This window comes from Zingiber officinale, chromosome 3B, assembly GCF_018446385.1.
Source record: "Zingiber officinale cultivar Zhangliang chromosome 3B, Zo_v1.1, whole genome shotgun sequence".
NCBI classification, from domain to species: domain Eukaryota; kingdom Viridiplantae; phylum Streptophyta; class Magnoliopsida; order Zingiberales; family Zingiberaceae; genus Zingiber; species Zingiber officinale.
Window position 1 is genome coordinate 31,274,372 of NC_055991.1, and position 144,179 is coordinate 31,418,550.

At 38.0% G+C, this 144,179-nt stretch overlaps 5 protein-coding genes and 2 long non-coding RNA genes across 13 annotated transcripts; 3 read left to right on the forward strand and 4 right to left on the reverse strand.

Annotated features, from left to right (window-relative positions):
- The first annotated feature begins 13,875 nt into the window (after positions 1-13,875).
- Positions 13,876-18,587, forward strand: LOC122056315. 6 transcript variants are annotated; one of them, XM_042618222.1, is made up of 6 exons: positions 13,876-13,994; positions 14,747-15,434; positions 16,741-17,104; positions 17,580-17,661; positions 17,786-18,037; positions 18,162-18,587. In XM_042618222.1, exons 2-5 carry the CDS (start codon positions 14,780-14,782, stop codon positions 17,990-17,992), a joined length of 1,308 nt encoding a protein of 435 aa, XP_042474156.1. In that variant the 5' UTR covers positions 13,876-13,994; positions 14,747-14,779; the 3' UTR covers positions 17,993-18,037; positions 18,162-18,587. The 6 variants fall into 6 exon arrangements, with proteins under 6 accessions (XP_042474156.1, XP_042474155.1, XP_042474157.1 ...); XM_042618221.1 differs by lacking the exon at positions 13,876-13,994 and adding an exon at positions 14,282-14,434; XM_042618220.1 differs by lacking the exon at positions 13,876-13,994 and adding an exon at positions 14,317-14,677.
- A 19,612-nt stretch (positions 18,588-38,199) lies between these two features.
- LOC122056317 (probable BRI1 kinase inhibitor 1) lies at positions 38,200-39,393 on the reverse strand. The gene has a single exon (XM_042618225.1). The coding sequence runs from the start codon at positions 39,258-39,260 to the stop codon at positions 38,298-38,300; it is 963 nt and encodes a 320-aa protein (XP_042474159.1). The 5' UTR covers positions 39,261-39,393; the 3' UTR covers positions 38,200-38,297.
- Positions 39,394-41,253: 1,860 nt separating this feature from the next.
- Positions 41,254-44,062, reverse strand: LOC121968182. The gene is made up of 4 exons (XR_006107984.1): positions 43,854-44,062; positions 43,621-43,713; positions 43,078-43,134; positions 41,254-41,701 (listed from the first exon to the last, which is right to left on the reverse strand). It is a non-coding gene; the product is annotated as an uncharacterized LOC121968182 (long non-coding RNA).
- A 9,330-nt stretch (positions 44,063-53,392) lies between these two features.
- LOC122056318 (probable N-succinyldiaminopimelate aminotransferase DapC) lies at positions 53,393-60,910 on the forward strand. Its single transcript, XM_042618227.1, has 2 exons — positions 53,393-53,593; positions 59,560-60,910. Exons 1-2 carry the CDS (start codon positions 53,405-53,407, stop codon positions 60,709-60,711), a joined length of 1,341 nt encoding a protein of 446 aa, XP_042474161.1. The 5' UTR covers positions 53,393-53,404; the 3' UTR covers positions 60,712-60,910.
- A 614-nt stretch (positions 60,911-61,524) lies between these two features.
- Positions 61,525-65,666, reverse strand: LOC122056319. Its single transcript, XM_042618228.1, has 5 exons — positions 64,700-65,666; positions 63,954-64,594; positions 63,785-63,874; positions 62,379-63,095; positions 61,525-62,301 (listed from the first exon to the last, which is right to left on the reverse strand). The coding sequence occupies exons 1-5, from the start codon at positions 64,797-64,799 to the stop codon at positions 62,263-62,265; spliced, it is 1,587 nt and encodes a 528-aa protein (XP_042474162.1). The 5' UTR covers positions 64,800-65,666; the 3' UTR covers positions 61,525-62,262.
- A 6,805-nt stretch (positions 65,667-72,471) lies between these two features.
- LOC122056320 (30S ribosomal protein 3, chloroplastic-like) lies at positions 72,472-73,381 on the reverse strand. Of its 2 annotated transcripts, none has more exons than XM_042618230.1 (2): positions 73,054-73,381; positions 72,472-72,957 (listed from the first exon to the last, which is right to left on the reverse strand). In XM_042618230.1, exons 1-2 carry the CDS (start codon positions 73,300-73,302, stop codon positions 72,682-72,684), a joined length of 525 nt encoding a protein of 174 aa, XP_042474164.1. In that variant the 5' UTR covers positions 73,303-73,381; the 3' UTR covers positions 72,472-72,681. The 2 variants fall into 2 exon arrangements, with proteins under 2 accessions (XP_042474164.1, XP_042474163.1); XM_042618229.1 differs by having other exon boundaries at positions 72,472-72,960.
- On the forward strand, positions 73,374-76,756 carry LOC122056321. The gene is made up of 2 exons (XR_006133112.1): positions 73,374-73,632; positions 76,010-76,756. It is a non-coding gene; the product is annotated as an uncharacterized LOC122056321 (long non-coding RNA).
- Positions 76,757-144,179: the final 67,423 nt, after the last annotated feature.

A 144,179-nucleotide genomic window follows, 5' to 3' on the forward strand; every position in this document is an offset into this window, starting at 1 on the left:
TGGGTGGTGATCATCTTGGAGGTTCGTCAACCACACGACGTCCAAGGCGAGGCGAGGAATACGACAGAAGATCTCGAGGTCATTAGCTTACAAAGAGAAGGTATAACTAGTAATTTTCTTCCGCATCATACTAGTTATTTTCTTTGTAAGAATTCCAAACACAAGAGGCATTAGATCTAGTTTTTCGAATTAGTTTTTCGAGTTTGTGTTTTCTTCTTTTTCGAATTTGTGATTCGATTATTCTTTTTGGTTAACCTAGAGTTATTTAAGGAAATTAAATATTAGCTTTCCTTAAAAGGCTTTGTCTAGGCGGTGGTGATTGCTCCCATATCCAAAAAGATCACGTGCCTCGCCATGCAGTCCTAGAAGCTAATTTTGGAAATTAATATTTAATGAAATTAATAACATAGGTGGATTTGAATCAATAGTATTAAGTTCCGCTTGCGATTCAAATCTAAACTATTAAGAACAGATAAATTAAAATTGGAATCAATGATGTTAAGTTCCGTCTGCGATTCCTAATTTAACTTCTAAAGAACACAATAAGTTATTTAAGGAAAAGTTCGACACTTGTACAAAAAAAATTTTGTACAGTGGAACCGGTATGTTTTCTTAGGATTAACCAACACGAAGACCGTGGATGAGGTGGCGACGATTGCCGCCAAAGGCGGTGACGACTGTCGCTGAAGGCGACGAGGGTGGTCGCTGTAGTTGGCTGTGGTAGTCGCTGGAGGTGACGATGGCAGTGGTCGCCGGAGGCGGCAGTGACGGCGATGGCAGCAAACACTGGAAGTGGCAGCGGCGACGGGGAGTGTCAGCGACTGCTGGATGAGACGACGGCGGGCGTTGGAAGTTAGCGCACGAGTCAGGGCGCTGGAGGTGGCGACCTCAAAGTTAGAGACGACGCTCGGGCTGGCTGCCGGTGAGCGGGTAAGGAGAGGAAGAGGGAAAGGGAGCTGTGGCTCACAGGCGATGAATGAGAAGGTCGCGATGGCTACAGCGTGAAGAGGAGGTGGTGGCGCTGGCGTGAGAGGATGGCAGCGGCGGCGGCGGCGTTGACCTGGAGCGACGTCCCAGAGGGCTATGAGCTGTCGGAATGCCGACGGCCTTGGGAAGAGGTGGCGACGCCTATTCCAGCAGGTGGTGGCGGGACTAGAACACAAAGGTCCTCCCCCTAAACCTGGCCGCAGCGAGGGATCAAGAGGGAGCTCCTTTTTTGGTTCACCCTGGCGGCGGTGGAGCCAAAAACCGAAGAAGCCCCCCTCCCCAACGCGTGAACAGTGCTCCCCTTCAAAACCCCTAACCTCAACACGTCAAAAGACTAAAATGCCCTCTTTCCCCTTCCTAATTACATTTGAGTCATCCCAATATATCCGCATCACAAGCCTCTCCTTCAAATCTAGTCGAAGGAGGCGCAAGTCCGACTGACTGGACAGTCCATCACAAAGGCTGAATCATCCTCAATAATCGAGTCAAATCATGGAACCCATTGTATAATGCCACGCGAGCAGTCACTATAGTAATGGTGTCACATGAGATGGTAACGGTGTCGCATGAGATGGTAACGGTGCCAAGCGGACCAAGTTGACAAAACATCAAGTGAACGATGAGTAAAATGGTAGTCGGCCGAGCGGCACGCGGAATGTCGAGTAGACCGATCGAACGAGTGGGCGATGCCGAGCGGGTAACGGAGAAAGTGTCGACCAGTCGACCGTAAGATGCTGACTAGACCATCAAGAGAATGTCGAGAGTTCGACCAAGTAATTTAAGTGTGGCCGAATGGACAGTTGAGCGATACCGGTTGGACGACTACAAGAGTGCTAAAAGAGCGGCTCGGAGGCGGCCGACCGGACGATCATAAAATGCCGATCAGATTGTCGTAAAATGTGACCGAGTGACCTACAAATGTCAACCAGGTGACCATAAAATGCCGACCTGACGACCATCAGGATGTAGAGCAAAACAAGCGCGTGGCTAAGTGGACGATCAGACGTAGGATCAGGCGCCCCAGAGAATGTCGACCAAGCGATCAAAAATAAGGTCGAGCGGCTACCGGGCAAGCTATCGGGTGAACACCAAGCGAGCGCCTGGACAAATGCCGAGTGAGAGATGAAGCGGCGCTGGGCAGGAGTGGAGCTCGCAAACCGAGCAGGGAGCATAGCTCATGAAATCAAGTACGCAGAGATGAAAGTCGTGAGCCAAACGGGTGCATCGCACGTGAACTGAACTGGAGTGTAGCCCGTGAGTCAAGTACGTAGAGATGAAAGTCGTGAGCTGAACGGACGCATCGCACGTGAACTGAACTGGAGTGTAGCCCGTGAGTCGAGTACGCAGAGATGAAAGTCGTGAGCCGAATGGGCGCATCGCACGTGAACTGAACTGGAGTGTAGTCCGTGAATCAAGGGCGCATGTAAGCGAAAGTTGTGAGCCGAATAGGCGCAGAGCCTATGAAATATCCTAGTTCGAAACCAGTGGAGATACTCTTGTCCATGACCATCGGCGATAGCTCGACCCCGAACGGGGGTGATAAGATGCTCCGATATGCTCCGTTACCAGTGAAGACCGTTCGACCCCGAACAGGGGGGGATATGAGATCCGATATGCTGGTCCGAGACCAGTGGCGCCCGCTCGACCCCGAACGGGGGAGAAATGAGATCCGATATGCTGATCTGAGACCAGTGACACCCGCTTGACTCCGAACGGGGGAGATATGAGATCCGATATGCTGGTTCGAGACCATTGACGCTCGCTCGACCCTGAACGGGGGAAATATGAGATCCGATATGCTGGTTCGAGACCAATGACGATCGTTCGACCCCGAACGGGGGAGATAGAAAATATGATGGTGACGATTGTTCGACCCCGAACGGGGGAGATAGAAGATCCGATGGTGACGATCGCTCGACCCGGAACGGGGGAGATATTGGTTGATAATCGGAATATCGTACCGGTTCCCCTGTACAAAATTTTGTACAAGTCTTGAATCATTCCTAACAACCTTAAATTAGGAATCGCAAGCGGAACTTAATATTATTGATTCCAAATTTAACTTATCTATTCTTAGAGGTTTAGACTTAGATCGCAAACGATGCTTAACATTATTAATCCAAGTCCACCCATGTTACAAAGTTGATTAAATATTTATTTTTAAAATTGACTTCCAGGTTAAACATGGCGAGACATTAGGCCTTCTTAGTTATGGGATCATCTACCACTTCCTTGGCAAAGTCTTTTAAAGAAATTCAATATTCAATCTCCTTATAGTAACCCTAGGTTTAACCAATAAAAACAATCGAATCACAAGATCGAAAAAAAAAAGAAAAGAACACAAACTCGAATCACAAATTCGAAACCTAGAATCATATGCCTTTTATGTTTGGTATTTCAAAATCTATACAAAGAAAACTAGTATGATGCAGAATAGAATTATTAGTTATACATTTTTTTGTAAGCAACAACCTCTTGATCTTCTATCGTATTCCTCTTCTTATCTCGGACGTCGTGTGAGTGACGATCTACCGAGACGAGAACCACCCAAGCTTCCTTCTTCTCCAACAAGTTTCGGTCACCACAAGATCTCCAAGAAAAGATGAGGTTCGGCCACCACCACCAAGCTCCAATAGATGCTAGAAACAAAGCCTCCTATCTCTCCTTCTTCCTCTAACAATATCCGGCCACCAACAAAAACTCCTTGAGATGAAGATGTCGCTGGCCAAGGAAGAAGAATAGGAGATGGAGAGGAAGAAAGGGGCCGACCAACAACCAAGGAAGAGAGGAACCAATAGAATAGATATTGTTATGAGGTGAGGCACCTCTACCCTCTCTTTTATATTCCTTGGTCTTGACAAATAAGGAAAGTTTTTTTAAAACTTCCTTATTCTCTTTGCCAATGAAAGGAAAGTCTAATAAAATTTCCCTTTCAAACTTTATATGGTCGACCACCTCAGTCCCTCCAAATAAGGAAAGTTTTAAACACAAAATTAAAACTTCCTAATTTATTTTTGGAAATTTTTAAATAAAAATTTCTCTTTTGAAAATTCCCTTCATGGTTGGTCATAAAAGGAAATTTTTATAAATTAAAATCTCTCTATTAAAACATGTGGATAATTTACAAAAAAGAAAGTTTTCTCTTAAAATTAAAATCTTCCTTTTAATCTACAAATAAGGAAAGATATCAAATTTTTTCTTAATCTTTTGTAGAAACTATAAAAGGAAAGATTTAATTTTAAAACTCTTTTTAAATCATGAGGATGGTTACAAAAAGGAAAATTTTATCAAAAATTAAAATATCCCTTTTAACTACAAATAAGGAAAGATATCAAACTTTTCACTTAATCATTTGTAGAAAACTATAAAAGGAAAGATTTAAATTTTAAATTCTCTTTTAAAACCATGACTTCCACATAAGAAAGATTTTAAAAAATAAAAACCTTTTAATTTATTGTGGCCGGCCGCACCAAGTTTCGGTTCAAGCTAGGGCCGACCACCTAATGAAACCAACTCACCTTGGTTTGGCCGACCCTAGCTTGGGCTCTAAGCTAGGCTTGGCCGGCCACCTTAAGGTGGGTATGGGTGGATATAATACTTTATAAATAAGAGGCTACGATAGGGACCAAGAGGAGGAATTGGTTTTGGTCTCCCGATGAAATTAAGCTTCCCGTGTTCGCCCCGAACACCCAACTTAATTTCATCAATAATAATTCATACCACTAAAGAATTATTATTGAACTACCGCACCAATCCCAAATTACATTTTGGACTCCTTCTTATCATGAGTGTGTTAGTCTCCCTGTGTTTAAGATATAGAATATCCACCAATTAAATGAGTTACAGATAACTCACTTAATTAATATCTAGCTCCAAGAGTAGTACCACTCAACCTTATCGTCATGTCGGACTAAGTCCACTTGCAGGGTTTACATGACAATCCTTATGAGTTCCTCTTGGGGACATCATCAACCTAGATTACTAGGACACAGTTTCCTTTTATAATCAACAACACACACTATAAATAATATCATTTCCCAACTTATCGGGCTTATTGATTTATCGAACTAAATCGCACCCTTTGATAAGTCAAAGAAATAAATACTAGATATATGTGTTTGTTATTATATCAGGATTAAGAGTACACACTTCCATAATAACAAAGGTCTTGTTCTTTTATGCAGTCAGTATAAAAAAGAACTTACCTTTAAATGATCCTGCTCAATACACTTAGAGTGTATTAATGTAATTTTATAGTTAAGATAAACTAATACCAAATTACACTACGACTATTTCAATAGTTTGTTCATTTCCATCTTAGTTGTGAGCTACTGTTTATAATTTATAAGGAATTGATAACATGATCTTCTATGTGTGACACCACACACCATGTTATCTACAATATAAATTAATTGAACAACTACACTTAGCATATAAATGTAGACATTTGACCAATGTGATTCTTTATTTCAAAAATAAATGTTTACAAAAAGCCAGGCTTTTAGTATACACTTTAACAGGAGATAGAAGATCCGATGTGACGATCGTTCGACCCCGAACGAGGGAGATAGAAGATCCGATGGTGACGATTGCTCGACCTCGAACGGGGGAGATAGAAGATCCGATGGTGACGATCGTTCGACCCCGAACGGGGGAGATATAAGATTCGATGGTGATGATCGCTCGACCCCGAACGGGGGAGATAGAAGATCCGATGTGACGATCGCTCGACCCCGAACGAGGGAGATAGAAGATCCGAAGCTGGTTCGAGACCAGTGAAGACCGCTCGACCCCGAACGGGGGAGATAGATGTGTTGGGGTTGTAAGGTTGCAAACATAGTTCCATATTGGAAACACATGGGAAAGATCATGAGTTTATAAGAGAAAAGATATCTCCATTGGCATGAGGCCTTTTGGGTATAGCCCAAGAGCAAAACCATGAGGGCTTAGGCCCAAAGTGGACAATATCATGCTATTGTGGAGATATCTAAATTCTTTTCGATCCTATAATTGGTATCAGAGCCCAGACTGCCAGAAGGTTTAACCACCGACTGTGCACAAGAGCTATAGTCTGATTGAGCCATGTGGGTACAATATTGATCTTGAATATAGAAAGTGGGGGCTCCTATGTTCGGATCAAGAGGACTAGATACTAGGCAGGAAGTCCTAGTTGCGACTAGGCAAGGAAGTCCTAGTAGGTCGGGTGGACCGAGGGGCAGGAAGACCTGGTGGGTCGAGGATCAGACGTGGGAAGCCTATGGTCCTTTGTTTGAGGGGGGGGAGGGATTGTTGGGGTTGCAAGGTTGTAAACATAGTCCCATATTAGAAACATATGGGAAAGATCATGAGTTTATAAGAGAAAAGATATCTCCATTGGCATGATGCCTTTTGGGTATGGCCCAAGAGCAAAACCATGAGGGCTTAGGCCCAAAGTGGATAATATCATGCTATTGTGGAGATATCTAAATTCTTTTCGATCCTACAAGATGCTCTGATAAGCTGGTCCAAGACTAGTGAAGGCCACTCAACCCCGAACAGGGGGGATAAATGCTCTTATAAGCTGATCGGTGAAGACACGGGTTTAAGGTCACCGCTCGACCGCCGGTAGAGACCTGGGTTTAACGTCGTCGCTCGACGATCTTCTAAGGCGAGGGTTTAAGATCGCTGCTCGACTCTGGGGTTTAACGTCGTCGCTCGGCGGTCTTCACAGGGGTTTATAGTTGCCGCACGACTCTGGGATTTAACGTCGTCGCTCGACGGTCTTCACAAGGGTTTATAGTCGCTGCTCGACTCTGGGGTTTAACGTCGCCACTTGACGGTCTTCACAGGAGTTTATAGTCGCCGCTCAACTCTGGGGTTTAACGTCGCCGCTCGACGGTCTTCACAGGAGTTTATAGTCGTCGTTCGACTCTGGGGTTTAACGTCACCTCTCGACGGTCTTCACAGGGGTTTATAGTCGTCGCGCGACTCGACTCTGGGGTTTAACGTCGTCGCTCGACAGTCTTCACAGAGGTTTATAGTTGTCGCGCAACTCGACTCTGGGGTTTAACGTCGCCGCTCCACGATCTTCACAGGGGTTTATAGTCGCCGCTCGACTCTGGGGTTTAACGTCATCACTCGACGGTCTTCTAATATAACTCAAACCTTGCCGATCGGCGTGAGAGTCTTTAACGACGAGCTCATGGCTCAGATAATATACACCCGGTCGATCGGCATGGGAGTCTTCGTCAATGAGCTCGTGCCTCAAATAATATACACCCGGCCAATCGGCACGGGAGTCTTCGTCAATGAGCTCGTGGCTCAGATAATATACACCCGGTCGATCGGCACGGGAGTCCTCACTCGGGGAACTATGATAAATTCTATAACCGAAAAAGAAAACATAACGGAAAAACTGACCTACCGACCAGCAGCATATCTATCTCAATTTCTCGACTCCTGAATACCCGTGGAGTGAGGAGAATATGATATACCCATCGAAATCCATCAAGGTCATGAGTATGGAAGAATTTTCCGACGTCATCCTTCTTCACGTTCCATATCAGGTGTGTTTCCACAAACGACGCTAAATATGTTCCTGTCGGGAATCTGAGAAGACGAAACTACCGGTGTGATGTATCTGGATTGTTGATCGCATCTCCATGACCCGGATGGTGAGCTGTCTTCTGCGTTGACCAAGTCGTCAGGGGTCCTCTGTCAACAGTTCCTGCAGCCAGCAATCGGGTTGCCCCGGTCCCTGGTACCCTGGTGCTCGAGGCAGGTCCCACGAATATATAAGCAGTCGAATAATAGTAGAACAACTAAATAAATACAAGGCGAGTACAGTGACGTACCCTAGCCCCGGGGCGCCCTCGGATGGATCGGTGAGCTGGTTGTACTGCTGATCGAGTCGTCGCGACCTTGCAAGATAGATGAATGTGCCAGCTGAGGAGCCGGATCTGACTACCGGGAGCCGCGCGTGACCTAGATCCGACAAACAACATGCTGACCAAGAGATAATAACGACATGTTGGCCAAGAGATGATGTCGGCACGCAAGTCGGGATATAATATCGACGCGCAGGCCGAACACACCACAGTGGCGCGCAGGCCGAAGTACAACGGTGGCACGAAGGCCGGAATAGCTGCACGAAGGCGGAACACCTTATCGACTCGTAGGCCGAAGCAGATAAATACTGGGGAGGCTAAGGACTCGGGCAGCGGCTGGTCGGAGGACGAAGACTGTGGATGAGGTGGCGACAACTGCCATTGAAGGCGGTGACGACTGCCGCTGAAGGCGACGAGGGCGGTCGCTGTAAGTGGCTGTGGTAGTCGTTGGAGGCGACGACGGTAGTGGTCGCCGAAGGCGGTAGCGACGGTGATGGCAGCAAACACTGGAAGCGGCAGCAGCGACGGGGAGCATCGACGACCGCTGGATGAGACGACGGCGGGCGCTCGAAGTTAGCGCACGGGTCAGGGCGCTGGAGGTGGCGACCTCAAAGCCAGAGACGACGCTCGGGCTTGCTGCCGATGAGCGGGTAAGGAGAGGAAGAGGGAAAGGGAGCTGTGACTCACAGGCGATGAATGAGAAGGCTGCGACGGTTACGACGTGAAGAGGAGGTGGTGGCGCTGGCGTGAGAGGATGGCAGCGGCGGCAGTAGCGTTGACCTGGAGCGACCCAGAGAGCTATGAGCTGTCGGAATGCCGGTGGCCTTGGGCAGAGGCGGCGACGAGATCAGAACACGAAGGTCCTCCCCTTAAACCTGGCCGCGTGAACAATGCTTCCCTTCAAACCTTTAACCTCAACACGCCAAAAGACTAAAATACCCTCTTTCCCCTTCCTAATTACATTTGAGCCATCTCAATATATCCGCATCATTTAGTAAGCCTCAAAAATGTTTATAACCTCACCACCTAAGCATCTTGGCTTTTTCTCTAATGCTTTTAACATAATGTTGAATTTAAACGGCCATGTTGAAGTACATACTAAACTAAGTGAAAATGAGAAGGGAGGATAAACCTTTTGTTGCAGGAGATCAAAAGGCTTCTAGAGTAGAAGAAGATTTGCTTGTCAAAAGGAGTTTTTGATGGAGGCATTAATTGCTGGTTTATTAAAATCATGAAACATAATAAAAAGGTTGCTATAGAGCAGCTTTAATAAACAATGTAGTAAACAGTGTTCTAGTAAATACTGTACTTTCATCGTAACAACTAAATAACGTTGCTCAATAGCATTCAAGTTCTGCAGTAACTAACTGCAGAGAGAACAGACAACCATTAATGCCATCTGAGCATGCTACTGTTTCAAGTTGCAATAAGATTGTCTCTCTATCTAATATTTGAATCCATGCCTAATTTCCATAATCAAATCTCTTGAGAATGATTAACTCTACTAGGTCTCTGTAATGATTTAGAACACCTCCATACACCTCCTTCCACATTTCAATTCATGGATCATGACAAAGTGCCAAAACCAGCAGAAAATTGTGAAAAAACAGCCATTGAGTCATTTAATGCATTTTTCTCTCCTGCTAGTTGATGTAAATGGCACCATCTTAAATGCAGAGTTTTGATTTTTAGTTGTTCTTCCTCTTCTACTCTGTTCCTATCTTTTCCTCCTCCACCACCCTTCTTCATTTTCTTCCTCTTCATAACAACTGTGCAAGGGGAATCCATTTCTCTCCTTGTCTCCTTTTAATCTACTGGTGTCTTTTCAATTTATTCCCTTTTTATTTGCAGGCCAAATAAATTTGTTTGTTATCCTTTTACTTGTATCTATTTGATTATTAGTTAATTTTAAGAAACAAATCTAAACCTGTTGCCATCATAAAACAATCTTAATCAACCTGCTTGTTTATGATTTCCTCTTGTTTCCTATACTTGATTTGTGATTTCTGGTTGAAAAATAGCTTATGATTTCTGATTTCTGCTTTTGAATATTTTAGTTTAGTTCAGTTTGTGTTAAATCTGCTTGAATCTAAATCCTGATTGTTTAGTTGAGTTTAGTTATATACTGAATCTGTTTGAATCTAATTATGCTTGAATCTGAATTGTGTTTGGTTCAGCTCAGCTAGTTCAATCATAATTGTTTCAGTTCAAATTTATGAATATGCTTGAACTTAATGTTCAATATCATTAAATGTTTCAATCAGTAGGAGTAGAATCACTCGAAAACTGTCGAACAATCCTGTCAAACACATTGTCCAAGTTTTGTCGACAATCAAGGAATCTGGAACACAAGTTAAACTGAAAATAGCTCAAAAATCTGCACTTCCAGAAGAAACATGGCACAAGATACTTTAAAAACAAATTTTTGATAACCAGATTCTAACAAGTAACCTGAAAGTTTCACTAACAGCTTCAGTAAACAACAAATATCACAGAATTGGAAGTAGAAAACTAAAACCAAAACCTCATGTGAAAAACTCATTGACTATGAAAACTAACATGAACTCAAAACTCATAGGCCATGATCAATTAGTGAAGAATGAAGCTAAACTGATAGGACACGATCTTCGTCATGACCATGCTTAGATCATCATCATCTCAGGAGGAGAATTGTCATCCTAATTAAGCTGAAATGCGATCTGCAATTAGAACTAATCTGAAATAAGATGAAAGAAAAATTCAGCAATGACTAACCTAACGAATAAAATTCTGAAAAACAAGTTGAAAATACAAACTGATATCAGAATCAATCCAATCAGGTAAGATAGAAAGATTACTGCACAATGTATGATTTTTTTTTATCACTTATAAACAATACTTCATACCATTTTTTTTATAAAGATCTCGATGCCTAAAAGGGTTTTAAATAATCTTTAGTAGAAACATTATTGATATGGTGAGGCAAGTCAGTATCACGTTGCATGGTTAAGTCACATTGTTGCTACCATGTGGTCGGGTTAAGTCAAAAGTCGAGTTGAGTTGGAAGTCAAGGTCAACAGGAATTCAGGTTAAGTCAAACCTATTAGGACCCAAAAAAAACAAAATCAGATTTTTACATAATGGTATGAAATGCAGGAATTTTGTTTTTGGACTTTACTCAAAATAATCTCATGATCTTGTCCTCTTGATCCGGACGAGAGCTCTCACTCTCTTTGTTAGGACCAAGAAAATTCAGATATCTCCACGATGGTATGATATTGTCGACTTTCAACTTAAGTCCTTATGGTTTTATTTTTTTTTTCTTTATCCAAAAGACCTCATATCATTGGAGATATCTTTCCCTTATAAGCGCATAATTTTTCTCATGTGTATTTCAATACGAGACTTTATTTGTAATCGTGTAACCCCAACAAAACTGACTTAAGTAAGGGCTTACCAATCTCAGGTCAAGTCAAAGTCAAACCGTGTCTAGATCAGTCGACTAAACGAAAATCTCAAGTCAAAGTCACATCCAAATATAGTCGGCCCAAATTGAGAATTAACTTGGTGGTTACTCGAGTATCGATCACTAAAAGATGTTGCAGTTAAAACATTTGTCATACAAAGAGACGTCTCTCGATAACGAAGGAAAGAAATGCATCTTTCGGGAAATAGGGTCACGTTTTCATTTTCTATTTAAAAGTTACAGATTGCAGTATCAAGGCAAAAAATTTGATAACTTCCAATTTTGTTTTACTTTTCTCCATTTATTTTATCCACCTTTTCTTAAAAGTAAATTCGAAATGGCTGAACTGAGTTTCGTCTCGATTGTCCTCCTAACGTTGTTCTTGAGTTTTTTTAGATCCTAACCGGACCTAAAGATAGTCAATTCATTAAAGCCCGTCTTGAAGGTAGTTGGTCTATTGAAGCTCGACCTAAAAGAAGTTGAACTTATTAAAATCCGACCTATATAAGATTGATTTGACCAAGATCGACTTGATTTGCAGCCAGCCGATCAAAATCACTCCACTGTAATTATTTTTATCGAGTCATCCCATGACGAGATCAGTTATCATTAGATTAGTAGGGATATGATTTTTTTGAGTACTCTTGAGCCATTAGCTAAAACATCTTGATATCCTAAAATTTTGGATAAAAATTAAAAACATTGTTAGGAGACTAATATGGATGCAATAGTGCTTACATGATCATATAATTTTGAGTCTTTTATTGCCATTAAGGTATTTTAGCCAAACAGCTTCATAGGTGTTTTTGACAAAACATCTACACGCGAATAAAGATCAAAAATAGTATCAGCACTCTAATAAAGATGTAATAATGCTTATATGACATGATTTAAAGTTATTTTTGCTTGTCAAAGTGTTTTGGGTAAAATACCTTGATAATAATAAAAAAATGACTTAAACAAAATCATTAATACGCAATGATGCTCATATAATATGATTTCAAATTACTTTTGAAAATAGTTTGACCAAAACATCTTAATGGGCAAAAGGAGTTTCAGACCATAGTCAAAGAGTTTTGTAGATTAATTATCAAGGCACCACCCATGAACCCCACGCAAAGAAAGCGAAGGCTAAGGTGCAATATGCATAGGAGAAAATGAAAGTTGAGACAAAGATTGAGGTGGAAGATGGTGAAAAAGCAAAATAATTTATAAGTTTGACGTTTTAGTTTTTTTTTTTTTTAGTAATTTAGGTGTCCGATTAATCCTACAAATAGATGACCTTCCATTCTGCAACACAATTTATACACATTTAAAAATCAACCTTCATCTTTATTGAGATTCGAATTTTGATCTATCTTATTTGTTTTCCTCGATATTTTACTACTGTATTACATGGAAATTTTGTACATGGAATTGTCCTTTTATACGAGTGTAAGGGTGTTTTAGTCATCTCAATTTAGCACATGTCTTAAATTATATGACATTTGAATCAGAGATGATGTGACAGCCTTAAGAATCCGAACACTGGTAATTTAGGATAGGTAGTGATGTAAACGAGTCGAATCGAGTCGAAGAGTATCAGGTTCGAATTCGGCTCATTTAAGTTATATTCGGGCTCGAGCTCGGCTCGAGCTTTTATCACAAGGCTCGAGCTCGGCTCGTTTTAAAATTATCAGGCTCGCGAACAGTTCGAGCTCGGCTCGTTATTAGCTTGATTATTAACGAGCCTAACTCGTTAAGCGAGCTCGTTTAGAGCTCGTCTTTAGCTTGTTTTAGAGCTCATTCTAAGGCTCGTTTTAGAACTCATTTTTGGCTCATTTTAGAACTTATTTTTTAGCTCGTTTAAGGCTCGTTTTAATGTTCGATTTAAGGCTCGTTTTAAGGCTCGTTTTTTTTGACTCGCGAGCCTATAAACGAACATGTTCGCGAGCTCACAAGCCGAATATCCTTAAGCTCGAGCTCGGCTCGATAAAATTGTCGAGCTCGACATCAAGCTCGAGCTCAGCTCGATAAGATAAATGAATGAACTCGAACGAATTTTTTATCGAATCGAATTCCGAATAGCTCGCGAATCGTTTGATTCATTTACCTCCATATTGATACGAAAGATTATACGCTATGAACCTTGCCAAAAACAAATACCAGGAAGGATTAGCTGTCTCGGCGTAACCACGAAACACGTCGATACATGGTACAATGGACCGCACGATAGCCATTATTAGCCTGTCGCTTTCTTCCACCGAACAGCGACGCCGACGCAGTATTGTTGTCCATGCCGCAGCCTAAAATCCGTTTATCTTGGCCTCTCCCCGCGTCCTTGTCGGCCAATCCGCTACTAATGCAAATCTGAAAGGAGCAATCAAAAAGTGTTCCCGCTTCCGATTTCGAAGTCGCCGCCATCACCGCATCAGGTGCGCGCGTTAGGGCGACAACCAGCGGCGGCGGAAGCGGAGGCCGCGTAGCCAACGGATCGCATCTCGTTGGCCAGCATATGATTCGGTAGCAATATTCTTCCTATGAAGTTGTGATAGGAAACGTGATTTTGCTAATCCATATTGCCATTTTAAATGCAGGTGATTCCTTTCTTGTGGTGAAAGTCAAAGTATCTGACAGCAATTTTGAATTGTAGTATGTGTTTGAAGCGAGAAGTGCAGAAAAATGCACAATGCTGAAGGAGAATCTTTTCTTTCCAGGTCTGTTCGTCTTCTTAATTGCAGCTACATTTTAATCGCTGAGGGTTTCTTTGTTCTTATATAAAATTTTTTCTTCTATTTGGGCTACAAATCATCAGATCTGATTTCTGTGGTCCTGTGGATTTCGTCTCATCTGTTGATCTTTAATTAAGAAGAGTTTGTTTTAATAGAGTAAAATATTAGGAATAAGACAGGAGAGCGAGGAGGCAAGAACAGAAGTGAAAAAGTAGGATCTTGGGTCAAAAAACGACACTTTGGGGGGCTTTCCCCATCTCAGATCCTGTTCATTTTATGCTGCAGCGCCTTGTGAGGAGTCGGTGGACAGTGGGCACTCCCCCTGTTATCAGACACGACTCCACCTCTTGTGATTGATTGATACAACCCTTGCCGGTGCCGGTTGTGGTCCTTCCGCTGCGATCCCGAATAGAAGCAGAAGGAAGGTCCTACATTCTTACCGTTTTCCTGTAGTTGAGCTGGTATCGCTGCCGCTTCCACCATTCTTGCCCTCTGAAAAGGGGAGCCGACCAATCTTGGAAACCCTAGCTGATCTCACAGTACCAGTTTTGGTTATGAATTAAGTGAGATGTAGTTGAAGAAGAAGGGGAAAATGAGCCATTGAACCATTTGAAACATTTTCCTCTCCCGTTTGTTGAGTTATATGACAACATCTTGAATGCAAAGCTGTGAATTTTTACTTGTCCTTTAGTATTGGATAGCTTGAGTTGCAGATCTAAAGCTGTATCTTTTCCTAGGTAAACCATTCTGTGGTGGTATTGCTGCTGGAGATGAAGAAGAACTCCACTGCTTCCTCTTCCACCAAATCTGGCATGTTTCCTAGCCCCGGGACGCCCACCTATCGACACGGCGCCGGAGTGGCTGGTTACCAGAAAGGGTGGAGCTCGGAGCGGGTGCCTCTGCCAGCGAATGGCAACCGGAGGTATGCAGGAAGCGGCGTTCTCTTGCCATTCGCCAATGGGCGGACTTTGCCCTCAAAATGGGAGGACGCGGAGCGGTGGATCCTCAGCCCCGTCTCAGGCGATGGGTATGGGAGTTCGCTCATGCCACCGTTGCATCATAGGCGACCCAAGTCGAAGAGTGGTCCTCTCGGAGCACCTGCTGTGAAATCCGGTGTCTATTCATCAGCTTCGCCGCTGGTTCCTTGCTTCGACAGTGGTAGAGTTGGAAATTTTACGGCGGCCTCACCGTTCTTGGCTGGAGTTTTGATGCCGGAACACAGTTTTTCAGGCAATGACGGTTGCGTGAGAGGAGGGAGTGCAAACATAGGAGGAATAGGAAGAGTTGATGGTAGCATCAGCGGAGGCAGCAGCTTGAGTGGTAAAGCTCGCTCTGCTGATGAAGAGCCATATATAGTCAGATCCGCTAGTACTCGTAGGTTTTCTGATACGGTGATGGAATCTTCTTCTGTTCCCTGTTCTCAAGGTGCTACTGGACTTCAGTTTTCATGATCTCATTCAGTTTGCTCTTTTCATTCATTTTCGGTTCTTGTTGCCACAGTGATAAGAAGCAATTACAAATATTTTCCTTTTTTTTTCGGGGATGATTTTGCTTGTCTTAATGTATAGAAAAATAGTTTATTCCCTTCATTTTAGGCACCGAAGATGAGATTTTTCATGAAAGCCACATCCTTTTAATCTGTATATGCTGATAGCTAAGTGCAACATCTAGTCCACATGCAATTAGGTGTGATTTATATTTTTGTATGATTCTTTACACTAGATTAATCTCCATTTTATTTCATAAACTATTTGACTGGAATTCTTGATGCTTATTCTAGTAATCGTCATTCTCATGATAAATATGTATGCTTACTCCTATTTCTTTTTGTCAAGGACAACTTGCATAGAAATATCAACAATCTAAAGCAACACAGTTTAAGCATTTCATCAAGTCCATTTGAAGAGTTTCAGGATTTTCTTTATGTGAGAGCGGTTTCACCTCAATTCCCATAGTTTACTATTTAAATATAAGCAATCTGTGCTTAAATATCAGTAACATAGAAAGAGCTGTGATTCTCAACTCGTTGGGGTTATTATCTTATTGTGCCATTGAGCTCTCTGCAACAGTCGTATGTTGAATCCTAATATGAATGTTTATGTGAACTTCAATATGATTTCCTTGTTTGAATCATTTCAACTCATTGACATTTACCCTTAAAGTAAACAAATTATCATTGTTTATTATGTTATTTTTTTTATTTGCTTTGTATTGCCAAAAATATGAACGATATTTTGTCTTTCTACTAGCTCGTCTCATGTCACACCAGCAAATGATTATTTCTAATGCTCTCTACTAGCTTCCCTCACGTCACCAATATGATTTCCTTGTTTGAATCCTCTTAACTCATTGACATTTACCCTTAAAGTAAACCAAATTATCATTGTTTATTGCATCATTTTTCTTTTCCATTATTATGTTTCTTATGAGTTATAAAGGACTTTTTATTTACTTTGTATTGCCAAAAATATGAATATATTGTACATTTCTAATGCTCTCTACTTGCTGGCCTCACGTCACACCAGGGCATGATTATTCAGTTGTCATCCCGTTGGTACAAATTTCTTTAGACTGGAGCTCATACCTCATATGTAGTTCATACTTGTCTAAAGCCCAGTCGGATAATCTTTAAATGTTGGAAGACAACTCTACTGCTTTTTACTGTATATAGTTGTATGTTGAATTCAATTCCTTTTCCTCCAAAGTGTTTAATTTATCATATCTTATTTAGATTCAATTACAGATGAGCAATTTGAAGGTACAAAAGAAGCAGCCTCCACAGTATCAATCTCAGTTTTTAGGAAGGATGTTGCGACACAGATGAGCCCAGAGAGAAGTCCTCCATCCTCTCCCAAAGAGATTCATTTTTCCCCTTCTACTTCAACTCCTCCCCTTGAACTAGAGAACCATTTCTCAAAATTTGAGGTTCGGGACGTGCAAGTAGATGATCGGGTTACCGTAACTAGATGGTCCAAAAAACACATATCACGAGGGTCTGATAGGCGTTCATCAAGCATTATAGAATGGAAGAAAAAGACAGTAGAGGCAAATACTTCTGCTTGGGGAGTTGCTGAGACAGCAAAGTCCATGTCAAAGTAACACCTTCTCTTCTCTGTTTTATGTTCTCATTGATCCATGTTATGTATGCCTTTTGTTATAAGTTTAATTATACAAGAAATATGTTTGATTTGGATGTTTTGGGTGTGAGTGATGACAGGCATGCGTTTAACTGATCTACATGTAGTCACTTCCTGTACACGAAACCATGCGCGACATGTAGGGAATCAGAAACATAATCTATCTATCTGACAATGGATGGCTTACTACAGAATTTTCTTTCAGGGCGCCTCTAGAGGAAAACATTAATCAAACATGAAAACATGAAGGATGGCTACATTAAAGAATGGCTGTTTTCTTCAACTAGTGATCTTTTCTAGAAGTTTCATGCATGCAATATCATACGATAAGATTTTAGATATACTTCATTTCCTTATTATACATGCGAACTGCAATGTTCTTGTTTGGAAGCATGTGTTATTATTGTCTAACCACTCCTAGCATTTTGGAAAGGTGTAGAAGAGAAGAAGCCAAGATCACAGCGTGGGAGAACTTACAGGAAGCGAAAGCTGAAACAGAGATTAGGAAATTAGAGGTACTTCAGTACTTGTGTATTTTACCTCATTAAACTGAAGATTGATATTTTTTACAATGCTATATTTTTGAACCTCTCTATATGAATAGTATGATGCTTTATTATTCAATATATCCTGTTGCAGATGAAGCTAGAAAAGAAAAGATCTTCCTCTATGGAGAAAATTCTGAACAAACTTAGATCAGCTCAGAAGAAAGCAGAGGAAATGCGAAGTGCAGTGGCTGACAGAAAAACCAACCAGGTAGCAGTGAAGGCTAAAAGGACTCCATTCTTCTGCAAGAGTTACCGTATTAGTTACCTTAGTGGTTGCTTTGCTTGCCATACTTGCTAGCCCTCCCACTGTATTCTCAACCTCACTAAGATCAGGCCTTCAGCAGTAAGTTAATAAAATGCAATTTGACTTTCGAGTATTATCGACTTTCTTCTATTATTTGCTGCTGGTTGACTTTCCAATTAGAAGCTCATTAGTGCATTCATTTGTGCAACTGTATTTGTTTCAGATCGCGGATCTTGCACCGCATGCTTTGATTTGGGAGGGCATGGATTGGTATTCCTTCTCAGCTCACTATGTCGCTGTGTTTTTTGGTATGGTTCGATGAGTTGGACTATGAACAAACAGCACGGTAACACTTATGCCCCCTCCGATTGATTGTGATCTTCCTGTTTGACTCTGGGTATCAGCAAAGACTGTTTTGGTAATCTTAGAATCATTTACAAAAGAGGCTTCTGCTTGTATGTGATGCAAATTTGTCTGCGATATCAAAAGGAACACCGACATGGATGTCAAGGTTCTATGTTATTTTCGTCGAACACATCCAGTCATAAGGATTAGTATCTTTTATATATGTTTATTGTTGCAAACGTTCCTTGTAACAAAATTATCTCTTTGTTCTTTTGATGTGCTATCTTAAAAGTTGCTTATGATATGTAAATGTGAGTTGGAAGTCCTGAAACAGAACTGGGTGAGCATTCATCTACAAGGAACGACTAATGACAGTAAGAAAAGGCCAGTGAAAAGAGAAGTATGCAATGAGGATTGTTTGATTGTAAAAAGATAAATCAAAATTTTATTTAATTATCATTCTTTACAAAATGTATTTGATTTTTGTTTTATTTTAGTAGTAGCTATTTGTTCATTGTACTTTCAAATTATTTTTTTTTATTCAATTAGATTATGAAGGTAAACGTATAGGCCAATTAAATTTATTAACTAGGATATCTCATCCAAATCAAATTATTGTCAATTGTATAAGAAGATTTTATATCTATTCCATTCAATCAAAGTTAAAACTTTTACTAATATTTTTTTATCAATATCGTTAATTACAACCATTCCATTTTTCATTTATTTAACTTTAGAGGTTGACAGATTTGCTAAAATGGGATAAAGATCAATTTTTGGTTGACATATAATCTTGGAAAAAAAAATTCTTTCCACATCTAGTCATTTGGCAGTCGACTATAAGTTAACCTCATGATTTATCTCCCTTCATATAACCTAGGTTTGTACAAAATTTATGAACTATATTCATAATAAAAAATCTTATTAATATAGTAAATAAACACAAAATTTTTTAAAACAAATAAATTATCAAACTTAATAATTAATTGTGTTTGAACTGAGTGTTCGATTATATCTAAGCCAATCAAGGATAAATTAAGTTTAAATTAAATTCAAACTCATGAAAAAAAAAAAAATCAAACTTAAACCATCATTTAACGATTTAATTCATTTTAGACTGTCTTGGTTTTAGGATAATCGATACCAAAGGGGGTGCAAAGTGATACCTCTATTCAGAAACATTTATAAAAATTCAGAGTTTTTTCAAGAGCCTCAAATCTTCAACCCTGTTATTCATCCAATGGTGTAGCCCGTGCTGGGCTGCCAAGCAATTTCGTCATTTCAACATGAAAATAAGGATTCAGTGTTGGGTTGCACTGTACTCCCCAATGCAGTCCATCAATTTCATCATGAAAATAAGGAGTTCATCGGCGAAGAAGCACTATTTCACCAGCTGAGAAGCACGGCGTTCACTGGCGGCAACTGCTTTACAGTTTTTCCGGTATCAACTGTGAGTATTTTAGCGCCCAACCCAGCTGCGCTCTTTCCCACGCCAACTATTCATAATTTAGTCCAGAGTCCATCATGCCTACTTGAGCACACCCGTCGGGCTCTATTAACATCTAATCGTGCCAATGTCGGTCACACTTTCGTTAAATTGTGGTGCAGGTGTGGGGCAGCAAGGTGGCGAGGTAGAGTACTGCTCTTTCACTGTTCCAATGCATACGTAGCAGTCTGATCCTATTTTACAAAAAATTATTTTCAAAATTTGAAGACAATTGTTGTGTTAAGACTCCCCTTCAATTGAGTGTAATAATAGAATGATATAATTTGTTTTTTATTTGATTTGATCAGCTCAATACTTATTAGGTCAATTCAATCAATGTATCCAGTTTGATTAGCTCGACTCGATTGACCTAACCAGCCCACTTAGGCTTGTCAAACAGTGCGTTTCCAATCATTATCATTTTCCTTATAAAGAGCTAGCTAGCTCTTCTCGGTCACACTGCAGGCCACCAAGAAGCTTTGGCGATGATCGAGCCAGTAGCTCCGGCATGCCGAGCACAGCTTCGATCGACCGCCGGTTCACTGGCCGAAAAGTCTACCAGCAGAATTCAGTTCGTCGATACCGGCTACGACGACAGATTAATAGCTTGGTAAACCTCTAATTAACTTAACTGGTGTTGTTGTTAATAATTGGTCGGTTGAAACGTCCATTCTATTCAAGTGTTAGTGGTTAGTTTTTGATGAGAACCGACTTGCTGGTCAGGTCAGTACGGCCGATCTGACCCGGGCTCATTTGCCTAATCAGAGTGGGTGTCTTTATGTGCCGAATTGATACATTATTGAGGTCTGATGAATTGTAGCCATCGGCTTACAGTACAACTACAAACACAATGAATAGGTTGTCTTTTGGCTCGTTTCAAAGCCCGGACCAGTCGCCCGGACCCAGTCACATAGCCAAAGTGGTAACTACGGGCAGGTTGCCGCATAGTAAAATATTAAAAAAAAAAAAAGAATAATTTCTCTGGTAAACATTTTCAATATTCGAAAACCATATATATAATTCATAGTGAAAAATCATTATTTTTTATTATAGATTTATTTATTATATAATTATCATTAAAATTACGTATAACATATTTTATATTAATTCTATTAAGCCTCATGGTATCTCGAATAATTTTTTTTTCATTTATTATATACGACGCACCAAATATAATATTCATTATATATTAAGGTCTTTAGATTACAATGATAATAAAAGGTGACAAAGCATTAAGCAGCAGCATTAAAAGCTATAGATAGTTCATGAAAATCATAATATTATTTGATATGGTTTCTTCCTTTACATTTGCTCCGCAGGTCTCCCTCGAGTGGCGGTGATGGATGCCCTCCAACAGTTCACTCTCAGAGTCAGACATTGTTGATATGTCCTGCCGATGTTTAAGTTAGCACGGGGTTGAAAGGAGGGCTATCACACAAGAGAGTGTTTAACTAGGGTCGTAAACAAGTCAAGTCAAGTTAAGATTTAAGATATTTAAACTTGTTTGATAAGGTAATCAAGTTAAATCGAGCTTAAAATGAACTAAGTCTTTGAAATGATTGTTCAAGCTTGATTTGATTTATTTTTGATAAGCTTGAACTTGATTTGAGCTTGCCTTAAGCTTGGTTCGTTTATATATTATCGAACTTTCAATTCAAGCTTGACTTCGTTTGTTTTGATGTTATCGAGTGTTATCGAGCTCTCAATTTAAACTAATTTGATTGTTTTAAATTTTTACTTATTTGATTGATTATTGAGCTTGATAATTTAAACTTGTTTGTTTATTTTAAAAGTTTTTTTAAATTTATTTAGCATGTTGATAAGAGTTTTATTAATAAATATAGTTTACGAATATTATTCACGAATGTTGTTTATGAATATTATTTACGAACGTTGTTCACGAACATTAAGAAGTTGAACACATATGTGTTCAAACTTATTTGTTTAGTTTAATGAGTTGTTCAAGCTTATTTATTTAATTGATCTTTATTAAAGAAACATAAACAAACTCTTACCAAATCGAATACCAAACTTGTTTACGAGCGTTCAGTTCATTTACAACCATTTAAGAGCTCGAAAGAGAAAGACGGAGAAGATTAATCTTCGCGTGTGAGAAGAAAATCATATCTTCACTTACCTTCATAGAACCTTATATTACCGTTGGGGTGGAAGGTCCATGTAAACTGTCATGTTCATGTTAGAGTGTATACTAAAAATCTAACTTTTTGTAAATATTTATTTTGAAATAAAGAATCACATTGGTCAAATGTCTACATTTATATGCTAAGTGTAGTTGTTCAATTAATTTATATTGTAGATAACATAGTGTGTGGTGTCACAAACAGAAGATCATGTTATCAATTCCTTATAAATTATAAACAGTAGCTCACGACTAAGATGGAAAGGAACAAACCATTGGAATAGTCGAAGTGTAATTTGGTATTAGTTTATCTTAACTATAAAATTACACTAGTACACTCTGAGTGTATTGAGCAGGACCATTTAAAGTAAGTTCTTTTTATACTGACTGAATAAAAGAACAAGACATTTGTTATTATGAAAGTGTGTGCTCTTAATCCTGATATAATAACAAGCACATATATCTAGTATTTATTTTTTTGACTTATCAATGGGTGAGATTTAGTTCGATAAATCAAGAGGCCCGATAAGTTGGAAAATGATATTATTTATAGTGTGTTTTGTTGATTATAAAAGGGAACTGTGTCCTAGTAATCTATGTTGATAATGCCCCCAAGAGGAGCTCATAAGGATTGTCATGTAAACCCTGCAGATGGACTTAGTTCGGCATGCCGATAATGTTGAGTGGTACTACTCTTGGAGCTAGATATTAATTAAGTGAGTTGTCAGTAACTCATTTAATTAGTGGACATTCGATATCTTAAACACAGGGAGATTAACACACTCATGATAAAGAGGAGCCTATATAGTAATATGGCATTGGTGTGGTAGTTCAATAATAACTCTTTAGTGGAATGAGATATTATTGATGAACTGGAGTTGGGTGTTCGAGGCGAACACGGGAAGCTCAAGTTCATCGGGCGACCAAAACCAATTCCTCCTCTCGGTCCCTGCCGTAACATCTTATTTATAAAGTGTTATACCCACCCATACCCACCTTCTTACCCACCTTAAGATGGCCGGCCAAGCCTAGCTTGGAGCCCAAGCCTAGCTTGGAGCCCAAGCCTAGCTTGGAGCCCAAGCTAAGGCCGGCCAAACCAAGGTGAGATGGTTTAAGAGGTGGCCGGCCCTAGCTTGAACCCAAGCTTGGTGTGGTCGGCCACAATAAATTAAAAGAATTTTATTTTTTAAAATCTTTCTTATGTGGAAGCCATGGTTTTAAAAGAGAGTTTAAAATTTAAATATTTTCTTTTATAGTTTTCTACAAAAGATTAAGAGAAAGGTTTGATATCTTTCCTTATTTGTAGTTAAAAGGAAGATTTTAATTTTTGATAAAACTTTTTTTAACCATCCTCATGATTTTTAAAAAGAGTTTTAAAATTTAAATATTTCCTTTTATAGTTTCTACAAAAGATTAAGAAAAGATTTGATATCTTTCCTTATTTGCAGATTAAAAGGAAGATTTTAATTTTAGAGAAAACTTTACTTTTTGTAAATCATCCACATATTTTAATAGAGAGATTTTAATTTGTAAAAGTTTCCTTTTATGACCAACCATGAAGGGAATTTTTAAAAGAGAAATTTTTATTTAAAAATTTCTAGAAACAAATTAGGAAGTTTTAATTTTGTGTTTAAAACTTTCCTTCCTTGGAGGATTAGATATGACCGACCACATTAATAGAGAAAAGGATTTTTAATTAGTTAAATTTTCCTTTTCAATGGCAAGGAAAATAAGGAAGTTTTTATTAAAACTTTCCTTATTTGCCAAGATCAAGGAATATAAAAGAGAGGGTAGAGGTGCCTCACCTCACAAAAATACTTCGGGGGTGCTTGTTTGGGGGGTTTGGAATGGGAATGGAATGAAACCTGTGCTTGGTTTGGGGAAATGAAGGTGGGACCCACGGATTCATTCCTCTAAATAGAGGAATGGGCCATTCCCCACTAATATGAGGGGTATGAGTATTATTCCCATTTCATTAATATTTGCAATCAATCCCATATCCTTTCCTATTCCCTTACCCGAACCAAGCACCTCCTTCTATTATTCCTCTCCTCCTTGGTGGTGGCCGGCCCTCATCCTTCTTCATCTCCTTTTCTTCTTCTTTGGTGGACGGCGACATCAACTCTTGGGGAGTCCTTGGTGGCCGGATTTTGTTTGGAGAAGAAGTAGAGAAAGGAGGATTTGTTTCTAGCATACCTTGGAGCTTGGTGTGTTAGTGCAATATTCTCTAGGTCAAGGTTGACCTGGTTGACTGAGCTTGAATTGGGTCGAGCTTGAGTCTTGATGTTTGGATTTCGATGTTTGGCAATACATGGAGACAAGACATGGAGATTGCAGGTGCAATTGTTCATGTGGGAGATATGAAGAAGAGTCAAGTAGGTCAAGGTTGACTGGATACTTGACTGGAAAATCCTGGTGAGTGAAGCCAGGTGAAAGTCCTAACTGGGAGGTTAGGCAGACTAGAAAGTCCAGGTGAGTGAAGCCAGGCAGTTGTGGAAAGTCCTAGTGAGTGAAGCTAGGTAGAAGAAAATCCTGGTGAGTGAAGCCAGGTGAAAGACCTAGTGAGTGAAGCTAGGCAGTAAGGAAAGTCCTGGTGAATGAAGCCAGGTGAAAGACCTAGTGAGTGAAGGTAGGCAGTAAGGAAAGTCCTGGTGAGTGAAGTCAGGCAGAAGAGAAGTCTTGGTGAGTGAAGCCATGCACAGGAAATCCAGATGGTTCAAGGTTGACCAGATATCTGGTGGAAGTCCAAGTGGGTCATGGAGGACCGGACACTTAGCACGAGGAGAAAAGTCCAAGTTGGTCAAAGGGATTGACCGAACACTTGGTGAGAGAGTCCTAGCAGGTCAAGGGTGGCCGGATGCTAGGCATGATGTACCAACAGGTCATGGTTGACCGGATGTTGGTTTAGGGGGCTTTGGACAAGTGGGTCATGGAGGATGGGACAATTAGCACGAGGAGAAAAGTCCAAGTGGGTCAAAGGGATTGACCGGACACTTGGTGAGAGAGTCCTAGCAGGTCAAGGGTGGCCGGATGCTAGGCATGATGTACCAACAGGTCATGGTTGACCGGATGTTGGTTTAGGGGGCTTTGGACTTGGTTTTGGGCAAAAACAAGGAGCTGGATCGATCAGCCGATCGATTGTCTCATGCCCAATCGATTGGCTGATCGATTGGGTGAGTCCCCACGATAAAGGCTTCCCCAATCGATTAGTGGATCGATTGGGAGAATTCTCGATCGCACAGAAAGCCTCCCAATCGATCGACCGATCGATTGGGAGCCTCCAATCGATCGGCTGATCGATTGGAAGCTGCGATTTCACGGAATAAGCCTGGATCGATCGGTCGATCGATCCAGGCAATTCCCAAGAACATAGAGGCATTCTGGATCGATCGGTCGATCGATCCAAAGCCTCCCCAATCGATTGGGAGCAATCCAATCGATTGAGATTCGACCGTTGACGTCGTATTTAGCTGTTGGTGAGCGTTTCTCTCTGTAGATCTCTAGGCTTTCTTCTCCAGCGACAACAGCGACCACAGAGCTTCTCCACAGTCACTCTCACGCCAGATCTTGAAGGTTCTTGGAGGCATTTCCAAGTCAAGAGGCAAATCTACAGCAAGAAGAAGAAGCTAGGGTTAGGGTTTATTGTGTAAACCGTGTAAGCTTTCCCTTGTACTTGCTTCTCTTTGTTTCTTGTTATATTGAGAGTATTGTAGGGCTTCTCCGCCTTCGGTAGTTACCGAAAAGGAGTGTTTACATAGTGGAGGGTGCGTGAGTGTGTGGATCCTTGGATTAGTCACCTCTTCTTGACGTGGATACCAAGTAAATCCCTAGTGTTAGCGTTGAGTGTTGTTTCTTTGTATTTTTCGCTGCATTTCACCACAAGAAATAAGTAATGAAGAGCACGAGATCGCGCTGAGCTATTCACCCCCACTCTAGCTATATTTCGGTCCCAACAAGTGGTATTAGAGCAAGATTGCTCTTCACCGGAATCATCGCCGGAAGGGGCAACAAAGCTAGAGGGCAACAAAGCAAATTCATCAAAGTCAAAGAATTCAAAAAGGCTCAACTTCAAGATGGAATTCCAAGACGGACTTGGATTCGATACAAGAGTGCCTCCACCATTCACAATGATGAACTTCGATCTTTGAAGATCAAGGATCGAGAATTTCTTGATGGTGGAGATAGAGCAATGATTTGCTTTAATGGAAGGCTTCGAAGCTCCAAAGAATTCAAAAGGCAAGATCTTAAAAAGAGCAAATGGAGCCAAGAGCAAATTCAAAGGAGCGAGGAAAATGACAAAGTGACCAAGCTATTGGTCAATTTATTGTCAAGCAATATTTTGGCTCAAGTCGGAGAATTCAAAGATACCAAGGAGCTTTGGAGCAAATTGACAATGATTCATGAGATCCCCTCCACTGTACCAATTCAAGAAGAATCTAAAGAGGACGACTCCGTGAGTCAAGATCAAGAGGAAGAGGACTCCGAAGTTGAGAGATGCTCAGAAGAAGAAGTCCAAGAAGCCTCATCTTCAAAGAAATGCAATGGAAAGAGCAAAGGGGGAGCATACTCTTTGTTCCATGTACAAGATGAAGATGATGAAGGCTCCACCTCTAGGATTGAGGGGGAGCGATTTTCGTTGACACCGGATCGAGAAGAAAAAGAAGTCTCCACATCCGGGTCAAGAAAAGAAGAGGATGAAGAAGCTTCCACCTCCACAAGTCGAGTCAAATCTATTGGAGGAGCATCACTGTCGGAACAAGAGGAAGTTTCTACCTCCAGATCCAAAGGAGAAAATGCCATCCCTACACATGAAGGTATAAATATTTCATTTAAAAATAAAAATCACATTATATGTTTTGAGTGTAGGGAACATGGGCACTATAAGAGCAAGTTGTAATAACCCAATTTCCTCATTTCGGGTCCTAATAGTAATTAAAAATATTTAGAAATAATTTAGAAATATTCTAGAGATTTTTATAATTTTTTAGAGTATTTTTATGCAATTTTTAGAGTTCGTTTGGTATTTTTACCAAAAGAAACAAGTTGCAAAAATAAAGAGATTAAGCCGAGGTTCGAACTGGAGACCTTTGGTTAAGCAAAACCTTAAATTGTCTCGGTTGACCAGGAACCCAGCAAGGCCGTGCTGATTAAAGGAAGAACGAAATTAATTTAAGTAGTAGTTAATAATAGAAAATAATTAAGTATAAAAGAGGTGCGGCCGAGATTCGAACCCGCGACCTCTGACCCGGTCAGAGATTTAGGCGAAGCGCGGTAGCCAAGCGTTCACCAGGTGTTTTGTGAACAAATTAATAACAAATTGGTATTAAGCCATAACAGAAATACTAAGTTATAAAAAGGGATAAGTTGATGTTCTGTTTTCTAGTGACCTAAACCATTCTCTCCTTCTCTTCTGCGTGCGACGACGGAGCTCGGGCGGAAAACAAAGGGAGGTTAGGGCATCGTTTTTCGGCGGCCGGCCAAGGTTCATCCGAAGGTTTCTACACATCCTCGCGGTCCTCTCATCAAGGAGAGTTCGTAGGCATAAAGAAGGGGCTGAAATCTCGAGTTATTCGAAACCCTAGAAGCTTCTTCTCTTGGTTTTGAATCCAAGAATCGAGGTAAGTGCTTCCTCACCTGCAGTAGAGTAGTTTCGGATTCATGTTAGCTTCTCGTTTTTGATTTCGAAGCATGTTTGTAAGGAGCTATGTTTTGTGCTTGATGCCATGTATTTCAAAGGAAGAAAGAGGATGATTTGTATAGTTTGGGCATGTAATTTGAATCCTTCCACCTTTATAATTAGTACATCAGATTTAGACATTTTTTAGATTGGTTTATATTTGGCCTTTCGGTTTTAGATTCGTGATATCCTTTAGTTTTGAAACATGCTGTATAGTTGTGGCTGTTGAAACTTATTGCCGTGTATCTCAAAAGGAAGAAAAAAAAGAGGAAAAAGGATTTGTGAGATTAGGTAAGTAGTTAGATGCTGCAGCCATTGTGGATGGCATTTCATATATAGGATTATATTGTTGTTACCTTAATGCTTGCTTTCTTACTATTTGATTGGAGTTGCTGTGAAGTTCGGTTATATTGAGCATGCAGTTTAGTTCCTTTTTACTGTTTGGTTTGGAGCTGCTGTGTAGTTTGTTTGTGCTATGAAGTGGGCACAAACAGTCTTTACTGTTGGTTTCGATTGTGCCATACAATGAACAAGAATAGCCATTAATCCTATACTAGCTTTAGAGGTTGTTGTGCAGAATTTTGATTAGCAAAGTATGCAGAATTTTGTTAGCTTAATATGCAGAATTTTGATTAGCATAGTATGCAGAATCTTGTTAGCTTAGTATGCAGAATTTTGTTAGCTTAGTATGCAGCATTTTGTTTAGCACAGTATTCAGAATTTTGTTAGCAAAGTATGCAGAATTTTGATTAGCATAGTATACAGTTTTCGATTTCAGTCTAGTTTCCTTAGAACCAATTGTTATAAGAATAGTTTCTTAGCATGGTTCCAGATTTTTATATGAATTCATAAATGGTTTTGTAAGAAGTATAAGCAAGAAAAGACCAAGGTCTTGATTTGATCCCAAATTCCAGAAGTTGAGGATCAAAGGCATACTTAGTGCTTGAAGAAATGTCGAGGCATTATATATTAGAAGTAATAAAAGATAACAAGTATTTTATTTTTGAGAGGCTAGTACCCGACTTCCGATGTTGTCGTTAAACAAATCCAGGTGACCGTTTTCGAGGTCTCGGTCCTGGTAAGACCGAGGTCTTTACCCTTATAGGACTGGTGGCTCGCTACCCCGGTTTCTATTAGGGAGCGTGCAATGGTACTAAGCATGGGCACAAGAAAGAAGTTATTATTATTTTGAAGTAATAAAGTATAAGTTTTTAAACAAGTGAAATAAGATTCAGAAAGTGTTTAAAATTCAGCAAGTTTAGTTTCTTTTATGCTAGCATGTTATTTAGAATTTTCTTGCTGTTATTTGCTATTAGATGTGCAGCTTTACATGTTTAGCATTTTAGTATGTTCACATGCATATTCGAGTTTTGTGAGTTAGATAGCGCTTACTAAGCAATTTTGCTTATAGTTGCATTTCCTCTTACTGCAGATAAAGGAAAGGAAAAGCTATAGCGAAGGAAGGCGACAAGGAGGTGCGGATGGATGTGCGATGTTTGGACTATGGAAGCCTTGGGAATTAGTTTAAAGTTCATTAAGATTTTGTAATGAAGATTTTATGTTTTAGAACTCTTCCTTTTAATTGTTATGTACAATAGTTCCATTGTTTGAAGTTATAGTATTATTGCATGCATGTTCTGATTATTAGATATGTTTTTAGCATGTATCCACAGATTGATATGTTTTAGTTGGTATGTATGCTGGAGTAGAATGTAGAGATAAGCTATTCATGTTTCCGCTATCACTAATTGCATGTTTAGAGAGTTTTATGTATTGATAATCACATGTGGACAACTCCAAATATGTATAGTTAGTAGTCCAGTAGCGCTCCACCCTCACAGACCAGTAGTGAGGAGGGTGGGGTGTTACACAAGTGCCCTAAATTGGCCAAGAAGAATGGTCAAGTGGCACCAAAGGGCAAAGAAAAGCCCAAAGAAATCGCTCCCGAAATAAAGAAGAGCAAGGAGCACATTGTGTGCTTCTCTTGCAATAAAAAGGGACACTATCAGAGTCAATGTCCCAAGGGGAAGAAAGCGTTCAAGGCTCAAGGAGGAAGTACAACTCAAGGGGGAGCCTCCAAGGTAAAACGAAAGTTATCATTTATTGAGCCTACCCCTTTAAATAATGGTAAAAAGCATGCTAATTCCAATTTTTATCATTTTAATGCTATTTACCATAAAAATAGGAACCATGATAGCATTAAAGAAAAATATATGGCTCTCCATGCTAAGACTACCACACCTAGGGTTAGGAAGGTAGGTAAAAATTTAGGCAAGAATTCTAAGGATTATAGTTATAAGCCTAGAAATAAAAATGCTCAAGGATTTAAGGAAAAACCAAAAACTAAGAATTTAATGAGAGAAAATCAAGCCTTGAGGTCAAGACTTGATAAATTAGAAAAGACCCTAAAAAGGATGGAAAATATCCTAAAAGGGCAAAATGAGCAAAATCTAAGTTTAGCACGACAAGGGTCATCCAAGGGTCATAGAGGTTTGGGATACAAACCTAAAACCAAAAAGGATGTGCCTTATTACCATAGAGTTCCATATAGTTATGGAACCAACCCTAGGCCTAGTGATCAAGTCAAAAATACTAAAGAAGTTATCCCTAGAAGTATTTTTGCAACACCAAACGTGACTAAGATTTCGAAAAAGTCTAAGAAAGTCACTAAGAAGGTCACAAGGGAAGCAATCCCTAGGGTTGACTTAGAAAATATGACCAAGGCCCCTAAGAAGCCTAACAAGATCACTAGGAAGGTATCTAGGGAGGCTATTCCTAGTGAGTACCTAGAGCATCCAAGGAGCACCAATAGGTGTTGGGTTCCTAGGAGCATTCTCTCTATCCCTTAGATGGGTTAGAGAGTGTCAACTCTAATTGAAAGGATAGTTAACTCAATCATGATGAAGTTGGCGCTCTAAGAGCATTTTCAAGGTTATTATTAACCTTTGAAAATGAAATGGATAACTAAGTTACTCTTGGAAAGGGTAAGATGTGCCATAATGTGAGAAATTTGATTTTAAAATTAAATTGGCACATTTAGGAAAATCATAAGAACTACCAAGTTGGGATTGTGGTATGTTCTTAGGAATTAAAGGCAACTTAAGCCTTAACTTAATTTGTTACTCTTTAAAAGAGTAATTTGTGCCAAAAAAATTGAGGTATTTGCTTAATTTAAATTGACACAAAATTAGGAAAATAAAAAAAAAGTCAAAATTGAATTTTGGCATTTTATTGGGAAATAGTGGACAATCTAGGTTTTGAATTTTAATTTAGCTAAGGATTAAGGATACTTAGATAGATAATCTAGGTATTTCATTTATGTTAATTTACCATGCGTTGTTTGCCCATCATATGCCATGACATCATATTTTGCATTCATGTTTTATTATGAAAAATACAAAAATACCATGTCATGTCATACATACATCATGTAGTCATAGGAAATTTTCTTTTGAAAATTATTTATCTTTGATGCATGTCATAACGCATCATGCATTGTTTTTAATTCTTTGCAAACTAAGGACAAATGACATTCATTAACAAGTAACATCCTTGATGGATGTTCCTAACCTCAAAATGCCTAGATAGATATACATGATCCCTAGATTAGGGCAAAATCAAAATTTACATCTCACTAAGAGCTATAAGGTGACTTGTATGTGGTTTCGTACACATTAAATACAAGTGAGATGTTAGAATGATGAACAAAACTTAAGATGTTGATTTAGTGCATTCTTTTGAGTTTTAAGTTCATCAAAACACATAGTTATGTGTTTTCCAATCATTGGGAAAGCTAATGTACAAGTTATGTGCATTGAGCCCAAAGAATATGGTTGGAAATTAGTTTTGAAAATGATTTTAAAATGCTTTTGGAAAACCTTGATGAACACTATCTTTTGATAGTGATCATCATTGAATAGTTAGACACAAACTTGAAGAAAACACTAAGATTTTTCCAAGTTTTCAAATTTGTGTCATTCTTTGAAAATAGAAAGTATTTTCATAGAAAACTATTTTTCCTTGATAATATATACCCTAAATAATGTCTACATGAATTTTCACGATTTTTAAAATTTTGTAGAATTTTCTAGGGGTTTCTGAAGTTGACTGAAATGAAATTTCAGCAACTTCAGACCTTCAATCGATCACCCGATCGATTGAGACCCTTCAATCGATCGGGCGATCGATTAAGAGTGAGCTTCTCGCGAACAGGAGCTCACTAGATCGATCCACTGATCGATTCACACCAGCTGAATCGATCAGTGGATCGATTCAAGCAGGTTCAATCGATTGGGATCCAACTCCAATTGATTGGGGATGCTGATTTTGGCTGGGTAAGCTAGATTTCAACATTTTTAGTCTATAAAACCATTCCTAACCCCTCAAAACACATTTATATACATTTAGGGGGAGTTTTCATGATGAAAATAAGGATGGATTGGTCAAGGAAGACTAAGTAGAAGTTTAGGTTGAGGTTTGGTTTCAATTTTGAATTTTTGAACCTCAAAACTTCAAAATTTGGGTTTCCTAAAGGTTTAGGGATTCCAAGTCATTGTTGGTGCAATGTCAGAAGTTACGTACATGTCTTTAGGGGGAGTTACTCTTTAAGAACATGAAAATCTATTTTTCATACACATTGGAAGGTGGTTAACCTTCTTTAGCGAAATTGCTCAAGGTTGGGCATTTGAATATAATAGAGAGTGAATATCTTCATTATTCAAGTGGTGTATGCTTACGGATGAACATTTGATGACAATGAAGGTATGAGACCTTCATTTGAATCGTGTGTGAATATACCAAGTGGTATATGCTCAAGGATGAGCGTTAAGAATAATGAAGGGTATGGAACCTTCGTTATTGTGTTGTGAACAACGAGTGAAGTTGTAAACAACGTTGGGTAACTCTTCAGGGGGAGAGTTTTTGATGTGTGCCAATAAAGGGAGAATGTGTGGTAAAGTTAGGCATTCATTACCTAAAGAGGGAGTTTGCCCTCTAGGAAAGGGGGAGAATGAAGGAAACCCTCATTCATATATTGGAATGAAGGAAGTTGAGGCTATGAGATTAACCTAACTTAAAGGAGGTATTGTCAAACATCAAAAAGGGGGAGATTGTTGATGTAATATTCTCTAGGTCAAGGTTGACCTGGTTGACTGATCTTGAATTGGGTCAAGCTCGAGTCTTGATGTTTGGATTTCGATGTTTGATAATACATGGAGATTGCAGGTACAATTGTTCATGTGAGAGATTGTGAAGAAGAGTCAAGTAGGTCAAGGTTGACTGGATATTTGACTGGAAAATCCTCGTGAGTGAAGCCAGGTGAAAGTCCTAACTGGAATGTTAGGTAGATTAGAAAGTCCTAGTGAGTGAAGCCAGGCAGTTGTGGAAAGTCCTAGTGAGTGAAGCTAGGCAGAAGAAAATCCTGGTGAGTGAAGCCAGGCAGTTGTGGAAAGTCCTAGTGAGTGAAGCTAGGTAGAAGAAAATCCTGGTGAGTGAAGCCAGGTGAAAGACCTAGTGAGTGAAGCTAGGCAGTAAGGAAAGTCCTGGTGAGTGAAGCCAGGTGAAAGTCCTAATGAGTGAAGCTAGGCAGTAAGGAAAGTCCTGGTGAGTGAAGTCAGACAGAAGAGAAGTCCTGGTGAGTGAAGCCAGGCACAGGAAATCCAGATGGCTCAAGGTTGACCAGACATCTGGTGGAAGTCCAAGTGGGTCATGGAGGACCAGACATTTGGCACGAGGAGAAAAGTCCAAGTGGGTCAAAGGGACACTTTGTGAGAGAGTCCTAGCAGGTCAAGGGTGGTCAGATGCTAGGCATGATGTACCAACAGGTCATGGTTGGCCGAATGTTGGTTTAGGGGGCTTTAGACTTAGTTTTGGGCAAAAACAAGGAGCTGGATCGATCAACCAATCGATTGTCTCATGCCCAATCGATCGGCTGATCGATTGGGTGAGTCCCCGCGACAAAGGCTTCCCCAATCGATCAGTGGATCGATTGGGAGAATTCCCGATCGCACAGAAAGCCTCCCAATCGATTGGTCGATCGATTGGGAGCCTCCAATCAATCGACCGATCGATTGTGAGCCTCCAATCGATCAGCTGATCGATTGGGAGTTGCGATTTCGCGGAATAAGCCTGGATCGATCGGCCGATCGATCCAGGTAATTCCCAAGAGCACAGAGGTGATCTGGATCGATCGGTCGATCGATCCAAAGCCTCCTCAATCGATTGGGAGCAATCCAATCGATTGGGATTCGACCGTTGGCGTCGTATTTAGCTGTTGGCGAGCGTTTCTCTCTGTAGATCTCTCGACTTTCTTCTCCAGCGACAACAGCGACCACAGAGCTTCTCCACAGTCACTCTCACGCAAGATCTTGAAGGTTCTTGGAGGCATTTCCAAGTCAAGAGGCGAATCTACAGCAAGAAGAAGAAGCTAGAGTTAGGGTTTATTGTGTAAACCGTGTAAGCTTTCCCTTGTACTTGCTTCTCTTTGTTTCTTGTTGTATTGAGAGTATTGTAGGGCTTATCCGCCTTCGGTAGTTACCGAAAAGGAGTGTTTACATAGTGGAGGGTGAGTGAGTGTGTGGATCCTTGGATTAGTCACCTCTTCTTGAGGTGGATAATAAGTAAATCCCTAGTGTTAGCATTGAGTGTTGTTTCTTTGTATTTTTCGGCATTTCACCACAAGAAATAAGCAACGAAGAGCACGAGATTGCGCCGAGCTATTCACCCCCCCTCTAGTTACATTTCGGTCCCAACATGGTGGTGGTGGTTGAACCTCATCTTCTCTTAGAGTTCCTGTGGTGGCCGAAACTTGCTTGGAGAAGAAGGAAGTTTGGGTGGATTCTCGTCTCGGTAGATCGTCGCTCACACGATGTCCGAGATAAGAAGAGGAATATGATAGAAGATCGTGAGGTCTATAAGTTATAAAAAGTATAACTAGTTATTAGTTTCCGTATCATAACTAGTTCATCCTTTTATTTAAATCTTGAAATACCAAACACAAGAGGCTAATGAATATAGGTTATCGAATTTATGTGTTCGATTTTGTGTTTCTTTTGTTTTTCGAACTTGTGATTCGATTGTTTTTTTTAGTTAAACCTAGAGTTACTATAAGGAAATTAAATATTGAATTTTATTGAAAGACTTTGTCTAGGAAATAGTGGATGCTCCCATACCCAAGAAGGCTTAGTGTCTCGCCATGTTTAACTTGGAAGTCGATCTCTGAAATTAATATTTAATTGAATTTGTAACATAGGTAGATTTGGATTAATAATGTTAAGCATCGTTTGCAATCCAAGTCTAAACCTCTAAGAACAGATAAGTTAAGTTTGGAATCAATAATGTTAAGTTCTGTTTACGATTTCAAATTTAATTTCTAAAGAACACAATAGGTTGTTAGAAATGATTCAGGACTTGTACAAAATTTTTGTACAGGGGAACCGGTACGATATTCCGAGTAGCAACCAACAGTTCATAGAACCTTATATAACCGTTGAGGTGGAAGGCCCATGTAAGCTGCCATGTGAGTCCTAAGCAATCCATGTAGGGGCTTGTATGAGCGAAACATTGTCCGTCGACTGGCCGAACAAAGGAAGACAATAGTCGGGTCATATCTCTAACATAGTTGGTCCGTTAGCCATGTGTCACCTCTGGAGTGGGTACTTGTTAGGGTCGATATACAACACATGCCAGAGAGTGTCAGAGGTTGAGATTGAAGTATACCTACTCAGTATGGATAAAGTACACGACTTGAAGTTACTGAGTAGCCAAATGGCCGAACTGCTACAGTCGAGTGGGAAGGAGAGATAGCATCCTAAGTACGGTAGCTACTCGATCAGTGTAGCATGTTGCGTATTGTAGCTACTCGATTATTACAACATGTTAACTACTGTAGCTGCACGATCAGTGTAGCTTGTTGGCATTGTAGTTAGACGAGTCCCGTTGCTTACTGAGACCATCTCCAACCCATAGTTCTATATTTTTTGTAATTTTTACATTAAAATAGTACAATTTTAAGTACTAAATACTATTTCAGATCCATTCCCCCACAATTAAAGTAATATTCTTTAGGATATTTTATTTTTCTTATTCATAATTTAATTATCGACCTACATTTCAATTTATTAATATTTTTATATGATAATTATTATATTTAAAATTAATAAGTTATTAATATTTAATACGTTAAATTTTTTAATATATATAAAAATTTATGATTTTCATTTTTATTTTTTACATAATTATTCAGGTATAAATATATTTTAAAATTTATAAATATATAAAATAAAATTTAAATATACTACTAAATACATTTAATTTTATTGGGTCATAAAATTACAAGCATAATCTCACATTGAAAATATATGGAAAATATCATGAGTTTATAAGAAAAAGATATCTCTATTGGTATGAGACCTAAAGTGGATAATATCATACCATTATGGAGATATCTAAATTTTTTTTAATCTTATAATTGGTATGGACTAACCGTCGAAAGAAACACGAACTAGAGCCATGATCTAAGATTAAACTATGTGGGTGAAACCTTGAACGAAGTAGGAAAAGCCCTGAGCATGTAATTACATTTAAATATCTTATATTTAAAAATAAAAATAATAATAATTACAAATTAATTATATTTAATTTTATTAATTGTATAATAAAATTAAAAAAATAAAAACTCTCTCTCATATCAAATATCAAATACTGTGGCGTGAATATTACAATACCAACCACAACATATTAGTGTGCAATTTGATATGTGGATTGGAGCTTTTTTTCTTATGCTAATTTTATATCAAATTTAATGTTTTGATATGGATCGGAGATGTTCGGACTACTAAAGCATTCTAGACATGTAGTTTTCCGAACATAATGGTGGATTCAGATTAAAAAAAAAAAAAAAAATGCTTAAAGAAAGGAGCTAGAGTCGGTCTTCCTTCTCATTATCCCCCTCGGACTATAACATTATGATGGAATTTTTCAAAAGTAAAGTGGTGCTAAGCACACTCCTGTTTCCCTAGATCCGTCACTATCCGAACACTATAGCTTTACGGGCCTCAGACTGCACAGACATGGAGAAAAGAGTGATGACCCAACCTGATTCACTCAGGCTACATCATATGGACTTAAAAGTAAAATTAAATGAAATCTAACTGAATAAGTGTAAAACTGTGTCATTTCAGACATTATAGCGACGTGAGTACTATAGTATTCTGGATACGCTTCTCCAGTAGCGTAACAAATATCCTGTGGTATTTCAGATGAGCAGTGTGGCATCCCGTTCGGAGCACCGTAGCTTACCGAGCATTAAAAGCTGTAGATAGTTCATGAAATCATAATTGTTTGGTTGCCGTCTTCCTTAAGCAATGGTATTGCATTAATTATGAAATACATAATATCTTAGGACAGGATTTTTAATTGATTTGTAAAATTTAAAAAGCTCAATTTTTTTTTAATGATTGTGAGGGTCAGATTTAAAGTTTTTAGTTTAGAATAGTTGTGAAAAATCAAATATATATATATATATATATATATATATATATATATATATATATATATATATATATATATATATATATATATATTGTTTTAGAGATGAAGCCAATGATTTATGACAAATAATGTTGCATATTTGACCGTTTCAAAATATTTTTAAAATAAATTATTTTATTTATGAATTATTTTAGTAAGGAAGTTAATTTTATAAAGCTTAATTATAACATTTTATTTCTTTTTTTTATATAAATATTAATTTTCAATAAAATTATTAACAAATTATTATTTTAAAAAAAATATAAAAAATACAAATAATTATAAATAACTTAAAATTCATAAGATAATTAAATATTAAATGGAAATTATAAATTTAATTTAATTAAAAACATAAATTAAATAATATATTAATTATAAATTATAAATAAATTAAATTAAATATCATACCTAATTAAAATATTAAATGAAAAATTATATAGGGATATTAAATAAATAAATAAATAAATAAAAATATGTGATTTATAATATAAGGTCCATAAAATAATTGTATGGAGATTTTTTTTATTATGGATAGAATAATAAATTTTTATATTATTAATATGATATATTTAGAATTAAAAAAAAAAAAAATCAGATTTAGAGCTTTTGACTGTTGAAGATGCTTTTAGTACATGTTAAATGCAAATAAATGTCGCATCAGACATTTATTTTTGACAAAATAGATAAATTAAAAACTTATCTATCCATTTGCTCATTAGATTTGGAGACCTCTAATAATCTAATTCAGTAATGATATAGTAATAATCTGCTCAAGAAACAAAATTTAAAAAAAAATTTAAAAATAGACATATAAAGTCATGATCTATTATTTCATTTTTTATGGATCTCATTATTTTATGTATCTATCTTTAAATTTTTTTTTAAATTTTATTTTCTTGAACATATCATTTCTCTTCCTATACATAATTATATGAAATTTAGTTTAATATTTTAAATTATTAATATAAAAAATATTGTTAAAATTAATTTAATTCTACTAGAACAAATTAAATTATATAATATTGCCGGATCGTATCCAATGTTAATTATTACTAACTTTATTCAAGAAAATACATACAAATATAATAGAATATGAGTCAACAATATCTCTCAATAATTTTAATATTTTAACAATAAACGCAAAAATAAAATTTAAAAAAAAAAATCCATTTTTGTAGTGATGTCATCCTCTGACCATTGCCAAATTCCCATTCCCCTGCTGCTGCTGCTTGGAGTTGGCAAGGGAGCTCTTGCAGTGCGCGATCGCCGCCTGGATCGCGCTCTGCAGCTCCTCCATCGTGCTCCCGTCTGACGAGGAGAACGCCGACGACGGCGCCGCCGCCAGCGCCCCGCTGTTGGCCCGCGACGTCCTCGCCGAGTTCGGCGCCGACAGCACCTGCTCTGTTTTCCGCCTGTGCTGCTTTCCCCTCTTCCCCTGCTCCCGGCAACCAGCATCGCCGGAGAACGAGCACGGACGCCGCCGAAATCCCCTCCACCGGAGGACCTCCTCTTTCTTCTCTCTCCCCCTCTCCTTCTCCTTCTCCTTCTCCTTGTCCCCTCTGAAGAACTGCAGCGGCTCCTTCACGCTCGCGTAGTACTTCTTCAGGAGTCGGCTGACGCCTCCCAGCCCTCTGCTCTTCTTCTTCCCGTTCTCCGCCTCCGCCTTCGCCTCGCAAACTTTCCCTTCGCTCGCCTTTTTCCGCGAGTTCGCGAGGCCGAAGAAGGAAGACAGCAAGCTCCTGGCTTTGCCTCTGACCTCGTCGCGGCGATTCGGGGTTTTGTTAATGGCATCGTCGCCGCGGTCGAGGGAGGCGAGGGCGAAGTGTTCGAAGGTGATGTCGGACGGCCGGGGAGGACTGGGAGGCGGCAGGAGGTGGTGGAGCGGGAGGAGTTGACAACCCAGGAAGATATCATCGTCGGCTGCTGAGGAAGCAATAGCGGTCGCCGAAGTAGTCGTAGCGCAAGTATCAGAAGAAGGAGGAGCAAGCGGCGGCGAGGTGGCGGGAGGAGAATGGAAGGTTATGGTGAAGGAGAATTCATGAGAAGGAGATGTTTCAGAGGAAGAAGGCGGCGGCGGCGGCGGCGGCGGGGGAAGAAGCAGCGTATCAGTAGTCGTAGGACTATTAACTGGAGCGATTTCCTCCATGGCTCTGCTTCTTGTGTGTGTGTGTTCGTACTCCAAATCAAACGGCGCTTGGAATTATATACGAATTAGGAAAACTATTACACTATTTTTCGGGGTTTCATCGAATATAATGATCCAAGTTTTTGCATTCATTCATTCATTCATTCATTCAAGAATTAACGAAGTCTCTCTTAATTATTTAATAAGATCGATCGATCATTAATTCATCATCTACTTCGGTCCCAACATATACTGTAAATTCATCATCTAGCTACTTCGAATTGACAAAACTTTAAAAAATCTGTACTGTCCTCGGCGACTACTACTACTATTTCCCTCTGTCGATATCTCACTTAACAAGACAAGGAGTCGACGTCTGTGAACTCTAAATCTGTGGTCGATATCACATCAGGCGATGGCCGGTGCATCGATCTCACCGGCCTCTTCCATATTCCATCGCAGTCTACAAACTGGTGCTTGCGGAGGCCTGAAAGGAACGGGAGTAGAATGGGTAAGGTAATTGATTGGGAAGATGAACATTATTGTTCAGGAAGTGATTTGACAGGCACATCATAATGTGAAATGGACCTCGCTTTGTTGTTTTGTTGGACAGTAGAACAGAAGATGGTTGGCACCGCTCTCTGCCTTATCTTGCATGGGAAATTTGGCAGCAGCCACGTCGACCGTCGGCTGAGTTGATCCGAGCATTTACGTTGCATGGGCCTGAACATCAATGAATGAACCTACATGGAAGCTAGACCACTTCACGTGTGTTGATCAGTGCTAGAGATAATTAAATTATTTATACGGAAATCAATTATAAATATCATTAATTTTTTATTTTTATTTTTATTTTTTCTGGTTGTTGTTGTTCTTTCTTTCTCGTTGTCATCGTCGATTCCTTTGTGTGTGCCGACCCTTAACGGCGTGGTCCAACGCAGGTCTCTTTCCCTTTCTTGGACGCTGCCTGCTTCGTACTGTACTATAATGAAAAAGTTGGAAGTGATAGACAAAGTAGAAATCAAAATTTGTTGACAAAAAAAAAAAAAACGACATTTTCTTTTTCCAAATTATCGAAGGTGCGTCCCGCTTTACTTTTTTTCCTTTCTTTTTTTTAGTTGTATATATTTATCCTCTTATCTTTTAATACTATTCTTATTATTATCTCCATATACCGTAACAGTTATAAAAAGTGTTTTATTTTATTTTATAATATCATCTCTTCTGCTCCTGCAAACTTCCATGATATGGAACAAGCATAGATCATGAACAATCTTATAGCGAAGCTCAATTCTAAGTACTCCTTATTTTATAACTAGGCAAAGCAAAAAACAAGTCAACTCTATTATAAAAATTTCGTTGTGAATTTCTTGATTTATAAGAGAATGTGAGAAGACTAATTAATGCATCTTCGCTTCAGAAATTAATCCATAAGAATAAAGAACAAAAAAACTGAATGCGAAAAGATGTCTAATAATTTCAGATGATAATGATTACATTTGTGAGCCCAAATATCACTTTTAAACAAACATACTGCAGCTAGCATATTGGACCATGAGGCCTACATTAGAAAACGTGAAGCATGAAAATTGTTTTTAAAAACATCTTTTTCTATCAGAACAAACAAAAATGAAATTGGAAGCAAAATACCGGTGGTGGTGCTTTACTGCAGCCCCAATCTGCATATAGGCCTGCTCTTTATAACATTGAAATCGACCTGAAACCATTTATAGTTCATGTCTAACACAGCCATTTCTATAGCTACTGATGTATTATAAACCAATCGTGCTTGAAAATGTTTCTATACCTCTGGTCCAAAGAGGTCCCTGATGAAACCAAATAGGATCCTATATCTGAAGTCATATTCAGTGCCTTCAAAGCAAATCAAAATTGTTTCTGTGTACTCGCTGATAGTTCTCTGCCAAGCTACAACTAGGTTCCCACAAATATATTATTTCTTGCATCAGAAGTCATATTCAGTGCTAAGAAACCACCCAAAGAAAAATCTTTAACAAGATACAGTAGAGTCAATCACTTCATAGCTCTTCTTTCCAAATAGCATCAGAAAAAGTAAGCATGAGGGAAACAGTATCAATATGTTGGTTAATAGAAAAAATGGAATACAGTTAGGGCGATATCACCATGAATTGAACAAACTCTAATTCTTAAGTATAATTTATGAAAAAACTAAACTTCATAATAAAATAGTCTCAACTCTCATCTGAATACACTTTGCTCCAATCGAAGCCCAAAACCAGCACAATGAAACTATAAAAATTGGAAGATGTGCCCACTGAACCCACTAATTAGAGAGGGCCTACCAAAAAATTTTCTCCTCATATGTGAGGCTTCAATCTTTACAGGGATACAAGAAATAAAAACAACCAGCAAGGAAGCATTCCTTATTGCTTAACTATCAGCTTTCTGTTCGAAAGTTCTGCAGCATCATTCCCATCAATGGACTGTAAGCACAGTTTTAGCAACTCCAATTAGGATGTCCAATTAGAAACTAATATCACATATTATTAAAATTAAACTAATGATTCAACAAAACAAAAGAATGCACATCTAGTCACATAAAAATAACATTAACATCCCAACTTATATTCCTTAATGAGCACAACTAAAGGTCTGGGATATGACATTCACGATCAGAACTATAATTTGATAAAAAAAAAAAAAACAGAACTATGTTATGACCCATAAAACAATCAGCAATATGCCTAAATTTGTATTTACATATCTATAACAAATGTAAATTTTAAAGTTATAGTTGTCTGTATTGTCTATTTCTACCAACCATGGAACCTTATGAGCAAGAAACCAAAAGTGGTTCATGAAATATTAAAATAACATAAATATCACAAACTTTACAAAATATAAACCTTGAATCTATTGCAAACCATACAAAAATTTGATACCTCAATTATTAAATGGCAGTTACATATGTAACTTGCATTAACAGTTTATCACCCGATGAGACAATGAGCAAACTTGACAATGCCAACAAAATATGGTTAGTTATAACTGATTCCTTACAAATTGGAAAAATCATGACACAACATTCATCAAAAATAGTAGTGAGAGCATAAATAAAGTTGGATAAAGAAGTTCTACATAACAGATCGATAAGGATGTAAATGAAACTCAGAGAGCAAATGATTTTCTCTTCTAATTCAACTTTAAAAAATCACACCATTATTTTTAAGAAATGCTTCAATATAGTAAATCTCTACCCTTTTTCATCCTAGATGAAATGAAATGAAGCGTCCAACTATTTTTTGAGGAAGAAGCTTCTTTCTTCTGAGTAGTGGGAATTTAGAAGTTACTATTTGGGTTAATACTTAATATGCATCTATTTTATCATGGATCAAAACAGTTGAAAGTTTGCATTTAGTCCTAGTAAACTTCTATAATTTATTTATCGTGCAGAATCAGTAATTGTATACATCCTGACATCGAATATTTCTTTTGTCCAACATCTAGACCAATGAGAAATAAAAACTACTGATGATAAATGGGGTCATCCTTGCATAAATTCTAGATACAGGATATGCATGAAATTCTACCAAGTAACATCAGTACTAATTCTTGTGCAAAACTATTCGCCACTGTAAGAATCAGAAATTCATTCTCTAATTAAAAAAACATAGTAGCAAAAACTACTGAAGATAAATGGATCATCCTTACACAAATTTAGATAACAAAAAAATTAAGAAAAAACCCTGAGCCACAATTGTGACAGAATGAACATAATTCTGGCTTTTAAAAGGAAAATAATAGAACCATTGCACTAACTAAAGATAGGTAAGATCATACACAAGTGTGTCACACGAACCTAGCCATCTTCGATTTTGTTTAGCAAATCCTTAACTTTGTCCTCAACTACTTCAACCTATAAACAGCATTAAACAAAAAAAATAAGCATATTATAAAAAGAGTTTTCATAGCAAGATGAAGCATGATTCATTTTACATGCCTAAAGATGTCATAGACAAAGAACCAGTTAATCATTTTTTTATAACTTTATATAGTTTTTCTCTCTCCCTTTATCCCTTACACCAATCACTCTAGTAAATCAACTCTTCTCTCCATAAAATCTAGTTGTCGTTTTTTAACATGTCCATACCTCCTCAATTCTCAACCTATTTTTCTATCATTTTATCATATGCTGGAGTTACATTGAACTACTCTCAAATATTAATAAATAGAAAAAACTTAGTACATAGAAAAGGTGAATGTGGAAAAAAACTTGGCATATCAACGCCTTAAAAAAGGCATGACAACCATTAGGAAATAATTGTGTTCGAACGACATATAACAAACAAAAAGGGAACTATTGAAGATAAAAGGGTAGGGTAAGACAAAAAATTCACTTTACCTTCCTCGTTACAGATCCTTCGGCAATTTCAATCCAGTTGTTCATTTTTGACCAAGATAACCCTATACTGAATACGTTCGGATCCAGTTTTGCCTGAACCAACAAACGACTCAAATTAACAGAAAATAATGATGGTCAACACAATCAATACAACTTCCAAGATCGCAACTTCGCAAATACTGCAAACAGTTCAACTCCACCAACTAAATTCTCAACAAATAAACAACACTGACCTTGTGATTTGCGTGGCATATTGCCTCCGAAGGTATGGACAAGAAAAAGTTGACTTCCTCCGGTGACCCTTCCACGGAATACGGCTTGCCCTCTTCGGTAAGGAGATAATTGTCCTTAAAATCCTGCAGGAGAACGCAGAAAAAAAATATTTTCCTATGAAGGTAGAGTCTTGCGGGAGACTAATAGAGGGGATGAGAAGTTAGAAGACCTGTGCGTTGACGATCTCGAAGCCATTGAGCTTCTTGATGACATTCTCAAGCTCAGTGTGGTCTATTCCGATCCTGGCGACGAAATCATGATTTTTCGTTGAAAATATTTTGAATAATTTTTTAAGACATGGATTATATGAAGAAATAATCTTGTTTACATTCGGAATTGGTGTCGAAATATATCATTAGGATATATTAGCTCATCAAAGAAATAATCGTTAAAAAGATGAGCATATTCGACTTCACGATCCTATTTTAAATATTTTCTCCTTTGTGTTATGTCGGAAGAACTTTGAGCTCTTTGACGTATCATTTATTGTTGTTCATATAGCTGGAGCATTTTTTTTGTTTATCTATATCCTCCTCATCTTCCTTCAATTGATTTATCCCAAATTCACGGAGCATAGATCGATTTAGATTTTTAGTCATCAAGTCTTCTAAAATATTTTTGTAGTTGAAAGAAATAGAGAGTTGAGAAAATAATAAGAAGAATCTTCTTCTAAGATATTTTCGTAGTTGAAAGAAATAGAGAGTTGAGAAAATAATAAGAAGAATCTTCTTCTAAGATATTTTCGTAGTTGAAAGAAATAGAGAGTTGAGAAAATAATAAGAAGAATCTTCTTCTAAGATATTTTTGTAGTTGAAAGAAATAGAGAGTTAAGAAAATAATAAGAAGAATGAAATATTGAGAGTATATTTATAGGTTTTTTTAAATAAAAAAATTAATCGACCCCCACTGAAATGTTCACTGGCCCTTTGCTTTTTTAATATTTTCTTTTTTTGAGAAAAACTTAAAAAGAAATTTAACATTGAACGTTGAAGCAGTGAAGCTCTACCGTTGAAGCAGTGAAGCTCTACCGTTGGATGTGTTGGGCGTAAATTGTTTTTTTTTAACAAATATTAAAAAAAATTACTACGACGGAGCGGCTCCGCAAACACAGAGTCGCTCCGTCGTTTGAGGAACAAACCTCCCTCCCACTATGGGAGGGAGGTTCGTCCCTCATGCCACATCATCAGTGGGAGCTCCGAGGTAGCGTTTGGTTATGATAACGGGGAATTGGATTTATTTCCAAAGTTTATATTTGGTTTATGGGAATAAGAATTAAGATTTTGAAATGAAATCCAAATACTGGTATTGATAAAATCCACCTGCTCCTTTAGATTTCACCATATCCAAAAACTTGGATATCAACTAAATTATTTTGGATAAAAATATTCTTAATATATTTGTTCAAATTTTCTTTCATATCACTTTATCTCTCTTCTCTCATCATATTTTTTCCTCATTCTTTTATCACACTTTCTCTCTCATTATATTTTCTCTCTTATCGTTCTCTCATCATACTTTCTTTTCCATTATACTTTTTCTTTCCTTATTTGCTTAGCATATTTTTTCTCTCATCATACTTTCTCTCTTCTCATTCTCTCTCATCACACTTTCTCTACCTTTTATTTCTCATCACACATTCTCTCCCATAACATTTTTTCTCTCATCACACTTTCTATAGTACCCAAAACCAATCCAAGTTAACATCATGCATAACTAGAGTAGGTCAGAATGTTTAATTGAAACAACGTTGATTTATTAGCTATAATTATGAATTTTTGAAACAAGATCGCTCATTTAAACGGTTAAATAGAATAAATTGTAATTAGTTTTATGGATAAAGGAAGAGCTAGTAATTAATATAACTGTCATATAGGGTAACCATAGTTTAAGGATTTAATCAAGATTTATGCAAATTTTTCTTATGTATAAATTTTTTTTTACACATATAGTATGTAATAAATTTGAGATATAAATCCAAATTTTTCTATAGAAAAATTGATATGAAAATTAATGTGTATAAAATTTTAGTTTGTTATAGAACCTTTCAAATTTTCTTTGGGATGGACTTGACATAACTTTGTATATAAATCCCCCTATGATATTTAGATAGGAAATTTTGGGAAGAAAAAAAATTAAGGATCCCCTTAACCCTCCCAAACCATCGGCGCTAGAGCTTTCACCCTCACCAATTCCCGCAAGTCATCAAGCTCCAAACAAAGGAGATGAGGGGGGAGGGGTTTTGGTAGTAAAGGTTTAAGGCAAGTTCTTTGTTATGCTTTATTTAGTTTCCTTAAATTCATGGATGTTTAGATACCCTTGAAGTTCAGTTTTAATAGGGTTAGGAGGCATTGAAATCTTCATGTTTTGATAGTTGTATCATACCTTGTGATCATGCACGTTCTCTATCACCTTGTACATGCATTAGTTAGTTCTTGTAACTTGGTGGAATGTGGTTCATATAGAAGTTATTATCTTCACTATTGTTAGGGATTGTTAAACATGTTCTTGCTCTACAATCATAATCATGTTATTTTTTTCTACTTAGAAGTTAGTAAATTTCTTATGTTCGAAATGGTTTGTAAAATTTGTAGATTTCGAATTATGTAGGAATTATTTTCCTCACTGTATTCTCACTATATTTAGGGGTTAATAATCATATTTTTACTTTACAACCATATTTAGGTTCTTAAACTTGTTCCCAATTAAAAGTTAGTAATTATGTTTTTGATAGCATTACAATACAAATTAGTTTTGGAGTAGGGTTAGGTGGGTATGAAGCCAACCATGTTTTGATGCTTTGACATATTACATTAGTCATTGATTTTTTTACGAGTAAAATACTATGACATCAACCTCAATTGTGGGTATCTTTTGCATGGTAAAATAACTACTGATTTTTAGAAATTGAATGCTACGACATCAACAATGTGTGGGGGTAGCTTTGCATGTTAGATTAGTAACTTATTTTTTTAGGGATTTAAAATAAAATGAAGCCAAGCATGTTTTGATACTTTAGCCATGCTTATGTAGTGATCATGTTTATGTTTATGTTCATGCTTATGTAGTGATCACATGTTTAGGTACATAATCATGTTTATGTACATATCTATGTTTATATTCATACTTATGTAGGGATCAAGTTTGTGTTGAGTGCATGTTTATACTTATGCCCATACTTATGAAGTGATCAAGTTTATATTGAGTGCATGTTTTTGGTTATGTCCATGCTCATGTAATGATCTTGTTTACGTTTATGCACATGTTTGTGTTTATGTTCCATGCTTGTGTAATGATCATGGTTATGCTTATGTACATATTCAAGTGTAATTAGTGTGACCCTGGGGACCCACTCCTGAGAAGCTTACCATTAGAATTATTTATGTATGTATGGGTAAGACATGTTCCAGGGACTTGTGCTTGGAAAGCTTACAAGTTGAATTAGTTATGTATGTATGAGTGAGATATATTCCGGGAAACCACGTCCAGGAAACTTACCATAGAATTAGTTATATATGTATGGGGAGGACATGTCTCGGGCAAGCATGGAAAGTTTCCCAAAATGTTGATCCGAGGAAATCCTACACCCCGGGGAGCTTACCAAGCCGTAATTTCGATATCATGTGTCACTCCTGTTCTAAGGTTTGGGTGTGGGTATCTTTTGTCTGGAGAGCTTCGAGCATCGATCCGGGGATCCCCTCCCGAGTAACTCACACTATGGGTAAGATATGTCCTGGGCGAGCCCTGAGAGTTTATACTATAGAATCAGTTAAAGTATGTATAGATAGGGGCGTCTATTTCAAGGCTTTGATCTCTACCAATTATAGTAGGAGCAAGGGGAGGGGTAAGATATGTCCCGAGCAAGCCCAGGAAGCTTATCTAAGAAATTAGTTAACATCATGTATGGGATGGTGGTGGAATCCGAGGACTCACACTCGGGGAGAGCGCCAAACCGTGAAGGTTTATATTCATGCTTATGTACATGTGTATGTTTATGTCTATGAATGCTTATGCCTATGCATATGCTCTTGTTTACGTTTATGTTCATATATGTTTATGTTTATGTTTATGTTTATGTTTATGTCTATGCCTATGAATATTTATGCTCATGTCTATGCTCTTATGTTCACGTTCATTTGTATGTCTTTGCATGCAGTAAGTTTACATTTCATACTTTAGTATGCAAATATAAGAAAAATACTATACTATAAATAAAGATTAGATATTAAGTTCCGTCTGCGATTCCTAATTTAACTTCTAAAGAACACAATAGGTCATTTAAGGAAAGGTTCAACACTTGTACAAAATTTTTATACAGTGGAACCGGTACATTTTCCTAGGACTAACCAACAGATCCTTAGCTACCGGGCGTGCGACTTCCGGGCCCGGTTAGAATCTCCACCGGTGGGCCCCCCTACTATGATATTGATCTCCCCCCGAGCAGCGTTGCTTCTGTTTTCTTCCTCCCGTGAGGATGGTCTAGCTCGCTTGTGAGAGGTCTGGGGCTAATCATCGTGATGTGGCCGCTCGGATGATCGCCTAACTTCTCGTCGCCTGGCGTCCTGGTGCCGATGGCGCTGGTTCGGCGAGGGTGATCGGCGGCGATAGTTTCTTGGCATTGGCGAGACAACTAGGGCGAACCTTCGACACTCGCGGGTGTTGTGACTAGTCGACTGGTGTAGGAAACAAAACATGGGAGTCCATACCTTTCCCCTTGCCTTCCTCCGTTCGGATGCCACATGTTGAACGACGCGTGGTCTAACTTCTTGATATGGACTCATCCCCTCGGCTCGAGGCCCTCTAGGTGGTTGGCTGACCGGCTGCCTCCGCTCGATTGACGCTAGTGGTTCAGTAGGCATCTCCTTCCTTCTGACCGCCTGGGCCTCTTCCACGTTAATGTACTCACTTAACTTTTTTAGCATATGGTCGTAATCGCGAGACGGCTTCCGGATGAGCAAACGGAAGAAATCCCCATCGGTCAGTCCTTAGGTAAAGGCGTGCATCATGGTCTTAGACGAAACTGTCGGGATATTCATGGTCGCCTGGTTGAATCATTGAATGTAGGCTCGGAGAGCCTCTCTGGGCACCTGCTTTATGGAGAATAGGCTGACGCTCGTCTTCTGATAGATTCTGCTACTCGCAAAGTGGTGGAGGAATGCCGTTCGGAAGTCCTTAAAACTTCGAATCGATCCGTCCGACAACCTCCGGAACTATCGTTGCGCCGAGCCGGATAGGGTAGTGAGGAAGACTCGGCACTTAACTCCGTCAGTGTATTGATGGAGAGTAGCAGCGTTATTGAACTTACCGAGATGGTCGTCTGTGTCAGTCGCACCACTATATTCTCTAATTGCCAGGGGGCATAGTGCCTCGGGAGCAGATCCTGCAGAATCGCCTCTGAGAACTGGCGATTGATCCGCTCGGGATAAGCATCGGTTCGAGGCGCCTTGCCTTTCTTGACGTCCCGATCGGGAGCCTCATCGGATGATCCTTGGTTGGCCTGGGCGAGCTCGGAGGGAGTTTGGAATAGAGCCCGATGGAATGGAATTGGGGCGGGCGGCGCCTCTCCTGGCGTGTCGGTCTGCCCCTTATTCTGCACCCAGGTAGAAAATTGCTTTGGTCGATCTTCTAATGCTGCTCGGCCACCGGATGTCGAGGTGGCCTATTGCGCAAGCCGGTCAGCTTGTGCCTTCTGCTGCTGCTCCACTAATTTTGCCGCTCGTGCCTGGACGAGTGTGTCGAGTTCTTCTGGAGAGAGCGTCACGGTGTGTGAGCGTCCAGCTGCCTCTATCTTATCGGCTCGGATTCAGGTGAGTTCCCACAGACGGCGCCAATTTGATCCTGTCTGAGTGCTGAGACGATGGTCACTGGGGATGTGACGCTCCCTGCTGGCTTCACGTAAGCTCCGAGATGGCGTAGACCTTCGTCGAGAACCTGCAAGCATGAAACCGAGCCAGGAAGGGGTTCCCGGCGACGACCCTCCGATGCTCAAGTCAGTTCCTGGCGGCAAGAAATCGAAGCAGAGTAACGAGAATTGTAGCTACAGTGGTGAATAGCGCATACCTCCGTTGAAGTCTGGGGGTCCTTATATAGGGCTCCCTGAAGGTGCGTGCGCGCTTACCAAGACGTGCGCGCTTCTCAAAGCATACCTGTAATGAGTGTGTCAGAAAAGCGTGTTTGACGCTATACCTTAATAGACTAGGCATATCCCTGATGTGACAGTGGAGGCTTCCACCGTACGATTCTCTGTCTGACCATGCCGTCAACCATGCCGTTTGTCGGTGACACCTGCCTCGAGGAAGACATCCCCTCCTGCTCATTGATAACCATGATTTTACTGCATTATTTTGATTCATATATGCATGGTTTGATGTTGATTTCATAGTTTAAATCATGGTTATATCACATTTTGTGCATAGTGTGTATTTTTGGACTTAATTGCAAATTATATTATTTTTGGTGTTATTTGATGTAAATATTTGATTCTTATTTTGTAGGCATCAAAGGATCTTAGATTTGGATCTATTTGGACCAGAATTGGGCTCGAATCGGAGATCAAAAGACAAGATCAAGCTTTGAGTCGATTTGGGCCGTTTATCAAGAATAGGACAGATCTGGACCATCCGTTGAAGATCTGGCCGATCCAACCTAATGGGGAGCAGATATGAGCCATTGATGAAGATCCAGAAGTTTTGATCCAGATCTGAGTTCATCTAGCCATTGATCCAGCCCGAAACGATCTGGGCCGTTCATTGAAGACTGGGCAGATCCGGGCCATCCAGTGATGATCTGATCGATCCGACCTACGGGAGGGTAGATCCAGACCCTAGATCAACATCAGTACCTTTGGATCAGATTTTGGGCAAGCTTTCACCGTTGATTTAGCTCCAAATTGCTCCCAGCCGTCCGATCAGATCCAGATCTGATTTAAATAGAAGCTACAGTAGCTACAGTGCCTTCGTCGAATCCTCCACGCACAGCAGCTTCGTCCCCGCGGCGTTTCTCCGGATTCCGACCCCATTCATTCTCCGATCAATTTCCCGAGCTTCAATCTCGGTGGAGAACTTCTCGGCGGTGTCATCCCGATCATCTGGAGCCATCGGAGAGTGTTCTCTCCGGCGGAAATCTGCTCACGGCGACTTCTCTATTTTCGCCAGATTTGGAGGTGGTCTTCCAAATCTGCGCTCCGATTCCATTCAGTGACGCTTGGAGGTGGTCCGCCGGCGTTATTGAGCTTCATCCGACGCTCATCCGCAATCCACATTTTCACTTCAGATCCAAAGAGCTCTGGGATGTAGATTTCCATCATTTTCGGCATTTTTTTGGGTTTTGGGATGTTCTTAGCTCGTCGGGGGTGGTCCGTCGGCGTTGCTGAGTATACCTGGAACTGAGACACAGCTGAGATGCTCTACTGAGGTCCGAAATTGGGTGGTCTCGATTTTGGCCTCTTGTGTGACGGCTTGAGTGTGTAGCTTGGTAGATGATTGTGAGAATGGATTGGTTTACATTTTAATTCATTTTGTTATTGTTTTTATAGCTTAGCACAGATTACTTTTATGTTTTGTTATATTTTTATGCAAGTAGTTAGCATTTCTTTCCTTGTTGAAGCTTAGTTTAAGTTTTAGTTGATGCTTGGTTACTTGTTTAGTATTTAAATTCTAAGCTAGGGTTTACATCTTGCTTTAGATCAGATTTACTTGAGTCTTGTTATTTCAATCTTAGTTTGATGTGTGTTGATGGATTTATCGCAACGTAGTGTGACAATGCGTAATGATTTGTTCATTGGCACATAGTTATGTTTCACTCTTGCTTTAGATTAATTTCTTATTTGCTGTGCCTTACTTTTGTTAGATTTAGATTCAAAGTTTAAATCCCCCCAACTCCATTTTTATATCGAAAACCCCAAAAATAGGAATAAAAAGACAATCCTAGATTACATCATACTGTTGATTCCTCGGATCGATCCTGGGCTCGTTACTATGACATTATTGTTTAATTAAGGGGTTCAGTGGAAAATACATTTGTACAATTTTATTAGCGGATGTGACAGATTCGCTACACCACTCATCTAGCCGTCTACAAGACTGAGCGGGGGGTCCGCTCGGTTGCGCCCCCACACTGCTGAGGGAATGACCGAGCCGAGTGGGAGGCCCGCTCGTCCCCTAACGCTTCATCCTGCTCTCGCCTCGCCACGCGTAGTCGAGCCGTGTCCCCCGTCCGACCGAGCGGGGACTCCACTCAACCCCTGAGCGTAGGAAACCTAGCGTTGAGTTGGGCTGTTGCATCATCGCCCGGGCAGTACACCGGCCGCTCGGCCGAGCCCGGGATGTTGACCGTGCTGACTTTGACCACCACGCATCATTGACTCCTCTACCATCCGGATCCCACTTTACCCCTGGATCAATATATATAAACCCATTAATACAAGAGGTGGCTGATCCATTTTCAAAGAAGTTTTCTTCGGCCACTTTGTAAACTGTGTTAAATAATTAATAGCATATGAAGATTAAATGTTCAAAAATTAAAAGAACATAACATCAAATATTATATTTAGTCATTAATAATACCTCAAATAACAACAGATAGATTAAGATTTCAGAGGCAAAAAAAATTCTCAGTTTTTTTAGTTGACATCATTATCAAGTTAATCGTAGTTGTCACTATTATCAAGTTTTTCGAATCGATTAATTTGAAAGATCATCGATTTGATTCCGTAAAAAAATCTTATAGATTATCAAAATAAATCCAGAGATATTTATGATAGTCTATCCAAATAGTTCGTTTTCTTAGGGCTATCCATTAGACGGAAAAAAAAAAAAATCTTATAATTCATTGTACCTTAGTAAGGATTAAAACCACCCAAAAATAAAGCCAAAATATATTAAGGCAGGCAGAATTTGATTCTTTCCATTTTGTTCAAACATATTAAAAGTAATTATTATTTTTAAATAATTAATGTTGAGTCTTTGACAAGTTGGACATAACCTTAATTTGATTCTTTATTAAGCAATAAATTAAGAAATAAAATAATAATAAAAAATATTTTCAAATGTGTTTATTAATTTTTTCTAAGTTTATTTTTACTTTTTTATTATTTATTCCTTTTATTGGAAGGCAAATCATGTTGATATTTTTGTTTGGTTAATATCTTTTAAATAAAAGATTATTTTCGATATGGAATCCTAGTCGACTACGCAACGGATCGGGTTACAAGTCAACTCGGGCCGGATTAGTTTGAAATATCCAGCTCGTTGTCCAGATCCAATGGACCTGCGTGCGTGGAACTCGTTCCGATTCTTGATGCCTTTGTTCGGATCAGGTGTTGATTCAGCTTAAGCGAGAACATGGCAAAGCGATTGGATGAAGCACACGTGTGGTGATCTCCTCACGTGACGCGTTGGAGAAGAAGGTCAACCACGTGTCCTTCACCGAACCCCACCGCATATCCGTGTTTCATGTTGGTTTGGTGGAGGCGGCGGCAGCCGGGTCCGAGGGTTGGGCCGGGCGCGCCCGCTCGATGCCACGTTTGCGCCGTGACTCCCCCGCCTATTTAACTCCTCCCCCGTCTCCGAATCACGAGATGCTGAGTTCCTTCTGCTTTTGCCGCTCCGCCACTCGACGATTTTCCTATCCTTCTGCTGCTCGCATGGCCGCCGTTTCCACAGCCTCCGAGGCGAAGGAGCCGCAGCAGCCTCCGCCTGTTCTGGTATGATTGAATACTAAATTAGGTTAATTGTGTTCCCGGCTTTAGATTTAGACAGGTTGATCGAGCCTTTTCTTCATTTATGGCTGGGGCATCCTGAATCGACCGTGTTTCCGGGTTGATGTTCGGATTGCTGCCGGATCTGGGTGGAAATGTCTATGGCACTGCCTTTTTGAGTTTTATTCCTCGCCGAAACAAAATTTGGGTTGCAATTTTGATGCTCTGCGATGAGATTTTGCGACTAGCATATTGGGCATATGAACGTAGAGAACGACGCCGTCTTTACTACTCCATCCATCCTATTCACGCGTGCTAGTGTCATCACTCCAACCGGGTGAAGCGAAAAAGACTCATTATTTTCTACTTAATATATTGGAACGTGTTTGAATACGCCTCCAGGCCAGTACCCTTAGACCTACACTCATAGTCAGGACTGTAGGCTTCGGACAATGGACTTCGTAGTTGAATGGTTTATCATAATTGATTAATAAACTTCTTGATAGCTGAATCGTTTCTTACATTGTTTCTCCTTCCCCTCTAGTGACCAGTGTTTTTTTTTGTCAAAAATGTGAAAAGTGAAAGATGAGGCCTTTTCAATAGTGAAATTCTAACAGGATTTTCTAAACATCTAATCTTCACATTACAGATTGACCTCAGGCCTCAAGATATTCCACATTATCTTTCCTTGTCACCACACACAATATTCCAATATCAAGTTTATTCTTTTCCCGGCCATCATTGTGCATATGTTTGATGCTCATGGAACTTGAATATGCTGAATAATAAATCAAGAGTTATAGTTTCCTCTTTGACATTTTGTGAATGCCATCTTGTCTAACAAAAAAATCACTCTGTACTAGATCTGGTAGCGATCTATCTTATGATCCTTGATATGTTCAAATTCAGTGTAGATGTCTGTCCTAGCCAGCTAGTACTTTCAGCTTGCAAGCTCAATTGTGGCACTCATTCAAAGTTGAACTGTTGATGAATTGGGTAACTTGTGCCTGAGATTTGAGGTGAATGAGGAAGGATGAACAATAAACAAATTCTGTCACACTGGTTAATTGGATCAATTAGGGTGAAGTATCTGAGGTGAAATGGCCATTATTATATCAGTTGAGCCAGGTACCTAGAGATTTGAGGAGATTAAGCCACATAGGTACAGGGTCTTAGACTGTCCAAGTTTGGATTCTTTGAAAGAGCTATGGCCAAGTGCTAAATTAGGTCTGACTTACTATAAAATCTGCACAAGGTTGCAGGTTTACCTAGTTATCGGTGAGCATTGCTCAGGGTGAATGCCTTTTATGGTAGCATTCAGGACCTATGCATGTTATTCATTGAGCTAATTGTTTGCCAATTGTATTGCTGGCTGGCAATTCCCAAGTTTTTACCCTTCTTTAAGACATGTTGTGTTCTCATTAGTGAAAAATTTAGCGGAGTGTTTAACTTGCTCATTTTTTCATACAGTGGTGAGTTTAGTGAGGTGAACATCATGTGAAGTCAACATCTCACTGCTTCATATGCTCTTCCTACAATACTTCATTGTCATTCGATCTATCTCTATGCTGCTATTTTGTATTCTGGTTCACAAAGATCACTTTTCTTTTCTGTACTTTTAGCAGTTCAAAAACCTTATATGCAGTTTGGGCACTACTCAGGCCTTATGGCACAGCTTGGCCTATGCTCAAATCTTACAGCACAGTTTGATTTATCTCACCATATCTCCAATTATCAACCAGACTGTAGCTTCATTGGCTTTTTGGGAACTCATAGTACAATGACATACTTTTCGTACGTCATTGTCATTCGATCTATCTCTATGCCCACTATTTTGTATTCTGGTTCACAAAGATCACTTTTCTTTTTTGTACTTTTAGCAGTTCAAAAACCTTATATGCAGTTTGGGCACTACTCAGGCCTTATGGCACAGCTTGGCCTATGCTCAAATCTTACATCACAGTTTGATTTACCTCACCATATCTCCAATTATCAACCAAACTGACTATAGCGATTTCACCTTCATGCCACTCAACTTTAAAGACAGACCAATTTTATCACCTGCACCAAACTGCTCAACATCAAGAGGGAGGGGGTGTAGTAGCTCTGACTTGACTCAGATGATATAGGATTGTTTTTCAAGCTAAGTACTTCTTCCTTAGAATCATAGCAAGTCCATGACTCTTAGGTGTTTTCTTTTTGAATCTGCTTCTCAATGGCTTGTTACAACATTTTGCGAAATTAGTTTAAGGTTGAGGAAGGTATTCCAGTTTCCATTCACAATTGGAAGAGACTTTTTTTCTCACAGGATGAGCTTTTGTATTTTCCTATTAGATGAATATTAAATGAAAATTGTCAACAACACATGTTGACCAATTGCAAACTGATGTTCAATGCCTATACTTGTACAGAGTGTTGTTCTTAATTTATAGTCTTAGAGAATATTCAACACAATTATGAATTTGGCATTCTGTATATGGACATATGCTCTCTAAACTCACACATGCAGGAAGATTTGTACTTGTTTTATGGGTTCATTTTGAACTTTCTAAGTTTTATGATATCACACTTGTTCCTCTTGAATGGTTAGAGTACACTAATCTGAGGCAATTGCCACCATTTTAGCTGATTATGTAAAGTCGCATTGGACTTTTCCTTGTTATCCAAGTCCATCCATTCTGCACTTTCACCATCCTCATCTTCTTGTCATCTCAAAAACTCTTCCTAAGGCTTGGTTCGGGTTCCACACCTTTGCATTTTCTTTGGAGGTTATCATTGAATTCATGACATGTGGCATCATCCCTGACATCAACTAGAGTTAATTGTCCTTACCTTCTCGTTCATCTCTCAAGTTTATGGATTGGTGCAGTGTTAAATTTTCAATTCCATAGCATTTGCTTCATTGTGAGTGAAAATGTAGTCATCCCTCTTTTACAAGAACTCTAAAATTGGGGAAAAAAAAAAATCTTTGAGGCACCTTTGATAAAGGCTAAATGAATAATAGAAATTTCACTTCATGCTCAATGTGTTCGCACAAACGTTGCATATTTTATTTGGTCAAATTCACTTTATATGTGTGGTATATTGGTGCAATGATGCTCTCAAGACGTTAATTTCGATCGGGTTGTTTTGGTGTGTTTAGAAAAGTATATAAGTGAGGGTTGGCCTATGTTTCTGGTGTTTGCATCAAGTGTGAAGAATTTAGAATAGGGCACATAAGAGCTTGGTGACTCACATAGTTGAATTGGATGGTTGTTAGTTCAATGGCTTGAAGGTTTGACAAGGATTTGGATTTTGAAGCCAAGGGGAGTATGATGGCACATGAAGCAAGCTTGGAGGGCTTAGTGCATTCGAGGTATTAGAGTCTTGGCATGAGGTGTTCCATGGTGAACCCAGAAGGTGGGCAAAGAAGGACAACATGTGAAGCAATCATGTAGAACTTGGTATATCTGAGGGGTTGAGGGCATCACACGAGGTGAACACGAGGACGATAAAAAGAAAATGTTGAAGACTTGAGGCATGAAAGTTGTGAGACATTACAAGTGATGTGGAATCTTGAGCTTTTGCTTTTGAACAATATCATTAGAAATGATTTGTGTAGCTAGGTTGGGGTAGGTTGCCTATTAGCTCGGTTAAAGCCTTTGACTGAGGACAACTTCACGCTAGAATTTGAGTCATCTATGAAGATTTGTGAGCAGTTAAGGCTCCTTGAATAGGTTAAAGGCATGAGCAGCTTTGGGTTTCCATGTGAATGGTTTGAATGCAACATCAATTTTAAGAGCGCTTGATGTTACCATGGTCCTCGATGAACTTCAGTAACAACCTACCAATGTTTGAATCCCCCAAGCAGGTTGGGATGGCTTGTTGTGGCAACACTATCTGGATCTTGGAAGTGTCAATAACAATTTCTTTAATTGAAGGGATATGTCCCTTGCATGTTTCGTCGAAAGGTAACATTTTTAGATTTGTATAGGCAGAGGCAATTCTTTCCTAGGATGTAGATTATACAGAGATCTAAAAGATGTTTTCCCTACTCTCTTGTACACCAAGATGTCTTTTAAAATATCAATACTTGTAATTGATACTTGGAAGATGTAGTTCATAAATGATAATGGACGTTGGTGAGTCTCACTGGCATTGTTAGTATTAGCTCTAGTACCAATTAAGAGATGATTGAAAAGGGCTCCTTTTGTATCATATTTCATTATTAATAAAAGAGAAAGTTGGTTATTATATTTATTTCAATTCAGTGTTGAATGAATAAGTATAATAATATCCTAGAGCAGAAGGTTCTAATCGACAGCATATCAATTGGTTGAATTAATAGTGAGATATTATAGATATACATAGAACACTACTCTTAACTATTCCTAGTCAAGCATTAATATATAAGGACGATATTATGCGCTAAGACTAGCATGTAGGTCAACGGATGACTTAATCTCACAAGTCATGGATATGAGATATCAGGTTGACACATAGGTATATATTAGAGAATATATACTGTATGACCCATCATGAGAATGTTTCATGGATCGTTATATGAATGTCATAAACATTCTCATGTGACTATTGGTATGAATAGTCTTTAGACCTGAAGTTACTAAGATTCCCTATATAAGGAGTTGTGTACTTTGATATCGTCACCTGTAATAGGGTGGACTATAAAGTCGATCACTGGATATGCAATGAGTTATGCGGAAGGATGTGAGTGATGTAGATGAGATCTATCGCTTCCATATGACAGAAGTGATATCTGTGAGCCCCTTGATTAGTAGGACACAAAATGCATGACCATGCTCAAATGAGTCAATATGAGATATTGAACTTATTTGTTTTGAGTGTGTTTACCTAGAGATCAAGAAACACAAAGATTGATAAGAGGATGACACGGTCTATGCCTCATTGATCAATTTAGATATCAAGGATAGAAGGATCAAGTCATGCAAGATAATAGATACGGAAAGATCATGTCGGATCTCGACATTCTCGCCACTTGGATAGCAATGATGCCTTGTTAGATACCACTTATTGTTTATGTATCTAAATATTGATTTGGATACATTGCCAACGTTACGAGAACTTATTGGGTCACACGCAAAGAACTAGTTGATTTGGAGATGGGTTCATATGATGGATTATTGGATTAAATCTAATCCGAATTAGACTCATTGAGTTAGACTCAATTGGATCTAATTATTGGATTGAGTGTAATTCGAATTAGATTCATAGAGTCAATTTGGATTGATGTTCATGGAGTCAATTGGATTGATAAGGTTCAATGAGTTAGACTCATTGAGTGAATTCGAGTTCATCAAGGAAGATGAATGGTCAATTTTGAACTATTGGATTGAATGACTAATTTTAAACCATTAGATTGAAGAGAGGAAGACCAAAGGGCAAAACCCCTTGGTATCATTAGATGGATATAAATATGATTTATGAATGGAATTTTCATAAGATGAAAACTTGTTGTGTCTATTGAGATTCCTCCTCTTCTTCTTCCTTATCTTGGCCGAACCACCTCTCTTGTCTACTAGCACAACCTTAGTTTCCCTCTCCACTTTGTGAGTTTGTGAGACAAACAAAAGCTTGCTCGTATGGATACGGTAGAGGCACGGACACGTGATCGTATTGAGATTCTGTCGGGAGATCGAGTGCACGCACCAAAGGTATAACCCTCTAATCAAACTTAGTATATGATAGTTTTTTCTTCGCATGGATCTTCTGGAGAGGATCTAGTAAAATTTTCGCTGCGCTTATCGCGTATTTAGTGCACTAGATCCCTACAGGCATGACCTGAAATCCAAATTTTGGTTATATTAAACTTCATATGTTTACTATTTTTCCCCACTTTGTAGTTGAGTATGAGATAAATTATATTTGCTTGTTTGCTCTTAATTGCAAATCAGATATACAATGTTTGCCTCAAATTCTGAATGCTAACATAACCACAATGGATCTTACTGTAGGTGGCCAAGCGTTTGGATAAGTTTAAGACAACTATCTTCACTCAGATGAGCATGCTTGCGGTTAAACATGGAGCCATCAACTTAGGCCAGGGTTTCCCAAATTTTGACGGGCCGGATTTTGTCAAGGAAGCTGCCATTCAAGCTATAAGGGATGGGAAGAATCAATATGCAAGGGGTTGTGGTGTACCTGATCTTAATTCCGCCATCGTGGACAGATTCCACAAGGACACTGGTCTACATATAGATCCTGAGAAGGAAGTGACCGTGACATCTGGGTGCACTGAAGCAATTGCTGCGGCCATGTTAGGTTTGATCAATCCTGGCGATGAAGTGATTCTCTTTGCCCCATTTTACGATTCCTATGAAGCAACTCTTTCTATGGCTGATGCTAAAATAAAGGCTATCACTCTTCGCCCTCCTGATTTCGCAGTCTCAGTTGATGAGCTCAAGTCTGCAGTCTCAAAGAACACACGTGCAATACTGATAAACACACCTCATAATCCAACTGGAAAAATGTTCACCAGAGCAGAACTAGAACAGATTGCCTCTCTCTGCATAGAAAACGATGTTTTAGTGTTTGCTGATGAGGTTTATGATAAATTAGCATTTGAAGCTGAGCATATCTCGATAGCTTCCCTTCCTGGTATGTATGAAAGGACTGTGACTATGAACTCTCTAGGGAAGACATTCTCCTTGACAGGATGGAAAATTGGATGGGCTATAGCACCGCCACATTTGACATGGGGCTTGAGGCAAGCACACTCATTTCTAACATTTTCCACTTCGACACCGATGCAATGGGCTGCTTCAGTAGCTCTGAGGGCACCTGATACCTACTACGAGGAGTTGAAGAGGGACTACTTGGCAAAGAAAGCTATACTAGTGGAGGGACTAAAAGCTGCAGGTTTCATAGTGTATCCATCAAGTGGAACCTACTTTGTTATGGTAGATCACACGCCTTTTGGGTGTGAAAATGACATCGACTTTTGCGAGTACCTAATTAAGGAAGTTGGTGTGGTAGCGATTCCAACCAGTGTATTCTATCTCAACCCTGAGGAAGGAAAGAATTTAGTCAGATTCACCTTCTGCAAGGATGAGGAGACGCTGAGGGCGGCAGTTGAGAGGATGAAGGAAAGGCTTCACAAGAGCTGAAAAGCATAGCATCTTTAAGCTTCTATGATGTGCTCTCTACTCAAATTCTCATAGTTTAAGAGGGGCATTACCTCAATTTATAGAAGTATCTTCACTAGTTTTTTTATGAACTGTCAAAATGAAGCTTAAGTGTTAGCTATCAAACATTTCGCCTTGCCGGTGGATTTGATTTTCAAAGGCTGGTCGATCCTTATTCTAATTGGTGACTTGATAATGCGCTTAACATATCTTTGTTAAAAATAATATGTTTATTTTGCTTACTCTAATGTTAATACAAATGGAAATTCCAAGCTTGGGTAATGGAAGATCTGTAACCTGTTTAACACCTATCATTTCTTTTGCAAAAGTTTGTTTATCTAGGCCAATTTTAAATTATTGACCCTAGCAATATGAATAACATTTATTTTGAACTCTTCAATTTTTCTCAAAAAACAATGAGATTGAATTTCTAGATTGTGAAAGAGTAAAAAGGGCTGTTTTTTTTTTTAAATTATAGATTTGTCCTTTACTATTATTTTCACCATTATTTCCCTTTTATATCTAAATCGTGAATCGAGAATGTTGTAACTATTACAAAATTATATCTATTATATAATTATAATAGCTATAATTGTATAGTACTACATAGTTGTAGCAACTATTATTTTATAATAATAGATAAACATACTTAAATCCATATTATAAATTGGGCATGTAAATCAAAGTAAGATTTTTTAAATATATTTACATTCAAATAAACTCAGCATTAGCAAAATTCCACAAAATAAAAGTGATAAAACTGAACAGAATCAATCATATACAGACGTAGAGTCATCAATCATAACCGCTATAAATTCATAATTACTATCACATATATAACAACTGTAATTTTATAACTATTACAATGTACACGGACAAATTGAGTAATTATACAGGTTGAATAGTGAAATAAGATGTCTTTTTGATTAAAAAGAATATAAAATGGGCATCGTGAAATAAGATGTCTTTTTGATTAAAAAGGAAATAAAATGGGATGGCCGTTTCATGATTTAGAAAAAAAGGGGAAACCTACTTAAATTTTGCCCGAAAAAGTTTAGACATTTAAAAATTGCTGTTAATACATTAATAAATTCTTGTAAACGAACCAAGATAAAATATTTTCTAACTCTGTGAAGCCGACAATGAAGTGCCTTACGTACTCTCTTTTTTCCCTTCCATTCTTCATGGATAATTATTTAATTCATTGTTCATTCCATTTCAAAAACCAAGATTCTTCATCTGCATGAACAAAGCCTACTGGGAACTATTCTTGCAATAAACCAAAAGAAATTATAAGAACAAAAAAAATCAATTCTAAAGCCAAAAAGACACCCTTTATCACTTAAATCTACCACTCCAACTTTTACCATTTCACTGCTGGTTTCATTCCAGGAGAGACGAGGAGCATGCCATAAGACCTCAGATAGAAGATTAGTCCAAATTCTCTAAATCATTCTGAGAGCTTGAAGGAAAAAATTGAACACAAATCCTCCTCACCACCAGCTAATCAACGACCGAATTCCAGGTGGAAATCTAGCTGATGGAAATCTTCAGTCGTCGCTGGGACTCGTACTGCGAAAGGGAATGGAATCATGGAGCAATATAAAGATAAGGATACGAGCTCATAAAAAAAAACAAGTTACACGTACCTTGTTAAGGAAAGAATCAATTTCTTCTTGCGTCAAAGCTTCCTCCCCTGCATTTTTATCCCAACCCAGAGATTGCAAGAAGGCTTCTTCTTCTGGGTCTATGCCTCCATCTAGAAATGACTTAGTTTTTTCATTGTCAGCATAGAGCCTATCAGTCTCATCAGTAGATAAGCAACCTTCATTTGTAAAGCTTCCATTTTCTGCTGAACAATCCAGACCTTGGTGGCCATTCTTTTGTACATTGTCAAGGGTACTGCTATGCAGATTCTCTATTGCTTCAATGGATCCTGATTCCAGAATCGAGCTTGAAGTAGTTAATGATTTCTTCCTTAACAAATTGAAGAAATCATTTCGATTTTGTGCGCGAGAAAGGAGTTTTCTTTCCCCAGCGGAGACACGTGTTAAAGCACCATTTTTTTCATCAACTCTTAGTTTTAGGTCAGCTTGGTTCTTTGTAGAAGGAACTGCAGCAGATGGAACAAGGCCAGCATGGTTAATAATTTTGCTAACACTGGAACCATCTTTGGCAGCAGGCAAGATGCTATTCTTCTCTCGAAAAAGAACTTGAAAATTTCCCACTTGAAGTGTCTTTGCAGTATCAGATCTAGCTGGTGGCCTACCAGGAAGGTTCATCTGTTGGCCAACCTTAGTAAAAGAAAAATCCCCAGCGCCACCTTTTGCATTTATCATTTTTGTCTTTTCTGATACATTAAAACTCTGAAAACATAAGATAAATATGAGAATGGAAATGCTGGAAGAACAGAAAGAGCACCAAAAAATCATTTACTCAGCCAAGATAGAAGAAGAACAATGAGATGTGAACAATTATTAGTATTAAAAAATGTAATAGTAAAAAATAAAAACGATGATTATTATATATTATTTTAAAAATATCTATGTAATGCAGATAATATACTAATATGATTAAAATCAAAAGCCAGGCTTATCTAATATTTCATTATTAACTTTATTTTATTAATAGATCAATGTGTGATAGAATATGAATCAAGAATCAAATAGATAAATATTGAATATAGTAAATTTAAGAATGTGCAATGAAGGGTACTACTGGAAATTAAGAGATACACCTATCACCAGACATAAAATTTGATATTCCTGTCAATTTATCGTTAACCAAACATGTTAATCTCACATTGATACTCCTTATATAACAAGGGATCACATCCTAGAAGTGTTATTGCTCAATCATTCCATGAACAAAATGTCCCCTATACACATAATTGTTTGCAATACATGAAAGAATGATTTAGCAATTCTGACAGAATATGGCTAAGATCAATAAAAAAGAACAAAGATCAATAAGTAATGAGGGCAAAAATCCCATAAATTCCACAAACATGAAACTAAATATTTCACAAGGAGGCAGAAGTTAGGAAGTTATTTACCAAGGATTTAGGCAGTGTATGTGTCATTGGTATCAGCTGCTTGCATTTTTTTATAGTTAGTTCTTCAATCCTCTGAGTGTCAACAGATGACTGTAAAACATGCTAATGGTAATAACATTCTATGCTAAAACAATTGACAAGTGGTAACAGCTAATGCGTTTTAAATTACCTGAAGAGTGTTACCAACTGGTGTTGGAGTATGTGCTAATGTCCGTGCCATAGTGCTTCCAGTTACAGAAGATACCAAACTTCCATTAGTTTCAACTTTTACAGGAACTTCTGCCAAAGCTGAAGTTCCAATTATGACAGGAGCAGCAACTCGAAGACTTTCGACAGCAGTCTTAGGACCAAGAGATAATGCATCATCTGCATCCGAAAAGCTTTGCCTCATTTTAGTTTGAAGGGATGGAAAGTCGTCAATGCTTTTGCCAGTGCTTCCAACCACACATTCCCTGGGAGGGGCAGGATTATTCCAACTACTTCCAAGTCTTTTTGGCCAGGAGTCAAATTGCCTTCCTGTGACCATAGAATGGGAACTTCTCGTGGCATCATTTTTAGCTCTAACTCCTACAGATGAATCATGATAGTCAAAGCCACCGTGAACCAAATATGATCTATTTTCTCGATCATGGTAATCAAAATTCTTCTGTTTTTTGTCACAAGACCTTCGGAAACTGCTGTAAGCCGGTGATTTACCAAAGCTACTTCTATCACAATCAACAGAACTGTTAGAACTTAAACTCCTCCTCAAATTCCTGTCTTGGTCTCTGAGTAATTTATCCCTTGAGCCAAACTCCACACCATTTTCATCTGCAGGAGTCAAGGAGGATTACCATAAAAATTTGTCGTGTCAGCACCAGAAAGAAACAACAAGAAACACAGTATGAATCAGAAAGAACACAGAATAAGAAGTACCAGAACGTTTGGAAGTGCTTGTCCGCAGGGTCTTGTTTGAACTGCTCCCATTTGCTAACTTATACCATTGAGGAACCAATGCAGGCTCACTTCTCTCCATTTGCAGCACAGACCATTATCTATAGACAATTGATACCCTCTACCTATGAACAATCTATAACAAACTCATAATGAATCTATTTCCTGTATTAAACATGTCTCCAGAAGATCAAAGCGACTATCAGAATGAATTGCGAAGCTTCTCAATACGCCATTGCCACGGGCACTAAATGAGGACCATCACGAAAATGAGTCTACCAAATCCTTTAAACCCGCATACAGAATTCCCTCCAGGGAAGCACTTTCTAGAGAGAACCAGGAGTTCAAGCCTCAAAGATCCATGGGAGGAAAGCCACAATGCCCCAGAAAACCAACCAAAACGAGAAGAGGAAAAAAAAAAAAATCCTAAACAGATACCACCGTGAATCAAGCAAGGGAACCCTAACACAACGAAGAAAATAGCGACAAAAAGGGTGTGTAGGCGCGAGGAAACCCACCCACCCACACACAAAAAGGAAAATTGCACCTCTCCGAGATCAAAGGCAGAATTATGGCGAAGTCGAAACCCTAATGGAGCATTAAGATCGATGAGAATGAAACAGAAATCTCACTGCATGTGAGAGCGATTCCACAAAGTGGCGATCGATTCGATTGGGCTTCACCCCGGCGGCGGAGGCGAATTGTGCGACTTATCCGGAGATAAACCGGACGATCGCTGGCTTCCTAGGATTAGATCTCTCTCTCTCTCTCCTCTCTCTCTATCTCGATCGAATAAAAATGGAAACGCCCGTCCTCCCTGGGTTTCCTTGTGGCGTTTCGGTGTTCGTGAGGGAGGCGATGAGGCAAGGCGTGGGTCGTTCGCTCTCTCGTTTTTCTCCGTCGGCCCGGTCTGGTTCGCCGACGTCCAGGTTGGTAAGAGGAAACAAACGAATTAGCGTGGGGTTTAACTTTTAAGCCTTTGAACGAGATGATGAACCGGTCGTAGGGTTAGATGTGGAAAGAAAAACGATCCGATCCGAATCTTAATAATCCATATTTTCAATTTTTACCATAGTCTTCGATTCCTATAAGGCCGTTCCGACACCGAATGAATCCTCTGCTTGTGAATGCAAATTCATGAGCCTTTTTCACCTATGGATATTTTTGCACCAAACTCAAGGCCTAACTCTACCATAAAGATATTTTTTATACATGACAATGTCCTCTATTCTATCATTAATAGAAATTTTATGGAGTAATTTTGCGTAATTTCTTGTGCGATATAAGACAATCATTTTAGTATGAGTATTGATCCAATCGAGCTATTTCAATAGGTCGGATGTGCTTTGAGTCAGCCATTGTCAGATTGGCTTTTATCGGATCTGGCATTTGTAGGATCGATTTTTGTCGAGTCGATTTCTATCGAGTTGACTTCTATTAAATTTGGTATTTTTCAAATCGTCCGAATAATAGGGGTGTCAAAAATAAATCTGACCTGATAATTCGATCCGATTTAAAAAAATCAGGTTCGGATTGAAAATTTTTAAGTTCAAGTCGAGTTCGAAATAGAGAGATTTTGAATTAAAAATTTTCGGATCAGGTTGGATCAGATTCGGGTTGACCGATTTAACCTAAATTTAGAGTTTAATCACTTAGTGACTATTTTTTAAGTTGAATTAAATTTTATTTTAAAAATTAAGTTAATTTTATGTATAACAATATAAATATTAATATGATAATGATAAATATTTAGATAAAAATGAAGAATTATAAAAAAATAGTTAAAAAAAATATCTCATTTTGAATTGAGTTTGGTTATTCAGGTCAGGTCAGGTTTAGATTGATTATGTTCAGATTTGGATTTAAGGATTTCAAATTAAATTTAGATTCGGATGACATAATTTTTTTTTTCCAATTCGATCTGAATTCGAACTGACCTAGATTAATAAAGAACTCTGGTGAAAATCTTTGACGAAAACATCTGAAAGAGTGAAAGGACTGAAAAAGGAGTTAAAAGGAAAGTCCAGACGTACCTTGGCGAGAGTCAAAGTATGGAGGAGATAAATGACAGTAGGTTATATATCAATATCAAATGTTGTCACTATTATATTATATTCTATAGGGGGGCGAGCGAAAAGATGACCAGAACCCCAAGAGATATATCTCTTTCCTCTGCCTCTTTAGTCTTTACCAAAGGGCACGACCTTTCTATAACCATTGCTATTGTAACTACCTGTCCTTTTGTGCTATTGTAACCGTCACATAGCATCTGAGCTTCGATTGGTTGGACTTAATTTGGATTTGACTTGGGCTGATTTGGATCGAGCTCGGCCATGAATGATGAATCCACCGACTTAACCTGAGTTCGGTCATAAGTCGGCAGACTCGACCCAAGTTCCGCCATGACTTGATTGAATCTGATTGATTCAAAGTGACCAAGTCCTGGACCTGCCACGTGTTCCCGATGTCTCCGCCACAGCCAGTATATTCTAACTTCTACAAAAATTATGATAACCTTCTCACATAACAACTAAATCCGTAGCATAGCACAACACTATAAGAGATTTGTACACCAATAAACAATTCAAATTTTCTTATAATACCATTTTTTTTTTAGAAAAGGTTAATATCAATTAGAGCATTAGTTTTAGGAAAATGGAATGGTTGGGATTATCGCGTAACAAATTAAACTCATAATTATTATGTTACAATATTAATTAACAACAAAAGAAAATTAAAGAAAATATCTTGAGGTGTGACAATATCTGAATACCCACTTTATTGCTCAGTGCCTCAATAAACTAAGTATGTTTCAGTTGTCTCATTATTATTTTGATGACTTTCTATAGGCTAAATCCATAAAATGTAACTATTCCATATAACAACCCAATAAAAACCTAATATACAATCATTGGTTAAATGATTTTTATCTTGATGGCCGATAGGAAACTTCCGTAGAATCGGACCGATCACCCAGGAATAGTCAATGAAATTAATTGAAATTATCATTTTTTTATTGGTTAAATGATTCTACTATATTGATTGGGTTAGTAACAAATGGCTGATGTTGTTCAAGTTAAGTTCTTTAGAGGCCAATAGTAGTAACAATAACAAGAATCAGTATTCCAACTGCTTTGGTAGGCTATGCAATGCCATGATAACAAATAATCTTTTGCATAAAAAGATAGCAAAATGATAGACACTTCCAAAGCAATCAATAAAGAATAATAGAACTAAACTCACGAAATACAATAATATTTGTCTACTAAAAATCTAACTCTGACACTGATTTTATGATCTCAAGAACAAAACCAGTGCAGTGTATGTGCTTTAGTTTTAAGACCCTAGTAAAATGACAATTACTATCTCAATGATACCAACCCAGAAACGAGAACAACTTGTAACAATTATTCGACAATCTATGATCAATAAAAGAAACGCAACTTCGCAATGAATGTTGAAGTTTGAATCAAAACTTTAGGCTACTTGAAGGAGCATGAAAATAAGCTTACAGATTATAATGCCTTACCTTTGCCATGTCCATAGAGATGACAATTTTCCTCGCGGGTTCGGGGCTCGACGGGGAAAAATCGAAATGGGGGCGGGGTGCTCGATTTATTTGGAGATGGGGACGGGTTTGGAGATTTTTTTCGGGGATGGGACGGATTCGGGTATGGGGATATTGTCCTCATCCCTGAACCCGCCCCGAAAATAATAATAATAATAATATTATTATTATTATTTTTAAAAATAATAATAATTATATTAATATTAATTTTTTTTGAAATATTAATAATAAAATTATTATTAATACTGATATTAATATTAATATTAATAGTAAAATAATAATATTAAATTAATTTGGGGATGAAAGCGGGGATGTGGCTGAGGATGGGGATTTGATCCCCGATGATTCGGGTTTGGAGATTCCCCGAATCCGAAATTATGGGGATGGGAGCGGAGATGAAATTCGGAGGCAGGGATGGGGATGACAAATTTGTCTCCACCCTGCCCCATTGCCATCTATTGGTGCAGCGGGGCCGGCAAGAGGAGAGGGGTGAATTGCCTGCAAATAAATAATACCCTCCTCAAGACTTTTCAACTCAAAAATTAATAGCAACAATAAAATGTAAAACAGCAGTAACAAAAGCGAGACGGGAAATTTAACTTGTTTACAACTCAGGGGGTTGTTAATCCAAGACAGTCGAACAACTCCACTAGAATGTCTCATTCACTGTAGGCGGAGAAGCCTTTTTTACACACTAAGAACGCTCAGAAGTTACTAGAAACTTAATATAGAGTTGATTCATTTATTCCTAGCTCCAAGAGCCTTTATATAGCTCATGGAAATTCTATCTCGGGTCTTGAAAGCGCCTCCAAGAGGGTTGAGGGCGCCTCCAATGGATTTGACCGGATAAAACCTTATCTGCTTCACAAACAACCATCTAGACTGGGTCTGAGGCACCTTCAATGCCCTTGAGGCGCCTCGGACAAGGTTAAAGCGCTTTCAAGGTAATGGAGGCGCCTCCAAGACTGCAGTCAACGCAGGCGCCTTCAGCACTTCGTTGAAGGCGCCTCCAGTTAGCTTTTTCAGCTCCTTTTGACTCATTTTCTTCTTCCGAAGCTCCGATTGCTTGGGTGTTTGCGGCTAACCGAAATATGGCTCACCCAAACTCAATTTTCGACCTTCTCCTCGAGCAGGCTTTCGTCCCGACTTCTCGTCCCTCGAACGCCACGCACATTCTTCTCGTCCACCGGTGTACTCTTCCGCAGCTCTTTCGTCCTTCGAACGCACCGAGCCCGTCAGCTCCTTTCCCGTGCCGCCCTTCTTATTAGTTGCGTCTTCCGCTCGACTTCCTGCGCTCCTGCACACTTAGACACATAGATCAAATAACAAATAGTATCTAACCTAACTTGGTTGATCACATCAAAACAACTATGGGGTCCAACAATCTCCCCCTTTTTGATGTGCATCAACCCAAGTTCAAGTTAGGGAAAAAAAATAGACAAACAGTAATTTATAGAAATGACTAAACTAACAGTTTAAGCATGAAGATTGCAATAATAGAATTTGCAACACTAAGAAAAAGAAATTTTTAACTCTCCCTAAACTTTTAATTTTTAACTCTCCCTAAACTTGTTCCTATTTCTCCCTCTTTGATCACAGCAAAAAAAATGGGGTCATAATATTCAAGTAGAAGTTTTCTAAAGAAAATTAGAAACATTTTTCTAAGTATAAAATTTTTTTTGTTAAAAATGTTTGAAAAACTTTTTAAAACATTATCTAATTCTAATTTTAATGCTATACCAGAAAGTTAATTAAACATTTTATTTCAATATTTTGACTTCCAGGTCGTGACGAGACACTAGGTCTTCTTGGTTATTGGAGCGACAACCACTTCCTTAAACAAAGCCTCATAAAGAAATTTTAACGTTTAATTTTCTCGCTGAAAACTTTTAACTAAAAAAAATTTAGTGTAGAAAAGATTTTAGAATCCAGTAAAAGTTCCTTTCTACTGGATTAATCAAGAACTTAGGGGGTATATAACTTTCGGGAACTTTCCTAAGTTGTCCATGATGGTTTCTAATATGCCAGTTTAATTTTCCATATAACTTGAGTCTTGATTTTGAAAATTTATTTAAGCATGCATAATTATTTTTCAATTTTTGAATTTCATTTTTCATTTTTTCATTCTCTAATTTCAAATTATCGTACATTTCTAGTGGGCATGTTTTTGCTAAGTTTAATTTCAACTCATTATTCTCCTTTTCTAATTTAACTAAGTCTTTAGTGAGAACTTTTATGAATTAAAAGGACTGCTTGGGAGTCAGATTACGTACCTCACTTACCTTTATATATGATGCTCCATTTCATCGCAACTTTCTTCTTCTGATGATCCTCCCCTTCATCTATGCTCATCTCCGAGCTGGTTTCTTCGAAAAGATGGTTGACCATCAGTGCTAATCCCGAAAAGGCTTCGACTTCTAATTCCGAGGATGATGATTCATCCAATGTAGCCTTCAGACTTTTGCGCTTTGAGGACGTTGGCTTTTGAAACTTCTCCTTGTCCCTTTTCTTCAGTCTTGGACAGTCATCCTTGATGTGCCCTTTCTCGTTGTAGTTGTAGTAACGAACCGTCCCTGGGAGACAGGAAAACAGTAGTAACAAAAGAGAGACAAGAAATTTAATTTAGTTACAACCCAGGGGTTGTTAATGCAAGGCAGTCGAACAACTCCACTAGAATGTCTCCTTCACTGTAGGCGGAGAAGCCTTTTTTATACACTAAGAACGCTCAGAAGTTGCTAGGAACTTAATACAGAGTTGATTCATTTATTCCTAGCTCCAGGTGCCTTTATATAGCTCCTGGAAATTTTATCTCGGGTCTTGAAGGCCCCTCCAAGAGGGTTGAGGGTGACTCCAATGGATTTGATCGGATAAAACCTTATCTGCTTCGCAGACAACCATCTAGACTGGGTCTGAGGCGCCTCCAATGCCCTTGAGGCACCTCGGACAAGGTTGAGGCCCTTTTAAGGTAATGGAGGCGCCTCCAAGACTGCAGTCAGCGCAGGCGCCTTCAACGAAGCGTTGAAGGCGCCTCCAGCTAGCCTTTTCAACTCCTTTTGACTCATTTTCTTCTTCCGAAGCTTCGATTGCTTAGGTGATTGCGGCCAACCGAAATAGGGCTCACCTGAACTCAATTTCTGGTCTTCTCCTCGAGCAAGCTTCCGTCCCGGCTTCTTGTCCCTCGAACGCCGTGCACATTCTTCTCGTCCACCGGTGTACTCTTCCGCAGCTCTTTCTTCCTTCGAACGCACCGAGCCCGTCGGCTCCCTTCCCGTGCCGTCCTTTTCGCTAGCTGCGTCTTCTGCTCGACTTCCTGCGCTCCTAAGCTCCTGCACACTTAGACACAGGAATCAAGTAACAAACAAGACATAACCTAACTTGGTTGATCATATCAAAACAACCACGAGGTCCAACACCATCCCTACCTATTCAATTATGAGAGGTTTCGATTGGTTAAACGTCAACCGACTATCTACTGAAGAGGTAAGGTAATGTTTGAATGCAACATATGAACATATCCATATTGTATAATCAAACAGTACTTTTGAACACGAGCTTTGAATTATGGAAGATTAAAGGCTAGATTTGTTTGACAAATATCCCAGGAAGTGATGCATAATTGGCTATAACACAATATCAACAATATTTGAACACAAGAACTTTGAATTATGGAAGATTCAAGGTTAGATTAGTTTGACAAATATCCTTGGAGGTGAATGCATAATTGACAAAATTCTATAACACAGTATCAAAATGCTTTTGAACACACAAAAAAATTGATAATCCTAGTTAGCCTCAGTGACTATCTCTGGGATGACCGGCCGACCCCACGAAAGTTTCCCACTGATCACCAGGGTAAATCGGGAAGCGCACGCGGCGGCCAACCCAAAAGCCCAACATACTTTTGAACACACAAACTTTGAATTATAAAAGATTAAAGGTTAGATTAGTTTAACAAATATCCTTGAAAGTGAATGCATAATTGACAAAATTCTATAACACAGTACTAACATGCTTTTGAACACAAGAACTTTGAATTATAGAAGATTAAAAGTTAGATTAGTTTGACAAATATCCTTGGAAGTGAATGCATAATTGGCAAAATTCTATTAGAAACATCGACATACTTTTGAACACAAGAACTTTGAATCATAGAAGATTCAAAGTTAGATTAATTTGACAAATATCCTTGAAAATAAATGCATAATTAGAAAAATTCTATAACACAGTATCAACCTACTTTTGAACACAAGAACTTTGAATTACTTAAGATTAAAGATTAGTTTGACAAGTCTCCTAGGAAGTGATTGCATAAATGGCAAAATTTTGTATCACAGTATCATCATGAAACCAACTGTAGAGAATAAGAAAATAAGTGCAAGGAAGTGGAGGAAGGGTGCTACAGGTTGCCACCACTCTGCTGCCAGAGGTTGATGATGTCTGTGGCCTGGTTGAGGAGGATGATCATGCGTTTCTGCGAGATCCAAGGCTTCTCCTCGATCTTGGTCTTGAGCTCCTCCCACGCATCCTTGCGCGGCCAAAAGTAGTAAGGGCTCAGCGGGATGGTGCCGTGTCCGGGGATCACCTGGTCAAGCGCCAGTCCTATGTTCTTCTCCATCCAGATGAACCGTAGAACCAACCGCGGCTTCTCTATCGGCATCACCACCACGCCCAACTTCTACCATCCATCGTACAAAACGAAACCCCATCAAAAAGGGACGAGCTTTACAAAAGACAACCGCAGGAAGATTAGGTTTAACTGCTCTACTACCTGTTTCTCCGCGGCTCGCACGCCGTCATCAAATTGATCGACATCGGACGAGGCTTCTACGGCCTCGGTGGATGCGGCGGCAGAAGCCGATACCGAAAGCGGCCAGAAATGCCTGCCCTTGGACTTTGAAGTGACGGCGGTTCCGGAGGCGAGAGAACAAGCAAAGAGAGATTTGGGAGATGGGAATCGGGCATGGTGTAGAGTGGGCAGGCTGAGTTGGGCGGTAGCAGGACTCACCAACTGCATCATCCTCACCGCTGTCTCGCTGCTCCGCTCTCTGCTCAAGCTGTGGGCGAAGGAGAGGAGACAGCGTTCGAAGCTTCACCCCTTTTAGCCGTGCGTTTGCTTTGGATAAGGTCTAGAAAATGTAATGGGCCGCTTCTTACCGGGCCTGCGATGGATCAAGCAGCACTATTATTAGGCCTTGGCTCAGCCCATAATTATTCGGCCTCACGCAAACTCCGAAGGCCCTTCCATGTTTTTTGCCAGGCTCTCCTTGTGAGCCACGCGAGGAATAGGAAGAGGATGAGACCGATGAGGGGGCGGCGGGCTGTTCGAGAGCGGCGAACCCTATACCAGGTTATTCTCTACTCTCTCTGTTCTTATGCTTTACTTCTCCTGTTGCCAGACATGGGTGGCGTTTTTTCTAGTTTTATTCATTTATTATTTGTATTTGGGTCCAAAAATTGTTTGCTGGGAACAAGCAATCATGATGTTACTGGTACCCTAGGAATCTGTATTCTGGAACACTATGTGTTCAAAGCTGGTGCCTTTTTGTGATTCAGCTTGGAAATCCTAAATTGAATTGTTCTGTTCGCTCTTGATTTAATCTTTTATACAGATTTGGAAGATAATAGGGATCTTGGATACTCATTCTTCAATTCCTTTTTTTTTTTGTATTTAGCTTATGGGAATCATATCTTGTGCCACTGTTTTTCAGATGATTGAACACAATCTTGTCGTTTGGTTGCCCTTCTACAATCTTCTAATGATTGAACACAATGACATTGGCAAAACACTGTGTTTTGCAGATGATTGAACACAATCATGCCATTGGCATCATACATACCAATGACATGATTCGATCTAATTGTGCCATTGGATGAGGCATCTAGAATAGAAACTATCTCCACCTTGGAATGCTTTGGTTTCTGAAATGAATTAGGGAGAAAATTTCATGCTTTTGAAATAATGTAAATTTCCCTAATGAGGGAATTCTATTGTCATTCAATAAGATGGTTTGATTTTCTACAATTTTTATCACTAGAAATACGACTTATTTAAAATAATGGCCTTTCGTGCCTCACTACGCTTTACCTCTACCTTTATACTCAAGAATCGATGTTACATTCTAAATTTTATTTGTCATCATAGTCTATGTAATATCAATATTATTCAAATTCAAATTTCAAACTTATGCAATATTCTATCTTTGTAAAACTCTTATATTATTGACCTTAAAATTTCACCATCTATTTTTTCCTTTCTAAAATTAGAAATTATTAATTTTTTCTTACACTTTTTTGAGATCAGAGGTCTGTAATCCCTGGTTCCCTCCTGGTCCCTTCTACAATTTGCACGTCAGATTACGGCCGAAATCCGACCAAAATTGGCTGCGATCTTTCCTTGGTTCACCTTCCCACCTAGGTTATAGTTTGGGTCGAGGCAAGCGGCTAGAGGCCACTAGCGGTGGGTGGGCCGCCCTCTTGATTGGCGCTATACAGTTCGCCTAACTGCAGGCGGTCTTGCCGCCTGTCTCAACCCAAACTATAACCTAGGTGGGAAGGTGAACCTAGGGGAGATCGCAACCAATTTTGGTTAGATTTTGACCGTGATCTGACATGCAAATTACGGAAGGGACTAGGAGGGGACCAAGGATTGCGGACCAGAGGATTTGAACTCCACTTTTTTGACCTATATCTAATATCATTAGTTGGCAACATTTTTATCTTAGAATTCTATACATAATTCTGTCTACCTTCCTAGCAAAGTCACACTTTCTCATCTTTCACCATTGAAATCCATCATCATAGAAAAGAGAAAACTAAATTTCATGTTGGTTATTTGTATTGATCAAAGTTGTAAGGAAAATTAAATTCCAAATTTTGTTAATAAATCAAGAAGTTGAATTCATACCAATAGGAAGAGTGATTTTTCTCTCACAACGTAGTTACTCTGCATTATGTTATTATTATTGACTTTGCTTGAAAAAAGGTGTAAGGAATAGGGCTGTAAACAAGCCGAGCCGAGTCGAGCTTAAAATGAACCAAACTTTTGAAATAAGTGTTCAAGCTTGGCTTGGTTTATTTTTTATGAGCTCGAGCTTGTTTGAAGCTTGGCTTGAGCTTGGTTCGTTTATATGTTATCAAGCTCTCAATTCAAGTTTGGCTTGAGCTTGGTTCATTTAGATGTCATCAAACTCTCAATTCAAGCTTGTTTGATTGTTTGAAACTTTTAGTTGTTTGATTGGTTATTGAGTTTGATAATTTAAATTTATTTATTTTATTTTATCGAACGTTAACGAGCTGAACACATATGTGTTCAAGTTTGTTTGTTTAGCTTAACGAGATGTTCAAGTTTGTTTGTTTAATTAATCTTATGTATATTGAATGAACATAAATAAGCTCTTACCAAGCCAAACACCAAGCTTATTCACCAAGGCTTGGTTCATTTACAACCCTAGTAAGGAACTAGCCATTAGCATTATCTAGTTACTTATCCAAGTTTGTGATTAAACAGACTAATTTTTAGATTAATGTCTCTAGATTTACCATTTTTCATTACCTTCTAAAGAGAACTATGTTGTGGTACCAAATTAATCAGAATTTGTACCAAATTAATCAGAATTTGAAATGTAAATTACATATTGGTAAACGCACTACTAATCGTTGATCTATCTTGATAAAGCTCTTTTGGCTTACTAATTGAATATGTTTGTGTTTCTCATGAAATTTAGGAAAACAGCACCACCTCCTTAACAAGTGAGACTGCAGAATGACAATTACAACAGTTGCAAATACATCATCCAGGTCCGATGTTGGTCGCCCCAGGAGCGATTGTCGATACGATACTACTGTCTAGCAAGAGGTGCACGATAACAGCCTAGCAGTGGTAATCAACTGTTTTCGAGCCCTTACTGAGGAACACTGGCTGCTGCTCAGGGGAAATGGCCAGACCAATTCAATTTTGCCCCCAAATGGTGGCTGCTGAAGTGAATGAACAACCCCCCATGGTTTACATTCTATATCAATTCTACTACCCAACTTCTGTGATATCCCAATACAAGTAATTGTTTGATCAACCAATACAAGTTTGCCGTGCGACTGAATCAATCCTTTTCGACCTCAGGGTCATGGTGGGGGGAGGGGCAAACCAAAAGCTGCCCAAGCTTTCGTAGCATTTCTTCCACTTTAAACATGTCTAGCATTCCAACCTCTTTCGCCTTTCCAAGTTGTAAGCAACTGGGCAAGTCTGATCCATGGCAATATTTGATGACACTTGGTTTCGCACTCATTTGGAGTCATTAGTTCTGTGATTACTTTAATCAATCTCTTGATTAAAAAAACCCTAAAAGACATGTATGTGACTGGATGATGCTGAGAGGCCTAATGCTTCATAATAATTTATGTTGGAATCTAGTTTGGAACTTAGCCAAGCAACCCATGTCTTTATGTTAGTTAATTAATTATGTTTAATTTTTACAGTAACCAGGTTCGAAGCACTAAATGGTGAATATTAAACTTTGAAATTTGATGATGTTGCCAACTGATACATCCATTACTTAGTTTGCGTGAAATAAGAAATCAACATCAAATCAATAATTTAGTAATTCATAGTTTATTCCAAGTTGGATTTACTTATTATTTCATCAAGATTTATTAGAGATATGTTCTTTCCTTATGTGGCAAATACTATTTTATAAATGTCCTTTGACGAATCAAAAAATTTAATTTATTTCCCCCCTTTAATTTCTCTCCTAAACTTCCTGTGTTTACGCGAGAATTCAAAGATAAACTCTCGGGAACCTTAATCGACTTGTTTAATCCTAATTTTTGTTGATCGTTGTGCGTCTTGTCTTCCACTCGTGAAGGTTGATTCCTCGCAGCCATTTTGAGGACTAAAGAAATTATTATATTAGGAACAACTAAAGTTTGAAGTTCTAGGCGATAAGGTTGGAGATTATTTAAGTTTTGTCAATCTTGTTTATTTAACGAGTTAATCCTCCCACAAATTAGTCCAATTAATTGATAAAAATGATTAATCAGGTTGGGTAATGTTAAGTTTGGGGTGATCGGCTCAGTTTTACGGAAGTTTTTCACTGACCATCAGGATAAATCGGGAAGCGCTCGTAGCGGGCAGTCCAGGAGCCCAACATCTTTTAGTTGCGTGTCTCATTTGGAGGAAAAATTTCTATAAATTCATCATATCTGGGGCTCAAACTACGAATACCTGAATGATAATTTATATACCCTGTTATTATGCCATAACTCCGGGGGCAGTCCAATTAATTGATAGGTGAATAAAGTAGTGGTAATCACTATTAAAACCTAATGTGGGTGAGGTTTCATGGAACTTTATGTAAACAAAGTCGAAGCTTATATTTGACGAAGAACACAGACTCTATCACTAGATTTCCTTTAAAAAAAAAAAATTAAAAAATAAAGAAAAAGATAATACTATTTAATAGTGATTAAAATTACATATCTACAAATTATTATAGAATAACACTATGTAATAGTAATTAAAATTATTTCATATCTACGTATATTTTATGGTTTAGGATTATGGTTATAGTATTTAAACTATAGAAATTAAAATAAAAAAAAGAATTATACATGTTGCTCATAAGGTGTATATATATATCGCACCTTTTATCCCGCACACCTCGTAAACGCCTCATTTTTCTTTTTCATTTTAATTTTTTTTATGCTTAATATTATAATCTAATCCTTAAACACTAAGGCCAAACCCTAATGACTTAACCTCAAGTAAAAAAAAAATAATAAAATGAAATAAAAGAAAAAAACTGGGCAATGTGTAGTCAATCAATTCACGTCACCCAGGGTATATAATGCTCATCTTGAAAGCACCATATGTAATTTTCTTTTTTATTTTATTTTTTTAAAAAATTTCTTTAGCTTAGCTTTAATACTATATCCTAAACCCTAAACCCAAAAGACTAAATCCTAAATTCTAAACCCTAAGTTCTAAAAAAAAAATAACAAAAAAAATATACCACCATAAGGTATATATATATATATATCCGACTCCCTGTGTGACTCCATCCACAACTCACTCATACTTTCAGGTGTCTGAATTACTTCTGGACGTCCTGCACATTCAGTTGGGCACAAGAATCGAGCACGGGAGTTGATATATATATATATATATATATATATATATATATATATATATATATATATATATATATATATATATAGTTTTAATATCCTGTACATCTTACCTCACTACAAACAATCTAACTTTTAGTGATAGACTTATTCCGTCGTTGGATATCCATTGCTGACTTTTTTGCGACGAGTTATACAATGTCGTCACTATTTGCCAAAGAATATATACGTTGTTGCTAACAATAACGACGGATTTTTCTATGCCGTCACTATATTCCATAAAATAACTAGTGACGGATTTAATATCCATCGCTAGTTAGTGGCGAAGAGTTATTATCCATCGCTAATATCCTGAACATGATTTAGATTCCATAAACAAATTAATGATTGATCTATATAAATTCGTCTCTAATAGCGATGGGCAGGGCAATATCCGTCGCTAATTACCTTAATTCGATAAACGGAACTATCAATATATTAGCGATGGATATTAAATATCCACCCTATTTTTAATTAAAAAATAAAAATATTTCCCTATTTTTATCTATTTTTTCTGTTTACATCCAAATATAATCAAATACAATCAAACAATGATTTTCGCAATAAACTCACAATACAATCCATATCAACAAACTCACAATACAATTCATAGCAACAAACTCACAACACAAAATCACATTAACAAATGTTCATATCACTTAAACAATACAATCCATACACACAAAGAAAAATATAACATACAATCCATTGCATAGTAGATCCAAAATTTGGGCACAAAGTTTATATCATCCATACAAGACATCTTGATGAAAATCTAATACAAAATAAAAAAACATACCTCACTAACATTTGAAAATGATTATGAAAAATTATAACATAATTAGAGATGCATATAATTTTTTTAAAAAGTAATAACAATATTTTTGGCTGAAACATAGAGAAAAATTTAAAGCTAAGATAAATGATTACATACCTTAAAATGATCCACTCCGCAGGGGTATTGTCGAGATCCTTGGTCTCTTGGAACTTCAAATGATGAGGGTGAGACATCTGTGAATCGAGAGTGAATGCTACTACAAACGCTTGCATATGACAAACTATCTCCTCAATTCGAGCCTGTCGCTCATGCATCTCCCGTGCCTCTGCGCCCCTCTCAACCATTGTCTCCTCCAATGACAAGAGTCAAGTATACAAATCCTGATTTTCTTCTCGTAATGCTTGTACCTTACTGGAAAAGGAGGAGGAACTAGGATGCCCCCTGATACCTAGAGCCCTCATCTGATCAAAGACAACTTTGGCCTGAGAGCCAAGCCCGTAGAGGGAGGTCTTCTTCCTTCCACCGACAACATCCTAATAAATGCCATTAACCTCATCAGTGGAAAGAGGTTGTGGCCCCTCTCCATCTGCACCAGGCTACGACGCCTGTGCAATTCTAGTGGATATTGCTTCTTGTGTTAAAATAATGATTGTATTAACCTCCACATAAAGTCTACAAATATATTCATGAAAGTTAATATGCTTACATTAATTGTTGATGAACATCGATCGACAAATGACTCATCCTTCTTCTTATGGGTCTTGTTAAGTACCTCCCAACAAGTGGTAGGTCTCTGTAATTCAGCAACCTGCGTACAGAGAATACAAGTATATTAAAACTAATAAAAAAATATATGTAAGAAAATTTTATATAACTTAATTTTAAACTTACCAAGTCAAAGGCATACTCCATGATAGAATGAGATCCAGTAGTATGTTTTGTGGATCCGGTGCTCGGCTCAGCAAGCCCTGAATTACGATTATCTCGAGCAATCGCTGAATTGGACTGCCAATGCTAGGCAACCCAAATGTCTCTCCAAGCTCCCAAACCGCATCAGGGATATTGGATGGCCTAGTGCCCCTCAATCTCTACTTGTATAACATGTCCCTGTACAGTTTAGAGTAGTAGTTGTTCCATTTTTTTTTTAAAATTCAATCTCGTCGCCCTCCTCCCAAACATATCTCTTCCACAACAATAGATTTTGAGAATTAGTATCATATTAATTTTTAACTACAAAATATATTTTATATTCAAAATACTTATATAAAAAATTCACCATAATAAAAATCCTTCATGTTTTGGTCTACAAGTCGCCATGTATAGATGGGGACAATCATTCTTAAATCTCTTGGATATGTAGGCTGCGACCTGATAGCCATCTAGGACAAAGCTACATGAAAAATATCATATATGAGATATGCGTGATAAATAAAAAGAAGATTAAGTGCTAGAATAATTACTAAATACATAAATACTTATCAGTCACCAAAAACCCTCAAAACAATTTGGTCACCATGTGCTCTATGTCCTGACAGTATGACTATATATAAAAAATCACAGTATAAGACATACACATTTGAAATAATAATGCCTTCTAACTAGGGAGATAAAAAAATAAATAAAAAATTTATACAATATACCATGATATTGTTACTAATTTTTAATCACCTGATATTATCCTGAATAAACTAAATTAACATTTTATAAGTTCTCATTGCTAGACTCCATTGATACATCAATCTCCTCACTGTTAGACATCTCTCCATCATCTATTTTCTCGTAAATGACATTAACATTTAGTAAGTGTGGTGTGAATTGTATTTTTGAATCAACTAAGTGTATCCCGACTTCTTCATTTTGATATGCATCATAGTTTTGGGTAGTTATGGTGTTTGGCATTTCTATGGTTGACCAAGCTTTTATTTGATACACTGCTAATCATTCACTAGGTCTTCTTCTCTTCGTTGTATACTCAAGATAGAATATTTGACCAGCTTGTACTGTGAAGATAAAAGACTCAAACTTGTTGAATCTTTTATTTGCATTAACCTCAACTAAATTGTAGAAATGATGTATTATAGTACATGTTCTTGAAGTTGGATCATACCATGAAAATATAAATAGTATACATTGTTTTAAAGGTAAAGCTGGATACTCAACCTCGATGATTTCCTCAAGTCTACCATAATAATCAAAATGAATATTATTGTTGTTTGTAGATCCTTTTACACAATGATGTGGTGGTAAATCCCAAGTGCATGAAAGTGTTGTCAAGCAATAATAAGATCTAATCCGCAGGAACTGATGATCGAGTACTAGCCTACCAATCAACTTAACAGTCTAGACTAAATCAAAAGTGGGGGTTGTCATGAACGCAAATCAGAATCTAAAAGTTAAAGGGAAACAAAGAGAGTGAAAGATAGAGGAAAATCAGTGAGATCACAATAAGAAAACAAAATGTGATCTAGACAAGAAGACAAGGGAAATACAGTCAGAGAAAATGATCCTAGGGTTTCAGTTTTACCTCCATGCTAGCAAACATTTGAACTATGTCTCAATTGTCGTCCTCAATATTGGCTTGTGTAGGTAGACAATGTTGGAACCCCAAGGTTATTTTTGGTGTGATCAACCAAGTTAGATTAGCTTCTGTTATGTTTTGATCCCTGTGTCTAAGTATGCAAGAGCTTAGGAGCACAGGAAGTCAAGCGGAAGACGTAGCTAGTGAGAAGGATGACACGTGAGAGAGTCGATGGGCTCGGTGTGTTTGAGGAATGAGGTGTTGCAGAAGAGTACACTGGTAGATGAGAAGGATGCGCGCGGCGGTCCGAGGGATGAGAAGCCAGGGAGGAAGGCTACTCGGGGAGAAGGTCGAAATTGGGTTCGGGTGAGCCTTATTTCGGTTGGCCGAAATCACCCAAGCAGAAGAGCAAGAGGAAGAGAAAAAGAAGCTGAAGCCTTCTGCTGGAAGGCGCCTTCACTGTGCATAGAAGGCGCCTTCAAGCCTTCGTGGAAGGCGCCTTTGTAAAGCCCGAAAAATTCCCAAATTTATTTTAGAATTATTCTATGATTTTTTTGGAATTATTAGATATTTTTCCGGAATTTTCCGAGTAGCGGAAGTAGCAAAAACAAATAGGTCGCAAAGTAGCTTAGGCGGGAATCGAACCCGAGACCTATGGTGTAAGGGATAATGTTAGTAACCAGTTGAACCCAGCAGGGCCGTGCTGAAAGGAAGGAGAACCAAATATATTTATATTAGAGTTGGGTTCATTAAACCACTTAATATAAATAATAAACTTAAGTGGGGTTTGGTTTATTTTGGGTTCGGCACCTCTTCACCTCACGCCACTTTCTCTTCCAAAACCTCACCGCCGCCTCTCCCTTCTTCTCCTCTTCCTCACGCACGGCACACCAAGGCAAGGTCCATAGGATCATCTTCCGGCGACGACTCCAACACGAAAGGGGTTCTTCTCCGCGAAGACGTAAGCGGTTCGTCGAGCGGACAGTTTTCCGGAAACACCTAGCGAATAGAATCGTAAGAAAACCTTACGATTGAGGTAAGAAACCCCTCACCTGCAGTATAATTGCTCTCGCTTGTTAGTTTTGGCGTTAGTTCAGTAATTTTATAGTTTTCAGTTTTAGGGCATGCTTTTAGTGCACACCAAGCATTCGGTAGAATGCCCAGTTCAGAAGGATGTACCAATAGGCATCCTAACAGCATATAAAATGTAATAGAAACGTTTTATTCAGTTTATTATTAGTTATTACAGCTATATGGATCAGATATCCATTGGGTGGGCTCCCACAGTAGCCTCTAGGTTCAGATAACCTAGCTCTAGGTTCGATAACGTAAAATAAAACAGTATTCAAGATTTTACTTTTATTCAGTTGGCATTGTACTTGGATCAGATATCCATGGGACTCCCACATCGTCCCTAGGTTCGAGATAACCTAGTAACCTATTTGGATTCGAACTTGCAATCCGGGTCTCGTAGGGATCGCGCCTGATACGATTGCGGGGCCAGCGAGCATGTTTAGTATTTTCATCTATTATATGTATAGTTTTCAAATTTGAAACCAGTGATGAGAACACTAATTTAGTTTTCAGTTCAGTTCAGGTTGATTTACATGATTTGAGTTCATGTACAGATTTAGACATATGCATGACTAGTTCAGTTTCATGCTCGGTTTATATGTTATGCCATGTTTCAGTTCAGTTTATGCTTTGTTTGATATGCCATGCCATGCTTGCATGTTCAGTATGTTTTCAAACAACATGATTTAAAATCATATTCGCATCGTATGCATGATTTAGTGAGGTAGATGGTTTCTTACTAAGCTTTAAGCTTACAGGTACTACTTTTCTTATACTGCAGATACAGGTAAAAGAAAAGTGGACTAGCGGAAGCTGGAGGGCGATGCTGCGATGATGTGTGTGTGCAAGGGGTCTGGAATAAAGATCCTTGGGATCTACACGCTTTTATTTCAGTTTTAGTACTTAACATGTCTAGTTTTATGAATTAGTCTTGTTACTGCTTAGTAAACTATATCTTGTTTAGTCATCATGTTTAGAATATTAGTACTTACATGCTGGAATGTATTTCCATTGTTTTAGAACTGTTGTGTAATGTTTTGGCACGCCAAAGTGCTGAAATCAGAACTCTCGAGTGAAATCAGACACTGATCGGTCTCCAGACCGATCGGAGTCTGGGCAGTGCCACTGGGCCGATCCAGCGAGATATAGTATGCTATTGTATCCTCCTGGATCGGTCGGCCGACCGATCTAGTCAGATACAGTAGCCTCTGTATCGTTCTGGATCGGACCGACCCAGGCGCGAACAGAGAGTTGGCGGGTTATGGATCGGTCGACCGACCGATCCGCAGGCGAAGCATAGAAAGTGTCTTGATCGGTCTCGACCGATCGGTACTCTGGATCGATGCGTAGACCGATCCGCGTCTGAAATGCGGCGCGAGGCTCACCGATCGGTCTCCCGATCGATCAGGGTGTTCTGGATCGGTGACCGATCCAGCCGCGTCAGAGCGAGGTAAGCTTGTGGATCGGTCGGTAGACCGATCCGGAGGCTCACTGATCGGTCGGTGGAACGATCTGTGAATCGTTCCGACGCCTCAATCGACTCACGGATCGGTTGAAATGTCTGATTACAGCTAGCAGGACATCCAAGAGGCATAGATTGTCTCTCCTAGCATGTGTACAACACTCAGGTACTCTTAGAATGTCAGGTTAAGACTTTATAGTAAGTAGTTTAGCAAATTTCAAATTTGCTCAGTTTTCCGCACAGTAGTTTCAGTAGTTAATGTAGCGATCTGGCTCACAGCCTAGTACCCAGGAGTTGGGTCGTTACAGAGTGGTATCAGAGCAGTGTTCCATACTTCCTACACACACATCAGCATTGTACCTGCAGCTTCCAAGTAAGAACATCTCTCACTCAGTTTTGTTTTCAGCTTTCATATCAGTTATATGTGCTTTCATGTTTGCTCGCATGTTGGTAGTTAATTAATTCATGTTTACAGTGATAGTATTTAACATGTTACCAGTAGTTAACTATAACATGATAGCCTAGTTATATATATATGTTCTTTGCTATTTAGAAAAATGGTACGAGGACGTCCAGCTAAGAAAGCAGCAACGGCTGAGCCCCAGCATGAGGCAGACAGTTCAGTGCCTCCCCCAGACCTTACAGCATTAGTGGCTCAGCTACAACAGCAGTTAGCTGAACAGCAGCAGGAGATAGCCTCCTTACCTCACGACTCCAGTAATCACAGAGGTAGTACCAACTCAGCCTGCAGTACCAGTCCCAGTAGCCCCAGTATCAGGGGCTAAGAGAGAAGCTTACCTTATCCAGTGGCAGAGAATTAAGCCCGAGAACTTCTCAGGCACCAGCGAACCATGGGATACTCAGGCATGGTTTAAAACACTGGAGAGCACGATGGAGCTTCTAGATTGGCCAGAGCACGAAAAGGTGAAGTGTGCCTCCTACATTTAACAGAGGCGCGCATGGTGGGGCGGATTAAACCGAAGTGGCGAAACCGGATGACATGGGCCAACTTTGAGAAAGAATTCTTGAGGAATTCTTTCACATGCAAGTCACGAACCGACACTATGACGAGAGTTTCGTCGAGGCAACCTATCGGTTGAGGAGGCCGTGAAGGAATTCAACAGGTTGGCCCGTCTGTGTCTAGAGAAAACTAGTGGGAGTACGCTTGATGTTGAAGATGCTCGGAACAGAGATCGCAATGAATGTGGCTGGTGGTGTTCATAGGCCACAAACCACAGAGGAGCTGGTGAGTAGTGCTCTGATCACCGAGCACTATCAGCACAGCATCACCCAGCAGAAGCAGGTTTCCACAGAACCCAAGGGACAAGCTGGCTCAGGTACTCAGCAGAAACAACAAGGGCATAGCTCCAACTGGAAGGGGAAACGCAAGGCAAGCAGTGACCCAAAAGGAGGACCAGCTGGAAAACATTTCAGACATCCCAAGTGTGCTACTTGTGGGAAACATCATCCAGGAGTTTGCCGCAAGGGTACGCGAGGTTGTTTTGAATGTGGACAGGAAGGGCACATGGCTAAGCAGTGCCCGAACAAGAACAGTCTTCCTCAGCCTCAGCCGATACAGTATGGAGCTCAGCCAGCCCAGCTACACCAGATGTATGCTGTCTTAGATGGTCCACAGATCAGTCAGGGCAGATTAGAAGCCCCCATAGCTACCACGAATGCCAGGATTTTCTCACTGACCAGAGAGAACGTAGCAAATGCCTCGACAGTTGTCACAGGTCATATCAGTATTTTACAGTATAATGCAACTGTCTTATTCGATACTGGGGCAACCCACTCTTATGTATCCAGGGCATTTGCCGAGAAATTAGCAACACCTCCAGAGTTACTCAATAGTCAGTTTCTGACAACACTACCCTCAGGAGACATTATGGCATCTACGCACTGGCTCAGAGCAGTGCCAGTCATTATAGCAGACAAAGAACTTTTTGGTGATCTGATAGTGCTAGAAATGACTGACTACGATGTCATCTTTGGAATGGATTTTCTGATCAGATACGACGCTTCTATAGAGTGCCGTAAACAGAAGGTCATATTCCAACCTGAAGCAGGAGTACAGTTTGAGTACATAGGAAAACCAAAAAGAAAAGCCAGGAAGTTTCTCTCAGCATTGAAAGCACAGCAGCTATTGGATTCAGGATGCATGGGATTTTTAGCAAATGTAGTCAACACCAGTCAGGACAAGAACCAACAGCTATCAGAGGTTCAAGTCATTTGTGACTACCCAGCAGTCTTCCCTGAAGAGCTACCAGGCTTAGCACCAGACAGAGAGATTGAATTTGAGATAGAGCTCATTCCCGGCACAAATCCAATTTCCAAGGCACCGTACCGCATGGCTCCAGCTGAACTGAAGGAACTTCAGGAATGAGCTTCTTGACAAGGGTTTCATACGCCCTAGTCACTCACCATGGGGAGCACCTGTGTTGTTCGTGAAGAAGAAGGATGGAAGCATGCGCTTATGCATAGACTACCGTGCTTTGAACCAGGTCACAATTAAAACAGGTACCCTCTTCCCAGGATAGATGACCTGTTTGACCAGCTAAAGGGAGCCACAGTGTTCTCTAAAATCGACCTCAGATCAGGATATCACCAGGTTAAAGTCAAGGAAGGTGATATACCTAAAACAGCCTTCAGGACTAGATACGGACATTATGAGTTCGTAGTCATGCCTTTCGGCGTGACAAATGCCCCAGCTACATTCATGGACCTCATGAACAGAGTATTCAGAGAATACTTAGACAAGTTTGTCATCGTGTTCATCGATGACATTCTTATCTATTCAGGCACTCAGGAGGACCATGCAGAGCATCTGAAGACAGTTTTGCAGATCCTTCAGCAAAACCAGCTGTACGCCAAATTCACGAAATGTGAATTTTGGCTAGACCAGGTAGCCTTTCTAGGTCACATCATCTCCAAGGATGGTGTTATGGTAGATCCCAGCAAGATAGAAGCGGTAAGTAACTGGAAGAGACCCAGGAACGTCAGTGAAATCAGAAGCTTTCTGGGATTGGCAGGCTACTACAGGAAACGGATAGCCTCCCCACTGACAGCTCTCACCAGGAAGAACAAGAAATTTCAGTGGACAGAGGACTGTGAAAACAGCTTCAGCGAACTAAAACGGAGATTGACCAGTGCTCCTATTTTAGCTATACCAGAAAACACAGACAACTTCGACATCTACAGCGACTCCTCTAAATTGGGATTAGGAGCAGTACTGATGCAGCAGGGCAAGGTGATCGCCTATGCCTCCAGACAACTCAAGGATTATGAGAGGAACTATCCTACTCACGACCTTGAGCTTGCAGCAGTGGTGTTCGCTCTCAAGATTTGGAGACATTATCTGTACGAAGCTCAGTGCAGAGTGTATACAGATCATCAAAGTCTGAAGTATTTCTTTACTCAGAAGGATCTGAATATGCGACAGCGCAGATGGTTAGAACTGGTCAAAGATTATGACATAGATATCCTCTACCATCCAGGGAAAGCTAATAAGGTAGCAGACGCACTCAGCAGGAAGTCTAGTGCTACCTTATTATCTTTAGCAGCTATGTCACCACCCCTGAGGAAGGAGATTACAACTTTTAGTCTCGAAATTATAGTCGGGCAGCTTTCCACAATGTCCTTAGCATCTACCTTGCTTGATGATATCCAGACAGCTCAGGAGCAGGATCCTGAAATCCAGAAAATCAAGCAAGGGTTAGCAGAATCAGAAAGTGGAGAGTTCAGAGTGTCCGCCAGTGGGGTAGTGTACTGTGGTGACAGACTTTGTGTTCCAGATCAGGAGGAACTACGAAAGCAGATTCTAGACGAGGCTCATAGGACTCCCTATGCGATGCATCCTGGTTCCACCAAAATGTATCAGGATCTAAAGAAACGATTTTGGTGGCCTGGGATGAAGAGAGATATCGCCAGATACGTCAGCATCTGTCTAACCTGGCAAAGGGTTAAGGCAGAACATCAGCGACCAGGAGGAGTTCTGCAGTCGATCCAGATTCCAGAATGGAAGTGGGAGGATATCTCTATGGACTTCATAGTGGGGTTACCCAGAACCACGAATGGTTTTGATGCCATTTGGTTAATAGTCGACAGGTTGACTAAATCAGCCCACTTCTTAGCTATCAGAATATCCTATTCCATGGAGCAACTAGCTCAGTTGTATCTCAAGGAGGTAGTCAGGCTGCATGGAGTCCCACGAACCATTATATCAGACAGAGACAGCAGATTTACATCACACTTCTGGAAGTGTGTGCAGTCAGCTATGGGCACCCAGTTAAAATTCAGCACAGCCTTCCATCCTCAGACAGATGGTCAGACGGAGCGAGTGAATCAGGTACTCGAAGATATGCTCCGAGCTTGTGCCCTAGATTTCAAGGGAAGTTGGTGCAAATATCTGAGTCTAGCAGAATTTGCATACAACAACAGTTATCAGGCCACTATCGGCATGGCACCTTATGAGGCACTCTATGGGCGGAGGTGCAGATCACCAATCTGCTGGTATGAGAGTGGTGAACAGAAGGAACTAGAGCTTCAGACAGATCTAGTAGCAGATACCACAGCAGCCATACAGCAGATTCGCCAGAGGATAGAGACAGCACAGAGCCGTCAGAAGAGCTATGCTGATACACGACGCAGACCCCTAGAGTTTTCAGTTGGGGATACAGTTTTCCTCAGAGTAGCTCCCATGAAGGGAGTCATGCGTTTTGGGAAGAAGGGCAAGCTAGCTCCCAGATATGTGGGACCATACCTTATCACGAAGAGAGTGGGCAAGGTAGCATATGAGCTAGAGCTACCTCAGGAGATGTCAGCAGTCCACAACGTATTTCATGTTTCCATGCTGAAGAAGCATATTCCAGACGCCACCCAGGTGATTGAGCCCCAGTTGGTACAGGTCCGTGATGATCTCAGCTATGACAGTCGGCCTATTCAGATAATAGACCGAGCAGTAAAGAAATTACGGAACAAGGAAGTACCATTAGTCAAAGTCAGCTGGCAAAATCACACAGCAGCAGAGGCGACTTGGGAGACAGAGGCCAGCATGAGACAGAAGTACCCAGAATTGTTTTAAGTTCGGGGACGAACTTTTTATAAGGTATGGGGGATTGTAAAGCCCGAAAAATTCCCAAATTTATTTTAGAATTATTCTATGATTTTTCTGGAATTATTAGATATTTTTCCGGAATTTTCCGAGTAGCGGGAGTAGCAAAAACAAATAGGTCGCAAAATAGCTTAGGCGGGAATCGAACCCGAGACCTATGGTGTAAGGGATAATGTTAGTAACCAGTTGAACCCAGCAGGGCCGTGCTGAAAGGAAGGAGAACCAAATATATTTATATTAGAGTTGGGTTCATTAAACCACTTAATATAAATAATAAACTTAAGTGGGGTTTGGTTTATTTTGGGTTCGGCACCTCTTCACCTCACGCCACTTTCTCTTCCAAAACCTCACCGCCGCCTCTCCCTTCTTCTCCTCTTCCTCACGCACGGCACACCAAGGCAAGGTCCATAGGATCATCTTCCGGCGACGACTCCAACACGAAAGGGGTTCTTCTCCGCGAGAGGAACGCGAAGACGTAAGCGGTTCGTCGAGCGGACAGTTTTCCGGAAACACCTAGCGAATAGAATCGTAAGAAAACCTTACGATTGAGGTAAGAAACCCCTCACCTGCAGTATAATTGCTCTCGCTTGTTAGTTTTGGCGTTAGTTCAGTAATTTTATAGTTTTCAGTTTTAGGGCATGCTTTTAGTGCACACCAAGCATTCGGTAGAATGCCCAGTTCAGAAGGATGTACCAATAGGCATCCTAACAGCATATAAAATGTAATAGAAACGTTTTATTCAGTTTATTATTAGTTATTACAGCTATATGGATCAGATATCCATTGGGTGGGCTCCACAGATAGCCTCTAGGTTCGATAACCTAGCTCAGGTTCGATAACCTAGAACAAAGAAAGTAAAATAAAACGATTCAGATATTTTACTTTTATTCGATTGGCACTTGTACTTGGATCAGATATCCATGGGCTGGACTCCCAATCGTCCCTAGGTTCAGATAACCTAGTAACCTATTTGGATTCGAACTTGCAATCCGGGTCTCGTAGGGATCGCGCCTGATAAATCTGATTGCTGGGCCCAGACAGATGTTTAGTATTTTCATCTTATATATGTATAGTTTTCAAATTTGAAACCAGTGATGAGAACACTAATTTAGTTTTCAGTTCAGTTCAGGTTCAGTTTACATGATTTGAGTTCATGTACAGATTTAGACATATGCATGACTAGTTCAGTTTCATGCTCGGTTTATATGTTATGCCATGTTTCAGTTCCAGTTTATGCTTTGTTTGATATGCCATGCCATGCTTGCATGTTCAGTATGTTTTTCAAACAACATGATTTAAAATCATATTCGCATCGTATGCATGATTTAGTGAGGTAGATGGTTTCTTACTAAGCTTTAAGCTTACAGGTACTACTTTTCTTATACTGCAGATACAGGTAAAAGAAAAGTGGACTAGCGGAGGCTGGAGGGCGATGCTACGATGATGTGTGTGTGCAAGGGGTCTGGAATAAAGATCCTTGGGATCTACACGCTTTTATTTCAGTTTTAGTACTTAACATGTCTAGTTTTATGAATTAGTCTTGTTACAGCTTAGTAAACTATATCTTGTTTAGTCATCATGTTTAGAATATTAGTACTTACATGCTGGAATGTATTTCCATTGTTTTAGAACTGTTGTGTAATGTTTTGGGCACGCCAAAGTGCTGAAATTAGAACTCTCGAGTGAAATCAGACACTGATCGGTCTCCAGACCGATCAGGGTCTGAGCTGCGCCACTGGATCGGTCAGCCGACCGATCCAGCGAGATATAGCATGCTACTGTATCCTCCTGGATCGGTCAGCCGACCGATCTAGTTCGATACAGTAGCCTCGGAGGAGAATTGCAGGTTCCTGGATCGGTCAGCCGACCGACCCAGGCACGATGGTCTGTAGACCGATCCAGCTGCGTACAGAACGCAGCAGAAGCGCGGAGGCTCACTGATCGGTCTCCCGATCGATCAGGGTGTTCCTGGATCGGTCGGTAGACCGATCCAGCTGCGTACAGAAGCGAGGTAAGCTTGTGGATCGGTCAGCCGACCGATCCAGAGGGTGCCACCGTGCCAGTATCAGCTGGAGCGATCTGTGAATCGTTCCGACGCCTCAATCGACTCACGGATCGGTTGAAATGTCTGATTACAGCTAGCAGGACATCCAAGAGGCATAGGTTGTCTCTCCTAGCATGTGTACAACACTCAGGTACTCTTAGAATGTCAGGTTAAGACTTTACAGTAATTAGTTTAGCAAATTTCAAATTTGCTCAGTTTTCCGCACAGTAGTTTCAGTAGTTAATGTAGCGATCTGGCTCACAGCCTAGTACCCAGGAGTTGGGTCGTTACAGCCTTTCCTTAAACATGGAAGGCGCCTTCAACTCATCATGGAAGGCGCCTTCGACCAGGCAATTCTGTCCATTGTGAAAAAGGATAAAGTTTTATCCTTGGCCTTACTGGAGGCGCCTCCTAGCCCTATGGAAGGCGCCTTCAATCTGTGGATAAGATTTTCCAGGGGTTATAAAAAGACCCCTGGACCTAGGAAAGATGTAACAACATTTGTATTCACTTTCCTAGTCTTTTCTGAGCTTTCATTGTGTGTAAAAGGCTTCTCCGCCTTCGGCGAAGGAGATTCTTAGTGAGCTTTCATCTGCCTTGGATTAACAACCATCTAGGTTGTAACCAAGTAATTCTTGACCTTTTACTTATTTTCTTTAAGTTGTTATTTCTATTTTAATTGCTTTACTAATATAAGTCAAAAAAATGAGAAAGGTTTTTTTTTTTGTGTTTCAGGCGACTCAACCCTCTCCAGCCGGCCTACCCGGACCAACAAGTGGTATCAGAGCCAGACCGCTTCAGAAGGACTGACCGCCGACTGAAGCAAACAAGAAATGGTCGGAGCTAGTATCTACCCACTAACGTTCGAGAGGGAGTTTGCGTTTTGGAAGCGACGAATGGAGGTATTTCTCAAAATAGATTTTAATATTTTTATTAATAATGAAATATGATTATGAAGCACCAAAAACGTGAATGGAGAAGAAATCGAAAAACGCCTCTGGACCAAAAAGTAGCATGATGATTTTACGTCAAATGGTAAGGCTGAATTTCATCTTTTAAGCGTACAACCAGTTGAAGATCTCGACAAAATCAGCGACTACCAAAGTGCAAAAGAACTTTGGGAAAACTTCTTGAAGCTCCATGAAGAACCAAAAGAAACCGAATCCAACTCCTCGATGGACACCAAGTCATCATTAGAAGAATTTGAAATCGAGGAAATCGCCGGAACAACTCTAATAGCCGAGTACCTACTAGAAGATGATGCAAACTATTCTGAAATGAGCATCGAGAGTATCGATAAAGGGGGAGCATCAATAGAAGAAAGCAGCAGTTCAGGGGGAGTTACGGATACTGAGATCGATAAGGTAAGTCAGGTATGATCTCTTTCACCTGATAAGTTGTTTAAATGTGTTAAATTATTAACTAAAGACTATTGCAAACTTGAAAAAGAAAATAAAGAATTAAAAATAATTTTAGCCAAGTCTTGTCTGTTAGAAGATTTTGAAAAATTAAAAATTGAAAATGATAATTAAGGACACAAGTAAAAAACTTAAAAAACCATACATGTTTAACTATTCAAATTTAAAATTTTAAAAGACTAAGATGATATCTTAGATTTCACAGGGGTCAAATTAGAAAAGTTCCAAAAAGTTATGTACCCCATAAATTTCTAATTAATTCAGTAGGAAGGAATTTATATTGGGTTCCTAAAGAATATTTGAATTGAAATTTCCGTTAGGCTTTCAGAAAGTAAAATTAAATGTTTAAATTCTTTAGAGTTTGTCTAGAAGTGGTTGATGATCCAATAACCAAGAAGGTCTAGTGCCTCGCCACAGCCTGAAAACTAATTACTGAATTGAATATTTAATTAACAAACTGATAAGTATATAATAGTTAATTAAAATAATCTGTGTTAATTGTTTGAAAACTTCATAACTTTAAATTTTTTTTTTTTCAAAACTTAAAATATTAACATTGCAATTTTTTTAATAACAAAATTATTTTCAAAGTTTGTCAACTTCAATTTTTTTTTTTGAAAAACTTGATAATTTTTTTCATTTTTTTTTGAAAATCTAAATTTTTTCTGAAAAGGTTACCCTTAGATTTTTTTTGGTACCCTAATTTTTTATGTGATCAAAGGGGGAGAAGGGAAGATTAAGTCTAGGGGGAGGTAGTAGTTCAATTCAAATTTTAAATTAAATTTGAGTTTGAAAATCTTTTTACATTTTATTGCATAATTACAATTTTATTATCTTTACTTTATGGTTAGTTACCCTAACTTAACTTGGGTTACTCACATCAAAAAAGGGGGAGATTGTTAAAACCCCAAAGTTATTTTTGGTGTGATCAACCAAGTAGATTAGGTCCTGTTATCTTTTGATCTCTGCGTCTAAGTGTGCAGGAGCTTAGGAGCACAGGAAGTCGAGCGGAAGACGCAGCTAGCGAGAAGGACGACACGGGAGAGAGCCGACGGTCTCGGTGCGTCTGAGGGACGAGGTGCTGTGGAAGAGTACACTGGTGGATGAGAAAGATGCACGCGGCGGTCTAAGGGACGAGAAGCCGGGGAGGAAGACTACTCAAGGAGAAGGCCGAAATTGGGTTCAAGTGAGCCTTATTTCGGTTGACCGAAATCACCCAAGTGGAAGAGTGAGAGGAAGAGAAAAAGAAGCTGAAGCCTTCTGCTGGAAGACACCTTCAAGCCTTCATGGAAGATGGCTTCCTTACGCATGGAAGGAACCTTCAACTCATCATGGAAGGCGTCTTCCATGGCTATGGAAGGCGCCTTCGACCAGGCAATTCTAGCCGTTGCGGAAAAAGATAAAGTTTTACCCTTGACCTCGCTGGAGGTGCTTCCTAGCCCTATGGAAGGTGCCTTCAGCCTGCAGATAAGATTTTTCAGGGGCTATAAAAAGACTCTTGGACCTAAGAAAGACGTAACAACTTTTGTATTCACTTGCCTAGTATTTTCTGAGCTTTCATTATATGTAAAAGGCTTCTCCGCCTTGAGCGAAAGAGATTTTTAGTGAGCTTTCATCTGCCTTGGATCAACAACCATCTAGGTTGTAACCAAGTAATTCTTGGCCTTTTACTTATTTTCTTTAAGTTGTTATTTCTATTTTAATTACTTTTCTAATCTAAGTTGAAAAACGAGAAAGGTTGTTTTTTTGTGTTTCAAGCGACTCAATCCTCTCCAGCCGGCCTACCCAGACCAACAGACAATCCTAAGGTGTCATTTGCTTCTACAACGGCGTATCAACCCCAATCATTGTCTACAAGGAATTATATTTGATCTATTAAGTTCTATGATCGCCTAGGGTTCCTCGCGGCTAATTGGGTTGCACTTTCATATCCGACTATCTGCGTCTCAGTTCTCTACGGGTCAAAGGGTCAAGTTCTCCATTCAGTTCATCTCCAAACCCTCATGGAATACGATTTTTTCTATTTTTGACATTGAGATCATGTTAAAAATGTAGATCCGAACCACAATCCAACACATCATAGAAACAAGATATTAAACATGCATAGATCAACAAAAAGTATTTACATCACATAGAGGTTACTCCCTGACCCTAGAATCTAGACAATTACCTCATAAACTAGGGGTTACAATCAGCAAACATGATTAACAATCTAAATCAAATAGTATGAATGTAGAGAAAATAGAAAAGGGAAAGAGATGCTCATATTGCTAGATGAATCCTCCTCCTAGCCACTCCTGATAGCTTTGTGATGCGTGAAGGGCACTAGAACGTTTCAAAGACTCCTTTTCCATCGCCTTAGGGGTCCTTGGATGACCCTAGATCGAGATCCCCTTTTCAAATGGCCAAATATCCTTTTATAAGCGCTAAAGACGATTGCCTAACATGGGTCATGCCGCTAGGCATGGTCGCCCATGTCGGGCACTGAGGCGCAAATCGTGTGGGCACGGGCGTCGGTGGAAGAGAGCTAGAGCTTGCCACGAGCTGTGGGACCAACACGATTGCCCATGGTAGAGCAAGGCTCTTTGGCTTGGTCCTTTCGCTCCTCGTTTCACTTCAATCTTTACTTCTGTCATCCAAAATACACAAGAGCAGTATCTAGAAATAATAAAACATCAAAACAAAGCATAGAATCAAGTTATCTCAAATCATACATGCAAAAGTAGGTCAAATGTAGTGCAAAAATATGATGAAAGCCCTATATACTTCACACTTATCAAATTCCCCCAGAACAACATATGCTTATCCCCAAGCAAACATGAATCTCAAAAGAACATGTGAATAACATCTCTAATTTCAGTGAACCCATCTAGTCCTATCAAATGATATCATCTTATAGTGCAAGTACTAAATTAGTTTCACCAAGCCTATAAGTTAGTTAAGTGCACACTGGATGATTTGTTCCCTAGGTTTTGAATTCCTTCCTAGTTAAGTTGTTATTCAATTGTGTTTCGAGGATTTTCGGCATTAGACACTTACCTACCATATGCGAAGTTCATCCCCTTTTCTTGACACAAAGTCTTAAAGATATGTTCGATATTGAGAGAAATGGATTAATATTTTCACAGTAACCTAACTGGGTATCATCCTTTCCACCAATGACAACTATTTTCTATCCCATTATTACCACTTTTTCACTCAGATATTTTATTGCATCTCAAATATTTTCTTTTATTTTTTTTATCCTTTTTTATATGGGATTTTGATTTTTTCAAATAAGCTTTCACAAATTGAGCATAATCAATAACTAAAGTATTGGAAAATAGGTCACCTATGGTCACCGTGGTACTAGTCCAACTAAATGAATGATGACTAGCTTGTACTAACTCACCCCTTAGGAAACAAACTATGGGTGTAGTGAAATATTAAACTATCAAGTAGACTATAGTAAAAACAAACCAACTCAACATACTTATCAAGGTTCTACCAAAGGATAAGAAAACATGAATTACCAAAAATAAAAGAATAAGTTCACATGGGATCAACAAAACTCCATCACATAAATCATGCTGTAAAGGTCACTTCATGCATTTCATACTTCGAGATCATTTTCAAGAATAGAAACCTAATTAATTCTTCTTCACCAACTAAAAATATGAACATGTATGCAAAATGAAAAAGTAAAGTTCCAAACTATAGGTACCTCTAAACAATATGTACAAAAAGAGTTCACCATGATTTAGTCATCTAGAGGAGGTAAAGGTGGTTCAGATTCTCCTCCATCTCTGCTTGAGCCTATGAAGTGGTGTTGTCATTGCTAGAGGTATATATGCTTGATTTGAGTGTCTACAATCCCCTCTTTTTCCTGGTGCCCTTGTTCCCGTTCCCATTGCTCTCTTTGTTCCCCCATGAACTATCTCATCTCACCACAAAATTTTCTTTGCTCTTCCCACACTATTGCCTCTCTTCTCTCCTCTTTGTTTCAACTTCGAAATATAAATGGGCCTCACTGTAATGTGCATTTGCTCTATGGAAATGTGCCTCCAAGCCTCCAAATCCACTAGTGCAGGTCCCACTTTGCTGCTCGAAGAATTGTCTCATGACGACCTGCTCTGCATGAATACCATCAAGACTAGTGTGAAAATCAGAAAAATCATATACATGAGGCTCTAGAATGTTCTCAGAGTGAGGCAAAGAAGACTTGTGTGGCTCAGCATCTAGATCTCTCTCCATGGGTGAACCCTCTTTGTTTAGGTGTGCCATGGGGACATGTGGTCCCTCAGAAGTAAGCATAGATGACTCACCAAACTAAGGGATTGGTGGAGCTTGAGTTAGTCTCCAATTTACGGGGTTGGTCATGGTGATATACCTTGTGTTTGGAAATTTAAATAACTCTTGATCCTTAAGTACAAATGCATATGAATCCTCATATGGAACAATCATTCTTGAGGCTAGACACATTCCCATATCAATGTTGGAGGGCCCCTCAATAGCTTTAAGTCCTCTCAAATCATACTTCAAAACTTTTGAGATGGTGGAGATGTAGCCACCGATCATAATAGTCTCTAAAGTGGCTTTCCCAACCATTGCCATGTGTCTTACAAAATGAGACCCATAATTAATATCTCCTCCATGTAGTATCATCCAAAGGCACAATAGCTCATCTAATCTCACAACTCCCTCACTATCTCCCTTGCAAAAAAGACTATTAGCCATTATCCTGTTCATGTACTAGATTACTGGATTTTAGAGGTTTGAGGATTTTGCAACTGAGTGATCATAAGGACCTTTTCCTATTAATTCCCCCTAAAATGTGTGGGGGATGAAATCCCTTTGTGATTTCCTATCTCCTCTTGGGAAAAATCTAAACCTAAAATTGAACTGTTTCAGGGTTCATCTATACTAATCATTAAACATCCTAAAGATAATAAGTCCCTTTAATTTTTTTCCTGATAGGATCTCTACATCTAAGGAACTAAGAAACTCTAATGTGATCCTAGCATAGGTGGGACATTGAATACTAACCAATTCATCCCAACCCGCTCTACTTATCATCCATTCTATGTCATCTTTGATTCCTAGGACCTCCATCGTATTCTCATTTATATATCTAGTAGGTGTAGTCTTATGTTTAATAAGAGTTTCAAAATGATGTTTTTGCATGTCATCATGAAAAATTATACTGTAAACATTATCACCTTTATCGTGTGCTTTTACCACCATCTTTTCTTTCCCCTTTCCTTGCGGCGTTGATGATTCTCCTTTCCTTGATCTCTTCATGATCTCTTTGAAATTAGGGTTAAGGTTCAAGAAGGAAGAGAGCTTTGGGGATGAAATGGGTTAAAGAGAAAGTCTAGGGTTTGAAGGAACGAATCTAGGGTTCACAAAGGTGGATCTAGGGCATGAGAAGGAGAGCTTGAGGATCTTGTAATATCTTTGAGAGCACAAATGAAGAGAATCAACCGCACGGGTAATGGAAATTAGGGCATGAGCGTGAGGCTTTTAAATATTGGTGCGACAAGGGCGTGCTTCTCCCCATGGGCACCTGTGGAAATTCACCCGAACGCGCAATGGGCCATGCCTATGGGTACAAACGCCCATGGTGCAACTCCTAAACCTACCACGGGTCGTGCCACTGGGCATAGCCACCCCATCGCAGGGCAACAAAGCTGGGCGCGGGTCGTGCCACGGGGCACGATAGCCCATATAGAGCCCTTGAACTTGACATTTACTTTGAATTCTCAATTAGTCACCTGAAAAACAAAACATCTTGATTAAAGCTATTTTAAACAAACTTCATTAACTAGAAAAAAAATAAGATTCTATGAAAGGAAACACTTAGATTACCTTCCAAGAAATACTTGTTTATAGTCATTAGCTTGACCCCTTTCTTAAAATTAAATATGGAGCTTTGTCCTTGAGGGGATTACTTTTCCCTCCTCCAAGTGTTCCGAAATTGATGGTTTCATCTCTTGGTGGGGCTCTAGCTGGAATAATGTACTTGCTGTTCTTGGGCGGTCGTATGTTAGGCTCTGTATCAGGGGGTCTCTTACAATGCTCCTCCAAGTGCTTAAAGTTCTCTCCTCTTTTTTGGTTTTCAATGAAATAACTTGACACTTTGGAAAGGTAGAATTTCAGCTTATTGTTCCCCACTGCGAAGGGAAGCTTGTGATTCTTTACATCTATAATGACTCCGACAGTAGCTAAGAGTGGTCTTCCAAGTATAATAGGGATCCGGGAATTCTCCATTAATTTCCAAGACCACAAAGTCGGTTGGCACCACAATTCCCCCAATTAGTATGGGGACATTCTCCAAAATCCCCAAAGGATATCTGCATGAGCGATCCGTCAACTGAAGAGTCATAGTAGTGAGCTTTAGGTCCCCCCAAACCTAGTCCTTTGCACAAAGAGAAGGGCATCAAACTCACACTCGTCCCCAAATCACAGAAAGCCTTGTTTATCTTGTTATCTTTAATGATGCATAGAATGGAAAAGTTCCTTGGGTCTTTTAATTTTTAGGACTGCTCATGTTGAATTATTGCACTACATGCTTCAGTGAGTGTAACAATTTCTATAGGTCCTGTGTGACCGACAAGAGGGGGTGAATTACTTTGAAAAAATAACAAGACCCTTATCGAAACTTACAGCTTTGATTAAGACAAACACTTTAATAAAATATACTAAAATGCATAAAATAAGTACGAGACACAAACTGTTTATTTGATTTACAATTGGGGAGGTTGTTAATCCAAGACAAATGTAGCTCAACTAGAAGACTCCTTTTTTGACACGAGTCAGAGGTAGAAAAGCATCATACAGGACGTTGACAGCGCAGAAACTTGAAAATAGAATAAGAACTTTGAGTATAGAAAGTGTTGTGTAAATGAAGAAGACTAAGACTCTATTTATAGCCCATTGATTGAATTTGACTGTTTACTGATGTGGCACGATTCAGGCTTCCGGACCCTATCTGGACGCCCCCAGTGTGGCAAATTCTATCTCTATGCAATGGCTATGCAACTGGAAGAAGATAAACCTTTTCATCTCTAGGCGCCTGGACCATGTCTGGACACCAGGACTGGTGCTGACGTCAACCCAAAAGTTGATCCGCAGCGACAAGGCGCCCTTCGGGCACCTTGGTGGTCCGAGTGCTCAGACTGGTTAGCTTTGTGCTGATCGTCCAACGCATTCTCCGGTCGCTTGGGTGATGCTCCAACCTTCCAGAGTTGAGCTCATTCAAACCCAACTCTGACCTTCTCCTCGAGCAGACTTCTACTCCGGCTTCTCGTCCCTCGGAAGCGCCGCGTGCGTCCTTCTCGCTCCATCGACATACTCTTCCACAACTTCTCGTCTCTTAGATGCATCGAGCATATCAACTCGATTTTCGTGCCATCCTTTTAGTCTGCCTCATTTTCTGCTCGACTTCTTGTGTTCCTAAGTCTCTGCACACTAAGACACAAGATATCAAATAACGCAGAGCCTAACTTGACTTGGTTGATCACATCAAAATCAACACGGGGTACTTACAATCTCCTCCTTTTTGATGTGATCAACCCAAGTTAAGTTAGGGCTAAAAAGAATATTAAAGCAATAGTAAAATAATTGCAATTAATAAACATGCAACGCAATTAATAAATATTCAATATTAAAATAATTAATATGTAAAAAATGTACCTCTCCCTAAACTTAATATAATATTCTTCCCCTTTGATGACATTAAAAATAGGGGTAAAAATTCTAAGGGTTACACAAATAGTGACTAACACTTAGAAAAATTCTGGGAATTATTTTTTGAAAAACTAATTTTTATGGTTTAAAAATTAGTTTTAGAAGAAATAATTTTAAAATTAACTTTAATCATTGAAAAATTCTAGAATTTTTTTAACGGTTAAACATACTTATCCAAAACATTGATAAAATTTTCATGAATAAATAAGATTAAAATAAGTAGCAATTAATTATTCTATATAGAGAGATATATTTTTTAAAAAAAAAATATTTAAAAAATAGATTTTAAGCTCGAATTTTTTTTGTAAAATTTTCTAAGTATGTAAAATAAGAAGTATTTCTGTAATTATTTTTTAAAAATTGAATGATCAAGAATTTTTAATGTTAAAAATTAGCATTTTGATAAAACAATTCATAGAAAATTAAATAACGATAAAATATTTTAAAAATATTTTATTTGCATTTTATTTTATTCCTTTTGAAAAATTTCTTATTTTGTTGAATGAATGACAACTGTGTAAACATTTATGATGATATCAAATCAGGATATCTTTCCACTACAAGGCAATGAAAATGTATCAGACTCCCTCATGGAATATGGATATACTAACTTGTCAGTCGTGCTCCATCTTGATAAATTTTGTGTATACCGAAAAATCATTAATCGGCGAAAACAAAGTACCATACATTGTAAAATTATATTTACTCGCAATGTCACAAGTGTCTGACTCCAAAGATTGTAAAAAAATATCTATTTGCCCTTTTAGATTCTGAGGACCTGAATAAGCACAGTAAAAAATATGAATTTATCTTTCAAGCACATCCATAGAGATAAGTTATATGGTATTAATATAATTGGCCAAGATAAATATTACTGTCCATAGCTTCCAAATGATTTAAATCCATTTGTGGAAAGTCTAAATCTCACATTATGTGGTTTTATTGTAAAGGAGGAAAATATTGTATCAAGATATTTTTATGCAAAGAAGTCACAATGCTGACACATTATATCTCTTTCGTGCACATGCTTTTGATGCCACCTCATGTGACTTGCTATTGCAATAGATCATACAAGCGTTGGAACCTAGTAGTTAACAGAAAGTAATACATGGTTTTCAAGAGAATATTTTTCTTCTTCTTCCCAGACATGCGATTACTCTTCTTATAATGAGGGTGATTACACATTCTGCTTTCTATCAGTTTGCTATCTTCATTTCAAAAGATCATGTAGTTATTGATACAACAATGAATCTTCTCTACTAGCAAACCTAAATTTTTAATCAATTTATTTGTATTGTAGAAGCCATCAGTCATGCAATTATAAGCTGGGAGCAACTTTGACATTAATTGACACATATCATCGTAACACCATTCAGAAAAATGATGTTTTATATTTATATTCAGTAATCTTACAATAGCTGATAGTTGAGAATTGCCAGAAGGAATGCTTTCCCATAATTTTCTTTCACTAGCTTTTAACATGTCATACATTTTTTGAACTTCGGGCATAGGTGTTTCCTCTATATTTGCTTGATCATATGCATTCATTGCATCATGAGCTATTGATTACATTACATTCACAGGCCTTAATGATTCCTCTAGAGCAATATCACAGGATGACAAAGCAACAAAAGGTCTGATTTAGTCAAATACATATGGCTCTTCGTGACAATGCCAGTTGTAATAATTTAGAACAAACTCATACCTACATATATGAGTTTTCACAGTATCCTCATCACGGGATGTTGTATTTCTATATCTACATTGATTACATGAATACTTTAACTTGACACCATTTAAGTATTCTAGATGAAACTTAACGAAGTTCACAAACTCTTCAACCCTAGAAAAAATTCTTGACCGATAAATCCGTTGTCTTACCTATTATACATCTAAGCCTTGTTCATATTTATTGTATCCTAATGAGAATAAAATTTCTAACATGATTAATAATTTCAAACTAATGATTATATTTAAATCATTGTACTTAATTTAATGTATAAAACTAAGCATGTTCAGCCATTGCAAAACTAATTTCATTGCTAAAGATGAGACAATTAATAGATGAGAGTTATACTAGAAAGTGATATTCTTAGAGTAATCAAAGTACAAACTAATAGTTAAACACAAATTTTTAGCTTAAAAACAAGTTTCACACGCAGTGCCCACTGAGCAATGCTGAGTACGCCACTGCTCGGTGATGGTAGAGCATTGCCAGGTGAAAAATTCTCAGTGATAGTTGAGCACTGCCATGTGTGACAGTTCTCGACAGTGACGGAGCATTGTTGAGCACATCAATTTTCATCTATGGTTGAGCATTGCCTGATTACCCACAATAGTACTTCTTGGTGCCGGACAAGCACTTCTGGGCATAGCTGTACTTAGCGTCGAATGAGCACTATCGGGCATGATGGTGCTCGGTGCTGGCATCCATGGTGAAATGAGAAAAGGGGAGAGGGAGAGGAGAGGGAAATACCTGCATATCAGAGGAAGGGAAGCCAGAGGAGGAGGGTATGCCCGAGGGGAGAGTACATTAGAGGGGAGATCGCCAATAGCTTGAGGAGGAGAGTCTGATTGATCGCGCAAGGGAAGATTGGGATGCGAACCCTAATTTATTTGAAATTCAACAATGAAAATTAATTCTTCCGTTGCTATTAGTGATGGAGTTAAATAATCTGTCACAAATAATCGGCTAATTTTTTAAATTGAAAAAATAGTGACTGAATATTTATAGTCATCCGTCACTATATATAGGTAATAAATTGAAAGCCCTGGTTAAATAGTGACGGATTATTAAAAACTGTCACTAATATCGACGAAGTAAATATTATCCGTCGCTAATAGAGACAGTGTAAATAATTTGTTGCTAATGCCTAGATTTTGTGTAGTGCCTTGCACACCCTGTGCACACCTAAAAAAATTTTCTATTGAAATTTTTTTGTGCTTAATACTATAACCCAATCCATAAATCTTAAAGATAAAAATTTATTAGCATAACCGGATATAAAATTCTTTCCTGATTTGTGTATGCATGCACCAGGTAAGAGAAACATGGTGCCCTCCCATGTTTTTTATTAAAAAAATTTAAAATTTAAAACTAATGAATAAAATTGAATTGGTGGTATATTTTTGAAGAGGTTAAAATAAAAATTAAACAGCTAGTAAACCCACACAATGATGAGTTAACAACTATTTTAATAAAAAAAAAATTAAATTTTCATCTATAAATACTCATCATCTTACCCAACTTATTGCAACCATAACACCTAAATCTCTTTGAAAATCCTCTCTCTACTATTTCCCTCTAAAATAGATGAAAACAATCGAGGTTTTTTTATTTTTTATTTTAAGAAAATGCTTCTTTTCAAAATTCATAAATTTCACCAAATTATCTATATTTTTCATATCCACCAAATTATCCATATAATCCATATCCTCCAAATAATCCATATGGTTCATATCCACCAAATTATCCTTATAATCCACATTCATAAAATTATCCATCTAATCCACATGTAACCGGTATGTCTTTTACATCTCTGACGAGAAATGAATCATTTACTCTGACTTTTGTTCCGGAGACTCAACTGTCTGACCGTTAATCTCCAATTGAACTCGTAAATTTAGAGAAGATGAATTCTGGCGCTATAGATAGAAGAAAGTAGTCAATATAAAGTAAGCTTGAAGATGAAATTTTAGCAAGATCATTTGTCACTATCAGCGATGATCTAATCATCGATAATGATCAAAAGGTAGATGCTTTATGGGGATGTGTTGCAAGCTACTACAATGAAAATCATCCTCCAGGTGCTCCCAATGGAATTGCAAGTGTCATACGGTACATTTGCATAATACCATTCAAAAAAGGTATATCGCTTCAACACAAATTACAATAATATTTATAGTGCATATCGTAGTTGTCATAGTGATGAGGATATATTGTGTCTTGCATATGAAAAATACTGTAAGAAAAATGATGACATTGCATTTAATATCAAACATGTATGAAGAATCGTAAAAGACCGTTCAATGTTTACTCCACAGTTTGTTGATCACCTTGTTGGCATGAAGAAGGCAAGGAACTTAAAGTAGGGGGCAAGCAACACCTCATCAAACCAAGATGCAAGTCTACATGTAGACTTAAACGAAGAAGAAACTCATCCAATGGGTTAGAAGGCATCAAAAAGAAGGAAAAAGATAAAATAAAATCATATATTGAAGGTATAACAACAAATTTGGATAATATGTTTGCAAAGTTTATTTACTATTGGTGCTGCAAGCACTAGCTAATCTAACTTGAGTTTTGATATTGTCAAAGGTTCAAAGTTAAGCTATGTTATTATTCTAACAAGTCTAGCTAAGTGGGCAGGAAAGTCCTAAGTGATCTTAGACAAGGTAAAAGTCCTAGTTAAGGCGAGGCAAAGAAGTCCTAGTGGACACAGGCAGGTGGAAAGTCTTAGCTGTGATTAGGCAACAAAGTCCTAGTCCATGGGATTAGGCAAAGACTTGGCATGCTGAGGACGTCGGGTGAAATCCTAGGGTCGAGGACACTAGGTAAAAATCCTGGGGGTCGCAGACACTAGGCGGAAGACTGGACGGGTCGAGGTTCGGGCGTCTAGTAGAACGCCCCAAGGTTTTAAATGTTGAGTAAAAGTCTAGACGATCTGGAGGACTTGTCTAATAAAAGGTAATATCTTCTAAGAGGAGTAGGTGAGGATGCGTTCCCCGTAGAGGGAACACTAGACGTTGGTCCGATCTAGAGTTTTAGCGAAATTCAAAATCAGGACTGGACAGTCCAACGACTGTCAAAATCATTTTCTTTACATATTATTTGTGTTTGTGTTAACCTTGTGATGCAGGAAGTTGGTGGCTAGAAAATAGAGCTCCACATGCTTGGAGCCTATTCGGGCTCCTGGATGTCTAGGTGCTCAGAGTTGCTTTAGGTGCCCGGGTAAGTGGAGACGAGGGAGTGCCTTGGGAGGGTGCTTGGCCAAGCACCCGGACAGTCCAGGAGCACAAAGTTTCTCTAGGGACTCGGAACAGCGAAAATCCATCTTTATTCTGAGTTGGAGCATGACGACTGGTCGACCCACATCAGCAATCCAAGCACCCGGAGGGGGTCCCGGTGTCCGGACATTGATAAACTTCTCGAATGAAGTTTCGACGAGACCTTGCCACATCAACACACTCCAGGTGCTCGGAAAAGGATCCAGGCACTAGGATGGGGCTATAAAAGTAGGCTTCGACTAGCACCTTGAAGACAACATTCCGAATGACTTCCTCTCCTATGCGTTGCTCTGAAAATGACTGTATGATGCCCAAACGCAGCCAGACGACCGAAGGCTCGCAACTTAAAATCTTTAAAGTTGTCAGTATAATTTTATTTATAGTTTTTCAATTATTGTAGTTCTAATACTCAATTATTGTAATCTTATTTGAACTACTTGTGAATTGCCCATCGAAATCACTCAACGAGTGCAGGTCTTGGAGTATGAGTCGTCATAGGCTTTGAATCAAGTAAAACAAACTTATGTCATCTCTTTATTTTCTTTACTTCTTTATTTTCATTGCGTATTCTGTGTTCTCCAAAAAATATGAAAAGACACGAGCGTTATTCACTCCCCCTCTAGCACAACGAGTCTACAATTGTTTTCAGAACGGCGGCGCTCTGAATTGGTATAACTACCATTTGAGCAATCTTTTTCGTTTCTTTTTCGTCCATTTTTTGGTAAAAAAGATTCTTATACCTTTTTTTTTTTTTTTTTCCATTTTTAAATTTTCACCATAAGTCATAATTTGTCTAATAACCTCTCTTGACAAATTTGTTGATTCTTCAATTTTTTTTTGAAATTGATGTAACACTACTCTAGCTATTTTTTTCGCCTTGTCTACTCCCGCACTACCAATCTAAGACCAAGTCTTGGAACAAGTTTCATTATTTTTATTTTATGAGATCATCACTAAATGGCCCATTAAGAAGGCTACAATACCGCACTCCTGTCTCTTTTCTCTGGCGAGAATTTCGGATACTAGAAAGGCCGGATGGAGTACCACCTAAAGATACAAGTGGAGATATAGATTAACATCCAGACCAGATTCACTCCCCACCGAAGATGGGGTACTTGTCCCCTACGACAAGTGGGATGCACCAACAAGGAAGAAGATTGAGGCGGATGCAAAGTCCACTCAGACTCTCTAATGCCACCTGACTAAAGAAGAGCTGAACCGAGTCGGTTCATTCTCAAGTACAAAAGACTTATGGGAAAAATTGAACTACATGAGGGTGTTAGGTCCAGTTGAACTAGAGGGGGGGGGGTGAATGACTCACTTTGATTTCTTGATTAACTTGACTTTGCGCAATACAAACTTGAAAGCAATGCTAACTCCTTGTATTTACTTGGTATCCACCTCTTTGAGGTGACTATTCCAAGATTCCACACCATGGTCACACTTTGCACTATAAAACTTCTCATTCTCGGATCAACACCGAAGGTGGAGAAACCTTACACAATGATCTACAACTCTCCCTCTCAACAGAATACCTCACAAGGAAGAAGAAGTTAAGAGATTAGGGTTTTGAGTACACTTACTTCTTCTTTGAGTGACTTAAGATTATAGCACTAGTAAGAGCTTAAACACTTGAGATTGAACTTGAGCTTAAGCTTGAGCACTGGAGAGCAATAGAGAGAACACTTGATCATAATCGAACAATTGCACTCAAATAGGTGACTTCAGATCTTCTTAAACTATAGAGGAGTTGTTTTTCTTGTCGTTTTGTGAGTCTTAATCGATTAAAAAGTGATCTTAGTTGATTACCAGACATTAATTGATTAAATTAGTCGATTTGGTGTGTGTTTCATTTATGCGACTCCTCCAAATCGCCTACCCTGATCAATTAAGATTAGGGTAATCGATTAGCTTAAGTGATTAGGAATTATTCTATCTTCGAACATAGTGTCTCTTAATCGACCGAGCCAATCACTTAAGCTTCGAACAGAAGCATTTTATTCGAAGCAAAAAGACACCATAAGCGATTGATTCAATCACTTACGGTTTCCTAATCGATTAGTGTAATCGATTAGGAAACCTTCTGTTTCAAACAGAAGGTCTGTTAAGCGATTGACTCAATCGCTTAACATCCTCTTAATAGATTAAGCATTTCTCTTGATCGATTAATACACTTTGCTTCAGCTGATTATCAATTGCCTTGCCAAGAATCTTATTCTCGATCTCCTTGGACTTCTTTTGCCTTACATCCAGTCTTCCGACCAGCAAGGACTTCTCTTGTGCCAAAGATCTAGTCCCCTGACCTCTTTGGACGTCTCTTACCTTGCATCCAGTCTTTTGACTTGCAAGGGCTTCTCCTTCCAGGAATCTAGTCCTTAACCTTCTTGGTCCTACAAACTCAAACTCATATTAGATCTAATGTATTAGCCTAAACTTAAATAATTATCAACCATCAAAATTTCTTCCTTAGGGCATGATTGCACCAACAATCTCCTCCTTTTTTATGTTTGACAATGTATTTAAATTTAGACTAATTTATAGCATAACATAAGAACAACAATATCATGTAGGATAATAGACTTTTGCAATAGCATAAAACTATGTAAACTATATTTGCAAACTAGCAAAAAATGTTATGTAATAGCATGAAATTTAAATGCAATATTTTCTCCCCCTTAGCAAATATCAAAAGGAATAATTCATAAGAGTAGAAACTAAAGAAGGAAGCGAAACTCCCCCTTAAGCTATGCATATAATTCATATCACAAAAGCATGTGTGCTCCATTTAAATAAATAGTAGGAATATAAACATTGTAGGGACACTCCCCCTAAGCATATGCAATATAGGAAAAATAGAAACATATAAACATATAGATAGAATAGGGGCACCCCTTTCCAAAAATCCATAGATAAGTTAAAAGGTTCATACAAACAGTCATGACTCAAAAGAAAATAGCTAAGTACAATGTAGATATTCGCTAGTCCCTGGGGAAGGGTATATAAAACTCCATTATGTCATGAACACCAGTAGCATCACCACTAGCTGTAGGAGGAACGACCGCGCCGGAGGTGCCAACATCAGTAGCACCATCACTAGCAAGAGGAGGAGGTGGAAATGATGGCCCGACAGTCCATGAACATGCCAACTCATGGAGTGAGGTGATACCAGATTGAATGTTGGCTAGACCTGTCTGCGTAGCAGCCTGCCCCCGCACAAGAGTAGTGAGCTACCCACATATCTGCACTATCTCTAGATCATGTTCCAATCGTAACTCCTTGAATCTAGTATCCATGGTCTCCTCAAACTGAATAAGTTGAGCCCGGACGTCATCCTCAGACTTAGATGTGTTAGATCCAGCCTCTGCTTCAGCATTAGCTCCTGCAGCCTCGGCCGCCTGTCGCCTCGGCCGCTGTGCATCCTAATGGAGATGATCACCCTCGGGCACAATGTGATCCAAGGAGAAGGAGCACGTAGAGATCCGTGAATACTTTCGCGACATTGGAAGCTGACAACCATGTGTCACATCGACCCCCACAGACTCTAACCACTCAGTAATGACATGGCCAAATGACATGTGTATCGTCCCATGAGCTGGCCGAGTGAAATGGATGATGCATTAGAATATGTCCAATGCAATGTTGACATTAAGAGACTGACTAAGAGCATATAACATGAACATGTGCATAGGTTTGATAGATGCAAGGGTCCGAGTGACAATGGGTAAAATACAGTTGACTATGACCTTAAACAAGACATAATTAGTGGGAGAGAGCTCCATAGCAGAGTATGTACTAATGGAAGCTAGGGGTCCATCAAGACGTGGCCGACCATAAAAATGCTGATGCATGCTATCAAGAGAAATGTGACCAAATGGTGGAGGTAGAAGCTCTGGCATTGTAGGGTAGAAAACAAACATATCGGTGGACGACTGACACTCTAAGAATGATCGTAATATAGAAGGAGAAGAATCCAAAGTGTGTTTAGCAACGCGAGTTCAATAATGGTATTCATCACCATGAGGATGGAGGTTGTTATAAAATTGGGATACATAATCCTCATGGATCCCATACTCAAGATATACTAATTCTTCCAATTGACAGTGACGTAGAATGCTCACTACATTGGAGCAATGATCATTAAAGAACTTCTGATCTAGAGAGCAAGGAGAAATAAGCTTGAACTTATAGGTGTGAAATTTGTGTTGTAATGATGCATTGGGAAACCGTGAATCTGTAGGTGGCTAAGGGGGTTGGGAAGAGCCCTCACCCGCAATAGATTTTCATCTATTATGAGAATGAAACGCAAGCAGATTGAAATATATTAATGATGCACCAACAATGAAGAGTAAACACAAAACATGAATGTAAATGAGATGATGCATGAAGACATCAGAAGCAACTTATTAGCAACGGGCATAGAGCAACAAAACACTAAAAATCGAATTCTAGGGTTTAGAGGTTACTTAGTTTTCAGAGGCATGGCTGAGAGAAGGAGGAGCCGTTGATGGGTACTATTGAAGTAGAGAGCCTTTGATGGCGAGGAGGGGTTGGCTCGGGCACTCGATCCATGGCAAAAGAGAAGAGGGCGACTAGGGTAGATACACGAGGTGAGAGGGTTTTAAAAGGTAAAAGAGGATAGGTGACTTATTTAAGACGGAGGATCGCAAAACCCATATCGTAATCGATTAGGGAATACCTTAGTTGCTTAAGAATGATGGTAAGAGATTATAACAAGCGCTTCAGATGGATTCTGTGCATCGCGAGAATGTTTGGTAAGAGACTACCGTAATCAATTACAGAGGCTGAATCGATTCGACACATCTTTTGGCATAGACTGTGGTTCCAAATCGATTGATCCAATAGATTTGGGTTGTGCTAATTGATTGGGTCAATCGATTCCGACCTTATAGGTATGAAAAGTTGAATTCTTAAGCGATTGATAATTGATATCAATTGCTTAAGGTATGATAACTCCACAAATTGACAGATTTGATCGATCCATCACAACTTGAGCCCACCTCTGAATTCAAGTACTCCAAAATGATCACTAAAAAGAATAAAATGTTATTGATGAAGTTTAAAATGTCTGATTATGATCTTTAGCCCAAATACACATTAATTATGTATTGATCTTCCCCATGATTGGTCAAATAAATGATCAATGGAAAAATTCAATCCTCTTGATCAAAGTAATGCATCATAATAAATATTATGACCAAGAGAATTGATCCTAACAACTCACTTCCATATAAACATATCAAAAGGACAAACAAGGGAAATCCTATGTTTTTGTGAGAGGCAAAGCAACGAGTAAGGAGACTTCAAAAAATTTATCTTTGAAATGATCATGAAGGATTGTGGTCTAGCCAATACAACACATTCCCAATTCCCTTCGAAGAAAACTAAATTCAATTTAAAGAAGAGGTTTTGTGAAAATGTCAGTCAAGTTTGATTTTGACTCAATATAATTGAGAACAATATCACCTTGAGTCACATGATCACGAATAAAATGATGCTTGACCTCTATGTGTTTTGTTCTTGAATGATGGATGAGATTTTTTTGTCAAATTTATTGAACTCACATTATCACAAAGAACTTGGACATTTTTATAAATGAGTTTATAGTCTTCTAGTGTGTGGGTCATCCACAATAATTGTGCTACATTCTCTCCCATAGCAATATATTTGGTTTCGATTGCGGAGAGAGCTACACAATGTTGTTTCCTACTTGACCAACTTACTAGAGAGGACCCTAGAAATTGACATCCACCACTAGTACTTTTGTAATCCAACTTACATCCGGCATAATCATAATCAATATATCCCACTAGATCAAAAGTTTTGGTTCGAGGATACGAAAGACCTACATTTTGAGTTCCCTTGATATATTGGAGAATTCGCTTAACGACTCAAATGTGACTCCTTGGCACACGATTGATACCTTGCACATATACCCATGGCAAATAATATGTCGGGTTTACTAGACGTGAGATAAAGAAGACTCCCTATAGCACTACGATACACCTTAGAGTCAACTTCTTTTCCTTCAAGATTGATATCTAATTTTGTGTTAGTGGCCATGGGAGTAGATATACTTTTGGTATTTTCCATTTCAAATTTCTTAAATAATTATTTAGCATATTTAGATTGATGAACGTAAATTTCTTCTTTTGTTTGTTTAATTTGTAAACCTAGGAAAAATGTCAACTCACCAACTGAACTTATTTCAAACTCATTCTCCATGTGATTGATAAACTCATTTAAGAAATCTTTATTTGTAGAACCATAAAGAATATCATCTACATTGACTTGAGTCACAAAGATATCATTACTACTATTTTTTAAGAACAAGGTAGGATCAATCTTTCCTCTACGAAATTTTTTTGGCACTAAAAACATTGACAATCATTCATACCAAGCACGTGGAGCTTGTTTTAGCCCATATAAGGTATTTTTAAGCTTATACACGTGATTTGGTGATTCTAAATTTTCAAACCCCAATGGTTGCTCAACATATACCTCTTCCTTTATAAAACCATTTAAAAATGCTGATTTTACATTCATTTGATATAATTTAAATCCCTTATGAGCGACAAATGCTAACATCATCCTAATAGACTCCAACCTAGCTACGGGTGCATAAGTTTCATCATAATCCAACCCTTCTACTTGATTGAAGCCTCTAACAACTAATCTAGCTTTGTTTCTTATAATTACTCTCTTAACATCAAGTTTATTCCTAAAGACCCATTTTGTATCAATAATTGATTTTTCTTTAGGCCTAAGAACTAAATCCCAAACTTGACTTCTCTCAAATTGAGATAATTCATCTTACATTGCTAAAATCCAATTTGGATCAAGTAAGGCATCATCAATGATTTTTGGTTTAATTTGAGAGATTAGGGCTACTTGACTTCCTTCATTTCTAAAATAAGATCGAGTTCTCACTTCTTGTGTGATATCTCCTACTACTTGATCTAAGGGATGATTTACATGAATCCTAGTAGGTCTTGATTCTTGATTTGTTGTAATTTTGGATTCAAGTGGTAAAGTTTCAATTTTTTCACTATCACCCTCTTAGTTTTCTCCCCCTTGATCATTTTCTTTGTTTAATGTTAATTTCTCTAACTCAAATTATAATTCTTCCTCATTTGTTCTAGTAGGATTTGATGGAGGATTTTCTTTAAACACAATATTTAATGATTCTTCAACTAATTTTGATCATTTTTTATAAATTTGATATATTTTGCTATAACTTGAGTAACCTACAAGAATACCCTCATTCGCCTTAGTGGAGAATTTTTCTAATTGATCTTTGGTGTTTAGAATGTAAAACTTACATCCAAACACTCTAAGATATTTAATTGTAGGTGATTTACCAAACCACAACTTATGAGGTGTTTTTCCTAGAAACCTATGTATTAATGTATGATTTTCTACATAACAAGCCGTATTAATTGCTTCGGCCCATAGGTAGCTATGAAGTGAATATTCATTTAATATGGTCCTAGCGACCTCTTGCAAAACCCTATTTTTCCTCTCAAGAACTCCATTTTGTTGAGGAGTCCTAGGGGTGGAAAATTCATGTTTATAACCCTTTTCCATGCAAAAACTTGTGAACCTATCATTTTTAAATTCACCTCCATGATTACTTCTTATTTTGTATCTTGTGATTCTTTTCATTTTCTACCCTTTTATAAAAAGCAATCAAGGTATCTAAAGTTTGATCCTTATGTTTTAAGAAAAATACCCATGTATATCTAGTGTAATCATCTACAATTACAAAGCGATACCTACTACCATTTAAAGAAACATATCTACTACTATCAAACAAATCCATGTGAAAGAGTTCCAATGCATTTGAAGTACTTGCAACATTTTTTCCTTTATGGGTAGCTTTGATTTGCTTACTCATTTGACATGCGTCACACATTTTATCCTTTTGAAACTTCAACTTTGGCAATCCTTGCACCAACTCTTTCTTTGAGATCCTTTTGATGTTCCTTATGTTGGTGTGAGCAAGTCTCCGGTGCCAAAGCCAAGTCTGTTGGGTTTTTCGGGCCGCGAAAACCGTGTTTTCACGTCGTGGAAACCTCGAAAGCCCCAGCCACCGGATCCGTGCAAAGAAAAATAAAATAAAATACGAGTACGAGTTTCTAAACCTTGATCTACAGTAGATCTACAAAGGAAACAAAGAATATACCCTTGATGCGCGCCCTACGCGAATCCCGCTCGTCCAATGGTGTCGGATCTCAAGGTTGTCAAAGTAGACAACCCTCTAGAAGTATCCACACGAACACAAGAAGGAGATCACCAAACTAAAGTGTGCTAGCACCTTAGTTAGGTTCGACAAGATGAGGAGAGGGAGAGAAGAAAATGGAGCAAGGAAGAAGATGATGGAATGAATGAGAATAATTCACAAAATGAAACTTATTCATCCCATTCATGTGGCCGGCTACATTAAGAGCATGTGTAACTCCCATGGAATGCCAAGAGTCACAACTCTTGGTAACTCCCATGAGGTGGCATCTCACTTAAGCAACCATGATGATGTGGAGCATCATCATTGGCCCACTCAATGCCAACTCACCAATGAGGTGGCATAAAGTCAAGTCAAACTTGACTCTTCATCTTCCTCCCAAGTCAAGTCAAACTTGACTTAATCTCTCTCATGGTTGATCTAATCCAACCATTTAATTCAAGCCAATTTAATATAATGAATCTAATTCATTTAATTAAATTGATTCAATGAGTCATAATCTAAATTAGACTCATTGAACACATGAATCAACTTGAGTCCAACTCAATTAGCCCAATTAGGATTACTCTTAATCCAATTTGATTCATCAAATGAATCTAATCCTCTTGGTTCATCATATGAACCTAATCTCTATATAATTGTCCTTAGTGTGTGACCCTATAGGTTCTTGTAACGTTGGCAATGCCCCTAAACCCATTTAGGAGCATAAGTAATGAGCGGTATCTAGCAACACATCATTACTACCCAATGTTACAAGAATGTTGAGATCCAACATCACCTTGTAACTACTAATTGTGACTCCTCACAATATATGATAAGTGTCCTTCTATCCCAAACATCTAGATTGATCAATGTGAGGCATAGACCGTGTCATCCTCTGATCAATCTAAATCTTGAACTCCAAGTAGACTCACTAAATCAAATGAGCTCAATATCTCATATTGGCTCATTTGGGCATGGCCATGCACTTCGTGGTCTCACTCTATCAAGAATATCGATGTCTCTCCCGTCATATAGGAGGGATAGATCCCATCTACATCACTCATATCCCTCTGCATAATTCGTTACATACCCAGTAATCGCCTTTATAGTCCACCCAGTTACGGGTGATGTTTGACGAAACCAAAGTACATAACTTCTTATGTAGGGAACCATGGTGACTTCAGGTCTAAGTACTAGTAGTCATACTAATAGCCACATGAGAAAGTATATGATACTCATATAACGATCCATGATACTTTCTCATGGCGGGTCATTCAGTATACATTCTCCAATGCATACCCATGTGTCAACTTGATATCTCTATATCCATGGCTTGTGAGATCAAGTCATCGAGTTGACCTACATGATAGTCTTATTGCATTAACATTGTCCCTGAATGTTAATACTCGACTAGGAATAATTAAGAGTAGTGTTTCCTATATCATCTCACTATCGGTTCAACTAACTGATTGATATAGGTGAGAACCTTCTACTCAAGGACGCTATTATACTTAGTTTATTTGGCACCAATACAAGTAAGTATAATAACCAAAACAATAAATGCCTTTATTTATATATAAGAATATGATACAACAAGTCCATAATACAATCATCAAATGATTGGCTCTAGGGCTCTAACTAACAAAGTCTTCTCTTCTTTAGACATGAGACACTTAGCAAACACATTAGCAGCACCAAATAATTCAACTTGATAAATATTTTCTTTTCTTTGGCCTATGAGCATAATGGTATTGAGTCCACTATACTTGATTAGGCATTGAGATGAGGTAAACTCAACTCTATAACCCGAATCACATAGTTAACTAACACTTAGAAGATTAAAAGTCATGCCTTTCACTAATAAAATATTTTTTATCACAAATTTTTTTCGAAATTATAATATCTCCAATTCCTATTACTTTTAATTCACCACTATTTTCAAAAGAAATGATACCTTTACTTTTGTATCTAAATGATGAGAATATTGATGAATCTCCTGTCATATGTCTAGAGCATCCACTATCTATAAACCATGTTGTTGGATGCTCCCTCTTGGTTCATGCCTATTCAAACATGATAAACCAAATGTTTTGGTATCCAAATTTTGGGTCTGGTAGCATCAACAACAAATTGCTTGGGTACCCAAGCTTGCACAATCTTAACCCTTAAAATATAGTTTCTACTAACTAAAGACATGAATTTGATTTCTTTATGTTGTTATTTAAAACCTAAACCCAGTTTGTTGTAAACACCCCTTTGAACTCCTAGAATTATGTCTAAATATTTAGAACTTGAAGTAAACTTTTCTAAAGCACCTCTAAGATCATCAACTTGCAATTTCAAAGATGCATTCTCATTCTTAAGGTCATCTAATTCAATCATGTCATTTTCATGATGCTTGCAACTTTCACATGACATAATTTAATTTCTAAATGATCGTAATTCATTTTGAAACTTTTTTACCTTATCTTTTGATTTTGCTAGAGCATTAGGTAAACATGCAATGGTAGCATACATCTTATCAAGCTTAGGAGAAATTACCTCATCATCACTAGATGATGATTCACTTGAAGATTCCTCATTCTCCCCATTGTTGGGGTTGCAAGGTTGCAAATATAGTCCCACATTGAAAACACATGGAAAAGATCATGGGTTTCTAAGAGAAAAAGACATCTCTATTGGCATGAGGCTTTTTGGGGAGAGCCCAAGAGCAAAGTCATGAGAGTCTAGGCCCAAAGTGGATAATACCATGCCATTGTGAATATATCTAAATTCTTTTCGATCCAACAATTGGTATCAGAGCCTGGACTGCCAGAAGGTTTAACCATCGACTGTGCACAAGAGCTATAGTTTGATTGAGCCATGTGAGTACAATATTAACCTCGAACAAAGAAAGTGAGAGCTCCTATATTCGGATCAAGAGGACCAGACACCAGGCAAGAAAGTCCTAGTAGGTCGGGTGGACCGAGGGGCAGGAAGACCTGGTAGGTCGAGGATCAGACGTGGGAATCCTGTTGTCCTTTGTTTGAGGGGGGATTGTTGGGGTTGCAAGGTTACAAACATAGTCCCACATTGAAAACACATGGAAAAGATCATGGGTTTATAAAAGAAAAAGATATCTCCATTGGCATGAGACCTTTTGGGGAGAGCCCAAGAGCAAAGTCATGAGGGCCTAGGTCCAAAGTGAATAATATCATGCCATTGTGGAGATATCTAAATTCTTTTCGATCCAACAATGACTCTCTTCACCTTCGCTATCTTCCACATGGCTTAAGGCCATGAGTGCCACGTGCCTTAAGCTCTTCCTTTCATCTTCTTCTGATGAGCTTGAAGATGATTCATCCCATGTGACTTTCAAGACCTTCTTCTTCTTCTTCTTCTTCTTCTTAATCTTTGCTTCTTGCTTCTTCAATTTTGGACACTCCATTTTGTAGTACCCCTTTTTCTTACATTCATAGCAAATTATATCAGTTTTAGACTTTGAATCCACAAGAGATTTACCTTTTCTTCTATCATCATTGAAGATCTTTTTGGCATCCTTCTTGTCAAACTTCCTTGAGCGTCTCATCATTCTTCAAATAAAATTTTCCATTTCGCTTGATGATAGCTCTTCATTACTATCACTATCACTATCTTGCTCCGATTCTGAAGATGACTCCTCCTTCTTCTCCTTCTTCTTTTCTTTGTGTTTCTTCTTACTCTTTTCACCTGTAACCAATACTATACCTTTGTCTTTATGGATTGTGTTAGCTTCATGCAATTTAAGTTCACAAAATAATTCATCTAACTTCACTATTGACAAATCCCTTGAAACCTTATAGGCATCCACCATAAATAACCACAATGAGTTTCTTGGAAAGGATTTTAGTACATACCTTATAAGATCCCGGTTCTCCACGCTTTCTCCAACTGAATGGAGACCGTTTAGGAGTTCCTTGAATCTCCCATATAGTGAGCTTACCATTTCTCTATCCTTTATTGTGAAATTTTGAAGTTGATTTATTAGGAGATCTCTCTTTGCAATTCTCGAATCCTTGGTGCCTTCATTTAGCTCAATGAGCTTATCTCACAAATCCTTGGCACTCTTGAAGGGTCTAACCTTATTGAGTTGTTCCAAGCTCAACCCACATTGAAGAGTCATGATTGCCTTAGCATTTACTTGGGCCTTCATCTTTTGTTCAATAGTCCATTTTGATGATTCAAGCACTTTTCCATCCTCGGTTAGCGTCATAAATCCCTCTGTGATTGAGAACCATATGTCAATTTTGGTCATGAGATAGTGCTCCATGCGGCTCTTCCAGTAAGTAAAGTTGTTGCCTTCATAAAATGGTGGTCGTGAAATGTTGTGCCCCTCTTTCAATGACATCCTATAGCTCTAAACTTATGCTTCCTTGGAGGTGAATCCTCAAAAGTCAACCTTGCTCTGATATCATTTGTTAGGTCCGGTTGAGCTAGAGGGGGGGGGGGGTGAATGACTCACTTCTATTTCTTGATTAACTTGACTTTGCATAGCGTAAACTTGAAAGCAATGCTAACTCCTTGTATTTACTTGGTATCCACCTCCTTGAGGTGACTAATCCAAGGTTCCACACCATGGTCACACTTTGCACTATGGAACTTCTCATTCTTGGATCAACACCGAAGGTGGAGAAACCTTACACAATGATCTACAACTCTCCCTCTCAACAGAATACCTCATAAGGAAGAAGAAGTTAAGAGATTAGGATTTTGAGTACACCTACTTCTTCTTTGAGTGGCTTAAGATTGTAGCACTAGTGAGAGCTTGAGCACTTGAGATTGAACTTGAGCTTAAGCTTGAGAACTGGAGAGCAATGGAGAACACTTGATCGCAATTGAACAGTTGCATTCAAATAAGCGACTTCAGATCTTCTTAAACCATAGAAAAGGAGTCATTTTTCTTATCATTTTGTGAGTCTTAATCGATTAAAAAGTGATCTTTGTCGATTACCAAGCGTTAATCGATTAAAGTAGTCGATTTGGTGCGTGTTTCATTTACACGACTCCTCCAAATTGCCTACCCTGATCGATTAAGATTAGGGTAATTGACTACTTAAGCGATTAGGAATTATTCTGTCTTCGAACAGAGTGTCTCTTAATCGACCGAGCCAATCACTTAAGCTTCGAACAGAAGCATTCTATTCGAAGCAAAATGACACCATAAGTGATTGATTCAATCACTTACGGTTTCCTAATCGATTAGTGTAATCGATTAGGAAACCTTCTGTTTCAAACAGAAGGTCTGTTAAGCGATTGACTCAATCGCTTAACATCCTCTTAATAGATTAAGCATTTCTCTTGATCGATTAATACACTTTGCTTCAGCTGATTATCAATTGCCTTGCCAAGAATCTTATTCTCGATCTCCTTGGACTTCTTTTGCCTTACATCCAGTCTTCCGACCAGCAAGGACTTCTCTTGTGCCAAAGATCTAGTCCCCTGACCTCTTTGGACGTCTCTTACCTTGCATCCAGTCTTTTGACTTGCAAGGGCTTCTCCTTCCAGGAATCTGGTCCTTAACCTTCTTGGTCCTACAAACTCAAACTCATATTAGATCTAATGTATTAGCCTAAACTTAAATAATTATCAACCATCAAAATTTCTTCCTTAGGGCATGATTGCACCAACAGAGGGGACCTATGATACAAAGGTAAGTAAAAGAGACTTGATTTTGAATAAATTATATAATACAAAAATGCAGGAAAGTGAATTGGCGAGTCAACTACACGGCCGGATCCATGATCTACTCAACGATCTCCACATAATCGGGCAGAAAGTGGAGAACTGCAATGTAATAAAGTACATGTTAAATGCCTTTCCAAGGAATACTTTGTGGGCATCAATAGTAAATGCTTACAAAGTATCCAAAGATCTTTCAATGATTAGGTTAGATGAATTATTTTCTAAGTTTGAATTGCATAAAAAAACTAATGGTACTCCGATCAAGAAAGGTATTGCATTACTTGTAGGAAAGCTCACAAGCAAGAAGGTGAAGCCTAAGTACCAACCTTAATTTGAATATGAAGACATATTAGATTCCGAAGATGAAGACAAGATTACTGCCGAGTTAGTCAACCGAGTTTGAAAATTTCTTAAGAAGAGAAAGATGATCCAATCCAAGAGTAAGCAGCCAGGTCTGAATCAAACAATGAAGCCCAAATCAGAAGTAACCTACTATGGGTGTAACCAGAAGGGGCACTACAAGCCAGAATGTCCAAACTAGAAGCAAAGAAGAAGAAATGATTTGAAAGTAACGTAGTACGAATCCTCAGAAGACTTCGACGAAGAACACGAACAAGTGAGGTTCCTTGCTTTACCAATACAAGCTCACATCGCCAAAATCGAGTTCGAGTTCAGACTAGAGCTGAATCGGAAGCTGAGTTCGAGCGAAACCACAGATCCGTATCTGTTTCTAAAGAGCCAAATAACACTATAAGTTCTCCTATAGAAGAACAATTATATAATTTAATTAATTATTTTATGCGTAAATTAGCTAAGTCCAAATATCTGAGTCAAGTCCCCTTAAAAAGAGGTACCAACCCTTAAGGATGAGACTAACTTGAGTTCTTTGACTGAACAAGTTTAAGATGGAACCTCAACTCAAGTCCAACAACTTGAGGAAGAGAATTCTACGTTGAAAAGTCAAGTCAAGGAACTTAAAGACACATTGGAATAGTTTACTTTGGGTTCTAAGAACCTTAATCTAATTCTTAGAAAATAAAGAGTCGTATACAATCGATTCAGATTCGGATATAAAGCTAAACAACAGTTTGGATCTTACCCATCTCTAGTTAATCGAATCAATAGAAAATTAGTCTGAGTATGAGTTCCCAAGTCTAACTTGATTAATCAAGTTGGACTTAATAAATATTGGATTTCTAATCAAATCCACTACCTTGATAGACCTTATCAAGGATATGATTCAGGGGGAGCCAATAAAAATACCATTTTTATTATTAAATAAAATTGAGTGATGCTTGATTTACCACTTTCTTTATTTATGCTTAGATTATGGTAGATAAGGACTTAAGCTTGATCGACACTTAACTAGTTAGACCTAGGATTTTCAAAAAAAAAAATTAAATATCTAATTTCCTTAAAGGGCTTTGTTTAGAAGTGGCTATTACTTCAATACCCAAGAAGACCTTGTGCCTAGCCACAGCTTGGAAGCCGATTATCGAAATAGATATTTAATCGACTAACTGTTAAATGTAAATCAATCATTACATTTTACTTTAAATTAAAGATAAACCATCTCACAAAACCCATAAAGTTTCCTAATTGAAAATCTAGAAAAAGGTGAGATGAATTTGGGTTAAAAATGGAAATTAGTCAAACTAAGTCAAACCAAACTTAATTAAACCTAAATCAAATTCAAATCAAACTTACTTAAACCTAAATCAAATTCAAATTAAACTTAATTGAACCTAAATCAAATTCAAACCAAAATGAATTAAACCTAAATCAAATTCAAACCAAATCAAATTAAACTTAATTAAACCTAATAAAATTAAAATTAATTAATTTCAAAACCATAATTAATTTCAAAAACAAAATTATCTTCAAAACTTAATTTAATTTTCAAAACTTAATTAATTTCAAAAACTTAATTATTTTTAAAACCATAATTAATTTCAAAAATAGAATTATCTTCAAAACTTAATTAATTTCAAAACTATAATTAATTTCAAAATTAAAATTATCTTCAAAACTTAATTTAATTTTCAAAACTTAATTAATTTTAAAAATAAAATTATCTTCAAAACTGAATTAATTTCAGAAATATAATTATTTTCATAAACTTAATTATTTTGAAAACTTAATTAATTTTAAAAACAAAATTATCTTTAAAACTTAATTAATTTCTAAAATCTTAACTAGTTTGAAAACTTAATTACTTTAAAACTTAACTACTTTGAAAACTTAATTACTTTCAAAAACTTAATTAATTTTTAAAATCTTAATTAATTTAAAAATATTATTTAATATTCAAATCTTAATTTATTTTCAAAATATTAATTAATTTCAAAATGTTAATTAATTTTCAAATCTCAATTATTTTTTAATTTCAAAAACTTAAATTAATTACAAAATCTTAACTATTTTTCAAATTTAATCATTTAAACTTAGATGTTTTTAAAATTCAAATTTAATCATTCAAACTTAAATATTTTTCAAAATAGAAACATAATAATTTTTTTTAAAAACTTAAAATTAACTTAACTCCATCTCATACAAACTCATAAGCTTAACATGTTTGATAATATTAAATGGGTGAGAAGGAAAATCAGGAAAGTAGATAATTATTTTTAATACCCTTTCCAAAACTTACTTTGACTTTTTCATACTTGGAATCTAGGATTAACTACCCCCTCAAACTTAAACAAATTACTTAAATTTATTTTTAAAAGATATTAATCAATGGGGAGGGTAAAAGCAAGTTAAAATTTAAGTATTTTTAGTATTTGTAAAAGCTAAGTATTTTTCAAAGAAAATTTCAAGTATTTTTTTTAAAACGGATAAGTTTTGCAAAAACTTAAGTATTTTCAAAAGTATTGATTTCAAAAATTAAGTGTTGTTAAAAAAAAATCAAGTACTTTTTCAAAATTTAAAGTCAAGTTCCTTTTCAAAGAGGTTTTTTAAAGAAAAATATTTTGCTAAGTTTTTTTTAAAAAATTCTTTTTAAAGCTAAGGAATTAACTAAGTATTTTATAAAGAGATTCGGTTCTAAGCTAAGCATTTAACTAGGTTATTTTTAAAAGAAGAAATGTTAAGTATTTGTTTCGAAAAGAAAATTAAGTAATACGTTTTCAGTGGGAGCTTAAAGTTAATTTTTTTTTAAAATATTAAAAGTTAGTTTTTCAAATTTAAGTACTATTTTACAAGTTAACATCTTTTCTCTCTACTTAATATTTTTTTGATATATGTCAAATGGGGAGAAAAAAATGTTAAAAGTAAAGTAAAATTTTTTTAATTGAGGAGTAACATTTAAGGGGGAGTGAGCAACATTTACATTTATTTTATCTTAAAAAATGTTACTTCAAATGTTACTTCATCTATTCTACATATCTTATTATTCTGAATATTTTTACTTAACTTTGAACTTGATGTCATAAATCAAAAAGGGGGAAATTGTTGGAGCTGCAAGCACTAGCTAATCTAACTTGAGTTTTGATATTGACAAAGGTTTAAAGTTATGCTGTATTGTTGTTCTAACAAATCTAACTAAGTTTGTAGGAAAGTCTAAGTGATCTTAGGTAAGGTGAATTGTTGGTTGCTACTCGGAAAACCTAATGGTTCCACTGTACAAAATTTTGTACAAAGGTCTGAACCTTTTCCTAGCTACCATGTGTTCTTTTAAATTAAACTTGGATCGCCTGCGGAACTTAACACGTTTGATCCAAAGTTTAATCTATTTGTTCTTTTAGGTTTTGACTTGGATCTCCTGCAGAACTTAACACGTTCGATCCAAATCACCTAAGTTATTAATTCCATTAAATATTAATTTCCATAATTGGTTCCCAGTACTGACGTGGCAAGGCACATGACCTTCTTGGATATGGGAGCAACCACCACCGACTAGACAAAACCTTTTAAGGAAAGCTAATATTTAACTTCCTAAAATAACTTTAGGTTAACCAAAAGGAACAATCAAATCACAAGAAAAAAAAAACAAAGAACATAACATCGAAAATAAATTCGAAATACTAGAATCGCATGCCTAGAGTATTTGGTATTATTTCCAAAAATAACTAGTATGATGCGGAAAGGAAAAATACTAGTTATACCTTTTAGAAAGACCTCTTGATCTTCTACCGTATTCCTCTTCTAACCTCGGACGTTGTGTGGGCAACGATCTTCCGAGATGAGAACCACCAAGCACCTTCTTCTTCCTTACAAGTTTCGGCCATCAAAACTTCTCCTAGGATGAAGAGGTTCGGCCACCACCACCATGCTCCAAGGGATGCTAGAAAAGAGGCTTCTTTTCTCTCCTTCTTCTCCTTCTTAGATCCGGCCACCAAAGCTATCTCCACCATGAGAAGGTTTCGGCCACACAAAGGAGAGGAGAGGAAAGAAAGGGCCGACCACACCCAAGGAGAAAAGAGAAGAAAAAATAGAATAGAGATGTTCACCATGAAGCCTCCTCTACCCCCTCTTTTATAATCCTTGGTCTTGGCAAATAAGGAAAATTTAATAAAAACTTCCTTAATTCTTTTTCCATTGAAAAAGAAAATTTATTTAATTAAAAATAATTTCCTTCTCATCAATTCATATGGCCGGCCATATTAAAGCTACAAACAAGGAGGGTTTTAATTAATTAAAACTTCTTAATTTGTCTCTAGAAATTTATAAAAAATTTCTCCAATAATTTTCATCCCTTCATGATTGGTTAAAGGAAATTTTATAAATTAAAATCTTTCTTTTAAACATGTGGATAAAAAGAAAGTTATCTCTAAAAATTAAAATCTCTTTTAATCTACAAATAAGGAAAGATATCAAATCTTTTCTTAATCTCTTGTAGAAACTTATAAAAGAGAATATTTAATTTTTAAACTCTCTTTTAAATCATGAACATGGTTAAAAAGGAAAGTTTTCTTAAAATTTAAAATCCACCTTTTAATCAACAAATAAGGAAAGATTTCAAATTTTAAACTCTCTTTTAAACATGTAGATGATTTACAAATAAGGAAAGTTTCTACCAAAAATTAAAACCATCCTTTTAATCTACAAATAAGGAAAGAGATTAATCTCTTCTCTTAACCTTTTGTAGAAAGCTATAAAAGGAAATTTTTAATTTTTTAAACTCTCTTTTAAAACCATGATATCCACATCAGAAATAATTTTAATAAAAAAATCCTTTTTAATATTCTAGTGGCCGGCCACCTAAGCTTGGGACCCAAGCTTTGGCTGGCCACCTACATGACTCATCCACTTGATCTTGGCCGGCCCTAGCTTGGGTTCCAAGCTAGCTTGGCCGGCCCCATTGGATGGGTAAGAAGGTGGGTATGCGGTGGGTATAAATCTCTATATACTAGAGGCTACGATAGGGACCGAGAGGAGGAATTAGTTTTGGTCTCCCGATGAAATTAAGCATCCCGTGTTCGCCCCGAACACACAACTTAATTTCATCAATAATAATTCATTCCACTAAAGAACTATTATTGAACTACCGCACCAATCCCAAATTACATTTTGGGCTCCTTCTTATTATGAGTGTGTTAGTCTCCCTGTGTTTAAGATAACAAATGTCCACTAATTAAGTAAGTTACTGACAACTCACTTAATTAATATCTAGCTCCAAGAGTAGTACCACTCAACTTCATCATCATGTCGGACTAAGTCCACCTGCAGGGTTTAACATGACAATCCTTATGAGCTCCTCTTGGGGACATTCTCAACCTAGATTACTAGGACACAGTTTCCTTCTATAATCAACAACACACACTATAAGTGATATCATTTCCCAACTTATCGGGCTTATTGATTCATCGAACTAAATCTCACCCATTGATAAATTAAAGAAATAAATATCAAATATATGTGCTTGTTATTATATTAGGATTAAGAGCACACACTTCCATAATAACTGAAGTCTTTGTTCCTTTATAAAGTCAGTATAAAAGGAACGACCTCAAATGGTCCTACTCAATACACTCTAAGTGTACTAGTGTAATTATATAGTTAAGATAAACTAATACCTAATTACACTATGACCTTCCAATGGTTTGTTCCTTTCCATCTTGGTCGTGAGCTACTGTTTATAATTTATAAGGAACCAATAACATGATCTTTTGTGTGTGACACCACACACCATGTTATCTACAATATAAATTAATTGAGCAACTACATTTATCATAAATGTAGACATTTGACCAATGTGATTCTTATTTCTAGATAAATATTTATACCAAAAGCTAGACTTTTAGTATACACTCTAACAATCTCCCACTTATACTAAAAGACTAAGCTGCCATATCTGCTGCCATACATCTGATTCCCATGCCTTTCAAAAAGCTCTTGCCTTAAGGACCTTAGGTTATCATCTGATGCAATCTAGGCGGCAACAACTTCTCCTCGTTATACAATTTCTCGTATTGGGTAGTACTTGCGCTCTATTGTGTTTACTTGCCTTATAGACTCATGGTTTCTTCGAGTTTGTTACTGCATCATTATTATTACAATAAATTGTAATAATCTTTGGATAAACTAGAAATCATATCTAAGTCTATCTTGAGGTAATTAAGTCATTCAGCTTTTATGGCTACCTCAGAGGCTTGCCATATACTCAGCTTCTATGGTGGAGTCCAGAAAAACACCTATGCTTATCACTCTTCCATAGTTATGACTTTTCCTCCTAAAGTAAACACAAAACCCCGAGGTCGACTTATTATTGTCCCTATCCGATTGGAAGTCAAAATCCATGTAACCCACAGGGACCAAATTAACTACCTTGTAAGCTAGCATATAATCTCTAGCGCCTCTAAGGTACTTTAATATATGCTTTACTGCAGTCCAATGTCCTTGTCTAGGGTTACTTTGATATCTGCTAACTATGCCCTTGGCAAAACAGATTTCTGATCTCGTGCATAGCATACATTAGGTTGTCTAACTGCCGAAGCATAAAGAACTGCCTACATGTCCTCAATCTCCTTTGATGTCATCGGAGACATCTCTTTAGATAAAGACACTCCATGCTTAAAAGGTAAGAAACCTTTCGAGGAGTTTTGCATGCTTAAAACGAGCAAGGATTTTCCGATGTATCAAGCTTGGGATAGGTAAAATATATTTTTTCTTTCGATCCCTTATTACTTTGATCTCAAAAATATATACATTCTCCCAAGTCCTTTATATCGAATTATTTGGACAACCATACCCTTACTTCTGACAACATTTTGATATTGTTTCCAACTACCAAAAATGTTATCTACGTATAGTACAAGAAATACCACTACGTTTCCATCACACCTTTTGTATACACAAGACTTATCCGTTTACTCAATAAATCCATAGGTCTGGATTACTTTGATAAACCGGATGTTCCAAGACCTTGAAGCTTTGCCTCAGTCCATAGACTGATTGAGCTTGCACACAAGATGCTCTTAGCCCTTTGCAATGAACCCTTCTGGTTGCTTTATATGGATGCTTTCATCAAGACTTCCATTAAGGAATGCTGTCTTGACATCCACTTGCCAAATAGATAAAAGAATCCGGATTCACTTAAGCATGACTACCAGTGAAAAAGTTTCCTTTTTCATCAAGCCTTGCTTTGAAAGTTACTACCTTCCTTTCTATCCCTCTTTTCCTATTATAGACCTTTTTACACCCAAAGGCTTTTACACCATTTGGTGGTTCTACAAGCTTCCAGATTTTATTAGAATATATATATTCTAATTCTGTTATTCATTACTCTTTGCCAAGATGTTGCATCTTTATCTTGGAGTGTTTCGTCATATGTCCGGAGATCAGGTTCATGTCCTCCAGGGATCGAGTCCAAAAAACTCTCCCAAAACATGAATCTTTTTAGGTTGCCTAACAACCCTCCCACTACGACAAGGCACTTTCTGCAATTGTGTATCATTTGTGATACATGTTGCAGTTTCCTTGTGGTATCTCATCTTGTACAGTTGGTACTAGATTAGACATTCCTTTTATTATTTCCTTAAGAACAAATTTTCTTATGGGCACATGGTTTATTATATAGTCCTTTTCTAAAAATCGGTCATTGATGCTAACAATGACCTTCTGATTTTTAAGACTATAAACCTACTTTCATTTCACTAAGATAACCCACAAATAAGTGAATTCCTGTCCAACTTATCATTGTCTCTCTTCTGCATATGTGCTGGACTACCCGAATCTGAATATGCTTCTAAATAGGCTTACGCCTATTCAGCAATTCTATATGAGTAGAGAGTTCTGACTTTAGAAGGTACTATATACACTCCCGTTTCCAGAGTATATCCTTAAAATGATTTTGATAATATTCTTAATAACTCATCAATCTACTTATTTCCATAAGAGTCATATACCTTCCTTTTCCTACACCATTCTGTTGGGGTGTACCAGGTGCAGTTAGTTGGGATTGAATCCCTACTTCTGATAAATGACTCCTAAATTCTCCCAAGAGGTACTTGCCACTACGATCTTACCATAGTGTCTTGATACTTTTACTTTGTCGTTTCTCCACATCAGCCTCGTTCTCTTTGAACTAATCAAAGCACTTAGACTTGCGGCACATCAAGTAAATATATCTGTATCTCAAATAGTTGTCTATAAAATAGATGAAATATTTGAAACAACCTCTTGCCTGGATGCTCATAGGATCACACAAATCAGAATGAACCAATTCCAATATATCTTTGACTCCATACCCCTTAGACTTAAAAGCTTCTTGGTTATTTTTCCTTCCAAGTAAGACTCGTAGGTTGGAAAGATTTCCACTACTAATGAACCCAAAAGTTCATCAGCTTCCAATGAATCCTACTCAAGTTAATATAACCTAGCCTTAGAAGCCAAAGATATAATTGGTTCATTTTCGAAGGTTACTTTCTCTTAAAGTTAGAAGATGTGTTACTAATTTCCATTTGTTGCATCGTGAGATTTATTGGATTTATAAATTGCCAACCAACGTACCAGAACAGATAACTTCCCTCTTTTTCTTAATAACAACTTTGTTATTAAAAGAGGCAGAATATCAAGTTCTTTGAATAGTTTAGAAACTGAAAACTAGTTCTTTCTAAACTTGGTGCGTAAAGACAATTACTCAAAAATCCATGTTTTATTCTTATCAAAAGATAAACATCTCCCACTGCAACAGCTACCATTTTTACAGTAGTGCCCATGTAGACGGTGTTTTAATTTTCATTTAGTTGCCGGGTTTCCTGAAACCCTGCAATGAATTACGGACATGATTAATGGCATCTGTATCTACACTTCAGGTTCTGGTAGATAACACCACTAAATATGTTTCAACTAATGAATTAAATACACCTATATTGTTCTTAGTTCTAAGAAGACAGTCTACCTTAATTTCCAAGTCCTATTTCCAATCATTACAATTGGGATTACTAAGTCTTTCTTATAGTATGACTACTAGTGGATTGACAAACATTTTAAATCATAAGAATCACAAAAATACTTGGTCAAGATCAACTCCTTAAAAATCCCCATGAATTTTGTATGCCACAATAGTGTGGACGTATACAAAATCGAAGAGGAGATTTTATTCATTAATTTTATTATCTCGTCAACTTTACTTTATGACGAATAAAATTAATAGTAGATCTGTCTTTGATCAAATATTTGGTCAAAAACTTTTGAATTTTAAAAAAAAATATTGATTCCTCAAACAATATTATTTAAATTCACCAACACCTCAAACACCGTGAATTTTGCATGCCACGTTAGTGTGGGCGTATACAAATTCAACATTTGTAAAAGGAGGGTTTTAACCCATTAATTTTATTATCTTGTCAACCTAACTTTTTGACAAATAAAATTAATAGTTGGTATCATTTGGTCACATAAATAATAGCAGTGACTCCGACGGGGAGGATACTATTAGATGTGTCTAAGTGTATACCATTACTTGACACTAAGTCCATTAATAAGATTATGCCCCTTCCGTTGGGGAAGATCACACGCTCTTAATTAACTTCCTATAGTCATCCAAAAATGGAAGTTTGTTCTAGTGATCCACAAACAAGCTCATCCGTTATGGAGGAAGGCACTCAGAGCCAACGCGCAAGCTTGTTTTCATCACTTACAAACCAGTAATGGAGACCATGGGATTTACTTAAAAATCCCTCTCCCACTTATTTATTTATAAATGAGGAATTTTAACTATGCTAGCCTACTAAATATGTAAACTAACATGCACACACAGCACAATATAAAAGCAATAAATAGAAAATCTAATTTTCAACTATTATGGCTTTTATCTCTTGTTGTCCTCCGTGTGTTGTTATCCCAAGCTGCTGCCATATTTGGCCACTGCCACCGGGTCTAGCTGTCGCATCCATCTTGCTCCTAGTTCCGCTGCGCCTCTGGTCCTTAGAAGGTTCCACGCTTTGCAAGATTCGATCCGCGACATAAATAGAATTTTACATTTTGATCCTATATTCCTCGAAGGAATGTACATGTAAACTAGATCGAACATAAAATAAAATTTACATCCATCGATCCTATATTCCATAAAAGGAATGTACATGTAACTAGATCAAAAATAAAATCCTAATAAAACTAAATACAGCTCCTGCTGTATTTTATAATACAATCATGCACACACAATAAAATGCCCTTGACATGTCCAAGGGTCCAATCACACACATAATAACAATAAGCCATAATAGTTGGATCCTGCATCCACAAAGTTAGCACATCCTACTATTATCCTGCCTAAATTATCTATGACATGTGCATAATTAAACTAATACCAAATACACAAAGGCAATACCCTAGCTCTGATACCAATTGTTGGTTGCTACTCGAAAAACCTAATGGTTCCACTGTACAAAATTTTGTACAAAGGTCTGAACCTTTTCCTAGCTACCATGTGTTCTTTTAAATTAAACTTGGATCGCCTGCGGAACTTAACACGTTTGATCCAAAGTTTAATCTATTTGTTCTTTTAGGTTTTGACTTGGATCTCCTGCGGAACTTAACACGTTCGATCCAAATCACCTAAGTTATTAATTCCATTAAATATTAATTTCCATAATTGGTTCCCAGTACTGACGTGGCGAGGCACATTGCCTTCTTGGATATGGGAGCAACCACCACCGACTAGACAAAACCTTTTAAGGAAAGCTAATATTTAATTTCCTAAAATAACTTTAGGTTAACCAAAAGGAACAATCAAATCACAAGAAAAAAAAAATAAAGAACACAACATCGAAAACAAATTCGAAATACTAGAATCGCATGCCTCTTGTATTTGGTATTATTTCCAAAAATAACTAGTATGATGCGGAAAGGAAAAATACTAGTTATACCTTTTAGAAAGACCTCTTGATCTTCTACCATATTCCTCTTCTAACCTCGGACGTTGTGTGGGCAACGATCTTCCGAGATGAGAACCACCAAGCACCTTCTTCTTCCTTACAAGTTTCGGCCATCAAAACTTCTCCTAGGATGAAGAGGTTCGGCCACCACCACCATGCTCCAAGGGATGCTAGAAAAGAGGCTTCTTTTCTCTCCTTCTTCTCCTTCTTAGATCCGGCCACCAAAGCTATCTCCACCATGAGAAGGTTTCGGCCACACAAAGGAGAGGAGAGGAAAGAAAGGGCCGGCCACACCCAAGGAGAAAAGAGAAGAAAAAATAGAATAGAGATGTTCACCATGAAGCCTCCTCTACCCCCTCTTTTATAATCATTGGTCTTGGAAAATAAGGAAAATTTAATAAAAACTTCCTTAATTCTTTTGCCATTGAAAAAGAAAATTTATTTAATTAAAAATAATTTCCTTCTCATCAATTCATATGGCCGGCCATATTAAAGCTACAAACAAGGAGAGTTTTAATTAATTAAAACTTCCTAATTTGTCTCTAAAATTTTATAAAAAATTTCTCCAATAATTTTCATCCCTTCATGATTGGTTAAAGGAAATTTTATAAATTAAAATCTTTCTTTTAAACATGTGGATAAAAAGAAAGTTATCTCTAAAAATTAAAATCTCTTTTAATCTACAAATAAGGAAAGATATCAAATCTTTTCTTAATCTCTTGTAGAAACTTATAAAAGAGAATATTTAATTTTTAAACTCTCTTTTAAATCATGAACATGGTTAAAAAGGAAAGTTTTCTTAAAATTTAAAATCCACCTTTTAATCAACAAATAAGGAAAGATTTCAAATTTTAAACTCTCTTTTAAACATGTAGATGATTTACAAATAAGGAAAGTTTTTACCAAAAATTAAAACCATCCTTTTAATCTACAAATAAGGAAAGAGATTAATCTCTTCTCTTAACCTTTTGTAGAATGTCATAAAAGGAATTTTTTAATTTTTTAAACTCTCTTTTAAAACCATGATATCCACATCAGAAATAATTTTAATAAAAAAATCCTTTTTAATATTCTAGTGGCCGGCCACCTAAGCTTGGGACCCAAGCTTTGGCTGGCCACCTACATGACTCATCCACTTGATCTTGGCCGGCCCTAGCTTGGGTTCCAAGCTAGCTTGGCCGGCCCCATTGGATGGGTAAGAAGGTGGGTATGCGGTGGGTATAAATCTCTATATACTAGAGGCTACGATAGGGACCGAGAGGAGGAATTGGTTTTGGTCTCCCGATGAAATTAAGCATCCCGTGTTCGCCCCGAACACATAACTTAATTTCATCAATAATAATTCATTCCACTAAAGAACTATTATTGAACTACCGCACCAATCCCAAATTACATTTTCGGCTCCTTCTTATTATGAGTGTGTTAGTCTCCCTGTGTTTAAGATAACAAATGTCCACTAATTAAGTAAGTTACTGACAACTCACTTAATTAATATCTAGCTCCAAGAGTAGTACCACTCAACTTCATCATCATGTCGGACTAAGTCCACCTGCAGGGTTTAACATGACAATCCTTATGAGCTCCTCTTGGGGACATTCTCAACCTAGATTACTAGGACATAGTTTCCTTCTATAATCAACAACACACACTATAAGTGATATCATTTCCCAACTTATCGGGCTTATTGATTCATCGAACTAAATCTCACCCATTGATAAATTAAAGAAATAAATATCAAATATATGTGCTTGTTATTATATTAGGATTAAGAGCACACACTTCCATAATAACTGAGGTCTTTGTTCCTTTATAAAGTCAGTATAAAAGGAACGACCTCAAATGGTCCTACTCAATACACTCTAAGTGTACTAGTGTAATTATATAGTTAAGATAAACTAATACCTAATTACACTACGACCTTCCAATGGTTTGTTCCTTTCCATCTTGGTCGTGAGCTACTGTTTATAATTTATAAGGAACCAATAACATGATCTTCTGTGTGTGACACCACACACCATGTTATCTACAATATAAATTAATTGAGCAACTACATTTATCATAAATGTAGACATTTGACCAATGTGATTCTTATTTCTAGATAAATATTTATACCAAAAGCTAGGCTTTTAGTATACACTCTAACGCCCTAGTTATGGCTAGGCAAAGAAGTCCTAGTGGAGACTAGGCAGTTGGAAAGTCCTAGCTATGGTAGGCAATAAAGTCCTAATTCATGAGATTGGGCAAAGACTTGGCAGGTTGAGGATGTCAAAAAAAATCCTAGGGTTAAGGACACTAGGTGAAAGTCCTGGGGGTTGCAAACACTAGGAGGAAGACTGGACGGGTTGGGGTTTGAACGTCCAGCTGAAAGTCCCAAGGTCTCAGATGCTGAGAAAAAGTCCAGATGTTCTGGAGGACCTATCTAGCAAAAGTTAATATCTCCTGAGAGGAGTAGGTGATGACACGTTCCCCGTAGAGGGAACAGCAGGCATCGGTCCGACCTAGAGTTTTAGCAAAACTTAAAGTCAGGACTGGACAGTCCAGAGACTATCAAAATCATTTTACTTTATATATTATTTATGTTTGTGCTAACCTTGTGATGCGGGAAGTTGGTGGCTGAAAAATAGAGCTCCAGGTGCTCGTAGCTTGTCCGAGCGCTCGGACGTCTGAGCGCCCGAAGTGGCTCCAGGTGCCCGAGTAAGTGGTAATGAGGGAGCACCTCGGGTGGGTGCCTAGCCAGTAACCGGACAACCCAAGCCCCCGAAGTTGCTCCAAGCACCCGGACCAAAGAAAAGTCATCTTCATTCTGAGTTGGAGTGCAACTATTGGCCAATCCACATCAACAGTCTAGGCGCCCGGAGGGGATCTGGGTGCCTGGACATGGATAAACTTTTTGAATAAAGTTTTAATGAGAACTCGCCATGTCAGTACATTCTAGGCATCCGGGAGGGGATCTAAGCTCCTGGATGGGGCTATAAAAGGAGGCTTCGACCAGCACCTTGAAGACAACATTCCGAATGACTTTCTCTCCTTTACGCTGCTCCAAAAATGATTGTACGATGCCCAAATGCTGCCCTGAAGACTGAAGGCTTACAACTTCAAATCTTTAAAGTTGTCGGTATAATTTTGTTTATAGTTTTTCCATCATTGTAGTTCTAATACTCAATGTAGGATTATTGCGCTAGGGAGGAGGGGGTGAATAGCGCTCATGACTTTCACGTTTGTTTAGAACTTTCGAGAGATAAGCAGCAGTGGAATAAAGACAAAGAAAAACAAGCAATCGCTAATACTTTGATTTACTTAGTTCGGATCTTTTGATGACTTCTACTATAAAGCCCACGATTGTTGATCACTTTTGTTGGGCAATCCACTATCAGTTTGAATATTACAAGAATATTTAAATTACAATATAGATGCAAAATATTAAAAGTTACCGACAACTACATATTTGAAGATTCTTGACTTTATGGTTGTCGAAGTTGTTGGAATGTATACTAAAAGCCTAGTTTTTTGTATATAAATATTTATTTAGAAATAAGAATCACATTGGTCAAATATCTACATTTATGCTAAGTGTAGTTGTCCATTTAATTTATATTGTAGATAATATGATGTGAGGAGACACACAGAAGATCATGTTATCAGTTCCTTATACATTATAAACAGTTACTCACAACCAAGATGGAATGAGACAAACCATTGGAGTGGTTGTAGTGTAATTAGGTATTATTTTATCTTGACTAATAAATTATATTAGTACACTATGAGTGTATTGAGCAGGACCATTTAAGGTAGTATCTTTTTATACTAACTATATAAAAGAACAATACCTCAGTTATTATGGAAGTGTGTACTCTTAATCCCGATATAACAACAAGCACGTATACTTAGTATTTATTTCTTTGACTTATCAATGGGTGAGATTTAGCTCGTTAAATCAAAATTCCTGATAGGTTGGGAAATAAAATTATTTATATGGTGTGTTGTTGGTTATAGAAGGAAACTGTGTCCTAGTAATCAAGGTTGATGATGTCCCCTTGAGGAGCTCATAAGGATTTTCATGTAAACCCTGTAGGTGGACTTAGTCTGACATGACAATAAGGTTAAGTGGTACTACTCTTGGAGCTAGATATTAATTAAGTGAGTTGTCAGTAACTTATTTAATTAGTGGATATTCAATATCTTAAACACAGGGAGATTAACACACTCATGATAAGAAGAAGCTCATATAGTAATATGAGATTGGTGCGGTAGTTCAATAATAACTCTTTAGTGGTATGAGTTATTATTGATGAACTCGAGTTGGGTGTTCGGGGCAAACACTAGAAGCTCAAGTTCATCGGGAGACCAAAACAAATTCTTCCTCTCGGTTCTTGTCGTAGCCTCTTATTAATAAAGTCTTATATCCACCTAAACCCAACTTCTTACCCACCTTAAGGTGGCAGGACAAGCCAAGCTTGGAGCCTAAGCTAGGGCCGACCAAACCAAGGCTAGATGGGTTCAAGTGGTGGCCGACCCTAGCTTGGAGCCCAAGAAAGGAATGCATTAATTTTTTTGTTTTAAAACATTCCTTTTTAGTCATTGGCAACGAATATAAGGAAGTTTTAATTATGTTTAAAACTTTCCTTATTTACCAAGACGAAGGAATATAAAAGAGAGGGTAGAGGTGCCTCACCTAACACCACATCTATTATTCCTCTCCTCTCTTCCTTGGTGGTGGCCGACCCTTCTTCTTTGTAACGACCACTCTTCTTACTATACTACTCTCTAAGATTGACCGTTACTTATCTACTAACTCTACTTAACCGGTATGATCGAAACCGCGAGGAGTCTCTATCAAAAAATTTCGACAGAGTCTCCCCTGTACCGGTGACCATAAACTAAGATACATAAATATATACTTCAGCCACAGGCGGCTGGAACATGTATCAAACACTCATGCAGTTTAATAAGTGGCAAACACTAAAATAACTACTTATTACACAGAGACTCATCACAGCATGCAATCTAAGACACGAATAACCTTAATAAAATAAGGAATAAAAATATAATCTCAAATGACATAAACCATAAAGTACAACTCAACTATTTCTTATCCACTAAACATGAAAACTCAAAACTTCCCAGATCTCTCCATAGTCCTGGCATCACACACATCCATCACACATCCTCCTTGTCGCCTTCCTCTTTACACTTTAACTTTTCCTTTATCTGCAGTAGGAGGAAAATAAATCTATAAGCGAAACGCTTAGTAAGTACTAAACTATCTCACAAAAACTTGAAAGTACATAAGATGCAAAGGATGCTGAAACTGAAATGCTAAAAAGAAAAGCTAAACATGCTCATCTAATAGCAAAGCACTAAAATAATCTGCATACTCATGATATACAAGAATAAATCTGCATACTGGAAATAAAGCTAATCATCCTCAATAAACTCATAAGGAAGCAAATGAAAACCAATACTGTATGCTTAGAATTATAAGAGCTAAACTTTGCTAGTTCTAAACATAGGTGATACTTGTTTCATTTACTTATAGCCTTATACTTGAAATTAAGATTTAACTTTCTTCTTCTCTTTCTTGGGCCCAGGCTTAGTACCAAATTACGCGCTCTCTAATGGAGACTGAGGTAGCGAACCTCCAGTCCTATGAGGGTAAAGACCTCGGTCTTACCAGGGCCAAGACCTCGGAATTGGTCACCTGGATTTGTTTAACGACAACCTCGGAAGTCGGGTACTAGCCTCTTACTTTAATTTACTTGTTATCTTTTCTAACTAGACCTTGGTCTTTTTCTTACTCATAACTTCTCATAATCCCCTAATAGAGCTTACTAGAACACTATAAGTATGTCTAACAAGTAGAGAATTGCAACTAACTGAGCATGCTATAAAAATAAAGCAAAGCCAATCAACTACAAGATAAGCTTAATAGCTGTTCATGATCAAGAAACCAAGAAACTAACACTATTTACTTTAAATAAAGGTTGTTCTTGCCTTTTTGAGTAGCAAGGAAAATGCTAAACTCATTCTAACTACAATACCTATAAAAATCTGCATGTCATATTTATCAAAATCTAATAGCAAGGAAATCTAGAGATCTAAAATCGATACTGCTCATGCTGGAATCTATAGCAAGGAAATAGAAACATGAAAGCTGATCACATAGCAAATAAGAACTAAAGATAAATCTAAGTTCTGCATGCTTGGAACAAGAAGGTAGTGGAATAAGAAACAGTTCAAGTTTGGTACAGTAGCAAGGAAAATCTAATCTAAATGCTATATATATATATATGCTATAATATGCAAAGATCTGTACTACTATAATATGTAAAAATCTGCAGTCAATAGGTCTACACTTCTAAGCTGTTTCCAACAAGGCAAAGCATGAGGCAAAGATGCTGCTACTATCAGAAATTTCTACATAAAGATAGCAATATACTAGGACATACACTTAACAAACCTACACCTTCTAAATTACTTCTAGCAAAGCAAAGCATAAGGAAGAGGTAATCACTGCTGTTATCAAAAGTTAACCCATGATATACTAAAGCATGCACTCAGTAGGTCTACAGATTCTGATCCGTTTCTAGCAAGGCAAGGCATAAGGTAAGAATGCTATTACTATAAAAGAAATTGATACATAAAGATGATGGAATGCTTGAATCTGCTGGAATTTAAAACTTAGGTAAAGCTTGATACCTATGTAAAGCTTATACTTCTATAGGGCAATAGAGGTCCTTAGGCATGTTACATTCATGATTTAAACTGAAATACTACACTATAAACTCAAACCGAACATCAATTATTCTGTTAAGAAATGCATTGGCAGATTTCTGTTAAGCACATGCTATTAAAAGAGTGATTGCTATGTGCCACGGCAAGGGAACCAAAGAAAAGTTGCTACTATTAACAATTGCTACTGTGAACTTAAAATCCTAATTGTTCTTCATGCTCTTTGCCTAGAACAACAAAATCCGAAATTCAGCTACAAAGCTTGAGGTAAACCGCCTGCATGCTTGAACTTTACCATTCATGTTATTCCTTGAACCTCACGGCAGCAAACCCAACCCCCAATCTTCACAGAAAATTTGAAAACAAAAGGAAACAAAAACCTAAAGCTCGAAGCAACTCCTACCACAAGTGAGTAGTACTTATCGCGTGTTCTTGAACTCACAGCCGAATGGAAGAGCTTCTAGGGTTTCGGGAATGTGCAAATCTCGGCGATCTCTTTGTATCTACTTGCTCTTCTCGATGAGGGGATCACGAAGGTGTGAAGACCTCCCGGAGAACGGTGCTCGCCGGCCGCCGGAGACGTGCCCTAGGTCGTCTTCGTTTCCGCCCGAGAAAGGGCCGCCGCGTACGCGAGGGAGGAGGAGAGGGATCGAAAGAAATTAATTCCTCTCTTAACTTAACCTCTTTTTATAACCTAGGGTTATTTTTAGGTTCCAATTATAACTTATATATATTTTGTTCCCTACTTGATTAACACAACTCCCGTGGAACACTTGGTTGGCTGCGTTCTGCTTAAGTCTCGGCTCGTGGGTTCAAATCTCGGCTGCAACCCTTTTCTTCCTATTATTTCATGTTATTAACTTCTACTACTTATATAGATTTTGTTCTCTATATGTTCACAAAAAGGTCGTGGAACAGTTGGCTGGCTGGATTCGGTTAAGGCTCGGTTCAGGTCTGAGGTCCACGGTTTGAATCTCGGCTTGGACATTTTTTTTTTTGTCAAAACTTCTTTCGTTTAGTAAAAATACCAAACGACCTCCAAAAATTGCATAAAAATACTAAAAAAATTTCTAAAAATCCCTAGAATATTTCTATAGCATTTTTAAATATTTTTAAATTACTTTTGGGACTCGAAATGAGGAAATTTGGGTTGTTACATTCTTCCCCTATTCTTCTTCCTTGGTGGCCGGCGACATCTCATCTCTAGGAGTTGTTGGTGGCCGGATCTTGTTATAGGAAGAAGGAGAGATAGGAGGCATTGTTTCTTAGCATCCCTTGGAGTTTGGTTGGTGGCCGAAGTTCTTCATCTCTAGGAGATTGTTGGTGGCCAAAACTTGCAAGGAGAAGAAGGAGGTTTGGGTGGATTCTCATCTTGGTAGATCGTCACTCACACGACATCCGAGATAAGAAGAGGAATATGACAGAAGATCGCGAGGTCTATAATCTACAAAAGGTTTAACTAGTTTTGTTTTCGCATCATAAATAGTTCATGTTGGAGTGTATACTGAAAGCTTAAGCTTTGTAAACATTCATTATGAATAAAGAATCACATTTGGTCTAATTATCTACATTTGTTTGTAGTTGTTCATTTAATTTATATTGTAGATAACATAGTATGTGGTGTCACATACAGAAGATGATGTTATCAGTACCTTATAAATTATAAACAGTAGCTCACGACCAGAATGGAAAGGAACAAACCATTAGAAGGTCGTAGTGTAATTAGGTATTAGTTTATCTTGACTATATAATTACACTAGTACACTCAGAGTGTATTGAGTAGGACCATTTGAGGTCGTTTCTTTTATACTGACTTTATAAAGGAACAAAGACCTCAGTTATTATGGAAGTGTGTGCTCTTAATCCTAATATAATAACAAGCACATATATTTGATATTTATTTCTTTAATTTATCAATGGGTGAGATTTAGTTCGATAAATCAATAAGCCCGATAAATTGGGAAATGATATCACTTATAGTGTGTGTTGTTGATTATAGAAGGAAGTGTCCTAGAGATACTAGGCTGATAATGTCCCCAAGAGGAGCTCATAAGGATTGTCATGTTAAACCCTGCAGGTGGACTTAGTCCGACATGACGATAAGGTTGAGTGGTACTACTCTTGGACTAAGATATTAATTAAATGAGTTGTCAGTAACTCACTTAATTAGTGGACATTCGATATCTTAAACACAGGGAGACTAACACACTCATAATAAGAAGGAGCCCAAAAATGTAATTTGGGATTGGTGCGGTAGTTCAATAATAGTTCTCTAGTGGAATGAATTATTATTGATAAAATTAAGTTGTGTGTTCGGGGCGAACACGGGATGCTTAATTTTATCGGGAGACCAAAACCAATTCCTCCTCTCGATCCCTATCGTAGCCTCTTATTTATAGAGTACTATACCCACCTATACTCACCTTCTATATCCACCCAATGGGGCCAAGCTAGCTTGGGAACAAGCTAGGGCCGGCCTAGGTATAATTGGTGGCGGCCCTAGCTTGAACCCAAGCTAGTAGGGCCGCCAAATAAAATTAAAAAGAAATTTAATTTTAATTTTATTATTATGTGGAAGATATATTTTAAAGAGAATTAAAATTAAAATATCTCTTTGTAAAAGATCTACAAAGATTAAAGAAAGAGATTAGATCTCTTCCTTATTTGTAGATTGAGAGATGTTTTATTTTTCTTTAAAATTATTCACATGTTGATAAAATTAAAATTATAGAAATTTCCTTTTATCAACCATGAAGAGATTTTAAAGAGAAATTTTATTTTTTAAAATTTCTGGAAACAAATTAGGAAGTTTTAATTGTTGATTAAAACTTGTCCTCTTTTGTTTTCCAATGATGTGGCCGGCCACTTGAAATTAATTGGGGAAATTTTATTTTATTTCTCTCAATTAAATCATGTCAAGGAAATTAAGGAAAATTTATTGTAATTAAATTTCCTAATTTGCCTAGGCCAAGGAATATAAAAGAAGGGGTGAGGGTGCCTTCACAAGACACAACATCTATTATTCCTCTCCCTCTCTTGTTCCTTGGTGTGGCCGGCCATCCTCTCTCTCTCTTCCTCTTGTGGTGGCCAAACCTCTCTCCCTTCCTTGGAGCTCTTGTGGTGGCCGGATACTACTTGGAGAAGAAGAAGAAGAAGGAGAGAAAGCTAGTATCTCTTGGAGTTTGGTTAGTATTTTGGTTTTTCTCCTTGGTGAAGCTTTTCTTTTGTGGCCGAACCTTGCTTGGAGGAGAAGAAGGTGGTTGGTGGTTTCTCATCTCGGTAGATCGTTGCCCACACAACGTCCGAGGTTAGAAAAGGAATACGGTAGAAGATCAAGAGGTTTTTCTACAAGGTATAACTAGTAATTTCTATTTCTGCATCATGCTAGTTATTTATGGAAATAATACCAAATACAAGAGGCTTACGTTCTAGAATTTCGAATATGTTTTTTCGAAGTTGTGTTCTTTTGTTTTTTCTTTTCCTTGTGATTTGATTGTTCTCTTTGGTTAACCTAAAGTTATTTTAGGAAATTAAATATTAGCTTTCTATTAAAGGTTTTGTCTAGTCGGTGGTGGTTGCTCCCATATCCAAGAAGGCCATGTGCCTCGCCACATCAGTACTGGGAACCTTTTATGGAAATTAATATTTAATGGAATTAATAACTTAAGGAGACTTGGGTCGAACGTGTTAAGTTCCGCAGGAGATCCAAGTCAAAACCTAAAAGAACAAATAGATTAAGTTTTGGATCAAACGTGTTAAGTTCCGCAGGCGATCCAAAATTTAATTTAAAAGAACACATGGTAGCTAGGAAAAGGTTCAGATCTTTGTACAAAATTTTTGTACAGTGGAACCTATAGGTTTTCCGAGTAGCAACCAACAATTGGTATCAGAGCTAGGGTTTTGCCTCTGTATATTTGGTATTTAGTTTAATTATGCACATGTCATACATAATTTAGGCAGGTTAATAGTAGGATGTGCTAACTCTATGGATGCAGGATCCAACTATTATGGCTTTTAGTTATTATGTGTGTGATTGGACCCTTGGACATGTCAAGGGCAATTTATATGTGTGTGCATGATTGTATTAAAATACAGCAGGAGCTGTATTTAGTTTTATTAGGATTTTATTTTTGATCTAGATACATGTACATTCCTTTTATGGAATATAGGATCAAAAATGTAAAATTCTATTTATGTCGCGGATCGAATCTTGCAAAGCGTGGAACCTTCTAAGGACCAGAGGCGCAGCGGAACTAGGAGCAAGATGGATGCGACAGTTAGACCCGGTGGCGGTGGCCAAATATGGCAGCAGCTTCGGATGACAACACACGGAGGATAATTAAAGATAAAAGCCATAATAGTTGAAAATTAGATTTTCTATTTATTGCTTTTATATTGTGCTGTGTGTGCATGTTAGTTTACAAGTTTAGTAGGCTAGCATAGTTAAAATTCCTCATTTATAAATAACTAAGTGGGAGAGGGATTTTTAAGTAAATCCCATGGTCTCCATTACTGGTTTGTAAGTGATGCAAACAAGCTTGCGCGTTGGCTCTGAGTGCCTTCCTCCATAACGGATGAGCTTGTTTGCGGATCACTAGAACAGACTTCCATTTTTGGATGACTATAGGAAGTTAATTAAGAGCGTGTGATCTTCCCCAACGGAAGGGGCATAATCTTATTAATGGACTTAGTGTCAAGTAATGGTGTACACTTAGACACATCTAATAGTATCCTCCCCAACGGAGTCACTGCTATTATTTGTGTGACCAAATAATACCAACTCTTAATTTTATTTGTCAAAAAGTTAGGTTGACAAGATAATAAAATTAATGGGTTAAAACACTCCTTTTACAAATGTTGAATTTGTATACGTCCACACTAACGTGGCATACAAAATTCACGGTGTTTTAAGGTGTTGGTTAATTTAAAATAGTATTGTTTGAGGAATCAATATTATTCTAAATTTAGAGTTCTGACCAAAAGTTATTTGTGATTCTTAGGATGACTTTCAACCCACTGTCCATCATACTTCAACAAAATAGACTTACTGGACCTAACTACATAGATTGGAAAAGAAACCTGGACATTGTTCTTACTGCTGAAAGCTATAAATTTGTACTGACTGAGCATTGCCCTGATGCACCTACTGGTGAATCTACCCAAGAGGAGATTGAATATCATAGGAAATGGGTAAAAGCAGATGAGATGGCACGGTGTTACATTTTGGCTTCAATGTCAAATGTATTGCAACATCAGCATCAAGATTTACCAACAGCCTATGATATCATGAACAATCTCAAGGAACTCTTTGGTCATCAGGATAGGGCTTCTAGGCAAGAAGCCATGAGAAAGATAATGACAGCCACCATGCAAGAGGGTACTCCTGTAAGGGATCATATCCTAAAGATGATGGCTTATCTGAACGAAATACAGATCCTTGGAGGAGAAATTGATGGGGAAACCCAGATCGATATGATCCTCCAAACCCTACCTAGAAGTTTTGAGCAGTTCCGCCTGAACTATAATATGAATAAAAGGATTTATTACTGACAGAACTTCAAGCAGCAGAAGGGTTATTTCGTCACAATGCTCAAATTCACTATGCTGAAAATGGTTCTACTTCTAAACCGAAAGGAAAGAAGAAGAAGAAACAAACTGGTTCAGCAAAGAAAGTGAATAAATCTCAGAGTACGGGATTTAAAGAAGAAGCCGAAGGGCAAGTGCTTCATCTGCAAGCAGGCAGGACATTGGAAGGCGGACTGTCCTCGTAAGAACCAAAACAAAGGTATATCTCATACTCTAGTTGTTGAAACATGTTTAGCGGTGTTATCTACCAGCACCTGGTGTGTAGATACAGGAGCCACTGATCATGTCTGCAATTCCTTGCAGGGGTTCCAGGAAACCCGACGACTATCTGAAGGGGAGATTACTGTCTACATGGGCAATGCTACTAAGGTGGCAGCTGTTGCAGTGGGAGACGTCTACTTATCTTTTAGTAGAAATAGAAATTTGGTTTTAAGAAATTGTCTTTATGTACCCAGTTTTAGAAAGAATTTAATTTCAGTTTCTAAACTGTTTTTAGATGGATATTCAGTTTCTTTCAATAACGATGTAGTTATTAAAAGAAATAAAGTGATTATCTGTTCTGGTGCATTAGTTGGCAATTTGTATATTTTAAATCCAATTTCTTCCACAAAGCAAAACATGGAAATTTATAACTTATCTTCTAATTCTAATAAGAGAAAAGAACCTTCAGAAATGAACCAAGCATATCTTTGGCATCTAAGACTTGGTCATATTAATTTAAGTAGGATTCAGAGGCTTATAGCCGATGGACTTTTGAGTTCATTAGAGTTGGAAAATTTTCCAACTTGTGAATCTTGCTTAGAAGGTAAAATGACCAAGAGGCCGTTCAAGGCCAAGGGTATAGAGCCAAAGAAGTGTTAGAGTTGGTTCACTCTGATTTGTGTGGTCCTATGTCTGTCCAGGCAAGAGGAGGTTTTGAATATTTTGTCTCTTTCATAGACGATTATTCAAGATATGGATACATTTACCTAATGCGCCGTAAGTCCGAATGCTTTGACAAGTTCAAAGAATACAAG

Coding starts and splice junctions, on each gene's coding strand:
- LOC122056317 (XM_042618225.1), bottom strand. CDS start 39,260: ATGGAGGAAATCGCTCCAGTTAATAGTCCTACGACTACTGATACGCTG.
- LOC122056318 (XM_042618227.1), top strand. CDS start 53,405: ATGCCACGTTTGCGCCGTGACTCCCCCGCCTATTTAACTCCTCCCCCG. Junction 53,594..59,559: donor AGCAGCCTCCGCCTGTTCTG/GTATGATTGAAT, acceptor ATCTTACTGTAG/GTGGCCAAGCGTTTGGATAA.
- LOC122056315 (XM_042618222.1), top strand. CDS start 14,780: ATGAAGAAGAACTCCACTGCTTCCTCTTCCACCAAATCTGGCATGTTT. Junction 15,435..16,740: donor TTCTGTTCCCTGTTCTCAAG/GTGCTACTGGAC, acceptor TATCTTATTTAG/ATTCAATTACAGATGAGCAA. Junction 17,105..17,579: donor ACAGCAAAGTCCATGTCAAA/GTAACACCTTCT, acceptor CATTTTGGAAAG/GTGTAGAAGAGAAGAAGCCA.
- LOC122056319 (XM_042618228.1), bottom strand. CDS start 64,799: ATGGAGAGAAGTGAGCCTGCATTGGTTCCTCAATGGTATAAGTTAGCA. Junction 64,595..64,699: donor AAGCACTTCCAAACGTTCTG/GTACTTCTTATT, acceptor TGACTCCTGCAG/ATGAAAATGGTGTGGAGTTT. Junction 63,875..63,953: donor CAGTTGGTAACACTCTTCAG/GTAATTTAAAAC, acceptor CATGTTTTACAG/TCATCTGTTGACACTCAGAG.
- LOC122056320 (XM_042618229.1), bottom strand. CDS start 73,302: ATGATGCAGTTGGTGAGTCCTGCTACCGCCCAACTCAGCCTGCCCACT. Junction 72,961..73,053: donor TGCGAGCCGCGGAGAAACAG/GTAGTAGAGCAG, acceptor GATGGATGGTAG/AAGTTGGGCGTGGTGGTGAT.